This window comes from Eschrichtius robustus, chromosome 12 (assembly GCF_028021215.1).
Source record: "Eschrichtius robustus isolate mEscRob2 chromosome 12, mEscRob2.pri, whole genome shotgun sequence".
Lineage (NCBI taxonomy): Eukaryota > Metazoa > Chordata > Mammalia > Artiodactyla > Eschrichtiidae > Eschrichtius > Eschrichtius robustus.
In genome coordinates this window covers 10835892-10980070 of record NC_090835.1, presented here as the reverse complement: position 1 = coordinate 10980070, position 144179 = coordinate 10835892, and positions in this window count along the sequence as shown.

The following is a 144179-nucleotide window of genomic DNA, read 5'->3' as shown; positions in this document are numbered from 1 at the left end:
AAGCCAGACTGGCATTCTTCTATTTCTCACAAATACCTACCTAGTTCTGGCCACCGGACCTTTGCATATGTTCTTCCACCAGGTATTTAATGGATGGCTTCTCCTTCTCACTCACATCTCTGCCTAACTGTCCCTTCCCTTAGAGAGGCTATTTCTCTCTGATGCCCCTGTTCTCTCTCTCATGCTATTTTATTATCCTCAAGGCATGAACCCACTTTCTGAAATTATCCTGAGGTTATTTGTTTCTTTAAGTAAATCCCTTTCCGCTGGGGACTTTTTACTTGTGTCCTGCTATATCCTCACTCTCAAAATGATGTCTGAGTTTTGGTAGGTGCACATCAAATACTTGGGGAATGAATGGATGAATCCCTTGTAAATTATGGTTAACTTTGCCACAAGGAGTTTGTATTCATAATACGAACACAGAGGGCCATATCAGGAGAAGGAATTCCAGACCTCATACGCCCACTGCAAGGTGTACACATCAGAAACAAGACAAGTTGGTAGCTGGATTTGGTCCTTGGCCAGCCAGCTGGAGTCTCCATTTTAAAAACACTTCTCCTTCTGATTTTATAATTAAGTATTTTTTTTTTTAGCCAGTCAGTACTTTTTGAGCGTGTGGGTTTCCTTTATATACACAGTTGTTCAGTGTCTATTAAATTAGGATTTTTGTGCTTAACAAATCAAATCAACGCACATGTGTAAAGAAGTTGGCTGGGATTTTTTTTTAAGTGGAGAGATTCCTAATTCCTGTTTTGTTTCCTTCCTTCGCCTAAGGACTTCTACGTAATACAGTGTGGTTAATTAATCAGAGTGAAAGATAAATTGTTTGCTATTTTGTTACTGTCTCATTAGAATGTGAATGACAGCTGCAAAGCCCCAAAGTCCCTGTTTTCTTAGTAGTATTTTTGGATCCCCTACACAGGTATTCTTGTAGAAGTATATTCCAATAGAATACTTGGAAGTACTACCTAGCGCTGCTTAAAAGAGGCTGTGTTATACCCTAATTATTTCTAACAATAAAATTATTTTAGGAGCATGTCTATTGAAAAGAAGACTACATTACCCATTATCCAGTGATAAATTAGAAGAGAGAACGTATATCGTAGAAATGATAATGGTAAATTTGTTCTCTGGGGGGAATTTTGGAATATATTTATTTCCCTGCTTCATGGGTACCCAGTGTAGAAATTTTTAAAAGATTGGCTACAACCGAAGTTTGTAATGACAAATCCACATCTGGCAAGATTTATAGTAGATTAACCTAGCTCTGAATCCAGATGATTTGAAAGTGAAATACGGTAGTTCTTGTTGGCACAAATTAATCTCAGTTGGGGGTCACAGTGGCAGTGCAAGAGTCTTTGGTGCTGCAAATCAACACAGGCCTTAGGCTAGGCATCGGTTCTCTAGTAAACAACTCCCAACCCCTGTGCAAATAACTGATTCTAGCAAGAGGCTTCTGAGGTCCAGTGTGACTTACTGACCTTGTATAGACTTGTCTCCCAGGTACTATTTTAAATTTAGTTCAGTCTGAGAATAACTGGGTTCGAATATCTAAGGGCTGTTGAGTAGCCTATATGAAATGGCATGGGATGTCAGACCTTTAGCCCAGCGACAGGCTGTATATCAGCCAACCCTCTCTTACTGCCCCTTTTCTGCCTCAAGGTTTAGAGACTGGGACTGAAGAGATGAAATTAGACGGGCCTTTCACTCCATGAGTTCTCTTGGCTGTAAAGTTACGGCACAGTGACAGGTGAGATAAACCTTTTGGAGTGTATATCTCTCCTCCTGGCAAGTCTTCCGTTTTACGATATGTTCCTTTTAGCATCTTTCAATATGTTAGTAAACCATTTGGTACATTCTGGGCATCCAGACTTAGTGCCAAGGAACAGAAGGGTTGAGATCTATATATATGTATCTGTTTCTATATCTGTATCTGTATCTATCTATGTCTGTGTATCCATAGCTGTATTCTTATCTGTATCTATAAAACTGTATCTGTATCTCTGTATCTGTAGCTATATATTTTTGAATATCTAGTTCCTCATCCAAGAGTGCTGTCTGATGAGCCACTTCTCCGTTGAGCCTTGGCTTGATTGTCAGTCCTTTGCCACCTGCATTAGCATCACCTTAGGAGCATGTGAACTGGGCAGATTCTGGAGCCCAGTCTCAGACTCGCTGAGTTGGAATCTCCACGGGAGAAGGCTTGGGAGTCTGCGCACTGGGAGCAAGTGTACATGCTGGAGTTTATCTTCCTTCCACTGAGTTCTCTTCATCTCCTTCATTGGAGACTAGCCCACATCGGGATGAGGCTCTATTCCTCTTTACATTTTCAGTGAGTCATACAGGGCTAATGATGTTGTCGACTGAATGAATGCATGAGTGCGTTTCTAGTTCATTTGCTTCTGTCACTGACCCTGGGATATGATATACTGAGATGGCGCTTCTTTGGTTTTAAGCAGCCATATAGCCTAGGGGAGGAGAGTAAAAGCAAGACTCTTTAGGAAAGACAGTTGAGATCTGAAAACATGACACATGAAATGGGCTGGCCATTTTTCCCTCTCAGCGCAGTTAGGTGAAATGACAGTGTCTGGCACATAGTAGATCTTTAATAAATATTTGCTGAATAAATAAATAACTGAATTGATAGAGGACTCCTGATACTGAGAGGTAGTTCACTGGGGTTAGTGACGGGATGTTAAGGTTCTAGCATTTTCTTAGGGGACATGGCGCTAGGGCTGAATGTTTGTATCTTCCCCAAACTCTTATGTTGAAGACTTAAACTCCAATATAATGGTATTTGGAGATGGGGGTATTTGAGAGGTAATTAGGTTTAGATGAGGTCAGTGGGGAGGGGTCCCATTATGGGATTAGTGCCTTTATAGAAGGAGATAGGAGAGAGAGATTCTCTCTCTCTGCTATTTGAAGATATGGCAAGAAGACATCTACTTGCAAACCAGAAAGAGAGCCCTCATAAGCAACCAAATCTGCCAGCACCTTGATCTTGGACATGAAGCCTCCAGAGCCATGAGAAATACATATCTGTTGCTTAAGCCACACAGTCTGTGATATTTTATTATAGTACCCTGAGGTGACACATGGTCATGTGTAAGGAAGGGCTTCTGGTCAGGGTGTGGGTCTATCTGCCTCCTCACTGAATCTTCTGAGCCTAGGATAATCCCTGTCTTATACCAGGGGCTACATAAATGTTTATTGAGTGATGGAATGCCCAAAGGACAACTGCAATTGGGAGGATTTCTAGATCAGAAGAAAAACAGGGACAATCTCTAGGTCCATCCATGTCACTGCAAATGGCGTTATTTCATTCTTTTTTATGGCTGAGTAATATTCCATTGTATATATGTACCACATCTTCTTTATCCATTCATCCATCCATGGACATTTAGGTTGCTTCCATGTCCTGACTATTGTAAACAGTGCTGCAATGGACAGTGGGGTACGTGTATCTTTTCTTTTTTTAAAAAACATCTTTATTGGAGTATAATCGCTTTACAATGGTGTGTTAGTTTCTGCTGTATAACAAAGGGAATCAGCTATATGTATACGTATATCCCCATATCCCCTCCCTCTTGCGTCTCCCTCCCACCCTCCCTATCCCACCCCTCTAGGTGGACACAAAGCACCGAGCTGCTCTCCCTGTGCTATGTGGCTGCTTCCCACTAGCTATCTGTTTTACATTTGGTAGTGTATATATGTCCACGCCACTCTCTCACTTCGTCCCAGCTTACCCTTCCCTTTCCCCGTGTCCTCAAGTCCACTCTCTATGTCTGCGTTTTTATTCCTGTCCTGCCCCAAGGTTCTTCAGAACTGGTTTTTTTTTTTTTTAGATTCCATATATATTTGTTAGCATACGGGATTTGTTTTTCTCTTTCTGACTTACTTCACTCCGTATGACAGACTCTAGGTCCACCCACCTCACTACAAATAACTCAATTTCATTTCATTTTATGGCTGAGTAATATTCCATTGTATATATGTGCCACATCTTCTTTATCCATTCATCTGTCGATGGACACTTAGGTTGCCTCCATGTCCTGGCTATTGTAAATAGAGCTGCAGTGAACATTGTGGTACATGACTTTTTTTGAATTATGGTTTTCTCAGGGTATATGCCCAGTAGTGGGACTGCTGGGTCACATGGTAGTTCTATTTTTAGTTTTTTAAGGAACCTCCATACTGTTCTCCATAGTGGTTGTATCAATTTACACCTCACCAGTAGTGCAAGAGGGTTCCCTTTTCCCCACATGGGGTACCTGTATCTTTTCGAATTATGGTTTTCTCTGGATATATGCCCAGGAGTGGGATTGTTGTATCATATGGTAGCTCTATTTTTAGTTTTCTAAGGAACTTCCATACTGTCACACTGACTGAAGTAAGTCAGACAGAAAAAGGCAAATATCATATGATATCGCTTATATGTGGAATCTAAAAAAATGGTATAAATGAACGTATTTACAAAACAGAAATAGAGGGCTTCCCTGGTGGCGCAGTGGTTGAGAATCTGCCTGCCAATGCAGGGGACGCGGGTTCGAGCCCTGGTCTGGGAGGATCCCACATGCCGCGGAGCAACTAGGCCCGTGAGCCACAATTACTGAGCCTGTGCGTCTGGAGCCTGTGCTCCGCAACAAGAGAGGCCGCGATAATGAGAGGCCCGCGCACCGCGATGAAGAGTGGCCCCCGCTTGCCGTAACTAGAGAAAGCCCTCGCACAGAAACCAAGACCCAACACAGCCATAAATAGATAAATAAATAAATAAAACCCAAAAGTTAAAAAAAAAAAAAAAAGCAACCATCTCAATAGATGCTGAACTAGCATTTAAAAAAAAAACAAACTAAAAAAACCCAAAAACAGAAATAGAGTCACAGATGTAGAAAACAAACCCATGGTTACCAAGGGGGAAAGGGAGGGGAGGGATAAACTGGGAGATTGGGATTATTGCCATGTACACACTACTATATATAAAATAGGTAACTAATAAGAACATACTGAATAGCTCAGGGAACTCTACTCAATACCTTGTAATGACCTATATGGGAAAAGAATCTAAAAACGAGTGGATATATGTATATGTATAACTGATTCACTTTGCTGTACAGCAGAAACTAACACAACATTGTAAATCAACTATACTCCAAAAAAAATTAATTTAAAAAAATTTTTTTAAAGCAATGAGAATAAAAATTCATAGTATTTAAAATTAAAAAAAAAGAAAAAAGATAGGGACAACTGTGAGCAGCCAGGCCACCTCTGTCCCTCAAAGCCACTCTGCCTGCTCAGAGCTCTTTAACCGGCCCTAGTCCCAGCAGGATGTCCTCTGGGTTCCCCCAGGACATATGAAAGGAAACTTGTAAGTGAGAGGGGATGTGACGTGAACAAGAGAGAGGCCAGGTTAGGTGGGCTTTATAGCCACTCTAATAGGCGTGAGCTTTACGGACCTGTGGCTTTTCTGTCACCTTGGCCCCGCTTGGCAACCTTCCTCCTGGGGACTCATTAGGGAGGGGCAGTGGCTGTCTTTGCCAGCACAGGGCCAGCCTTTCCAAGAAGCAGGTTAATTAAGGTGGGCTGGCCAGCCAGGGAGCGTGAACGAGGAAGTCTTTCAAAGTAAAATGTTAGCAGATCTATTTGGGAGAGACACCATTGGGAAATTCTCAGGTCAGCGCAGTAAGCCAACCTTGGTCTCTTCAACTACAAAACGGGGAGGACCGTGTTGGCGACATTAGTCATGTGGGATTGTGATAATGTTGAAGCACTTTGTTTATTAACGTCCTGTACAAATGCTGGCTTATCCTGTTTACTTTCTGGCTGCATTTGGTTCAGTTCAAGCAGGGACCTATGGTAGGATTTTCTCTTGTCACAAAATATTCCTTGTAGTATGTGCTTTGATGTTCAGAAAAGTGAGCCTTCCTGGCCTGAATTTTGTCAAGTTTTTACGCTAATTGTGCTATGACACAATACTTAATAATTTCTTATATTTGTCTAGAATTTTTATGTGTATTATCTCTGAGTATAAGGATTATCATTATTCCCATTTTATAGATTAAGAGACTGACATTTCAAAAATTTGAGGCTGTCTCCAGGTTAAATAGCAAGTAATCTTGCTGTTGACAAGATCCACTATGTGTAAGACTGGGACTCAAATCGTAAAGCAATTTATGGCACTGGTTAAGCCCATGGACTTTGGAACACACTTCCTCGGTTCAAATCCCTGTTCTGCCACTTGGTTGACCAAGTTCCTCAACCTGTCTGAGCCTCTGTTTCCTTACTTGTGAAACAAGGATACTAATAGGACCCTTCTATCACCTGGGTTGAAGTGATGATTAAATGCATTAATTTATGCTCTGCTCTTAGAATATGCCGCCGGTTCATGGCAAACACTGTCTCTACGAAGGGTAGCTATCGTTAAAACAGAGCTTTTCTTTCCACTGTGCCAGCTGTCTCTTTTTATGTGACTGAGCCTTAATCTCTTGAGTCAAGTTATTTCTTTTTCTCCAGCAAAGGTGATTTTATTTAAGACTCTATCTAAATGTAACAAAAGAAAGTTCATTCAAGGAAGGAATATGCACAGCTGTTACTTCCCTTCTGAAAGCCCTCATTTTTTACCCAGAGGTAAAGGAGCATGGGACTTGAGAATACTGCAGTACTTTCTTTAGGATATTTGCTGAAGCTGGAAGCAATATTTCTTATAGTTTTGTGTGGTGAGGGATCAAACTATTTTTTTGGGGGGTTGCGATGTTGGGCTTGTTTGACTTCAGGTGTTGCCGGGACTCCTGGCTGAGCTGCTGACACTTTTAGCTGTGATTTCAAAGCGGAGGCAGCTTCTCTTCCTTGTTAATCAGGGTGTTGAATGCAGGGGCTAATGATGTGATATGTAACCATACTGCAACTGTTAAACCATATGGAACTTGCTTGCTGTTATTTATGGCGAAAACATTTATGCTTTTAGTTCCCTGAAGCACTGAGCTACATCTGAAACAATGCTCCAAAGCCCTTTCAGAGGCAGTGGGTGCTAGCTTTGTGTCCTAATCCAATATTCTTAGGTCCAGTCTGTGAACAGTGTGGGGAAAATCAGCACCAGGGACAGAGTTTGAATGAAGATGCAGAATGTATTTGTGACCACACAGAGCAGGAAAGAAATTCAGTACTCACCTAGAAACAAAACATTGTCGCCAGTTTTTCAAGAGACTGCAAGGGTATCAGCCAGAACTCTCGTGTTAAAAAGAGAGTGAAAATCATGTTTTCTTGGCTTCTCTTTATGTGGATGGATTTAGCTTAAAAAAAAAAAAAAAAAACAACCCTGAGAATTGAAAGTACCAGGTTAAAAAATATACAGCTGTGGGGCAAATGTTTATATTAGTAGTAAAATGAGAACTGCCATGTACACTTGCTCTGTGCTGGGCACAGCAGCTTTATGGGCATGTTATGCCCAGGTGTCAGTCCACGAGGGGCTTGGGAACATCCCTCTAAGTGAGATGATAGGAGAGTCTGTATTTACCAGACATCCTTCCCCAGTGAGTGTTGTATATGCTGCATCATTTGGATCATAGACATATATTTATTCTGCCACATGCATCACTTATCCATGATGGGAGGTGATACCCCAGGGGTTTTGTTCAACTTCATAAGGCTGATACTAGAAATACTGAACAGATGGTGTGGCGTGGACACAGACCCAACAGTTTAACTGTCAGTGAATATCAGGATGATCCTTTTCATGCTTATTAGATAAATACCTTCCTTGGTTCTCTAGAGCAGTGATTCTCAACCAGAGGGGTGATTATTGCAACGCCCCACCTGCCCAGGGGACCTGTGGCGATGTCTGTCAACATTTTTGGTTGTTCCAACTGGTGGGGGAAATGCTACTGGCCTCAAGTGGGTATGGGAACATCACTGTATATTCTACAATGGACAGGACAGCCACTGCCCTCCCCTGCAACTGAGATCCTGCAACACGTGTCAAGAGTGCTGAGGTGGATAAACTCAGCTCTAGAGTGAGTCTGAGGCTGAAGTTGAATTCCTCGCAAGAGGGGGGATTGGCCAGCAGGGTCCTCCTCTCTATCCTTCTCTCAATGTAGCATCTCTTTTAAATAAAGGTTGAGAGAATATTTAAAGAAATTATTTGAAGGAACACTAAGTGACTAGCCTATACAGGATGCCACTGTATCTTGGTCCAGATTGGCTAGGCACTATGCTAAGTGCTTTAAATGTGTCATTTTATTAAATTTGTTAAATAACTCTACCAGACTGAAGGCACTATCACTATATTTCAGAAGGCAGGAGAGAAAAATCTAAACCTCTACTTGCAAGTGAATTCCTCTCAGTATTATTTAGAATCAAATAACATGCGCAGTTAATCCCTTACCACATGGTTGGTTTTCCAGAAGATGGAAATAGATCATATACTGTACCTCGGAAGGGACTAGAAAACTGATATTTTCTTAGTGACATTACAAAGCCATAGATTTAAAAGGCTTGGCAAACAGCATTGTTTCTAGTCTGGTTATTGTGGAGAGAATGAGTTTGTTAACCCATGCACGGAGTGCTTCCTGCCACGCAGCTGCCCGTGAGATGATATATTGCTCTGTGCAAAGAACTATACATTTTCCATCGTGGTGTGTAGGGATACAATACCCAGGGAACATAAATCTCCCGCACTTCAGGGCCTGATTTGTTAGCTGGGCTGGTATTTCCTTACCTATTCAGTTGATTTACTCAGGTCTGACTGTAGAGTCTGGTCTTGATCCTATGGGCCATTAGTTTTGAAATTAACTTGAAGTGTGCTCTGAGTACATTACACATGTTAACTCATTCATGCATTATGAATATTTCCACTTTATGGACAAGGAAGCTCAGGTGGAGGGAGATAATTGCCCAGTGTCAAGTCAGGGCTGAGTGCGGATTTGAACCTAGAATCTGTTCGTTATGATGTGCGCTCTCTCTGTGCCAGGATGAGGTGGGCTCGGATGGTTGAGCAAGGGCTTTGAAGTCGGCTAGAATCTAGAGTCTGCTACTTCCTTGTCATATATTCTAACCTCTTTAATCTATAATCTCCTTATTTGTAAAATAGAAATTTAAAAAAATACCTCCGGTGTGGATATCAGTACATGTCAGTCCTCACTGTTCATGGTACTTACAGTCTACAAAGTTGCTGCAAACACTGAATTAGCGAATACTGAACCTACAGCTCCCAGGGGAAATACTGGGTTAGGTTCCTATGAGCTTCTGGTCACAACATTGTCAACCAGTAGTATGTAATCTCGTTTTATGTATGTTTCTGTTTAAAGCCACCTTATTTAATGTATATCATTGACTCATTCACATTGAATTCATGGCCAACAGGGCCATAACTCATGCCTGAACAAAGCTTATATAACACACCTGTGTTTTCTGCAAGGTGCATCCCCGCCTTCTTGCACTTGGGAACACTAGACAGCACGTCAGCACTATACTTGGGCCATTTTAAGCAGTGAAATCAGCAAGAAAATGTGAGAAATGTGGTACTAAATAGACTGTGAACAGGGAACTTGTTGACATATGAGAGCTGAAAGAAAGAGTTTCACCTTGTTTAACCTCAGCTGGGAAAGTGTGCATCAGGCAACTCAAATTTTTCACCACTCTGTGCATGGGTGAATGACTACAAAAGTGCCATGAGTATTGATTCTAGAGTTGCGGATACATTTTAGCGAGTAGGTGAATTCATGTATGTGAAATCTGTGAAGAATAAGGCTGGATTCTATATACCTCCAGGGTTGAGTAGGTATATATGAACTAAGGTATATATAGTACTTAGCATGTCACCACGGAGAATATTCAACAAGTGGTACCATTAGTGTTATTTTGAATAAAGGTTTGCCAAGAATCAGGTGCATTTTGGGTGTTCTGTGCTGCTCCCCTGTGCACTGGGAAAGTTCTGCTCAAAAGGAGACGATGTGGCTACAGAAAGCAGCCTTTAAGGAGGTTACACTGGATCTCCCTGCTCTCTTCACTTCAGGGTGTGAACTAGGCAGCCAGGGGGTGGAACATATTGGACTTGGGGGGGTATATGGTAGACTGAGAGAAGAGGGGAAGGGTGCGTTCAGCTTCCTGCCTCTCCCTGCCTCATAGGGTTCCTGCTTTTTATTCTGAAGTTCTAGTTAACGTTTCTCAAAATGTGATCCCCAAACCAGCACGCATTATCAAAATTGCCTAGGAAGTTGTTAGAAATAAAAATTCTCACTCAAACCTCCTGAGTCAGAAACTGTGTGTTTCAGCCCAGAATCTGTGTAGAACTGACCACCAGGTGGTTCTGAAGCCAGCTAAGGCTGAGAACCACTGTTCTGGTCTAAACCCACATTCCAGTTATCGAGTTCTTTGGATCACTACTTTGCAGACTACAAACCCCTGTGAGACAAACATTATGTACTTCTTTCATGTTGGTTAAAACTTGCCTGGATATTTCTGGGATTGTGTGGAACCTAATCCTTTTGTTAAAAAACAGCTCCCTGTTTGGCTTATGATAATCTCTGAAACTTACGTATTACATTTTAGCGTCTTATTTAATGGCTGCCGGTAGAGCTTCTTTGTTATTCTGAATTCATTTTAATGCAAATACCTACAGCCTCCAGAAAGATAAAGCCTGTGAATGGATTTGTCTTCCAAGTTCTAAGGCAGATGGATTGTCAAGGTTTTCCTTTCATTTGTAAAAAGTTGAGGCCATTTCATGTTTCTTTTCTCCCTACCTGTTCTCTAATCAGAATTTCTTTATGGTTGTTATTTGATAACTCCGACTTTTCAGGCCGATGTGACTGTTTTGCAGATTTCCATTTTTGTCAAGCCGCTGGTTTATTCATTTATTTCAGTAATATTTATGAGACTGTGAGCTATGCGGGGCACTCAGCTAGGTGGTAGAGATCATTGCTGAGCATAACAGAGATGGTCCTTGTCCTCATGGTGTGGCAGACTCATCATAAAAGTAATTAGAGCTTTGGGAACTGCTGTGAAGGATGTACACAGCTCTGAGGGAGTTCATGATATAAATAGAGACTGGTCAGGAAATACATCCATATGTGCTTGACATTTGAATAGACTTTTAAAGAGATGAGTGAAAATTAACTAGGGAAAGGTAAGTATAGGTGGGGAGGGGAAGGTATGAATATGTGTGCAGGTCTTCAGGAAGGAATAAAATTGGTCAGGGATTCGGGAACTGAAGTAGAGAGTGGTGCAAGGTGAAGCTGGCCAGCAAGCAGATGAAGTTTGCATGGTTAATATACTGCAAACAAAAATGCCAGCTGATGGATCACACAAAGTACGTTAAGATGCTAATCTTATGTTCACAGAGATCATTGTATTAGGAGGGAGGGTGGGGTGCTACTCTCCCTGTGACCCTGTACAATTGATGACACAGAAATAATAGAGATGACATTGATCTTCATGACGTTGGTTGATCTTTTAAAAATATTTAGCCATGATTGAAGGTTTGTGATCACCACAGAGAATCTGGGTGGAGCAATTACTAGTGTGAAGTCAGAAGTTAACGATATGGGGATATATGTATATGTATAGCTGACTCACTTTGTTATAAAGCAGAAACTAACACACCATTGCAAAGCAATTATACTCCAATAAAGATGTTAAAAAAAAGGTTAATGATAATTTTACCATATATATTTTTTAGTTTATCAGATCAGATCCAGGATAGGGAAGTTTTGAGAAGCTGAGGGTTGGGGAAATCTGGACCATATGATGCTATGGGGATGGTGACTCAGGACAGGACTCCAAGAGTGTAGTGATGAGGACAGGAAGGGATAAGGGATGCTGAAGATGTGCATTTTGCATCTTGTCTGTGGCTTGATTCTAGACGGTGTGGGTTTCCTCACTTTTTCCTCATGTCCTCAAAGTAATTATCAGATCCTAAAAATTCTGGACCAGCGATTGTTTTAAATCCCAGACGACAAAAGGTCAAGCTTTAGGTGTAAGGAAAGGATGAGACTCGATCAGGTTCATAAGTATGGACACAGGCATTAGACTACACACTCTCCAGTCCTCCCTACTCCCAAGACATGAGCTCATCTCAATCTTTGATATTAGATCAGCATCTCTCTTTAGCATACTTCGGACTGGTTTGTACATAGGAGGAAGCAGACCTTGAAGGAATGGGATGTTAGCCTGTTAAATTTTGATGAGCAACCCTGACCGCTGTGAGGTTGGAGAAGGAGGGGCCTGAAGTTCTGTCATAGAGGGCTCCCCGGGGTGAGGGTGGGGAGACTCAGGGTCAGGGAGCACAGACAGCAAAGTTGGTTGACTTCTCAATGTTCCCTCCCCTCTGGTTCCTTTCCCTACGTTCTGTTTTTAAGGCAGCTTGTACCCTCTTGAGGCTTGGAAGTAATGATGGGCATAGATATATTGTGTTTTGAGATAATTTTGAGTTATGACATTGCTACTGTTTTAAGATTCATTTTCATCTCTTTGAGGGAAAAATCATTATACTTTATAATTGGGAAGAATTTTTGGAGCACATCCAGTGTAAGCTTTCATCTGCCTTGAGACTACCTGTTACCAACGTCTTTGAGAAAGGCTTCCATTTGAAGTTATTTTGGAGAAGCTCTGCCTGGTAATAATGTCTTTTCTTAAGTTGAGCTGATACATGATGATATGAGGAATGTTTGATCTTCAAAGAGTTAGCAGGCAGGTCCACCTCATATACACATTAGAATTTCAGTTATTTAAAGTCTGTAATCATGAATGGTTGATGTTCAACGTCGTTCCCTCCATAGGGTACCTTTTCTCTCAGTATCTGGTCCATCTCTCAAGGTCGAAACACATTCTATCTATATTACACTTGAGGTGAGTGAGTTCACTACTGAGAGCCTGCAGTGTTGATGAAGTAGCATTTCCAAATAACTGATTTTCATTTTTTCCTCCAGTACAAAATTTAAACAGTCATTGAATAAATGTTTAAATGGAACATAATTGTTAAAGCCTAGCAATTTTTTCTTTTTGCATTGTGCCAGTAGGAAAATTATCACAGTCATAACCTAGATTTGTATTCATTTAGTCAAGTTTTAAAGGAAAATATTTTCAGTCAGTTTGGGTCATAAAAAAATATTTGAAACATCGTATTTAATTCTATGTTTTGTTTTACTCTCTAGGGTGAATTATTTAAAGAAATGTCTTGAGTTCCATTTATTCATCTTCCGTTGTTTACTAAATAGAGGAAATGACATGAATAAATTAAGCACGTTCTTAGGAGGTCAGTTCCACTGGACTCCTTGGATGATTTTGGGTGCGTGGTATTGCTCCTTTCTGAGTTAAGTAACAAAGCAAGGGGAGCAGATATGAGTAGGAAGCAGGATGGGGAGGAAGATGGAGAGAGTAATTGTAATATTTTGGTTTTGAGGTGCTTATGGAATATTCAAGAATTTATACTCCATTGATGTTTGGATTTCTATCTGGTGTTCAGGAGAGAGATCTAGTTTGGTGATACTGATTGGGAAGATTTCATCATATGGATAATACTGAAAGAGAGGGGATGAGAACTTTGAGAAAGACTGAGTCAATTGAGGAAAATGAAGGATAGGATCGAAGGCATGTATAACACTGGCTTTTGAAGGAAAGAACAAGGAAAAGGCGACTTAGAAAGGCGACTGAGAAACAGCATCTAGAGAAGTAGAAGCAAAACAGGAGAGTGTGTGAGTTTCTTACTTCATGCTCTGCTGGTTTCCCCCTTCCTCTCTGACTAGTCCTTCTCTGTCGTGTATTTTCAATTGTTTGAGGAGACAGCTGTCAAGGAAAAGAGGACAGAGCAGTGTTCATTACGTTTAGCAACAAGGAACTCATTGGTAACCTTGGCAAGAGTATTTCCAGTGGAATCTTTCTGTTTTTCTTAAATGCTTTCTATCATGGAAATTTTCACATATACACAAAAGTGATAGGATAGTATAATAAATGTCCCCACAAACCTACAATCTAGCTACAAAAATGACCATCATTTTTGCATTCTTGTGACTGCTGTTATTTTATTTTTTTTAACATGAGTGTCTAGCATGGGGCCTGGCTCATTGGAAACAGTGAGTAAATGTGGAATAAGTAAATGAATATAAATGAATTAAGTGTGTAGTGTACTCTTTAGGGATGCATAGATAAAACACAAGGTGCATTGCCACACTGAAGGAGTTTATTGTCTGGTTCATTGGAGCAGACATAAAGCCATAAGAGTTAGGTCCAAATTTACAAGGGGTGTGGTTTCCTGTGCCATTATAACTGATCCAGGGAACCTCTGCATATTCCATTCACTCCTTGTACTAATAATGAGTGTGGGGCAATGGAACCAGCACAGCCTGAGCTGGATTTCACTTCTGACTCCACCCTTTCCCTGCTGTGAGATTTTGGGTTAATCATTTAACTTTTGTGAGCTTCAGTATGAAATGCAAAAAAAAAAAAAAAAAAAAAAAATTCTTTTAATTCTGAGAATTAAATAAGTGGGTATAAAGCACGGGGCACAGAGTCTCAAATATGGGAAGTCCTCATGAAACAGTGCCTATTGTCAACGTCGTCATCGTCATCGTTATTATCATTGTCATTGTCATTTTCAGCATCAGCACCATCTTTCGGTCTACTCTCCGTCCTTCCGGTCCAGGCTGGCAGTTGCTTCCTCCCAAACATACTTTCTTTCATGTACATCCACATTACACACCTTGTACTCATGTTTCCTCATCACCTTTCCATTTTTATTCTTCCTGTCTTGGGATGCTGTTGGAATGAACACGTAAACTTAGGTCTAGTCTGCTTCAAGACTTTCCCAGCTGGATCTACCAAATGAGATATGGCTTTCAGTCCTGGCAGTCGAGGCTCTCATTAGCGCCCCCCACCCCCACCGCCATGTTGCCAGTCTGATTTCTCACTCCTTTGGAACATTTCTCCAGGCTGTATTGGTCATAGTTCTGTGAATACACACTTTAGTGGGGCTTATGTAATCATCATCCTTCCACTTGAAATCATCTTTCTGCTCATTTATAGACTTTACCATAGAAACCCGACCCATCCTTCCAGACCTGTGAGAATATTACTACTTCCATGAATATTTGCCAACATTCCTCAACTGAATATAGAAGCTCCCACCTCTGATCTGTCTGTGGCACCCTTTGCTGCTCTACTGCTTCTTGTCATATTTTCCTTTAGTATATGAAAGGCATATGTCCTTATCATCTTACATGAATGTTCTCAGGTTTAAATATTGCAAATGGTATGATGTATGTGAAAGTACTTAGAAAAACGTAAAGACTCACGCAAATGGAAGCTGTAACAACACCACAGATCATTTGTTCAGTACTAATCATGTGCCCCATCAATAAATGCTAGGCATATACCATCTCAATGAATATTTATAACAACATTATGAGATAGGTACAAGTACCACTCATTTTTTTTTTACAGGCAAGAAAATACAAATCTGGAAGTGTTAAGTGATTTGTCCAACCTCAAACAACTATTAAAGAACAAAAGTAGTGTTCAAACCTGGGCCTGTCAGGCTCTAGGTTCTAAGCGTTTAGGCAATCCAAATGATACTGGCTTTAAAAATCATAGTAAATACGAGTTTGCCTCAAATTACCTAAACGACCTTTCTGTTGAAAGAAATATGTATACTCCTATAATTCCAGTAAAGTTAGGCTCCTTTTTTTGTCTAAAATATCTCTTCACACACTGTAATTATCTACTTTCCACTGTTAGTGAAGGCCCAGCTAAAGGAAGACACTTGTTGCTACTGAAATTGAAATGAACCTGTGTTAAAATTACGGCAAAGCTCCTACCCCAGGGCTGGAGATGAAACCATCTTATGGTACTTCATTCCAGAGGATTTTCAACTTGAATTTCCCAGTTGGAGTACAGAAGACCGCTGATCATTGCCCCAGGCCTTAAAAGCAAACCATTGTATTATATTTGCATTTGAGCTTGCATGCTTTTTAATGTACAGCTCATTTATAACTTGTTTTTTTAGAGGGTGAAGGGTACTAATTGGGGGCATTTAGCTGCCTCAGGAAGGGACAAAGAATAGTTCTCTCAATCTTGGTTAGTGCTAAGTACAGGGGTGAACATTTCTACCCATTTATTTATTGACACTCAGAGATACTTCCTTAGACTAGGTTCTCAGAAGTATAATGACCAGATCAAAATCTGTGGACTTAACATCGCCTTTCTTTTTATAGCATATTCTAAAATTCTCCAAAATGGTCACAGTAGTCATGATTGTAGCTCACCAGTGTGTGTTCCTACTCTCTTTATAACCCTCTCTGTGCTTTGTGTGGGGCATTATGATAAGTTCTAGCCAATGGGTTGTGAGCAGAAATGACACATATCATTTCTGGGATGAATGATTTAATGGCCAGTGGAAGACCCTCCAGGGTACTTTATCCTCTGTATGGGGACTAGCAATGTTTCTCTATCAAACTGGGCGCTGGATGAAAAACCACGTAGAACAGAGCCTGCAGCCAATTGACCCATGATGGACGTGGAGTGTGGAGGGAAGAATAAAGGTGTTATGAGAAGCCCTGAAATTTAGGGCTAGGGACTGCAGCATAACCTAGTTTCTCGTGACCACTGTAATTGTTGTATAATTTATAATGCCACTAGCACCATTTTAAAAATGCAATTTTGTAACTAGGTATTATGTTGGTGTGATTGAAGTGTAATCTGCAGAGTTACTTTGCCTAGATTCTTCTCCAACCATGCTTCCATCCGCTGGGTTCCCCCAAATGTCCAACACTGACATTTACTTCTTAGGTGTGCAAAAAGAAGTTTTTAAGACATTAAAAAAAAAAAAGTTTATATGTATATATTTTTCTTTTTACACAGGAGATAGAATAGTCTACAAACCTCTCTGTACCTTGCTTTTTAACCTAGTTTATGTTTTGGAGATCTTATCAGTATGTCGAAAGCTTTGTCAGACCTGTACAGCTGCATGGGACTGCCTTGTATAAATTACCCTAAATTAATCAGTTTATTGTTAGGCAGATTGTTCTTTTTTTTTTTTTTTTTTAAATAAATTTATTTATTTATTTATTTATTTTTGGCTGTGTTGGGTCTTCGTTTCTGTGCGAGGGCTTTCTCTAGTTGTGGCAAGCAGGGGCCATTCTTCATCGTGGTGTGGGGGCCACTCTTCATCGCGGTGCGCGGGCCTCTCACTATCGCGGCCTCTCTTGTTGCGGAGCACAGGCTCCAGACGCGCAGGCTCAGAAGTTGTGGCTCACGGGCCCAGTTGCTCCGCGGCATGTGGGATCTTCCCAGACCAGGGCTCGAACCCGTGTCCCCTGCATTGGCAGGCAGATTCTCAACCACTGCGCCACCAGGGAAGCCCAGGCAGATTGTTCTTGATCTTCAGCCATTGCCAACAGTGATGCAACAAATGCATTTTTCATGGGTGATTTCATACAGGTGCAAGTATATCTGTAGGATAAATTTCCAGAGGTGGAATTGTTGGCTCAAAAGGGGTACGCATTTGCAATTTCGACTGGTGTCATCTAATTGCCCTCCTTATGCATGGTGCCACTTGATGCTTCTGCCAGCAGTGTATGAGAGTGCCTGCTTCCGTAGTCTCATCAACTTTTTAAAGCATTTAAAAGTTTTCTTCAAATCAGTTTGATATATTTCTTGTTGGGGTTAGTTGTGGGCATTTTATCGTTCATGTTGCTGTTGTAAATGGAGTGCTTTCTTTCATTATATCTTCTAACAAATTGTTGTGTTTATACATAAAGGCAATTGGTCTCTAAATTTTACGTCCTCTTAGCTTACAGAACTCTCTTACTGCTTGTAGCGGTTTGGATTTTCCAGGTGTGTAAACTATATTGTTTGAAAATAGCAATAGTTTACGTTATTCTACTTTTGTTCTCTTGTTGGATTTCACTGGCTAGTACAGTATCAAATCAAGGAGGGGATGGGGGCATCTTTGTTCTGTTCTGCAATTATATTAGAATGCCACTAGTATTTCACTGTTCAGCATGATATCAGCTTGGGGGCTGAGGTACATTGTATCATATTAAGAATATATACATCTTTCCCTAGATTTTCTTTTATGAATTGTTGATTTTTATCAAGTATTCTTCTAGTGTGTTGCTGGGTTGTCTTTCTTAGTAGTTTATGTAGGATTTTTTAAAAAATAGACTTCTGGGTTTTTTTTTTGTTAGAGAACTTTTAGGTAGAAAGCATAGTGAATTAGAAGGTACAGAGATTCCCCATATATTCCCTGACAACATATACTAACGACCTCCCCCATTATCCACATCCTCCATTAGAGTGGTACATTTATTACAATTGATGAACCTACCTTGACACATCATTATCACCCAAAGCCTATAGTTTACATTACAGTTCACTCTTGGTGTTGTACATTCTATGGGTTTGGACAAATGTATAATGACCTATATCTATCATTATAATATCATATAGAGTAGTTTCACTCTCCTAAAAATCCTCTGTGCTCTGCCTATTCATCCATCCCTTTCCCCTAACCCTTGGAAACCAGTGATCTTTTTTACTGTCTCCATGGTTTTGCCTTTTCTAGAATGTCATATCATTGGAATCATATAGTATGTAGCCTTTTCATGTTGGTTTCTTTCACTAAGTAATATGCATTTAAGTTTCCTCTGTCTTTTCAAGGCCTGATGGCTTATTTCTTTTTAGAGCTGAATAATATTCCTTTGTCTGTGTGTACCACAGTTTATTCATCTACTGACAGACATCTTGGTTGCTTCCACGTTTGGGAGACTATGAATAAAGCTGCTATAAACATTTATGTGGAGGTTTTACATGGACATGTTTTGAACTCCTCTGGGTAAATACCAAGGAGTGTGATTGCTCGATTGTGTGGTAAGAGTATGTTTAGTTTGTAAGAATTAAGAAACTGTCTTCCGAAGTAGCAAAATGTACCATTTTGCATTCCCACCAGCAGTGAATGAGAGTTTGTATTGCTCTGCCTCCTTGTCAGCATTTGGTGTTGTCAGTGTTCTGGATTTTGGCCATTCTAATAGGTGTATGATGGTATCTCATTGTTGTTCTGATTTGTATTTTCCTGATTATATCTGAGGTGGAACATGTTCTCATATACTTATTTGCCATCTTTAAAAAAAACTTTTTTTTAAATCAATTTTTTATTGGAGTATAGTTGATTTACAATGTTGTGTTAGTTTCTACTGTACAGCAAAGTTAATCACTTATACATATATCCACTCTTTTTTAGATCCTTTTTCCATATAGGTCAATGCAGAGTATTGAGTTGAGTTCCCTGTGCTATACAGGAGGTCCTTATTAGTTAACTATTTTATATATAGTAGTGTGTATATGTCAATCCCAATCTCCCAATTTATCCCTCCCCCCTTGCTTTCTACATCTGTGACTCTCTTTCTGTTTTGTAAATAAGTTCATTTGTACCATTAAAAAGAAAAACTTTTGAAAAGTAGACTATTTTTTAAGAACATTATTAGGTTCACAGCAAAATTGAGTGGAAGGTACACATACTTCCCACGTACCCCCCTGCCTTCAAACATGCAAAGCTTCCACCATTACCACCATCCCCCACCAGAGTGGAATATTTGTTACAGTTGATGAACCTACATTGATACATCATTATCACCCAGAGCCCATAGTTTACATTAGGGTTCAACTTTGGTATTCTACATTGTAGGGACTTTGAGAACGTATCCACTATTGACCTGCATCCACCATTATGGTATACTGAGTATGATAAAATGAAAGTATGATTAGAGTATGATTAAATTTTATCTATCAATAATGAGCATTTTCCTGTAATGTATAATATTCTATGCTATTTTTAATAACATCGTTCTTATGTATGTGCCAGTTATTTTAACTGTCCCATACTGTTCCAAATTTTCCTTATTACAGGCAACACTGTAGCAAATGCCTTGATCCAAAAATCTTTTTTGTATTTGTGCTCCCTTAAGGCACTTTCTAACAGTGGTATTTCTGAATCATAAGCAATTTTAATGACTTTGATAATTTTAATTTCTCTCCAGAGTGTGTACTAACTCATTCCTTCACCAGAAGAGTGTAAGAGATGTGCATTTCTGGGAACCTTCCGTAACACTGGATGTTAGCATTTTAAAAAATTGAAGTATAATTGACTTACAAAATTGTATTAATTTCAATTGTATAACATAGCAATTTGATATTTTTATACACTAAAAAATGATTGCCACGGCAGGTCTAGTTACCATCTGTCACCATACAAAGTTATCACAGTATTATTGAGTATCTTCTCTATCCTGTATATTACATCCCTATGACTTACTTTAAAACTGGCAGTTTGTACCCAATAATCTCCCTTACCTGTTTCACTCTTCCCCCAATTCCCCTCCTCTCTACCAACCAACAGTTTGTTCTTTGTATCTATGAGTATGTTTCTGTTTTGTTATACTTGTTTGTTTTCAGATTTTACATATAAGTGAAATCATACAATATTTCTTTCTCTGATATATCTCACTTAGCATAAAACCCTTTAGGTCCATCCATGTTGTCACAAATGGCAAGATTTTACTCTTTTTTATGGCTGAATAATATTCCATTGTATATATATGTATATTGTGTGTGTGTGTGTGTGTGTGTGTGTATACATATACATATATACACAAACCACATCTTCTTTATTCGCTCATCCATTGATAGGTCCGGGCAGGGCTGGCCACATGACCTGGAGGGGAGTGTCACAGGATTGGTGCTTGCCCACTGCTGGGTGAGGCCAGGTCCTAATGTGGTTGGCTGCAGGGCACAGGGGACTTGGGGCTAGTGCCAGCCCACTGGTGGGTGGGAGTGTGTCCTAGGTCGGCTGGGTGTGAGGACCAGGGGTTCTTGGACTGGTGCTGGTCCCCTGTTGCGTAGGTAAGCCCCCAGTGCTAATATGTTAGAGGGAGAATTCCAAAAAGGTGCTTGCCAGCACCAGTGCCCTCGTGGTAGCACAAGCTACCAAAAATGGCTGCCAACTGTGACTTTGTCCCCAGGGGAGTTCCAGTTGCCTTCTCTGGGAGGGTGTCCAAGATCAGCAAGTGGGCTGACCCAGGATCCTTTCAAATTACTGTCTGTGTGCTAGGACTCAGAGCGTGTGAGATTTTGCACATGCCCTTCAAGAATGTAATCTCTTTCCTACAGCCATCAGGCTCTCTTGTACTTAAGTCCCACTGGCCTTCAAAGCCAGTGGTTCTGAGGGCTCCTCTTCCTGGTGCAGGACCCCTGGGTTGGTGAGCCTGATGTGAGGCTCTGACCCCTTGCTCCTTGGGGAGAACTTCTGATGGTAATTATCCTCTGGTTTGTAGGGTTGACTATACCAAGTCTCTGCCCCTTCTACCTGTCTATATTTTTAGTTGCGGAAAATTTTTTCTGCTAGCTTTCAGGTCATTCTCATAGATAGTTTCTATGTAAGTAGTTGAAATTCTGGTGTGCCCATGGGGGGAGGCATGCTCAGGGTATTTCTCTCTTGATTGACTTACTTGCCATCTTATGTAGGCTTTCTGTATTAAAAATAAAAAGATTAGTGTGTAGTTTGTGTCTGTACATTCATAATTGTTTTTGTAAAGAATTTGGAAGTTTCCCTTTAAAAAAAAATACAGTTAAAATTGATTTGGAAATGCTCATATTTTAAGGGTCTCTTAAAATTTTCCCACAAACTAATCTGGCGCTGGTGGGTTCTATTTTGACACCTTTACCTATTTCTTTAAAAAGAATAGTTTTTATTGTTTTGGGGAAAATTGATCTGCTTACATTTTTCAGTCTCTTTTAGTTTTGGTAACTTACTTGCCTAGAAAATTTTCGGTTTCATCTAAGTTGTCAAGCGTACTTGGATGAAATTGAGCAAAGTCGACCTTTATAATTAAAAAATTCTCCCTGTGATGTAATATTCTCTTTATTATTACTTATTTTGTTTTACGGCATCCGCATTTTTCCTATTAGGTTAGTTAGTGGTTTGTTTTATTTTTAAAGACTGATCTTTTGGGATGTTTTGGAATGCATTGATTAGTTCCACTAGTTTCTGTATACCTCATTCATGTGGCTTTTTATGTTTGTTGTGTCCTTCTGTTTTTCTTCACATATTAAGAGTTTTAGTCGTTTGTCTAATATCTCATTTTACATTCTTTATTTCTTAAAAATAAACGTATTTAAACCTTTGAATTTTCCTCTGTGTACTGCATTAGCTGCTGTCTATTATTTTTTTAAAGAAATAGTGCAACTTTAGTGTACATCTCCTCTTTGACAAAGAGTTGTTTAAGAGCAACTTACTTAATTTTTAAGTGAAAGGGATGTTATTAATTTTAAATATTCCTATATAGTGCAGAAAAATGATTGCTTTTTAAATTTCTACCTTTTAGAATTTAATGAGATGTCCTCTCTAACTTATATGGTCAATATTAATGTTTATTTTACTAGTATTTAAAAAGAAGGCATATTTTTTATTTTCAGGATTTAGCAGTAGATATTTATCAAATATACCTACTTAATTGTTTGATTAAATTGTTCTTCATTCTATCTTATAATTTTGACCACTTGATATGTCATTGACTGATGAAGGTTAATTGCATTCTCCTATTTCTAGTATACGTTTTGTCTATAGTTTTTTGTGTCACATAATTTCTACCTTATGAGCGTTGCTGCAGTGTTTTGTGGTTCACAGATATTATGATTTTTCTAATTTTATTACCAGTTATTCCTTTACATTATAAACTGCCCATGTTTATTGTATTTATACTTTTGGGTTATATTCTATTCTACCTTTTATTTCTAGGTATTTTATCCAGAAGCTTTGCTTTCTCTTTGTTGGCATTCATCTGGTATATTTTGCCCATCTTTTAATTTTTAACCTGGATCACTCTTTTCTGGGGGGTGGGCTGGTGATTGTTTCTTGTATTAAGATTATTTTCTTTAGTTCCTGTCTAATTCCTGTCACCCAGCCCTATACTTCATTGGCAAAAATATATTTAAGGAAAGTCCCTATGGACTATTACTACTACTCCTACTACTGTTGCAACCACTATTGTTATTTTATTAATAGTATTATTTGAGATCCCTGCTCTATAAAAGCATCTTTAGTTTTTTCCTCTTAATTTCCTATTTATTTTTCTGAAATCTCCTGTATTTGTTTCGTGAGGGGATGTATAACTGGGTTCTTCTCAAAAGGCTATTGACTAATAACAAAAAAGAAAAATGTTGGAGGTATTCTAGAGCAGCTGAAACAAGTAGAAAAACCAAAATGAAAGCCTTATGTCCGTGTTGGACTTGTTAAAGTGCTTCTCTTGGGGCGAATAATGTCAGAAATTTGATTTGTAAACAAAAGAAGATACTAAGACAGATGTTTTTCTGTCTTCCTGGTTCGTTCCACTTCTGCTTGAATATCATGTCACTTTGTGATTAATGTTTAGTCTGTGTTATTAGGCTTCTACAAACTTAACTCATTAGCGCTCCTCAGCAGTAGCCAGCTTGGTGATGGTTGGTACAGTTGTCCTCTGTGGACATTAATTCATCTTTTGTAAGAAACTGAGATTCTACTGGGCTAAAAACGTAGCTTAGAACATTGAATCTGTTATTCAAGAGGCTGTAATCTCAAAAATTCAAAGATAGAGCTTTTATGGAAAAAAATTGCACCACGAATATCTTCCTTGGGTCAGATTATAGACACGCTCTTCTTAGATTTGTCTTGTAAAATGCTTCACAGAAACTCTGGGGAATCCACAGCTTTTCTACTCCTGTAACTTAAAAAGATTTTCTGATTCTGCTGTGGCAAGAATGCTCTCAATGGCAAATGTTTATTCTTTGTGAGAATTCTATCAATTTAAATATTTGGGACTTCCCTGGTGGCACAGTGGTTAAGAATCCGCCTGCCAATGCAGGGGACATGGGTTTGAGCCTTGGTCCAGGAAGATCCCACATGCCGTGGAGCAGCTAAGCCCATGAGCCACAACTGCTGACCCTGCGCTCTAGAGCCTGCAAGCCACAACTACTGAAGCCCGCGCGCCTAGAGCCTGTGCTCCGCAACAAGAGAAGCCCCTGCAATGAGAAACCCGTGCACTGCAACGAAGAGCAGCCCCTGCTCGCTGCAACTAGAGAAAGCCCGTGTGCAGCAATGAAGACCTAATGCAGCCAAAAATAAAAATAAATTAATTAAAAAAAATAATTAGCAACTGAAATCAGTTTAAGGTTTAATAAATAAATAAATAAATAAATATTTGTATCCGTAATCACATTCTCACTTTGACATATTAATGTTAACAGTTGTTAATTTTTGATGTTTTCATCCTTTTTGTCATTAATTTTTCCTCCCTAATTTAATTAAGTACGTATTGTCATAAGACTAATTATATCATATCTCTGAGTGATTTGATCTGTGGAATGACTTTAAAATTCGTTGCACTTGCTTCATTTTGCCTGAGGGAAAATCATGATAGGAAAAGATACATTACTATCTCAGCAAATAAAAATTATACTAAGAGTTCTTGTAGTATCAGCTTAATTGTTTTGGTGGTGATTAGTTTGTGAAAGGAGATTTCTTTTTAAAGACTTATTGAAGGAGTGGAACTTATAGACTATAAACCCTGAGTTAATAACTTGATAACTAAGCTATTTTGGATGTCTGGCACTTTGACCCTCCCCCAGGGAATGCTGGGAGAGCTGTGCTTTGTACCATTATTTCCCAGTTTTCAGTTGGCTATCAATGAAAAATGGATTCATTATTTTTTTCCCTTTGACTCTGACATTTTCACTCATATTTTAAAACACATACACAAATGCATAGAGACAGACACACACATACACATATATATATACATACACATGGGCACATACACAGTATTAGAGCAGATTAGAAATGCAGTGACCAGCTATGGAATCATCCAGACTTCAAGTCTACTTATGGCTGTGTGTCTTGGAAGTTGCACCATTCTGGGAAATTTGCTTGACTTGTCAAACTCTTAAATTCTCAGCTATAAATGGCAATTATAATATCAATCTTATAGAATTGCTCTGAGGATTAAATTAACTAATTTATGTAAGACACAATATGGTACTTGGTACAGTGGCTAAACTATGTAGTAGTTACAGTGGAATTGTTATCATTCATAACTTTTAATAGATCACATTTTGAAGCAAAATGGAAAAATTACCCTTAATTCTATTATTTTAATAAAAACAGTATCTATTTTTTCTTATTACTTACAGGTGTGTTTTCATGAACTTACATTTTAAAATTTATACAGCATTTTATTTTCAAAAGTATTTGAGTTGGCTTATATGGTTGGTTATCGTTAATTGAAAGCAAAAGCAAGACACAGAATTAAGCTTTTTATCAAAAGCCTTATCTTTTTTTTTTTTTAAATTTATTTAACTTTTTATTTTTGGCTGCGTTGGGTCTTCATTGCTGCGCGTGGACTTTAGCTGCGGTGAGCAGGGGCCACTCTTCGTTGCAGTGCGTGGGCCTCTCTCGTGTGGAGCACGGGCTCTAGGCACATGGGCTCAGGAGTTGTGGCATGTGGGCTCAGCAGTTGTGGCTCGCGGGCCTAGCTGCTCCACGGCATGTGGGACCCTCCCGGACCGGGGCTCGAACCCGTGTCCCCTGCACTGGCAGGCAGATTCCCAACCACTGTGCCACCAGGGAAGTCCTATTATCCTTATCTTGATGATGGTCATTTTTAATGACTGCATAATATTCCTTTGAAATTGATATTTCATAATTAATGATCCTCTATGGTTGGATATTTATCAAATCTTATTTTTATCAGAAAGGAAATATTGGAGAAGCATCTGCTTATTTTTCTTCTAATGAATCCTTTTCCTAGAGTAAGTATTCTTGCACCAGCTGCCTCGGCAAACTGCCTGCGCTTTGCTGCCCGTCAGGGTTGGGTCTGATCCTCCACCTTGTGTGAGGACCCTGTCTCCACCAGTCTTGCCTGTCAGTCCTTGAAGGTCAATCTTGAATGGGCTTCATACAACCTCCCTAGATCTTAACTCAAAACGACCCCTTCCTCCTCTTGATCATGGATGTCTTTGCACCTACTTAACGGCAGCTGTTAGAGTTAAAATGGGAACTGTCCCTTTTCTTTGAGCAGAGTGGGAAGGCAGGAGGGTCACCTGTATCAGCCAGGCTGTGGGAGGAAACAGAGGGCACACTTAGATTACGATAGTTTGATGAGGATTTATTTACAGATAAGCCTAATTACAAAGGTTTGGGAAGAACTAAGGAAACCACAAGTGATACTGAGGGAACATTGGTCTAACAGTGGAGCTGTCTCCATCCCTGGCCTGGAGGAATGAGGGGACAGAGAGAGAGAGAGAGCCAGAACAGGAAAAGCAGAGTTGTATTAGCAGCAGCCTTGAGAGGTCCAGTGACCTGGGGAGGAGGAATGCAGCCAACCTAGGGCAACCTCACAGGGAATGAACCAGGAGACTACATCCCTTTCCTTCTGGTCTCCTGGTGGGGCTCCCACTGGCCAAACCCAGCCAGAAACCAAAGGGCTCTGAGTCCGCTGATGCAGTACAAATATGTCAGCCTCTCTCAGACAAAGCTCTGGTTTCAAGAGGGCAAGAGCTTCTGGAGGCACAAAGAGAAGACATCTGGCACAATGCTATGCTTATCTTTGTTCTTAATTTTCATTTTAATTTTTTTAAATTAATTTTCTATTGGAGTATAGTTGATTTGCAATGTTGTGTTAGTTTCTGCTGTACAGCAAAGTGGATCAACCATATATACACATATATCCACTTTCTTCTAGACTCCATTCCCATATAGGTGATTACAGAGCACCAAATAGAGTTCCCTGTGCTATACAGTACCTTCTTATTAGTTATCTTTTATATAGTAGTGTGTATATCTTTTTAAACTTTTCTACACCCCTCTCAAGCCTGGCATATTTTCAACACCAGTAAATACATAGTTAAGGTACTGTATATTTGTGCTTCTTATGCTTTTTGTTTCAGGATAAGTTAAACAATTGTGGAAGTTTTCTTTTTTTCTCCTTCGTTTTAAAAATAATGATTTATATTAACATCTTTCTCCCTTAAAGTGGTTAATGGAAAGACATGAGTAATGTATCAATGACCAACCAAACTGTTTCTTTTGATTTTGGATGTATGAAATATGTATGTCTATACATCTCTGTCTCTCTCTATGTACATGCATCCATCTATCTGTCTGTCTATACACAGTGATTTGATCCATGGAGAAGTGGTTGATATCAAACAAAAGGAGAAGGATAATTAGTAGTCATATATATCAATAAAACATTTAATACATGTTAAATTTAAAGAATGGTGCTAGTAGATGGCTTATTTGAAGGATTTTTTCATTTATATTAAAATACATTACATACACTGTGGATTTAGAAGATTAGAAGAATTGTAATGGTCTCCTCCGAAGGAGAGGGGCAAGCTCATTTGGATTCATGAATAATTTTTCGTGTCTTTGGTACCAGAGTTCATCAAATTCTGCCAGTTACGTTAAATGCGTAAGCCGCTTCACCACCATAGCTTGTAGTTTAAATGTTGGGAGACAGAGGAATAGCAGAAATGCTTTTTGTGGAAACCTCATGAGAATTGACTCCGAACACATTCAGGGTATCAGTAGTGTGAGGTGGTGGGGATCATACAGCTTTGCAGAGATATGGCAGCTCCGGCCTCAGTTCCTGAGCTCCACCCAGCAATGAGTGTTGGGAAATGTTTGACGTCACCTCATTCAGACCCTGAGCTGAGAACTGAATCCTTCACGCCATAGTGCAAGCAGATGAGAAGCCTTAAAAAAAAAAATTCCTAGGGCTTGGATTTCAAATCCTAATTAGTTAAACTTAGAAAATTTGTTCCAAGTACAGATTTTGGCGCTTGTAATTGTGAGCTGACATTGAACTTGCTTTATTTTAGGCTTTTAAAACAGATTAGACTCATGTTGAATTAGGTTTTTCTTGTTTCCTATTGCTGTTTGAACATAAGTCTTGCAACAATTTAGCAACACTGCCTCTCTGGCTTCTGGGAAGAGGGTCCGTTCACTTACCCCGGTGACCAACAAAAGGTTGGTTTTCTTGAGCCTCCCCGTTTTCCACTGAAGAAAATTTAAGCTGCTTAAGTCTTTCCTACAAATTACCAGGTCATTTAAAAATAAAATGGGCTCCTTTTAATCTAATTCCCAATGCACAACTGCCTGGGGAGTTATTTTCAGCTCCGTTTGTTGCAGTTTGCAATTACCTGCTCCTTTTAAAGAAAAGAAAAGTAACAGAACTATATTTTATGAGCATTACCACTGATCTTTCAGAGCAACTCATATTTAAGCTAAATAATTTGAGGAATGAAAGGCAGAATGGGTAATGATGCAGACTTGGGAAGGCCCAGCAAAAAATAGAAATGGGGAGGAGATGTCGTCCAGGTGCTAATATTTTACCTTTCTTGGGTCAAGAAGCTCCCAGTTCTGCAAAAAACGACAATAAGTGTTAATATTTGAAAGGACTTGATGATTTTATGAGCCTGCTGATTCGCTGAATCCATGACTCTAAAGCTGCCAGCAAAATTTTACTTTGACTGTTCCTGCTTTTGAGAGGATAGGATTTGTGTGCTTCTCTTCTGAAATGAACAGTGTGATATAGCCACTGATTAAACCAGAGGGAATTGCTTTGACTCACAAGCCCCAGATTACGAATTCGGAATTGATTTCTTACTCTTCCAAGTTCTGTGTATTAGAACAGTGTGGGAATTGCAGGAATCATTTTCCCAGCTCCCTTGGAAACCTCTGTCTCCGATACCCTGTGCGGCTTCCTTGGGGTCACTGGTTTCAAGGCACCTGCAAGGTGTTAAGTCAAAGATGATGGCAATTCAAAGGAAGAAAAGATGCTGTTGCATGTGGGAAAGAGGAGGTAGGTTCTTCTGAGAAGCTTTCATGGCATACAGTGCATTTGACGGAAAGGCTGATCAAATTTAAGAAGGTAGAGATATGGGTGCATTGGACATTGGGGTCAGCAGTGGTAGCAGAGGCAGGGTGAATGGTATGTTTGGAGATTGTCAGGAAACTGTTTCAGACAAGGGGGCTGGTGAGTGACACATTGTGCCCCAGGTCACTTGGGCCAGATGGCAGAATGCTTGACCAAGGCGTTTGGATTTTCTGCTCTTGCCAGCAAGGAGCCATTAAAACCATTGGAAGAATCAAATACTGAATCAGTTAAGACAAGATTGGGAATCACTTTTATTCCTTCAAATCTTTCTGAACACATACCATCCTGTTGTTTCGCCACTTAGGCATTTTAATGGCAACTTTTCATTTCCCTCTCCCCCTACTTTAGAGTGAACAGAAGGAGTTGTACTTCTAAAATAATATTGACATATGAGCTAGCTTTCTATAAGCATCAAAGAGGATAATTAGCAAACATATGTTTGACTCCCATTTAGGTTAAAAACACTCACATGTATTTAAATGTACCAGTTAGGTGGCAAATAGCTAATAAAACAGCTTACTCTATTTTGTACAGGGTCTCCTTAATCTCACATAATTCTCCCTGTATACCCGAGTTGATGATGACCATAATAATAATGATAGACAACATTCCAAGCAATCTACATGCTTTACGTGTAGTATTTCTTTAATCCTCATGACTCCACGACGCAGTTGCTACTGTTAGTCCTGTTTTACAGATGAAGAGACAAGGTTCAGAGGAGCTTAATAATGCGATGGGGGCTGCACAGCTAGTGAGTGCAGACCTGGGGTTTGACCCAGCGTGGTGGTTCCAGGGTCCATGCTCCTAACTGCTTTTCCAGGCTGCGTCTCAGAGTGTGGTAGGGATTATGATCCAGACTTCGCAGACAAAGAAACTGAGACATGAGAAGTACAATGACTTGCATAAGGTCACCCAACACAGTAAAATACACGGTTGCCACTTGTAGTTCTGTCTTAACCCAATAGGATCTGGATGTGAGCGACCCTTGTGAATTGCAGCAAGGGGGAGTTTCTCACGTTTAATGATCAGCGCTCACATGGAAACTTGGCTAAAGCTAGACTAAGTAGGTGTTTGGCAGGATGAGTGGGTGGGTAGAAAGTTGAATGTATGAAAATTTTGGCACATACCAAGCTGGACAGTCTCCTTTTATGATAACAGTAACAAGAGAAAGACTTCTCAGATCCCACCCAGGCCTGGAGTAGATATCCTCTTTGGGGCTCTTATCATTCCCCAGGTGAAGTTCTATCATGGATTAAAAAAAAAAAAAAAACAACAAATTGCATTCATCTATTTCTCTGTCTCTTCCATTCCTTTTCCGTAGTTTCTTAAGCTTAGCGGTGTTGGCATCTGGGGCCAGATACTTCTTTGTCGGGTGCAGGGCTCTCCTCTGTGATCCAGGAAGCTTAGCTGCATCCCTGGCCTTTCCTACTTGCTGCCGATTGCATCACCCCGGTCTTAACAATCACAGATGTCTCCATACATTGCCAGATTGACCCTGGAAAGCAAATCATCCCCAGTTGAGACCTACCTTTTCTCCTTGAGGCAGTGCTGTAGACTACATATCAGAGAATTTTACCTTGATTAGACTGTGCATACGCCCTCCCTCTGCTCTGTGTCTGTTTCTCTGTCACACACACACACACACACACACACACACACACACACACACACACACACACACACACACACACACACACACACACACACACACACACACTGGAATACTACTCAGCCATAAAAAAGAATGAAATAATGCCATTTGCAGCAACATGGATGGACCTAGAGATTGTCATACTAAGTGAAGTAAGTCAGACCAAGAAAGACAAGTACCATGATATCGCTTATATGTGGAATCTAAAAAAAATGAAGCGAATGAACTTATTTACAAAACAGAAGTAGACTCACAGACATAGAAAACAAACTTATGGTTACCCAAGGGGAAAGGCGAAAGGAGGGATAAATTAGAAGTTTGGGATTAACAGATGCACACTTGTGTATATAAAATAGATAAGCAATAAGGACTTACTGTATAGCACAAGGAGCTATATTCAGTATCTTGTAATAACCTATAATGGAAGAGAAACTGAAAAAGAAATATATATATATGTATAATATGTATAACTGAATCACTTTGATGTACACCTGAAACTAACACAACACTGTAAATCAACTATACTTCAATCAAAAAAAAGTTCACATTTAAGTGATCACATGTAAATATTCACATAGTCTCATATGAACTCCAGAGAAATGTGTGAGACTATAGTAGATATCCTGATTTTATAGATGAGACAAATGAGAATAAATGAGGGATAAATGTCTTAAATCCACAAGCTAGGAAGTGCCAGAGCTGGGGCTTAAACTGCGATGTCTTGGAATTATTTTTATTTTTAACTACTACACAGCACTCCCAAATTAAATAAGAGGAGCTGACATATGTGATGGAAAATGACTGAAACAGATTTCCATCATCCAGAGAAGACAAGTGAAAAAATCTACCCGAATGATACAAGTGAGACTGGGAGTTTGAAAAGTCAGATTTATCTACTGGTGTCTCCAATTTATTTGAAACCCTCCGGGAAAAGAGCACAAAGAAGCAGCTTATTCCATATTACATTTATTCTTAAAATTAAATGAGGAGAAAGGACAGGGGAACTTGCTGTCATTTTTACCACTTTAGAAGGATTGCTTTTAATTCCATTTGGTTGAGTGGATGAGTTAAAACTCCAGGTAGGCGGCAAGCTGGGCGGCTTCCAGATCAGAGTCAATTTGAGTCATAAGAAGTCCCCAGCCATGGCTGTTGATGTTTCTTCTTCCTTCCTGCTCTATAGAGGTAAGCCCCTCTATAGGAAAAATACCTGACAGGGTATTGTGTATGGATTGTAAATTTCCTGTCTTTTCTACAGAACTTTGCAACCGTAAAATTTTTGAGGACAATTTGCCAGCTTTGTTTTGTAATGGAAAAAAAAAAAGGCATGCACGCTGAATTGTCTGCTCTATCTGAAATAGACATACCAGGATGGTAGGTAGGCAGTTTCCTTGGCAACAGTATCCACCTGAAAGTCTGGTCCTACAGTCATTTTAATAGTCATGCACAAAGCTGTTAGGAGACCTAGAGATGCAGAGTATTTAAGCCCAGAATCAAATTGGAAACATGATTGCCTTTCCTCCAAAATAGAGGTTGAAAATCCAAAAGAATTCATAGCATTCTACTCATTAATATTTCTAACACCTTCTCATCTATTTCCCATTCTATTTCACAAAACCATGGTGTCACACTAGACTGTGAATTCATAAATAGCAAAGATTTCTATGGCAGACACATACTTTCCAATATTTTAAAACCTGTGGGTTTTATTCACAAACATTGAGCACTCTCATTTTTTTCTAGCAAAATGCATGCAGCTTGGTGTGGGGGAGTTAAAGCATCACTGAATGCGGCAGCAAAATATCATCTCCTTTTAATATTCAAGTCAGTATAAACTGAGTCTCATCGTTCGGAACTGTTCATACCAAGGATTAAAGATCGAAACCATAATGAGCCCCCATCACCTTTTTTCTTCCAAATCTGGTGACTTTCATGGTAATTTGGGCTGCCATTTTGATATATCTAGTCCTCAAAAATGTTGGGGCTGAATCTGTATTGGAGGAATGCCTTACAAATTTGCAGGCAACTTTATTGGCCGTGCCATGGCCAGGTCATGGTAGTAAGTTTCAATTCGTCTGACTTACCATATTAATATCCTTGTGTACCGTGGCTAAAGATGGCATCCAAGGCCATATGCAGAACTATTTTATTCACCTTCCTTGTCAAGTCTGAGAAGAATATTCTGTATCCATGAAGGCTACCTTTGGGAGAGGGGAAGTTGGCTTTCAAGTATTTTGTGGAAAGGCTGTATTAAATGTCATTTGGGAAGACCCAGGCCACGTGCTCTAGACATTGAGGATCTAACCACAATCCTTCCTCTGTTGCTTCCTTGGTAACTGAAAGACCTAGGGCTAGAGGGAACCAGAATTCGAACAGGCAGTGTTCCTCCTCTGCCTTGTGTCTTTGATTCTGGAAAGTGATGTGGACACCAGTCTCAGGCCCTGTCTGCACATGTGTGTACCAAATGCCATTTGATTGAGTAGATGACTGAGTAAACACCCCACATAGGAGGCAGGCTTGGCCCTTATCAGGTCACAGTCTATTGGGATCTCTTAGAAGACACCAGCTCTTGTGGTTCAGTGTTTTCTTTCTCCTTTCTTCCCACTTTACAGATACAAGCTACTCTCCAGAATTCCAAGAAAATGCCTGTCAGGGGAGATAAAATGTCCTGTTTGGGTTGTAAAGACTCCATGTTCTCTATAGGACTTTCCCAGGATGTGAATTGGGGGGACAACTTTTGTCTGGGTAATGACACAGCCCTTAGATCTGATCCAAAACTCTCAGGGAGGGAATGGATGAAAATCTAACTGTTCAAGGCATGGTTGTTGACATTACGAAGTAATAAAAAAAACACAATCCTTATTCTCAGTGTGCTGGTTATCAGGAGGTGGTCATAGGGCCATTCCGAGAACTGGGGAACAGTGCCAGCCAATGGTGAGCTTGATGAATATCAGTTGTAAGGAGCCAAGAGCACGTACAGGGCCTAGTGGGAAATAGGGCCGGTAGGGTAGGTTGGGGCTGAGTTTCCAAAGGCCTTGAATGAAAGATAAGCAGCCAGGCATTCACTGATTTCTCTGGGAAGTGGGAAACTCAGGTGGGTTTGATATGAGGAAGTTACAACTTCCAGGTGGCATTTTAGGAAGATATGTGAGTCAGAGGGACTGCCTCATTTTGTGCCCGCCTTGCATAGAGTCTGGCACTTGGTAGGAATGTGAAGATTAGGTGAATATATGAATAAATGAATGAAAATGTACTGTAGCTAAAACGGAGTGGGGAGATTGATTGGGTAGCTCTTCTAACAGTCCAGGAATGAGATGGGGGACCTGGGTTGGTGTGGAAGAAACGTGAATGGAATTGCCTGGGACACATATAAGAAGCAAGGATTGGTGATGGGACATGAAGTGAAGGAGAGGAAGGAACAAAGAAATGAAGGAAGGAAGGAAAGAAAAATCTAAGGGTGAAAACCAGATTAGCAGGCCATATTGTTCTATTTGACAGAAATGGGGACTTTGGGGTCTTCCCTGGTGGCGCAGTGGTTGAGAATCTGCCTGCCAATGCAGGGGACACGGGTTCGAGCCTTGGTCTGGGAAGATCCCACATGCCGCGGAGCAGCTAGGCCCGTGAGCCACAACTATTGAGCCTGCGCGTCTGGAGCTTGTGCTCCGCAACAAGAGAGGCCGCGATAGTGAGAGGCCCGCGCACCGCGAGGAAGAGTGGCCCCCGCTTGCCGCAACTAGAGAAAGCTCTCGCACAGAAACGAAGACCCAACACAGCCAAAAATAAATAAATAAATAAATAAATAATAAAAATAAAGGAATTCCTTAAAAAAAAAAAAAAAAGAAATGGGGACTTCTGGAAGAAGACTGTATTTGGGCTCAGATTTGTGGTGTTTTAGTCATTGACTCTGTTGACAGGTTGGCATAAAAGGATTGGTGGTCAGCAGCGAGGTTGTCTGAAAACTGGGTGCCATGAAGAGCGGTGTTGGTTGAAGTCAGGAGGTTGTAGTCTATCCTGTGGACTTAAACTGATCGTTCTTGTGACAGCACTCAGTCCTGGTAGCAACAAGATGAAGGTGGAAAAGTAATAAGTCTCGTGGTGGTCCAAATGTGTATTGACTGGAGAGAACATGCATCAAAGCCCCTTTCCTTCCATGGGCTGCATAGGTATTTTTTTTTCAGGGCAGATTTGGGGTGGCAGGAATTTGGAATCCTATACATCTGAATTTAAATCCCAATGCTGCCATTTTCTGTGTTTTCTGGGAAGCAGTATAGCTTAGTGGTTAAATGCATGGACTCCAGAACTGGAACATCTGCGTACAAATCCTGGCTCTATCACTTTCTGGCTGTGTGACTTTGGACAAGTTACTTAAACTCTCTGTGTCTCCCTTTTATAATCCATTAAATTGGGAAAACAGTAGAACCCACCACATGGGGTAGTTTGAAGGATCCATTGAGTTAATGTAAGTAAAACACTAGAGTTTTGTAGGTTCTACTCAGTAATATTATTCATCTCTATTTTGGAGAATCAGTAGTTTAAAGGGTGTTTAATATCTAGGGGGCTGAGTATCCTGATCCGTAAAGTTGGAGTTGATGTACCTAAAACAAATCCATTTCCTTCCTTTTCAAGAGTGATAGACGTTGCATTCCAAGTAGGCTCTGACCTTTGCTTTATACGATTCCTTGGGGTTCTTCATGGCTTATAATACTTCACCATTTAATAATCCATTTCTTTTCCCCAGACTCACGCTGATAAAGCAGTACCCAGATGAAATAGATCTTCTGAGACCTCTGATATGAACCCTCACGCCTAGCATGTTTGTCAGGTTTGTTCAGTTGCAACTGACAGGAAAACAATTAAGCAAACATTAAAAAGAGAATTTGGGGCTCATGCAGCTGAGAAATCTGGGGGTCATCTTAGTTCCTGGCATGGCTGGATCTAGAAGCTCAAATGCTGTCATTGGGGCTCCATCTCTTTCTCTGTTTCTTGCCTCTCTCCCCTGTGTGTAGGCTTCAAGATAAAATATACCTCCTATAAAGCGTGTTGACCAGTTCAAGGAAGGAATCCGTACCGTCTCTGCTTTGGTCCTTGATCAGTCATTTTATCCAGAGTAACGGTGTGCTGTGATTGGCCAGACAGGGGTCAAATGCCACTTTGGTGGCCAGGGGCCAGGTCTTAAGCAAAAGAAGTCAAGTGAGGGCTTCTGGGCAGCCGAAAGGATGCCTGCTACGATGCCTCATACCCACTCAGCCATCTACAAATGCAGGCTGGGAATGTTTCAGAAACCATAGCAACATTGTTCTTCGTATTCTTCCAGGTTTGGTTTCTCGTCAGTTAAGAAAAAAAAATGATGCGATATCTTCTAAAATTCATTACACCTAGAGTAGTGAAAGGAACACCAGATTGTATTTTGAGCTGAGCCCTGGGGCTTGGATGAAAGCGCTCGCAATGCTCCAAACGCAGGAAGATTTGGAGAACTGGGGCTGGTTGTTCGTGCTCGGAGGCCACTTTGACTTTCCTCTGTTCTTCCCCCATATGCTGGCTGTGCATTGCCTTCTCAAACCGTTCCAGGCCCCATGATGATCAACAAATTTATGTTCACAGCTCCTTTAATATCTTTACATCTAAGGGATTAAATACTCCCTGACAATGCTTTCCTTTGCATTATTTCACGCATAATTCCAAAACAGAGGGTGTTCCTATTCTAATTGTAAGAAACGAAAGCTGTTCCCTCCACTCCCCCCTTTTCCTTTTTCTTCTATTTCTTCTTTATTTTTATAAATAAACTATGTACTTAGGCAATGTTAATGTCAGTAATATTGCATTGCTTTGAGTGCGTGGCTCCGGTCACCTGAAATTCTCCCCAGTCTCATTCTTTGTTTTGGATTTCAGATCCTCTGTGTCTGATGTATTATTCACTGTATGATTCTCACAGAACAAAATGCATTATTTACAAGGTTGTAGGATTCCTGAAATTCCACAAGCTTTTTGTAAATTTGTGAATAGCATCCGGGGTTAGACTGGATTGCGGAGTACGGCTTGCACTAACGTCATGATACATGGACTTCTTTATTCTCTGAATGATACTTTGTTTCCAGTCCTTGCATATTCTGGAAAGAGAAATATTGATGCTTCGTATATTAATATGGCCTATCAATTCTTTTCCTCTATAATTTCCAAAATTTGTAGAATCAATGATATTCAGCTGTAGGCGTCATAAACTAAACCTAAGACAATGTGCTGTGCCTGGTATTGGTTGGGTTGAATCCTATGTCCAAAAAAGCAGCAAGAGTTTATTTACCACTGGAGGGCAGTAGGGCAATGCATCCCAGAGCTAGTGTCTGGGGGCACTTTTATTTTTACCTTGTGAAAAGATTGGTTCTCGAACTTTTTTTTTTTTTTTTTTTTTTTGAAGGCTTGCATTCTTTGTCACTGGGTTATGGTGGGGCTAAGACAGGCTGAGCTGCTATAAACGTGCTTATGTTAATTCCAGTAATACTTGAGGTTTCTGTAGCTGGTGGTGCGCTGGTAAATGTTTAATGACCAGCTTTCTGGGTAAAAGCCCTGATATGTAGCATGTGCCGATTTCTGTGGTATAAATATTCCCACCATGGTTAATTTCAAGCTACTGATTGGATGTCACTGAATGTGGGCTTGGGAAGAGATGTGTATGGTTGGCTTATATAAGCCAGCTCCGGTACACCACTATGAGCTCTGGTTTACACTGTTAGCTTTGTTTCCACATGTACATGTCTAAACTCTTCCCTAACCATCTCAAAACCAGAGAACGCATGCCTAATCATTTTTGTCTCCCCACGGTGCACCATTACCATGTCTTGGACATTTTAACATTTTAAATGAAAACTTCTCATTGAAGAATAACGTATGTACCAAGAAATGGACACATTTTCAGTGAATTATCAGTTGAATTATAATGAATTTTCCAAATATAGTGTAGCCAGCCCCTAGATCAAGAAACAGTATATTACCAGCATCTCCGAAGCCTCCCACGTACTTACTTTCTCTAGTAATTAACTTCCTGCTGTCCTGAGTTCTAACTCCATGAATTAGTCTCACCTCTTTTTGAAATGTCATATAGGTGAACCATATAATATGGCTTTTTTGTCTGGCTTCTTTCACTCTGCATCATGTTTGTGTGATTCATTCATTTTGTTGCAGGTAGTTGTACTTTAGTCTCATTGCTGTGTACAGTATTCCATTGTAGGAATATGCTACAATTTATGACTCTGCTCTTGAGGGACATTTGAACTGTGTCCAGTTTTAGGCTATTAAGAATAGGGCTACTATGTTCACTCTAGTGTGTGTCTTTGGTGAATAAAAGTATGTGGTTCTGTTGGGAATATGCATAGGAGGTGAACTCGTAGGTAATTTGGTATGCATCTATCATAGAGTTTTAGATCTTAAAGACATCCTGACTTGGGGACAGGCAGGGATAAATTACTGCAGATCAAAGTCAGACTGAGGTGATGGAAGATGCATTTGTGTGACAGTAGAAATACTTATCCAACTGTAAACTTTGGGGGAAAAATAAATCACTAGGTAGGCTGAACATGATTGGGGATGGCAACGATTAATTCTGATCGTCCAAGGCAGCAGCTCATAATAAGAGAACCCTAGATAGTGAATGGAAGATGGTGAAGCATGGCTTTGGCAGATCTAGGAAGTGTCAGTATCCAGACATTTAGGCATACAACTCAACAGAACCAGGGAAGACATTCATGAATTCAAGTAAACATTTATTGAATACCTACTTGTCACGAGCCCTTGTACTAGCTGCTGTTGATACTGTAGTGATTAAAACATAACTGTGCCTTCAAGAAGCTTATACTCTAGTTACAGAGATAGACAAGCAGTCAGACGATTACTGGTTATACAGGTGGTCAGTACTTTGGTAAGGGCATCACAGATGGCCTGGGAGACCAGAGGAAGGACATGTCATCACCCAGCCTAGGCTGGAAGGTAGGGAATGGGCACGGGAAGTGCTGGGATGGAAGGAAGAGGTATGAAGGCAGCTTCCTGGAGGAGATTGTACCCAAGCTCAGATCTAGAGAATGGGCGGGACAGAAAGGGTTTTCCCCGCTGAGGGAATAGCACGTACAGTGGACCAGAGGTGGACATGGCACAGTGAAGTACGGGATGGGAGATAATTTACAGTATGGTTGGAGCCCAGTGTAGACAGGGTAGGCAGCAGAGGGTGATTAGAGATGACACCGGAGTGGAAGTTAAGAGTCAGACCATGGAGGGATTTTGTGCTCTACTCTAAAAACCTTGGTAAGCTAATGATATTTTTAAGCAACTAGGCTGTGTATTCTCCAATTTCTGGTGAATGGAGCAGGTGGGGGCAACTGGCATAATCAAGGCAGGATCGATTCCTCCTAAGGTAGAACCTTGACCTCAGGAATATGGCTGCAGCCCACTTAATGAGAGCTGAGATCAGCGATCAGAGTTTTCTTGTAGCTGTGTGCTAGTAAACTAGCGCTTCGGCAGGGGGAGAGAGGAGAGGTGGGGAGCTCTGAATTATAGTGTGTGCAGATGTCCATGGTGTAAATATTCCCAACTGTCTTGTAAAAATCCTGAAAATTTAACAGTTGGTTTTTGCAGTCCCATATCAGCCTGCTTCAGCATTATTAGCTGTGCCACCAAGTTTACTCAGTGATAGAGCTCTTGATCATGGCATTCGGGATCCTTAGCCAGTAGCTCTCAAACTTGGCCCTATATCAGTATCACTCGGGTGGTTTGTTCAAGCACAGATTGCTGGCGCCCAGTTGTAGATTTTCTGATTTAGTAGGTCTAGGGTGAGCCCTGAGAGTTTGCATTTCTAACGAGTTCCCAGGTGATGAAATACTTCTGGTCTGGGGACCACACTCTGAGGACCACTGCCTTTAAATCACTCCTGGATGAGATGAGTCTCAGATTGACGGAGAGGGATAGAACCTGTAGGAAATTGTTTCCCTTGTGTGAGAAGATGGAAATGAGGCAGAGATCCCCATCAGTCATGAAAGGGAAGACATTAAAGGCAGCATCATTATGTCAAGAATCAGAATTTGGACTCAGAAGATCTGAGGTTGAATATTGTTTTCGCTGGATAAATGTAGGCATGTTGTCTAACCTGTATTGAGAATGATTCTTCCATCTATAAAATAAGAACTCGTATCACTTAACTTACAGGGTTGTTGTGACGATCATGTGAAACAAATTGCCAGCTATTCATATTACTGCAAACTAGCGTCTATAACCTCAAACGATGGTAACAAATGTTAGCTGCTGTTTTTAGAGAAGATCAAGTGAAAAGCTGCAGCTCAGAGAGGGTAAATGATTACAGAGCTGGAAGCAGGTCCTGCTGATTTTCACTTTAGTGCCCTTTCTCTTATATTAGTGCTTTTCAAATATTTCTTTTAGCCTAGAGACCCTTTCTTCAAATGAAACATTTAGGAGGGAGAACAATATAGGAAATGATGAAAGAGGAGCTGATCTTATTAAAGTGGGAAAATGTAGCAAGCGCCGGAGCCCTGAGGCAGTGCCCCTGAAATCCTGAGGTATCAGAGTCCAGTGTGAAGCCTGTGTGCTCGCCCACTGTTTCCCGGGAGCACTTTCTGTACGAGGCAGCGCTGAGCAGGTTCATAGGACAGATACACGGACAGCATTAGAGTCAGTCAGCGCCAGGGGGTCTCCTATGGGCAGCACGTGAACATCACCTGAGGCGGCTTTGAAAAATCCCAAAGTCTAGGCTACACCTCACACCAATGACATCAAAATACAGGGGTGTAAACAGTCATCTGTTCTTTTAAAGTCCCTTGATGATTCCAGTGTGCGGCCCAGGTTGGTAATCAGGCATAAAGTCATGGCTCTCAAAGTGTGGTCCCCAGCCCAGCAGCATCAGGACCACTGGAACCTGTTAGAGATGCAAATTCCAGACCCCACCCCAGACTCTCTGCATCGAATCTCTGGGGTTTGGGCTCAGAAAGCTGGGTCTTGAGAAGCTTTGCTGGCAGTCCCGACGCATGAGAACTTGAGAACCACGGCGCAAGGGCAGAGATTCTAAGGGTATATAGACATCTCCATAAATGCTGAATATGATTCAGTCACTAGAGGAGCTGTTCCAGACTACCCTCCCGCCCTGAGATTCTGAAGTGCTCATCCTTAGAATGTCCTCTCTCCCTAGGGACAATTATTGGCCTGGGGATCCATGGGACTCATTGGGTAGTGCCTTGTCTGTCATTTTCTTGGGGAAAGAAAAAAGGTAGAGGAGATCCTTTGTGAGCATCACGAGGACTTGTGCTTCTGCCTTTCCATTTTGTTTAAGAGGTTTCTTCACTATAGGACTGAGACGTCAGCAGCTGCATGCCTGGCAGAATCCCCTGACACGTGTCTTTGCAGCCAGAGGTCAGTTCTGTTATCTGACTTAAATGAGAGATACAGGGGGCTGGTTCTTAGTGTTCTCAATACTGTCTAGTGTAATATGTAGTTGTCGTTCTGTGTTTTTTACTTTTCCAGGTGGGGAGATTGAAGTGACACATACATTCTACATGTATTGATTGTTTTTTATTTTGTTTCTCAGTTTAACTATAATTGCCATGAGGAAATTAGAAAATGAGGGAGATTGTGCCTGTTAGCTAGAGGAAAGACAGGAATAGGTCTAGAGTAGGGAGAGACAAAGGAAACAGGTAGAAGAAGTAGAATGCTGGAAGCAGGAGGAAAAAGAGGATTCTGAGGATTACCGTGCTCCTTGCCACTGGAAATGTAGCAAAGAAAAATTCCACGTGGAAACACGGTTTGTGTATAAGAACTAAACTTGACCAGCGCCAAGGGTTCCTAGTCAAATGCTCTTAACTCACCTTGTGACTGATATGTTTCGTTCCCCATCTCTACTGCCAAATTCAATCAGATCCTTTCCTGAGATGATCTAATGGTTCTGTGGGTTTCCTTTCCAGTACCCACTGCAGGTTATAATTATTCCTTTAGTGTGTATGATTGTTATTATTTGTAGAAACGGTAAGCTCGGTGTCATAGCCAATCTCCAGGATGGTCCCAGAGATCCTTCCTTTCTTGGAGTCATATCCGTATATATTCCCCTCTCACAGGGACTAAGGCTAACCTCTGTGACCAGTAGGATACTGTGGAAATGACAGATTGTGACTTCTGAGGCTATATTATGGCTTTGACGTTGCTCTTTTGTGGATCCCTCGCTCTGGGGGAAGCCAGCTGCCATGTCATGAGGATGCTCAAGCAGCGCCAGAGAGAAGCCCATGTTGTAAGACCACTTGACAACATCCAGAGTAAATTTATCTGCTATGTTAATGAGCCATCCTGGAATCAGGTCTTCTAGCTCCAAACTAGCCTTCTGATGACTGCAGCCATAGCTGACATCTTGACTGGAAACTCATGAAAAACTGAAACCAGAACTTCCTAGCTAAAGCAATCTGGAATAATTGACCCCCAAAAGGAGTGTAAGAATGAACAAAAATTCATTGTTGTTTTAAGCTGCTGAGTCTTGGGATAACTTGTTACACAGCAGTAGGTAACTAATACACCCGAGGAAGATATAGACAGTGTGTTTTGCTCATCACTGCTTCCCCAGTACCTAGCACAGTGTTTGGCTTATAGTATGAGCTCACTAAATACTGTTTGGATATTTTTCTCCTTTCTCTTGCCTCACATGCCCATACACATACACATACACCCACCATTCTCCTTGAAATCAGCTTGGCCCACCATACCCTCAGTAGGCTGTGTGCTTCTCCATCATTGTACCTTGTCTTGATTTTGAATTCTTGTCCATGCCTAATGTAATCACTAGCCCTTGGACAAGCCCTATAACCAGAATAATGTTGAACTTCTACTCATATGTCAAGACCCTGCTCCAATCTGTAAATCTTTCCCTGATAACTACAACACACCGAGCAGATCCTTCTTTCTCCATGGGATCAGTCAGGGTTCCAGCGAATGGCAAACTCAAATTGAGTGATTTGAAGATCATTTAATGAATGGACTATTTACAAAGGTGGGACCAGGCTTAAGGAAAATCAAGAAGGGATGGCAAATCTCCCTGAGGCTAGTGATAGCTGAAAACCATTACCATTCGTAGGCTGAAGGGGAAAGCAGAGCAGTAGTGACCAGACCTTTGAGAGGGGCTCTAGAGAGGTGGACACCCAGTGGGAGTCTGCAGTGAATGCACAAGGCAGGAACCAGAGGAATAAACACCCTCACCTCACTCTTACCTCACCCTCTTGATCTGCTGGGCTTCCCACTGACTGAATCTACTCAGAATTTGGAAACAAGAGCAACTCTTGATGTATCCATATGGCTCAGCCTCATGTCCATATGATGGACTTGATAGATAGAGACAGGAGAGAGTTGGGGTCTGGCGGGGACATATGGAAGATACCCAGTAAACTCCCCTCCTCCGCACAGTCTTTACTGCCCATACATCGAATTTGGAAATTAGACATACTCTTATTCATGGTGTATTTCATATTATTACTGTGTATTACTACTGAAATGTTGTATGTTATTTAAGTTTTCACGTATTAATGACTCCTCTTCCCAGCAATATTGTAAACTTCCAAAGGGTGATGAACATGTCTTATATTTTTCTGTCTCCCTAACTGAGCTTAGCCCCATAGTTACCATAAAGTTGGCATTCCAGTACAAATTTGTTGCTTGCACAAATATTTTATTTGTTGAGGGTTTTTCTGTGAGTCATTAATCCAAAAAGTGTAGGAACTCTATTTATTTAATGTTAGGTATGGCCAGGTGTACTTTAATGAAAAGCAGACTTTAAGGTAGGTTTAGGGTCTCTCAGAGGTGGAATGGACTATTTAGAGGGCATCTATCCAAACTCTAAAGCACGAATTCCTCATGTAACATCTCTGATATATTATTACCTAGCTGGGGTTTTTAATAATTCTAGTGACAGGGATCTTATTATCACATGAAGCAGTGGAGTACATCCAGTAGCTCTGATGAGTAGACACATCTTTCTCATAAGAGCCTCTGAGTAAGTCATTTACCTCCAGCCTCTGGCAATCACTGACGTGTTCTCTGTCATTATATTTTTGTCTTTTCCAGAATGCTGTATAAATGGAATCCAATATAACATGCAAACCTTTTGAGATGGGCTTCTTTCACTCATCATGCATTTGAGATTCATCCAAGTTGTTGAGTCTGTCAATAGTTTGTTCTTTTTTATTGCTGTATACTTTTCTATCATTGGATATGACACAATTTGTGTTATCTATTCACCATCCAAGGACACTTGGCTTGTTTCTAGTTTTGGCAATTATGATGCCTGTCTGGGGCCAAGCAGTGGAAGGACAGAGAGAAAAACAAGAGTAACGGGTTCACCCTATTCCCTGGGATCACAGATTCTCTGACTGGAGAGGAAGGTTCTCCTTTTTCAGAGTTTTGGGCCTCTGAGGGAGCCTTTTGGTGCTGTTATTGTAGCTGCCTCCATGGTTGTGAATTATTTTTTTTTTTGGCTGAGGTGCAAGAAAAGAGGAAAACAACAGGGGATTCACCTTACTGTCTCCCCTTCTCCTGGAGGGCTCTCTGTCAGTGCCGATGCCTGACTCTGGGTTTTGGGTTGCACTGATTCCAGGCCAGAAGATACCAGTGAGAAAAATGGTTAAACTCCTGCTGATTTGGTGGTGTTTCAAATTCTGGCCCTCTTCCCCAATTTGCATGCTACTGTTTACTTTTCACAGTCCTCAGGTAGCTGTTCCATGAATTCTGTCCAGGTTTTAAAGCTTCATGCAGTGGGAGAGATACGGTAGAGTGTGCTTACTTATTCCTCCTTACCTGAAAGCATGTCACTCTTTGAGTTTTTAATATCAAGTATTAGATTTTTTAAATTTCTAGTTCATTTCTTTAAAAAAACAGCTTGGAGATTTTTAAAAAATGGTTTCTTCCTCTTTATATTTGCAATTCCTTCTTTCTTTATATGGGTATGAACACATATTTTAGTGTCTGATAACGTCAGTATCTGAAATCATTGTGAGTCTGTTTCTGCTTATTTCTTTGTATGTTTTTTAAATGAATCCCTAATATGAGAATATATTTCTTGGAATATTACCACTGGGAATTCTTCAAAGCCTGGGATGAGGGTGGATTATCCCAAACAAACTTTATTTGCTTCTGCTAAGTGCTTGGGGTGCTATCAGAATGGGGTTGATTTAAACTAAATTCTTAGTCTGAGGTTTTGTGAGCTACCCATGTAGCGTGAGTTTAGGCAGTGAGCTTACTTGAAGGCTAGCCTGTGGGTTACAAATTCTGGGAATTTGTCTCACTGTCAAGATGCCAGCAAGGCAAACTTCTTTGCAGTCCTGTGATAGAACGCACATTTTTTCCTAATTCATCCATTTTCGAAAAGTATAACTCTTTGGGTTCCAGCTTTATGGGGTGGGTCCAGCATTAGACCTTGGGTGCCCCTTAATTTGGTCTTTTTGTCTTTTGAGCCTGGTAAGAACGTGAAAACCAATGGTTAATTCAAGAGATTTCATTATTGCCCTAAAGTTGAAAGCTGGCTTCAGTGTTCTCCCTCTATTCACTTAGTTTTGGGCTCAGTGTTCCTTATTTTCTTGCTGAATCATTGTTGCATTTATGAAGATTTAAAAGTACTTACCACATTTTGGTTGTTTTTGGTGAGAGAGTCTTTATTTGTCCACCATGTTTGTAGAAATGGAATATTGTCTCCATTAGATCATGTACTGAAATTCAATTAGATCTCAGTTGAAATAAGGTATATTGAATACATATGGTATAATAGGAAGGGTTGTGATCTAGTATTTTTACTACATTGCCAGTTGGGCATGAAGAAACCACATCTCTTTCTGGACCTATATCCTTATTTGTTATGTGACACAATTGGCTTCAGTCACCGCTGAGACTTTGAAACTCTGGTGATTGCTTTTTAAGCAGTGTTTTGGAAGTGATTATCAGAGTTTCTTCCGATCTAATTTCTTTTATCATGACCACCTTCTAAAAAGTCCATGTTTAGGGTATTTTGACATCTTAGCTAGTGTAATCAGAGACATGCTGAACAGCATCTTGTTAAATTTTTTTCTCGCTGGAGTTTTGATTGTTAAGAATGAAATGATTCAGTATAACTTGATAGCATTATTCAGGCAGTAGAGAGTACAGTCATCACAAGGGTTTGTTACTAGCATATCTAAGTGGTATCCCCAGCACTGCAAGTGTAATTCACTGCACACAGATTCAGGAGGCTAACAGCAGTCATGGTGTGTTCGTTGACTATGGAGTGTGTGTGTTTACAAGTGTCTTGGCATCCGTGGGTGATACAGGATGGTGCCATTGTTTTGCAAAGTAGAAAAACATTTTCTACTTCTCTGGGCAAGCAATCTGCGTGTTTAAAAAGCAGCAATTGCCTACTCAAGTAGTAAACAACATCCCTGTTGAAATTATACAGGATGTTGTGTGACTTTCTTTGAATCATAAGTGTTTGGAATTCTCTGAGGCATATACAGACACCTTTAGATCCAGAATCAGAAGATGCTTTGAGATAATCCAATCAAGTTCAAGTTGTAGTTTAACTTTTACACTGCAGAAGCTTTTTTTTTTTTTTTTGAAAAAATACTTGGAATTTGGAGTCCCAATATATAAAATATACTAAATTAACATTTTTAATAGCATAAATTTACAAACTCAAGTTTTATCATGTTTATTATAATATTAATAATGGGGTCATTTCGATGATTTGGTGAAACAAATTTCAAACGTAAAAATTTCAATGTAGGACTTCATTTAATCAACAAATATTTACTGACTTTCTATTTGGTGTGAGCCATTGTGCTAAGGTACTATTTTCCATAGAGATTCTAAGGGTTATTGATGATAATAGTAGTCTTATTTCACTTAGAACATCTACACAATTAAAATAAAATGTGCAGAACCCCCATGGGACATCCCAGAGAACACAGTTTGAATTGTACTGGTCTAATTCCACTTTTTCCAGTGGAGATAATGTTGGCCCTGAAAGAGATAATATTTTTCCCAAAGAGGAAGGTAAAATAACATTTCTTGTGTATCTACTAAGTGCAGGTCGTGAGATGTATTCCAAATACAGAGCCGATATATTTTTTTTTTTTTGAAATTTACCTTATCTTTGAGATATTACTGATATTGATATTATTAGACCCATATTATAGAGGAGGAAATTGGGCTGAAGAGGTAGACAGCAGCCAAATACAGACCTTTTTAGATGCATTGATTACTTTGGCTATCAGTTTAAATAGGAGTGGTTTGACCAGATGTGTGTTTTTAATAATGTGTTCTACGGACTTTACGTGTATTACCTATAATTCTCAGAAAAATTGAAAGAAGTAGCATGATTACATTTTCCCTATGTTACAAACTAGCATATTGAGACACAGCAAAGTTGGGTCACTTGGCCTGGGTAGTATGTAAGGGGGAGTGAGTGGCAGAGTTGGAATTGGAACCCAGGTGGTCTGGCTGAAGAGCTCTATGCTTTTTGAGCTACGCAGCGGTCAGTGCTCTGCAGCCAGAGGCCACCAGAACTCACCTGTGGTTCCAGAAGCTGGTTTAGTGGTCACAGCCACAGGGGCAAATACTCATGGAAAACCAGAGATGCCTTCGTAAGAGGGAGTTAGAAAGGACTTATAGAATTGGGGCTGCATTAGGTGATTTGAAGAGGCTTCAAGGATGTGACACTTTGTTCTGGATTGCATGCTGTCTTAGAATGGCGTAATTCTATGATTGGGACTCTTAAGAAATCTAATCGTATAAGAGGGGAAAAGAGTGAGGCTAGAGCTGTAATTAGTAAAGAAGCAGCAGTATCGTTATCCCGAGTGGGGATGGGGATAGGGGAGATTTGGCCATTTCTGTGCTTCGGGCAGTGTTCATGTTTTGTCTGTTTTGGCAGGATGACAGAGAGGGCTAACATCCATCAGATGTTGTCTGATGCTGATGATCTGTGAAATTATTTATAGTCAACCGGAAACTACTCAGGCTTAATTGTTAGAGGTTAAGGGCAGCTTCTAGCAACTCTAATATGTAGTGATAGTGCCAGGACAGCTCCTCCTCGCTACTTGAGGATGCTTTCCTCTCCTTCACAGTATACAGCCTTTCAGGAAACGTGCCCTCTCAGATGGCTGTGTAGAGATGGAGCTGCCAGGGAGCAGGAGAGGATGCCAGGGTACCACTTAGCAGGCCATTGCTGAGGCCAGGAAAGAGGCGTTGCAAGCTTGGCTGTGTGAATGGAGAGAGCAGGGCGGCCTGGTGGAGTTGAATGTCAGCGGGGATCACATATTCTATAAGAACTCCAGTTTGATGTATTGGGATTGAGACACAAAAGCACCTGAGAAAACACAAAATACTCATGGAGCCCCAGTTGTCATGGGATAATGAGGAAGGGAACAATCTTACAAATACTAACTCAGCTTCATCTCCCCCAAATATTCTCAGGTCACTGAATCTCTGATTTCCAGAGAGGCCGAGATTTATAGAGACCTCTTTTTCTTCCGGAATATTTGGATTGTTTTCACAAACTTCTTGAGACCAGTACTTTCACTGGCTGAAACCCCTCTTTCATTATTGACACGGTCCTCCCAGGAGGCACGTGGGAGTTAGATCTGTGTTTGGGGATTTGCCCTATATATGATATGACCGGGAACGGAGAGAAATGCTTTTGGTTATGAGTGTAGGGGCCATAGAAGTGAAGATGAGAGAGATTTGCATGTTGTGTGGAAAGGGAATCATCCTAGAACAACATGCCTGTGTAGCCAGTGAGCCTGTTTGTCTCCATGAATCCTTTGGGATTTAGAATAGAGCTACCATATGATCCAGCAATCCCGCGTCTGGGCATATATCCAGAGAAAACCATAATTCGAAAGGATACGTGCACCCCAGTGTTCATTGCAGCACTATTTACAACAGTGAAGACATTGAAGCAACCTAAATGTCCATCGATGGAGGAATGGATAAAGAAGATGCGGCACATATATACAATGGAATATTACTCAGCCATAAAAACAAAATAATGCCATTTGCAGTGATTCTAGAGATTGCCAAAATGAGTGAAGTAAGTCAGACAGAGAAAGACAAATATATGATATCACTTATATGTGGAATCTAAAGTAAATGATACAAATGAGCCTGTTTACAAAACAGAAGTTGAGTCACAGATGTAGAAAACAAACTTGTGGTTACCAAAGGGGAAAGGGGGAGAGAGGGATAAATTGGGAGATTGGGATTGACATATACACACTGCTATATATAAAATAGATATCTAGTAAGAACCTACTGAATAGCACAGGGAACTCTACACAATACTCTGTAATGACCTATATGGGAATAGAATCTAAAAAAGAGTGGATATATGTATGTGTATAACTGATTCACTTTGCTGTACAGCAGAAACTAACAGAACATTGTAAATCAGCTATACTCCAATAAAAATTAATAAGCAAAAAAAAAAAAAAATTCCATTTTAACTGAAGAGTAATTTCAATAGTGTTTTTTCTCAACTGCCTCCTGTACCTTGCCCTTTACTCCGAAAACCCCATGAGGCATTGGTTCTACAGAGGATCATCAAGCAGAGTAGTTAGTACTAAACTGGATTCTATCTCCCTATTTATGACACCTGAACCTCCACAGATTTGCCAAGCTGGTATTGTCATGTTATAACCTCATTAGAAATGCAGCGTGACGGCCTAGATTGGATTCTAGTGCTATAACCTTGCCAGAATTCTCATCTCAGAATTGCTCTAGGATTTTAATGTTATACCTATAAGGGTTTAAGACATCCAAGTTAAGATATAAGACAAAGTAATAAGGCAGACAGAACCCAAAGTATCACTTTACTACTGTTAAGGTCAGGGGGTGGAGGATATGCTCAATATCTTTATGCAAGTGGGTCTTCTAATAGTCAACCTCAGAATTAGGCAGCCTCACCTCCCCGGCATGGCACTGTGACTTCCTTTGTCCAGGAGGGTGGGAGAGAGGCTGGGAACATCATGGTCTCTGAAGCTCATTCCTGTGGAGGGAAAGGTCAGGTAGAGGGAATTGCCCACGAATAATTCAGTTAAACAAAATTCTGTCTCATAGAATTTGTGTATTCTAATATAACCACCTAGCTTGAAACACAGTATCCTAAGTGACCCTGAATTCAAGTGTTAAAACCCAGCTGGGATTCTCTAGTTAAAACTCCACTGATTCTAGACTTTTCGTGTTAAATGCAATCTAGAAGGAAAAAACGTTCAGAGCTCAGAGCAGATTAAAGAGTTTACATGATAATTAAATAATTTTAGGCAAATAAGAGTGAGAGCTCTTCCTTCGTGTGCCATTTGGGACCCATGATTTTATTGGTCAGAAGCCAATGAACTTTCATTATTTGGAGAAATAGCTAGTCCACAATGAAATTGCTACTGAGGCCCCTCCACCTATCTTAAGGGGAGCCCTGGGGCTGGGATGTCCATTCAGAGTTACTACAAGGTAAAGCCAAGGGTGGGACTTTTATTTTTAATTGAAGTATAGTTGATTTACAATTTTATGTTGGTTTCACATATAAAGCATAGTGATTCAGCATTTTTACCCTGAGCAAGGCAGTTGCCTGCAGCGGGGGGCAGTTGGCAACAAGGGTGGCAGCTGTGAGCTGACACGACTGTCATTCTCAGAAGCTGCAGGTTAGCGGTGTGAGACCAGGGAGGGGATCTTGGTGAGCCTCACAGGACCCCACTGCCTCTGATTGTCCTTTTCCAGATGAAACAGAGAGCCATGCAGCTCATTACACGTAAGTAGACCATCCACGATCTCCAGACACCCATACTGATGGTCTTTCCACTCTGAGTGGCTCAAAGACGTATTTTACTCACTATGCATCTCCAATCACGTTAGATACCTAATGTGTCCTTAAATCGTCAGGAGAAGGGGGTTCAGGATCCCTGACTTGTGGGTCCCTGTCAGAGTATCATTCAAGGCTGAATAGGTTGGAGCTGTGGATTTAGAAAGCATCAGGCAGCTTTTCTTTTCTTTTCTTTTTTTTTTTTAAACATCTTTATTGAAGTATAATTGCCTTACAATGGTGTGTTAGCTTCTGCTTTATAACAAAGTGAATCAGTTATACATATACAATATGTCCCCATTTCTCTTCCCTCTTGCATCTCCCTCCCTCCCACCCTCCCCATCCCACCCCTCTAGGTGGTCACAAAGCACAGAGCTGATCTCCCTGTGCTATGCGGCTGCTTCCCACTAGCTATCTATTTTACATTTGGTAGTGTATATATGTCCATGACACTCTCTTACCCTGTCACATCTCACCCCACCCCCTCCCCATATCCTCAAGTCCATTCTCTAGTAGGTCTGTGTCTTTATTCCCGTCTTGCCACTAGGTTCTTCATGGCCTTTTTTTTTTTTTTTTTTTTTTTCCCCTTAGATTCCGTATATATGTGTTAGCATACTGTATTTGTTTTTCTCTTTCTGACTTACTTCACTCTGTATGACAGACTCTAACTCCATCCACCTCATTACAAATACCTCCATTTCATTTCTTTTTATGGCTGAGTAATATTCCATTGTATATACGTGCCACATCTTCTTTATCCATTCATCTGTCGATGGACATTTAGGTTGCTTCCATGTCCTGGCTATTGTAAATAGAGCTGCAATGAACATTTTGGTACATGACTCTTTTTGACCTATGGTTTTCTCAGGGTATATGCCCAGTAGTGGGATTGCTGGGTCGTATGGTAGTTCTATTTGTAGTTTTTTAAGGAACCTCCGTACTGTTCTCCATAGTGGCTGTATCAATTTACATTCCCACCAACAGTGCAAGAGTGTTCCCTTTCCTCCACACCCTCCCCAGCATTTATTGTTTCTAGATTTTTTGATGATGGCCATTCTGACCGGTGTGAGATGATATCTCATGGTAGTTTTGATTTGCATTTCTCTAATGATTAATGATGTTGAGCATTCTTTCATGTGTCTGTAGGCCATCTGTATATCTTCTTTGGAGAAATGTCTGTTTAGGTCTTCTGCCCACTTTTGGATTGGGTTGTTGGTTTTTTTGTTATTGAGCTGCATGAGCTGCTTGTAAATCTTGGAGATTAATCCTTTGTCAGTTGCTTCATTTGCAAATATTTTCTCCCATTCTGATGGTTGTCTTTTGGTCTTGTTTATGGTTTCCTTTGCTGTGCAAAAGCTTTTAAGTTTCATTAGGTCCCATTTGTTTATTTGTGTTCTTATTTCCATTTCTCTGGGAGCTGGGTCAAAAAGAATCTTGCTGTGATGTATGTCATAGAGTGTTCTGCCTATGTTTTCCTCTAAGAGTTTGATAGTGTCTGCCCTTACACTTAGGTCTTTAATCCATTTTGAGTTTATTTTTGTGCATGGTGTCAGGGAGTGTTCTAATTTCATACTTTTACATGTACCTGTCCAATTTTCCCAGCACCACTTATTGAAGAGGCTGTCTTTTCTCCACTGTATATGCTTGCCTCCTTTATCAAAGATAAGGTGACCATATGTGTGTGGGTTTACCTCTGGGCTTTCTATCCTGTTCCATTGATCTATATTTCTGTTTTTGTGCCAGTACCAAACTGTCTTGATTACTGAAGCTTTGTAATATAGTCTGAAGTCAGGGAGCCTGATTCCCCCAGCTCCATTTTTCGTTCTCAAGATTGCTTTGGCTATTCGGCGTCTTCTGTGTTTCCATACAAATTGTGAAATTTTTTGTTCTAGTTCTGTGAAAAATGCCAGTGGTAGTTTGATAGGGATTGCATTGAATCTGTAGATTGCTTTGGGTAGTAGAGTCATTTTCACAATGTTGATTCTTCCAATCCAGGAACATGGTATATCTCTCCATCTATTTGTATCATCTTTAATTTCTTTCATCAGTGTCTTATAATTCTCTGCATACAGGTCTTTTGTCTCCTTAGGTAGGTTTATTCCTAGATATTTTATTCTTTTTGTTGCAATGGTAAACGGGAGTGTTTTCTTAATTTCACTTTCAGATTTTTCGTCATTGGTGTATAGAAATGCAAGAGACTTCTGTGCATTAATTTTGTATCCTGCTACTTTACCAAATTCATTGATTAGCTCTAGGAGTTTTCTGGTAGCATCTTTAGGATTCTCTATGTATAGTATCATGTCATCTGCAAATAGTGACAGCTTTACTTCTTCTTTTCCGATTTGGATTCCTTTTATTTCTTTGTCTTCTCTGATTGCTGTGGCTAACACTTCCAAAACTATGTTGAATAATAGTGGTGAGAGTGGGCAACCTTGTCTTGTTCCTGATCTTAGTGGAAATGGTTTCAGTTTTTCACCATTGAGGACAATGTTGGCTGTGGGTTTGTCATATATGGCCTTTATTATGTTGAGGAAAGTTCCCTCTATGCCTACTTTCTGCAGGGCTCTTATCATAAATGGGTGTTGAATTTTGTCGAAAGCTTTCTCTCCATCTATTGAGATGATCATATGGTTTTTCTCCTTCAATTTGTTAATATGGTATATCACGTTGATTGATTTGCGTATGTTGAAGAATCCTTGCATTCCTGGGATAAACCCCACTTGATCATGGTGTATGATCCTTTTAATGTGCTGTTGGATTCTGTTTGCTAGTAGTTTGTTGAGGATTTTTGCATCTATGTTCATCAGTGATATTGGCCAGTAGTTTTCTTTCTTTGTGACATCTTTGTCTGGTTTTGGTATCAGGGTGATGGTGGCCTCGTAGAATGAGTTTGGGAGTGTTCCTCCCTCTGCAATATTTTGGAAGAGTTTGAGAAGGATAGGTGTTAGCTCTTCTCTAAATGTTTGATAGAATTCGCCTGTGAAGCCATCTGGTCCTGGGCTTTTGTTTGTTGGAAGGTTTTTAATCACAGTTTCAATTTCAGTGCTTGTGATTGGTCTGTTCATATTTTCTATTTCTTCCTGGTTCAGTCTCGGCAGTTTGTGCATGTCTAAGAATCTGTCCATTTCTTCCAGGTTGTCCATTTTATTGGCATAGAGTTGCTTGCAGTAATCTCTCATGATCGTTTGTATTTCTGCAGTGTCAGTGGTTACTTCTCCTTTTTCATTTCTAATTCTATTGATTTGAGTCTTCTCCCTTTTTCTCTTGATGAGTCTGGCTAATGGTTTATCAATTTTGTTTATCTTCTCAAAGAACCAGCTTTTAGTTTCATTGATTTTTGCTATTGTTTCCTTCATTTCTTTTTCATTTATTTCTGCCCTAATCTTTATGATTTCTTTCCTTCTGCTGGCTTTGGGGTTTTTTTGTTCTTCTTTCTCTAATTGCTTTAGGTGCAAGGTTAGGTTGTTTATTCGAGATGTTTCCTGTTTCTTGAGGTAGGCTTGTATTGCTATAAACTTCCCTCTTAGCACTGCTTTTGCTGCGTCTCATAGGTTTTGGGTCGTCGTATCTCCATTGTCATTTGTTTCTAGGTATTTTTTGATTTCCCCTTTGATTTCTTCAGTGATCACTTCGTTATTAAGTAGTGTACTGTGTAGCCTCCATGTGTTTGTATTTTTAACAGATCTTTTCCTGTAATTGATATCTAGTCTCATAGCGTTGTGGTCGGAAAAGATACTTGATACGATTTCAATTTTCTTAAATTTACCAAGGCTTGATTTGTGACCCAAGATATGATCTATCCTGGAGAATGTTGCATGAGCACTTGAGAAAAATGTGTATTCTGTTGTTTTTGGGTGGAATGTCCTATAAATATCAATTAAGTCCATCTTGTTTAATGTATCATTTAAAGCTTGTGTTTCCTTATTTATTTTCATTTTGGATGATCTGTCCATTGGTGAAAGTGGGGTGTTAAAGTCCCCTACTATGATTGTGTTGCTGTCGATTTCCCCTTTTATGGCTGTTAGTATTTGCCTTATGTATTGAGGTGCTCCTATGTTGGGTGCATAAATATTTACAATTGTTATAGCTTCCTTTTGGATCGATCCCTTGATCGTTATATAGTGTCCTTCTTTGTCTCGTGTAATAGTCTTTATTTTAAAGTCTGTTTTGTCTGATATGAGAATTGCTACTCCAGCTTTCTTTTGATTTCCATTTGCATGGAATATCTTTTTCCATCCCCTCACTTTCAGTCTGTATGTGTCTCTAGGTCTGAAGTGGGTCTCTTGTAGACAGCATATATATGGGTCTTGTTTTTGTATCCATTCAGCCAGCCTGTGTCTTTTGGTGGGAGCATTTAATCCATTTACATTCAAGGTAATTATCGATATGTATGTTCCTATTCCCATTTTCTTAAATGTTTTGGGTTGGTTATTGTAGGTGTTTTCCTTCTCTTGTGTTTCTTGCCTAGAGAAGTTCCTTTAGCATTTGTTGTAAAGCTGGTTTGGTGGTGCTGAACTCTCTCAGCTTTTGCTTGTCTGTAAAGGTTTTAATTTCTCCATCACATCTGAATGAGATCCTTGCTGGGTAGAGTAATCTTGGTTGTAGGTTTTTCTCCTTCATCACTTTAAGTATATCCTGCCACTCCCTTCTGGCTTGCAGAGTTTCTGCTGAAAGATCAGATGTTAACCTTATGGGGATTCCCTTGTGTGTTATTTGCTGTTTTTCCCTTGCTGCTTTTAATATGTTTTCCTTATATTTAATTTTTGACAGTTTGATTAATATGTGTCTTGGCGTGTTTCTCCTTGGGTTTATCCTGTATGGGACTCTCTGTGCTTCCAGGACTTGATTAACTATTTCCTTTCCCATATTAGGGAAGTTTTCAACTATAATCTCTTCAAATATTTTCTCAGTCCCTTTCTTTTCCTCTTCTTCTTCTGGGACCCCTGTAATTCGAATGTTGGTGCGTTTAACGTTGTCCCAGAGGTCTCTGAGACTGTCCTCAGTTCTTTGCATTCTTTTTTCTTTATCCTGCTCTGCAGTAGTTATTTCCACCATTTTATCTTCCAGGTCACTTATCCTTTCTTCTGCCTCAGTTATTCTGCTATTGATCCCATCTAGAGTATTTTTAATTTCATTTATTGTGTTTTTCATCGTTGCTTGGTTCCTCTTTAGTTCTTCTACGTCCTTGTTAAATGTTTCTTGCATTTTGTCTATTCTATTTCCCAGATTTTGGATCATCCTTACTATCATTATTCTGAATTCTTTTTCAGGTAGACTACCTATTTCCTCTTCATTTGTTAAGTCTGGTGTGTTTTGACCCTGCTCCTTCATCTGCTGTGTGTTTTTCTGTCGTCTCATTTTGCTTATCTTACTGTGTTTGGGGTCTCCTTTTCACAGGCTGCAGGTTCGTAGTTCCCGTTGTTTTTGGTATCTGTCCCCAGTGGCTAAGGTTGGTTCAGTGGGTTGTGTAGGCTTCCTGGTGGAGGGGACTAGTGCCGAGTTCTGGTGGATGAGGCTGGATCTTGTCTTTCTGGTGGGCACGTCCACGTCTGGTGGTGTGTTTTGGGGTGTCTGTGGCCTTATTATGATTTTCGGCAGCCTCTCTGCTAATGGATGGGGCTGTGTTCCTGTCTTGCTAGTTGTTTGGCATAGGGTGTTCAGCACTGTAGCTTGCTGGTCATTGAGTGATGCTGGGTCTTGATGTTGAGATGGAGATCTCTGAGAGATTTTTGCCGTTTGGTATTACGTGGTGCTGGGAGGTCTCTTGTGGACCAGTGTCCTGAAGTTGGCTCTCCCACCTCAGAGGTACGGCCCTGATGCCTGGCTGGAGCACCAAGAGCCTTTCGTCCACACGGCTCAGAGTAAAAGGGAGAAAAAATAGAAAGAAAGAAAGAAAGAAAGAGGCTATAATATAGTGAAGTAAAATAAAGCTATTATAAAGCAAAGCTATACAGACAAAATCTCACCCAGAAGCATATACATATACACTCACAAAAAAAGGAACAGGGGAAAAATTAATATATCCTGCTCCCAAAGTCCACCTCCTGAATTTGGGATGATTCGTTGTCTATTCAGGTATTCAACAGATGCAGGCACATCAAGTTGTTTGTGGGGCTTTAATCCGCTGCTTCTGAGGATGCTGGGAGAGATTTCCCCTTCTCTTCTCTGTTCGCACAGCTCCCGGGGTTCAGCTTTGGATTTGGACCCGCCTCTGCATGTAGGTCGCCTGAGGGTGTCTGTTCCCCGCCCAGACAGGACGGGGTTAAAGGAGCAGCTGCTTCGGGGGCTCTGGCTCACCCAGGCCGTGGGGAGGGAGGGGTACAGAGGAGGCGGGGTGAGTCAGGCAGCTTTTCTATAGCATTTACTGCTCTAACTTCCCTGCATGAGTTAATTCATTTACTGTCCGTCGGCATTATGTGGCAGGTATATTCTCATTTTTACAGTTGACGAAACAGAAGCACCGATATTTAAGTAATTCACCCAACGGTGCCAGAACCAGTAGGTGATAGGACCGGAATTCGGGCTCAGAGAGTCTAGATCAAGAGTTTATGCTCTTAACCTTTTAGGAAAAAAATTGTCTCTCCCTTGATTTCTGATGTACTTACTCTGGGTCAGGCACTGGGCTTAGCGTTTTACTCCACAGGTCTTTGAGGTCGATTCAGATATTATCCCCATTTTAGGGACGGGGACACCACTGGCCGGGAGGTTTGTAACCCGCCCCAGTTCACGTGGCGAGAAGGTGGTGGGACTCGGATTTAAACCCAGATCCGTCTGATTTCACAGTCTCTATTTTTAGCTGACACCTCCAGTGTTTAGTTTTTATGTTTTGATAAGAAAGCCAGTAAAGCCCCGTGACACGTTTTTCAAGTTCTTGTAAAGCAAAATGAAGCTATTTCTGGGGCAGGTTGGGACCCTGCAGGAGTGGCATTATGTTTCCACAGATTTCATCCTAAGCGAATTTCTGTTAGAAGAAAAAAAATTCGAAGAAGAAAATAAACAAGTATCAGACATTTAATAGGTGCCTGATAACGTCACATACATTCTCTATAGTGAGAAATAACAGACATGAATTACGACCATGTGAAAACACAGTGTCCACTCCCTACCCCTCGCTTTTCAGGGGAGCACGAGAGTATTGTGCCCTGAGGAATGGAGCTTCTCTCTGGCAGGTGGTTAACAGCGCCACAGGGGGATTGAACCCCAGACCACAACCTCAGTAACACTAGACCCCAAGCAACTGAGCTCTTCACTGGTTTGGGGGAAAATAAAAAAAAGAATCTAAGGATCAGTGCAAGTCCTTTCTTAGATCCTGATCAGACACCTTATAAATATTTTCATTTTCTTGCTTCTGAAGTTCAGGAGCCTAGATTTGAGTGTAGGTTAAAGAAAGTCTTGTCCCGTTCAGGTGTTCCCTTAAAAGAGAGCTACGGCGTTTCTCTTAGGCTCTGAGACCAGCTGAGCACCTGCCCGCTGCCTTTGCCCAAAGCTTTCGAAATGAATGACCAGGCAGGTTATTGCCACCCATGTGGAAAGAGAGGCTGACAAGGGTTTGTTGATGGAGCCTGGCGTGGTTCAGTGGTGGGACGGACTTTGTGTTAACATCAAATAGCAGTGATTTCAGGCTTATGACTGTTATCAAATATAATGATGTGGAATGAGACTGAATTGTACCATAATAGCAATAAAAATCAACATGGAAGGAGAGATGCTTCCATCTGTTTTGCTGTTGCTCTGGGACCTTGATTGTGCGCATTCGAGGTGGGGCTATGAGTGTGAAAGATCAGATGTTGCGATTCCCCCTGAGTGGAAGATAGGTCAACCCGGGCTGCTGTGGTCATAGAGAACTCAGACTAGGATAGCTATTTCCGGGCCAAGCATCAGCTGTCACTTCAATAATCAACGCCGAAGGTTGTCTTTTTGGGAGTTCAACTAAGGGAGGGGCGAGAAGGCTTGAGCCGGCTGGGTGAGACTTGGTGTTATTGAAATAGAACAGCTGTTGTGCAAACTGCAGGCGACTGTAGTTGTACATTTTTGTCCACTGGGAGGTTTCCTTGCTTGGAGAGTTTGAGAATGATCCCTTACATTTCTTTACGGGTCTTCTGTGCAGTACTTTCAGACATGTCTTATGCATCCCAAACAAACAAGCTAACAAAATCCCATGGTTAAATGAGTTCCAAAAATATTATATATGATGTCTTCCCTTTTTCAGTTAGCTTTGCACTTGCCTGTCTTCCAGACTCAAGAAGTCCTGTCCCTACCTCTGTTTATCTGAAAACTGTAAATGCTTATTTGGCCATGGAGAATTTTTACCTCTTAGTATCTGATGGAGCTGGTGTTTTAAGAAAACATTTTTTGAAACATGTTTAGAGAACTGTGCCTCGTTAGCTGTCCGGGTTTGGGTCGAGGTGATTTCTTTGTACTTGGAGGACACAAACAGTGCTGAGCTTGAAATCTGGCCCCTCGTCAGGGCTGGGGAGATGCTACCGCATGCTCAAATGCAGCCACTAGTCTCGGGGAAGGATTGCCCATGTTGAAATGCCTAGAGGCTGACTGAGCTGAGAATAGTATTCTCAGTGCAGAGGACCTCTGTTGAAACCAATTCTTAAAGTCTTATTTTGTGTTTGGGAAAAGAGAGCTGTGTGGGCTAAATAAAAGAGTTCGTTTGTGGTCCATCTTTAGGGATGGATAAGGGGAGACCCAAGGACATGAAAGGGACAATGTCTAGGAGAATTCACCGCAACTCTGGAGTCTTCACTGTGGTTTTGTTACTCAAGGTCCCTTGAGGTCCTGGGGTGAGTTAAGAGAAGACAGAGACCTCCCTAGCTGTCCATAACTCAGGAGACCTTGTCATACTCTCACAGACCAAGAGCCTGTGGCATCACCAGTCGCACGATGTCTCCGCTATATCTCAAAGCTTTGGACCAAGTCTTTCATAGTTCTCAGGAGGGTTTAATTGCAGAGTTTTATTGCACAGTCTTATCCCCTAGTTACACCGCACCTGTACCAATGGAGCTTTTAGTTTCAAGTAACCAAACTCCAGCTTAAACTGCTGCAAGCCTGAAAAAAGAATTTAGTGGATTATATACCAGGAAAGTACAGGAATCCTGTTCAGACACAGCTCAATTCAAGGCTCAAGCGATTTGTTCGTGCCTTCTCCCCTCTCACCCCTTCTCCCCTCTCACCCCTTCTCCCCTCTCACCCCTTCTCCCCACCCCCAGGATTCAGTTCTGCACCCCCTCAGAGCTGGCTTCTGTCTCAGGCAATATTTCTCTGTAAGATGGAAAAAGAGCATCTGGAAACCCAAGATTCACATTTTCAGAGGTTAACGGAATTGAAAAATACTTTCCCTTTCCCAAGACCTCTAGCAAAATCTTTGAATCAGGTTTTCTTGGGCCAGTTTGAGTCAGAGCCTGTTTCTGGACCCATTGCTGTGGCCAAGCTGGTGGAACATGCTGACTGGCATGGCCGGGGTCACAGCCTCAAGTCTGGTGCTGGGAGTAGAGAGTCAGCTGGACCACTTCAGCAGGGAGGTCTATCCCCCAAAGTTGAGATGCTATGACCAGAAAAAGGGTGAGTGCACTGGAAAGAGAAAAATAACAGGTGTTCTTTTTAGTGGTGTAACTACTCTCATCATGCTGTGGGGGGATGCAGGGAGGGGAAGCAGTAGAGGATGCTTTACCAAGAGAGGAAGGCTAAATTTGGCGCCTTTGCGAACATTGCATGGTAAGTCCTGCAGGAGAAAACCAGGGAGATGCTTATATTTTGTTTATGTGAATCATGGTTAAGTTGTGTCTTAGGTTGGTTGTTCTCTGTTTGTCTCCTCTCTCCCCTCATTCCCTGCTCCTTTCTGCCCTGTCCTTGGCCCAGGACTCTGGCCCCTCTGAACTGTATCACCTGGGCTTCCTTGAGCTCTGACTTCCACATGGGTTTGGGCAAGAGAGGCATCAGCAGGAGACTGAAGGGCGGGAGGAAAGGAGTTGGGGTATTTACTCCCTGCTCCTTTCCTGTACCTGAGCTGCAGCTCAGCAGTGGCTGCAGTTCACTCAGCTAAGAGTCCTGCCTGGACATCCTTCTTTGGTTCCAGTGACACCCCTTCCTCTCCCCGCCCCTGCAGCCTTGAGAGTTGGAACGGCAGGCATTCTGGATTCCTGCTGTTGCTAGTACTTGGGTTACTAACCATTCCTCTTAGATTCCCTTAATCCTGCCCCTACCTCTGTAGGAATACTTTCCTTAAATTCTCTTTAGAATCCCATCTGAATGTGCCTTCTCTTTCTTCCCAGGTCCATGAACTTCATTTATAAACTTTGCAGGATTTTTGAGAGACCTGGAGACTTTTCTCTGTCCCCTTTTCAGTATGAATAGGTATAAATATCCAGGCCAATATGGCTCTGACGTGTTCACTAGGGAAAAGGGGAGAAATGACTTTTGGAAGGTGCAGAGGAATGAAGGTTATCATAAGGTGGTAAATAAGGAGAGAGGGGGGGCTGTAAAGATAGCTCATTCCAAAATGACTGGAGATGACAGTGCTTAACCCTGGAGCATCTAGGATCCTAGGTGCTTGGTGCTTAGAGAGAAGCTAATGATGTTTTCTCAGTTCCAACTGAGACCATCCCATAGTCACTCGTGTATGGCTGTCATTTTTGTTACCTGTTGTTTACTATCCCCATGTGGTTAGCCTCTGCGTTTTTGGAGGAAGGAGCAAAGGTGGGAGATGGTGCTGAAAAGACTCCATTGTGGGGACAGAATAAGAGGTTTCAGCTCTGGGAAGGAAGGGCAGGAAAAGAGACTCAATGCTAGAAGCTGTAGAAAGAAAAAGAGGGTGCATAGGAGGCTGGCCAAGGAGAGGGAAGTGAGCCTGAGATCATTGGTAGCAGTTCCTTGCGGGTTCCTGTAAAAACCTGTGATTTGGTTTCAGCAGTAGATTTCTGACCCTACTGTGTATAGATGGGCCGTTGGGGGAGCATTTGAGCCTGGGTTTCTCAGCTAACTCAACACTGGGCTTCCTCTGGATGCTACTCTAGCCCAAGTCCATGTCGAGGGCATTCATCCAAGTGGAGTTACTAACTAAGCATTAGTTGGGCTTTGTTAAGGGAGACTGTGAAGTGTGATGGAGAGAACCCTGGACTGGGAGTTAAAAGCTGTTGTATCTGCTTTCTGGCACTTACTCATTTTTTTTTTTTTTTGACTTGAGGATAACTTATTTAACCTGCTGTGTCTCATTGTCCTCAACCAGAAAGTACAGGTGACACTATCTCTGCTGTTTCCATTATAGGGTAAAATCAGATTTGGAAATGAAAGACTTTATTTTAAGGCATTTAAGAAAACGAACAGACAGAATGCAGTTTCTCTTCTCTCACAGTCATTGTTTTGAGGGAAATATATATTTATGTACATATTAACAGCGACGTGGTAAGTGAAGAATGAACACATCTGTAGGAGACTTCATCAAGGGATGAGTAAGTGTCTAGGAGAATCTGAAGGCAAACCCCTTAACTTTTCCCAAAGTGAGTAGGATAAAAAGGAAGGCACCTCAAGGGAGGGACAACCATTCTAGACAGAAGACACAGCAAACCCAAGGGCACAGAAGATCCCAGAAGAGCTACAGTTGTACCAGATGAACAGTTGTACCCAGTGAGGCTGGTTGGGAGCTGGACCATGGAGGGCCTTGTACGCCAAGCTAAGGAATTTACACGGATGAGCATTTTCCAACGTATGTCCCTTAGAACAGTAATCCTGGGAGACAAATATTGAGAACAGGAACTCACTTAAAATTGGGAAATTACCTCCCTTTGTCAACTCCTTGGAGATTTACAATGCACATTAGTGTATTAAATGTTCTGAGAAGTACTGCGGTAAAAACAATTGTCTGTTTAATTTTGCTGTATCCAGTTTTGTCTACTCTTTTTTTGTTTGTTTGTTTTTTGTTCCTACTTAATTCTCAAAATAATGATCTTTATAAAAGACTTTGGTTATAGCAACAGTTCTTTTCTTTTTTCAAATGAGCTTGGGTTGGGCAAAGATTTCTTTTTTTTTTTTCCTTCTTTTTTTCTTCCAGTTTTATTGAGATGTGATTGACATGTAGCACTGTGTAAGTTTTGGGTATATAGCATAATGATTTGACTAACATACATCATTAAATGATTACCACAGTAAGTTCAGGGAACATCTATCATCTCATATAGATACAAAATAAAGGAAAAAGAAAACAATTTCCTTGTGATGAGAACTCTTAGGATTTACCTTCTTAACAATTTTCATATATAACATACAACAGTGTTAATTATATTAATAATTTGTACACTACATCCCTAGTACTCATTTATCTTAAAACTGGAAGTTTGTACCTTTTGACCACCTTCATACAATTCTCTCTCCCCCATGCTTTTTCTACTCTTATTTAAACGTGTAACTTTAAAAAAAAAAAAAAAAGAAAAGCAAATGTGTTTTTACAATTTTTAAAATTAATGATCCACAGAACTCATTTTGGGGAAACGGTGAAAGGAGACTGTCATAGAGGAATGACATCATGACATCTGGGTTTTAGAATGATCACTCTAATGACCAACGTGGACAGGACGGGGGGAAGGGGAGAGTGAAGGCAGAGGGACCCATGAAAAGGCTTCTGTGGTAGCCCTGGAGAGTAATGACAAGATGCTGAGCTAAGGCGTTAGCAAGGGGAGTGATGAAAGGGAGTTAGATGTCTGAGAGACAGAATCGACCATTCAGCACTTGAGTGATCAAATATGGGGCGATAACACACTATGAACTCAAATATATTTTAAAAAATCGTTTATTAGGAAATAAAGTATAACAGCAGTTATAGCAACACTGATCGAGCACATGCCGTTGCGCCATGTAACGTTCTAAGTGCTGGTAATGAATTAACTAACACAATTTTTGCAAAAAGCCTCTGAGGGGGATGCTATCACTTTACAGGTGATAAAAGCAAGTCACATAAAGATGTATTACCTGCCCAAGGTCACGTGCCTGATGAACGTAGAAGTCTTCAAAGTATGGCCCTTCACCTGTGTTTGTATAGCTTGAGAACTAAGAATGGTTTTTTTTTTTAATTTTAATATTTTCAAATGGTTGGGAAAACAATCCAGAAAAGAATAACATTTCTGGACATAAGGCTTTGCGACAGAGGCCTGATAGCCTGCAAAGCTGAAAATATTTACTGTCTGGCTTTTTGCAGAGTTTGCAGATGCCTGAATAAGTGGCACAGCCAGGATTCAAATCTGAGATTCACAGCCAGATCCAGGGGTGAGGGGTGGAATGAATTGGGAGGTTGGGATTGACATCTATACACTACTATGTGTAAAATAGATAACTAATGAGAACCTACTGTACAGCTCAGGGAACTCTACTCAGTGCTCTGTGGTGACCTAAATGGGAAGGAAATGCAAAAAAGAGGGGATATATGTATACATATAGCTGATGCACTTTGCTGTACAGTAGAAACTAACACACACTGTAAAGCAACTCTTCTCCGATAAAAATTAATTATTTAAAAAAAAAAAAAAGCCAGATCTGGCCGTCCTCTGCAGGCAAGACCAGCCAGGTTCTGGAAAGGCAGGCTTGAGACCAGGTGTGCCTTCACAGAGCTCACAGACTGGTGAGAGATGGGTAAGTGAAGAGTCCTCTGGGATCCAGTGTGTCAGCTGTCACAATGGGTGCAAGATGCAGCAGGGTCTTAGGGGCTGAGAAACACTGCCTAAGTTGGGCTGGGGGAGGGGGCAGCTGTGTCAAAGAAATTCAGTCAAGAACGGAGATGAGACATGACACTTGTGGAAGGATGAAGTGGGGTGACACGTGATATCATAGCAGAAAGCTTCCTGATCCCTGGCTAAAGAAGGAGCCCGAGATTTGAGGACAACACCCGGTATAAAGAAACAGAATAAATTGCACTCAGAGGTTGAGTATCATGTTGTTGGGGAAAGCAGAGGCTCTTGTGTTAAAATGGAAGTTGAAAGTGGTCACTGGGTGCTTCACAATCTTTACTTAGTAGTAGGAAGCTGGTGATAGAATCGACAATAAAACAGTTTCTTCTATTCAAGGCAATTGGGAGCAGCTTTACTCCAGAAACACTTCTCATCCCGATACTTTGATCGGATCCCCATGTTACTTACAGCTGGGAAGAGGCTGAAGTTGAAGTGCACCTGCCCCCTGTGTTCTGGTGATTGTACACGTGGTCTGTCTCCCCTGCATATTCTCTTTGCCTTGTCTGAAGGGCTCTTAGGAACCTCTCCCCATCAATGGCAGGTAATAAACATGTGGAACCAGATGTTTTCCTTACGTTCTGTGCGATGTGTCCCAGCATCCCTTGGACAAGCCTGACTTGCTTTTTCTGCTAGGGTGATACTTGCTCATCTAAGAAATTAAGCTCAAAGTGAAAGGAGATAAGACACAAAGCTGGCACGCAGCACTGACTTGAGCTTTTTGTGTCCACGGCACAGGGAAACCTCATGAGTGTTGTGGTCTGCATGGCCAAGTTTGTTTATAAAGAGCATCTGTAGGGCTGGAAATGGCCTCTGGGAGTCAGCTTTGTGCATGTTGGCTGCCGTCATGGGAACTGAACCTTTTATTCTCCTATTTGATAAATATGTATTGGGTGTATGCCTCACCTGTCCAGGCGATGGGGATGCAGTGGTTTTACAAATGCAAATGGTCCCCGCCACCAGGAGGGAGAGTACAGTTTCGTGGGGGCAGAGATGTCAACCACATAGTCACACAATCAAATGTAAACCTTGACCGTGGTAAGTTGTATGGAGGAGAGATTCCTGTGCTACATACGAAAGCATATAGTGGGAATTTGATCTAGTCAAGGAGGGTAGGACCTTGAGGAAGTGGGATCTATCTGAGATTTTCAGATGAGCTTGAGTTGCCCAGATGAAGAGGGGACAGAAGAAAGTTCCACACAGAAGGAAACCCACCCTGGCTTTATGGCTGCTAAGCTTGTCTTGGCTCAGTACCTCATCTGTCACTGGTTTATAAATGCCGAGGTTGCTCCCCTTACCCCTTATTCCGTGGTTTGCCTTCGCTCCGTCCCGTGCCTGGTGTGAACTCACTTATGGTTTAATTGACTTCTTGGGCTCACTGAGTCAGCAGTCTTTATTGAGAGCTGTGTGCCATGCTGGAATACTGAGGTGGAATACTCATACTGGAATACTGGAATCATCATTGTGATCAGCATTCCAAAGCTACCGTTTATTGAGCTCTTGGAACACAGATCTGCGGGTAGATTCCACATGTGCCTTTTATAAGGCGGGGGCCTGGGCAAGGGACTTAGTCTGTCTGAGACTTGGGTCCTAATCTGTTTAAAGATAAAAAGGCTAGTGATGTTCATTTAACCCTGTCGTTGGGAGGATTAAGTGAGGTACTGCAACATGTAGCACAGTTCCTAGAACAAAGTAGCAACTCAGCCAGTGTTTGTTGATTGAATAATGGAGTTTGTCTTGGGCCAGTCCTGGGCTTTGGAGTCCAGCCCGCTCCACCTCACTCTACGCACAGATTATAACATTCTTCTTCAACTGTCTGCCTGCAAATTCTCTTTCCTTATTATGTGCAGAAATAGCTTTATCCTCTTACCAAACTCTACCCTTTCCTTCTCTGGTCGAAGGATGAATGCATTATTAAAGAATCATTTATTTATATATTTCTAGCATTTGCCTGATGGTTGGGGAAAAACAAAGATTTTCATACTGTTACTGTTAGGGAACTCTCAAAGTTTGCTCATTATTTTTTTCTTATGCTGACACCTAACAAAAGAAATGTGTGAATAGCTCTGCCGTCTTTCAATCAGGTATGCTATTTTGACTCAAATTCTACCCAAATAATATTCTTTCTTTCAGTGTCTATAGTGACATCAGCATTGCCCACAGGAAGCCCAGCAGGCTTCATTTTATCAGGAAATGTGTTTCTGTCAGTAATGGAACTGTGCATTTTGTTGTTTCATGCCTCCTAAACCTGAAATTACACTCTCCAGGTGCTTGCCTACAGAGTGTAACGTATCCCTGTATTGTGTTGCAGAGAACTGAGGAAAATGAAAAGATACAGGTGGGTCTAATGACCTTGAGAGTGAAGTGTTCAGGGAAACAGAACACAGAGAAATTTCTGGCGCTCGAAGGCCCATATGTTTGATATCAGATTCCATGAGATTGATCATGATGCTGCCAGAAAGTGAACCAGTGAACAGAAAGTCTCCTACGAGGACGTCCCATCCTCCCTCCACCCCCGCCCCGCCCATTTCTCATCATAATTGGCAATTGATGACTAGCAATCCGTTATTATTTTTTTCTTAAATTTTCAGAGACTGGGATCCAAGAGAGGAAAGTAATCTGGTGTGCTCTCTTTATTTATTTATTTATCCCCCCCCCCCACCCTTTTTGTAACATCTTTATTGGAGTATAATTGCTTTACAATGGTGTGTTAGTTGCTGCTGTATAACAAAGTGAATCAGCTATACATAAACATATATCCCCATATCTCCTCCCTCTTGCATATGCCTCCCACCCTCCCTATCCCACCCCCCTAGGTGGTCACAAGGCACCAACCGAGCTGATCTCCCTGTGCTATGCAGATGTTTCCCACTAGCTATCTATTTTACATTTGGTAGTGTATATATGTCCATGCCACTCTCTCACTTCGTCCCAGCTTACACTTCCCCCTCCCCGTCTCCTCAAGTCCATTCTCTACGTCTGCGTCTTTATTCCTGTCCTGCCCCTAGGTTCTTCAGAACCTTTTTTTTTTTTTTTTTTTTTTAAGATTCCATATATATGTGTTAGCATACGGTATTTGTTTTTCTCTTTCTGACTTACTTCACTCTGTATGACAGACTCTAGGTCCATCCCTGGTGTGCTCCCTTTAAACCCAAATAGCCAGGGATTTTTTTTTTTCCCATGATTACCCTAAAATCCTATTTTCTGTGCATTAAGCCCTTTCTTTCTTATTTCTTGATTCTATCCAAACAAAGAAAAGCAAACAAGCGACACTCATGTTTCTTGCTTCTGAGTTGTTGTTGACAAACAATTTGGGGAGTGGTTGACTCGTCAACCTGCTTGGGCTCAAATTCTGCCCACTTGACTTAGTAGCTGTGCAACTTTGTTCAAGTTACTTGATCTCTCTGTGCTTATTTTTCCCATCTTTGAATTGGGGGAAATAATAACACCTGCCTTGTGATACTATTATGAAACCTAATGCATTCATATGAGTAGAGTGCCTAGAACTTCATGGAACGTATTGATACTAAATAAGGGTTAGGTTAAACATAAAAATAAGGCCATTAACTTCCTCCTACCCAGAATAAAGTAAAAATTGCACTTGCCCTTATTTGTAAAATATCTCAGAAAATTTCAAATTTTAGGAAATAAGACATACAAGGATGTAAGTAAGTATGCCCAAACAGCACTGTTTATAGACTTCCTTTAAATGGAAGATGTGTTCATTTGATTCATGCCCTCTCAAAGAGAGGATTGGAATGGTCTTTTTGCTGGCACAGGCTTTGTGGAGCATGGTCTAGTTTTGGGGCTCAGAGGAAAGATGAGCCTTACTCCTGCTCCTAATCAACATATTCTCTAATTAAATGTTAGTAATTTATCCTGGAGCAAAGACAACTTTCTTGGGATAATCCATTGCTGCTTCACCGCCTGTGCTTCTCAGCCTCCCTTTCACTCAGTAAGTCCATGATTTTTAATGGCTCACTTAAGGGCAGGTTATTCGAATTCATTTTCCTTCAGACCTCTTCGTTGACTAAACAGGTTTTTAATAAAACTGATCCCGTTTCATAGATAAAGAAACAAAATAGATGAGGAAAATGTGTATACAAGTGTGCATTAAATCCCAGATTCCTTATTTGCTCATTACTTCATTCTTGACCCTGTGAAGGTACCGTCTACAATCATCACCCGCAGGAAACCATTGTCTCTCAAATCTTGGTGCGCTCAGCTCTCTCATTTTCTGAGATGGTATGTTTTCTCTCTTCTGCAGAGAGCCGAGGCATTAGCTGATGACATAGGCAGGAAGGTAGATCTCTCGGAGGCAGGCTGTGGCGAGCCCAGTTGCATGGCTCGGGCTGGCAGCGTGGGTTCAGAGGCTGAGGATGGACAGAGGCACAGAGCACTCGGTGTTCCCTGCTTCCTTGAGACAGACGCAGTCTCTAGTTTTGTCAGCCTAAAATTTGGTCCATGGGAATTGGACATGGAACCCTGCCTTATGCCGGGCAACAAGCATCTCTGAGGTCGTGAGGCCTGAAATAGGGCTAGCGGGGCTGACTTAGCTCTGGTTAATTTTTCTTCCTTGCTGTACATGTAATTCTCCTGCTTGCTCCACCTACCTGACCTCTGTCTTTTTCTCTAGCGTAGTGATTCTCAACCGTGGGAGATGTTTACCCACGCCCCAGGGGACATTTGGCGATGTCTAGAAGCATTTGGGCTGTCACAGCTTCAGGGGAGTGGGGTACTGCAGGTGTCTAGTGGGTAGAGATCAGGGATAATCCTAAACCTCCTACGGTACACATCCTACCGTGCACATCACAACACCCAATGACTAATAATTATCCAGCCCCAGATATTACTCATGTCAAGGCTAAGAAATTATGCCCGATGTGACACAGTTTTTCTCCCCTGGGTCTTTGTGCTGTGTGTTGCCTCTGTCCGAATCTTTCTTCGCCCACACCTCCTCCTGGCAGATCTTGGTGCAGATTTCAACTCCAACGCCATCTCCTTGCAGGGCCTTCTCTGACTTGGTGTAGGCCGCTGCCTTCCACCTTCAGTTACTGTTTATCAACACCCTCCTTTTTATTTTGTTCACAGCACTTAGCCCGGTGGGTTATGAGTTCCTCAATAAAGATACTCACTTTTATGAATCATGCATTTTGCTTTTCACAAAGCAAAGAACTTACCAGTGCATTTGAATTTTTGATATGTCTTCTGTGGATTGCCTTCTCCGTGCAGAAGAGCTTTCAAACGCCAGCAAAACCCTTTTCACTTGTTGAAATATGCAGAATCATTGTGCCGCAGTGATTATTATTATCTATTTTGGCTTTTGCCTAATTAAATGTGTGCAAAGAATGAGGCAAGGGCTTTTATCATCCACAGGAGAAACAAGTTTCTCACACCTGACTTCAATCACTCTGAGTCACTACTTCAGTAAGACAGAGGCAAGCCTAGTGACAGATCATTAATTTTCATGGATATAATCTGGGAAGGCAAATGTTTCTAGAAGGGGAGTCTGGCAAGAAAGGCATAAATGTATTAGGACTTATTAAAAATAAGCTGTAAGTCTGTTTGTGAGCTGCTTCTGTCATGTTATGAATTAATCGCTTCAATGTAACCACCATAAAATATATATAGTGCGATGTGTCAAGGAAGGAAAAGTAGGTACTATCTTCATCCTCTAACAGTCTGGGTCATTCACATTCTCAATTTTACCCCCCGCCCCCCCTTTTTTTTTTGAAACTAATGGGAAGAAATCAAATGGAACCAGAGCCAGGAACATCTGTATTCTTTCTTGCCTTCATTTGACTCTCTATGCTGTTTTGATTTTTGCTGCTTTGAACAGGAGGAAAGTGAAGGCAGTAGGTCCCTGAAATACACTGTCTTTTCATCCATTTCCGTCTGATAATTTTTAAATATCACTGTCTCACTACTTCACAGGGAGTCTTAAAAATCAGAAAAAAAGTAGCATTAGTGAAAATTCTGCCTGTCTCCAAACGAACCAGTTTTGAGGGAGGGATCTTGCAGTCTCTGAATGTTTCTCTTCTTTGTGAGGAATTGAAATCTGGGGACTGTTGCATCAAATGAGATAATCTTGCCAGCTATAAAGTACTTCACCTGTATATTAGCTCAAACTAAGAGAGAGGAAGCTCCCCTTCTTCAAGGCTGAAGTCGTTCTTCTGTTCCTTTTCCTCTCTGAGGCTGGTATCTGCCAATGCAGGATCCATACTTTGTTACAGAGGCCTTGCTTTGTAACCTACGTGCAGTCTGGTTATAAAAGTTGGATTAGGATGCGTGCTAATTTAAAGTCAATTCAGTGGAAAGACAACAGCTTTTAGCATCAAAACTACATTCAGATATTGGCTCTGCCACTTACTAGCCATGTTGGGCAATTTACTCTGCTTCTTTAAGCATCAGTTTTTTTCCTGTGGGGGGGGGGGAAAGGGAAACAATGATTAAATGAGAGTTTATGTAATGTGTTGTCACAAAGCGGCAGTGGTTGCTTTTCTTATAACAAATATCATACTAGATTTTGAGGTTTACCTTGCAGACAATCTCATTTATCCTTGGTTTTTGTTTGGTTTTGGATTGGATTATCAAAGTTGTCATCATTATGTTTATGGTTATTTGAAGGGAGCTTTCTGGTCATTCCTTGAGGGCGTTTATATTTTTGTTCAAGCTTTTTTGATTTTTTCCCAGAGGCTGGAGGTCTGGGTGCCATAGTTTTCCTAATATACTCCTGGATCCCGTCTATCTTTGAGGGTAACTTCATTTTCTGCACTCTAAGTAATAATAAGAGACCTAAATATTTAAAATTAGGACTATCCTCTGAAAAACCTTGGATGTATGGTGACTGTCGATAAATTTATGTAGCAGAGATTATTTTTTCCTTGTCTTTTTAATTATAGTAATACCAGTGCTTACTGCTCTCTCTATACAAATTTGCTGCGTAAGTGAAAGAAAGAAGAAGTAACCCCCAGCACCAGAGGTGATGGCTTCCTGTTTCACCTTTACATCTCAAACAATTATGTTATGGTAAAGAAGGATGGAAACTGGGCAGTAGGAAAAGAGACAGTGTAAATTAGAAGGAGGACTCACAGAATATTTGGGAGTCAGAAAACGGAGGTTCAAATATTGACCCTCTGGCTTAATAGCTGAATGAGCTTGGGCAAGTTTCTTGACCTATTTCAGTCCTCGCTGCTTGATCTATAAAACAGCAATTATAATAATTCCTCTCTGTAGAAGTGCAATAAGTATTGGATGGGTCTTCATGATAATTTCATAAGATAGTGTAGGAAAGGTACTCAGTACATTGTAAGTAGGCAGCAAATGTTAAGAGTAACAATTGTAAGGATTATTTTTGGATTCAAGAAAATTTGCATTCACGAGAGCTGTTTGGGGGTAGAACTCTACTTCAGTCACATCCTCAGAGTCTCCATTTCCTGTTGAAGCCAGCGTCGATTTCCTTTGAGGCGGAGATGCATGAATAACTCGTGGGAGTGGATCTGAAAGCTGCCCATGAGATGTGTCAGTCTGGTGTTGGAAAGCTCTAAGATCATCCCCTATTAGCTAAATTCAGCAGCTTTTGAACTAAAGAGGCTGCGTCCATGAGAGTTAAGCTCTTCCAGTATGCTAATTTTACATTTTTTATTGGCTGTGGTTCATGAACATCCTGCTAGAATATATTTATCTGAAAATACTTCATGCACATAGCGTGGTGCTGAGAAATGAGCTAACACAGTGAGATAACATTTTAAAGTGAGTGAGGTAACCTCATCGGATGGCGTTCAATCCCAGAGTAAATTGCATTTGTGCCTTCTTCACTCTAAACACATTGTTAGCCTGAGTCTCAAGTAAAAAAAAAAAAAAATCATATCAAGGTTAATAATACTCTCCTTCACTCTAATTTTCCTCCAGACGCCCTCCCTAGAGATGTGACTCCAAACCCAGACACTGTCAGTTTCCTCACTCAGTTCAACTATTCATTCTCCACTTTGCTGGGATCTTCCATCCAAGTGTCTCTCCTCCCCTGTGTAAGCATTGAATCTTTGCTTTTCTTCCAAAGAATAGCTGCTGGAGCAATGTGTGACCTGCTTTTGCATCAACACAGCATTGGCAAAGGGGAAACTTTCCATTATATTCTCTTTGTATTAATCAGTTCAAAAATTTTTTTGAATTGAGCATCTTCTCTTCCAGGCACTGGGCCAAGCATTCAGAGGTAAATGAGGCCACCCATATTCTAACAGAAGATTATTAATAGGTGTCTCTCATGGTCTCATATTCTTGCCCCTTGTATTCATTTCCTAGGAGCTGCTGTAACAAAGCACCATAAACTGCGTGGCTTGAAAAATAGATATTTATTGCCTGTCACTTCTGGAGGCTAGAAGTCTGGCATCAAGGTGTCTGCTGGGCCATGATCCTTCTTAAAGTGCTAGGGAAGGGTCTGTTCCAGGCCTCTCTCCCAGCTCTTGGTAGTTTCTTGACTTGTGATAATGTGTAACTCCAGTCTTCCCACGGCCTTCTCCCTGTATGTGTCTCTGTCTCCGTGTCCAAATTTCTCCTCTTTTAATAGGACACCAGTCATATTGGATGAGGATCTACCCTAATGACTTCATTTTAACTTGATAACCTCTGTAAATATCTTATCTCCAAAATATGTTCACATTCTGAGGTAATGGGGTTAGGACTCCAACATCTTTTTGTGAGGGGACACAAATCAATCCATAACACCTTGGTACCTTGGAGGCATTGCTAATCCATTCTGTAACTCTGTCTTCCTACCACATTTAAGTGCTCTCAGAACACATGTCTGCAGTTGCTAGACATGACATTTCTGGTCAGAGAAAAGGTTTCCTTTCTTGGAATTATATCTCCCTGAGGTTTAGCAGGGTCCCATCAGTCCTGTGTTGTGTCCTTCCATTCAAGGGAGACAGCTATTTAGCAGACGTGGATTCAACTCTGTTCTCTGTATAAATACATGGCTTAATTTCACTGAGCCTGTTTCCATTGTTGAGAAAGTGGGTATTAAAAATCATTTAAGAAACTTTTTGCACGGATTAGTTGAAACACCCCGTATGAAAGTGTTGGCATTTAGCAGGCAGTCACATAATAAAAAACTCCCTCCCTCCTTCTATATTAAGTAGTTTTTACCTGGGATGGGAGAGGTAAACTGTGGAAATGAGGGTCTCTCATCCCTGCTTTACAGATAGGGAAATCGAGAGCCACAGGCCCATAAATAACTTGCCCAGAAAAAATGTCTAAACTCCTTCTCTGCTATAGTTTTGTGGTTGAATATCTTGAGAGAAATAATCCTTTTCCTTTTGTTTTGCCACTTAATAGAGCAAAGTTCTAAGCACCTAAAAATGGGAGGATGATAAAAGAGGTTATTATAGGATTTGTTTATAAAAGCTTAGCTTTTTGTAAGGTGTGGGCAGAGTGGTGCCCCAAATCCATCTTTGGGTTTACTGTTGCTTTCACGTGACAGTGATTTTTTTTTCTTTTTCTTTTTACTTTAAATCTGATAGTAATGTTATTTCTGGCAGGAGCCATCTACCACTTGGTACTATTAACACTATGTTTTATTCGTGACAGCTTCATAATTGTACATAAAATTTACGTACTTTAAAAAGTTCATTCAGGGCTTCCCTGGTGGCGCAGTGGTTGAGAATCTGCCTGCCAATGCAGGGGACACGGGTTCGAGCCCTGGTCTGGGAAGATCCCACATGCCGCGGAGCAACTGGGCCCGTGAGCCACAATTACTGAGCCTGCGCGTCTGGAGCCTGTGCTCCGCAACAAGAGAGGCCATGACGGCGAGAGGCCCGCGCACCGCGATGAAGAGTGGCCCCCGCTTGCCGCAACTAGAGAAAGCCCTCGCACAGAAACAAAGACCCAACACAGCCATTAATAAACAAACAACAACAACAACAAAAAGTTCATTCAAATAATAAGCATTTGTTATGAAAACAGTGGTAGTTTTGTTATCGTTTTCATCTCTCATGTACGATCTGACTAGAGAGCTACTTTGGGTGGCCTGAATTGGATGTGTTGGCTGACTTATGAAACATAGGAACATGCACACACATTTGGGCTATAGTATTTTTTATGGATCCATGTTTTCTTACTTCTAACCAGAGGCTAAATATATCTGTGCCCTCAATCACAGAATTAGGAAAATGGTGTTTATTTTTAAAGAAGAAATAAGCCAGTAAGAAAGCTGTACCGTTTCATCAGCAGGAGTCAGATATGTCTTCCTTTGCTACTCTGACCTGCAAAAGCCAATAAATATAACAGCCCCTTTCCTCTCCCCATCTCCCCATCCAAAATGAGATTTGCAGCCAAATACGAATTCAACTCTTACTGAGTCTCCAGATGGGCTCTGACTAAAATCGAGAAGAAAAGAATTCTCCCTTAGATCTTTATTTTTAAAACGTCTTTCGAGCTATGCTTTTGGAGAAATCGATGGCAATTTGAAAGAAGAACGCACAGCTGTTTGGCCAACTGTGATGTTGATGTGGAATCCGAATGCCCCCTCAGGTTCCATCTGGGACTGACATTTAACTCGACCTTCTCAGGACAAGAGGTTAATTTCTGAAGTATTAGAATTATGAAGATTAATTTGTGAAGCTGCTTATAATTAAGATGCCTCTGGCTCTTGCATCTGGGCTGGAAACAGCAGACATTAATGATGATAATCCATTTTCTCCCAAGATAACTGAGGTCTGCAGTTTCAAGCTCTACCAATTCCTTTGCGGATTGTTCTCATTTTTCACTCTCCTCGTCACTCTCCTCGAGAAAAGACTGGTGACCTCTATAAATACAATGTTCCCTCTCACCTGAGATGGGAAAGTCACCCGGAGATCTTACTGAAGTGTCTCATGAATCCACTCCTTCCTCTCAGGTTAGTTGTTATAATGATGACAAGAACTCATTGTTGAGCCAGGCTCTGTGCTAAGCTTGTGACGTAAGTTGTTTCATTTAATCTCCCCAGCAACTATATAATAACCATATTATTATCTCCATTTTATGGATAACCAGGAGGATTGGATAACTTTTGTAGGATCACACTGTACATTGGCAGAACTAGGACCTGAAAATGAATTCATTTTTCTCTAAAGTCTGTGTTTTCAGCCATTACATTCAATACTATCCTGTCTCCAGGAGACGTTTGGAAATAATAATAGTGCTTCCTTTGTAACAGGCACTGTTGTAAGTGATTGAATCTCACAGTAATCATATGTTGCAAGTAAAAGGATTATCCTCCTTTTACTGATGAGGGAAGTGAACACAGGGAGGTAGAGTGACTTAACCTGGTTACTCAGCAAGTTAATAAATGGTAAGCTGGGGGATTTGAACCTAGGTAATTTGATGCCAGAGTCTATGTTTTAATCCATCTACAATTCTTCCTATCTGAGTGGAAATAATTATTGAGTTCCTCTATAGAAACTATACCTTGATGTTGCATGGAGAAGAGAAATAGAACTGGCCATTGTTTAACTCTTATGGAGAGGTTTGTAGAAAAGTCTTCCTCAAGACAGGCTGCATGTCAGAATCATCTGGAGGAGGCCCCAGTTGCAGAAATTTTCCTTTAATTGGTTTGGGTTCGGACTTGGGCCTCTATTATTTTCTAAAACTCCCCAGATATTCTCATGGGAAGCTGGAGTTGAGATTCATGGTTCGAGATAAGCAATTCAGCCATAAAAAAGAAAGGGTCCAATAGGAGAAGAAAGATAAAAATATTATGTACTTTCTGTTAATGGTTGCTATTCTTTTAAGCCACTTAGAGTCAAGTCTCAATCAATGCTCATGACCCATTCTCCTCTTTAAAAAAAAATCAGAACTAAAATTCAGAGTTGTTTAGAAGGTGTTGATGTTGATTTAATCAGTCCGCTTCCTAGAACCCTATTAATCCGGTCTAGTGCTTCTAACATGTAGTTACAAAGTTCCATCATTCCCATGACTTGTGATTTATTGCTTAGCTAGACCACAAGGGACCATGAAAAGCCCCAATTAATAGCCTGTCGTTGGACTGGCCTCAGAGTCTTTTTTGTTCTTAGGACTTGGCCAGCCTCACTGAGTTCTCTTGGGTTTATCAGGGTCTGATGGTCTGAGAAGCAGCTTTGTCTTCCTCTCTCTACATTTCTTCTCCTTTCCCTTCCTCTGCTGCCTCTTCCTTCAAGGGTTGTTTCTTCTAAGAGGTTCAGCTGAAGGGGAAGGAGTTAGAAAATGGAATGGAATAAACAACAGCTCCCTTTAACATCTTTGTTCTGTAAAATGCACCAACAATGCCACCAAGTTAGAAGAAGACAGATCTTTTGTCTGCATATTCCTACAAAAGTTACAGGTTTTAGAATTGGAATTCTTGGGTTTTCCATCTTAAGACACATCCATATTAGGTACTACTAAAGTCTCTTATCTGCTCTGCTTAGGGTGTTCTTAGTAGTTTTGTCATGTATGAAAAATTCCCTTGATATTTCATTTTAAATGTTAACATTATTTCGTAAAGTGGCTTTATTTTCACTTACATGTCTGGCAATCAAATGAATTTAGCACTTTGGAAAAATCAAGGGAGTTAGAAAAAACAAAAGCAATAGGTTGAAGTGAAAAGTGCTATAGCAAGTTATACTGTTGGGAGTAAAGGGCATGTAATTTCCCTGAGGTTTTTATTTCTTATGTTCCAAGACTTCTGTCATGGCTTGTGCACTTTACTGTGTCCACAAAAGGTACCATGTAGCATCGTGATCCAGAGAAACACATTAACAACATACTTTTGAGATAGGTCTCTAAATGTTACAGAAAGCCTGGGGCAGTGTAGGAGATCGTGCAGAAACGGTGCAAAGGGCTGATGACCGGAAGACCTGACCCTGGAACTTACTATATGATGTTGGACAGATGAGCTTACTTCTCTACACGTCTTAATCTCTGCAATGCTGGAGAAGAGGAAAGCAATAGGATGGGCTAACTAAGTGGTTTTTCAAGTGTGATGGTAGGACTAGCCGCATCAGTACCACCTGGGAATCTGTTGGAAATTTCGATTCTCAGGACTCACCCCAGACCTACTGGGGCTAGGACCCAGTGATCTGTGTTTTAAGAAGCTCACCAGGGGATTCTGATGCATGCTGTATTTTGAGACCCACTGGGAAAAAATATCTTTAGTCCTATCTATAACTAACATTCTAGAAAGCGTTCACTGATTTTCAAATAAGTAGAAGCTGCTGAATATTTCATTTATATAGAAAATATTGTATCTTATTTTATTAAGATGACTTTTATTAAGATGACTTTTATTAAGATGACTTTATACCATTTTGAACCTGGGTGATGATTGTACTGGTGAGGACGAACATGCTAATTAATAGGTATTCCTAGCTGATACAATGCCAGCTAAATGTAATTAAAAGTAGAATTCTAAAATGTCAGAAATAGAAGGAATCTTAAAGTTCCCTAAGCTAATTATCTCCAGCTGCCATTGTATAGTTGCAGAAACTGAGGCCCAGAAGGCTATATGACCTTGACATAATCTCATAGATGAGGCACAAAGGCTTTGAAAAGCTTGAGCCACAGTCTAGGAATAGTCATTACATTTTACTACTTGGTGATGGATAGACAGTGCTAGTGAACTACCCGAGCCACTAAATTGATTTTACACCTGTGTGCACACACAAAACAGCAATTAGGAAACAGTGTGTTGCAGATTTTGACATGTATGAAATTATAGAACCAATTACTTTTTTTTTGTTGTTAGATAGTTTTATTAAAGTATCACATGCATACAGGAAAGTACAGAAATAATGGAACCTGGAAGAACCAATTACTTTTTACAAGTCAACTGATGACAGTCATTTCAAACAAAGCTGACAGCGGAATCTGTTCCTTAAGGACATGGTTGACAGAATGTCAGTGCATTTAAACCTCATTTCATTTTCTGGAGATCAGATCTGAGAGGGCGAACTGGAGGAGTAGATTGAAGATGCTAATTTCAATTAAGGATTTTTTATTTTAAGGATTGCTTTCTTGGAAAAAGTAAAGTAAAACCAGTTAAATAACTGGTGCTCTCCAGTAGGCTGTAATGGGAAAAGTAAAGTACAACCAGTTAAATAACCAGTGCTCTCCAGTAGGCTGTAACGGAAGGAATGCTGTTGTAGACCTTCAGAGATATAAGTGCTTATTAATTCTCTGCTTATTAATTCTCCCTCTTATTAATTCTATGTTTCCCCTTAGTGCTTACTATTTGTAGGATCTTGAGAAAATCACAGAGCCCTCTGACCCTCAGTTGACCTATCTATTAAGTGAGCGTATTAATATATAGCATTTCTCAAAGCAGAGAGTAAGGCCAAGTGATAGCTTTAAAAAAATAGGACATTAAATGGAGAAATTTAGTTCCAGAAGACTCATCCCTATAAACATGAAGTCCCTATAAACATGACACTGCTTCTTGAGTAGAAGGAGTACTGAACTAAGAGGCTGGAGGACCTGGGTGCAAGTCAGTCAGTTACTACCCATACTACTTTTGCACCCTCAGTGTTTGGGAAGAATAATGGCCTCACACGTCAGTTAAAGCTAACTGATTTATCACAATAAAGTACCCAGGACAGCATCCAGCACATCTAGCACTTTCTAGGTCATCGGTAAAAATTGTAGAGGCAGTGGCAGACAGTCCCAACAGAAGGCTGCATAGAGAGTTCCATCCATGTCCATAAAAGAGTATTTGTTATAGGACTTACCCTCTTGGCAGAAACATGTAGAAAGTACACAGAACAATGGTTTTTGAATAGTGGACGACAGGCAAAATAGGATCGTGATTCACCAGAGAAGGCAAACCCACAAGGCGAACACTATGTGTACCACAGCTTTCTTCCTAGAAGCACCTTCTCCACTGTGGTCCAGGGAGGAAGAACCCAACAAAGCTTGGCGATACCGCTTAGTTGGAGAGACGGAGATCCGAGCTCAGGGATGTTGAGGCAGCTAGAATTTGAGGTGTAGAGGACTCGACAGAAGGTAGTCGCACAGACAGAAAACGAAAACACATTCTGGAGACATCTGCAGAAGAGTCCTCTTAAATCTTCGAATATCAGTTACGTATACATGTGGGGTGAAATTCCATGAGATTTGACAAAGAATAGCTGGTGGGGAAGGAATGATTACAGGGGAGCTGTAGGCAGGTGTTCATACAGAGCAGGAGGCTTTTGAATTCCCACCAGCTAGAGTGGCGAGAGATCACTGAATAAACACAGACTATAGTAGAGACTCCAGGATAAGAACACTTTCACAGTGGGGCTAAATTAGCCCTAGAGTTAAGGCTGCAATAGATGTTCCCTTAAAAGCTTATAAACAAATCTTGAAAAGATCAGCCGGATCTATAATAACTGTTGAACTGCCTAACAGAATAAAGTCCAGTTCCCTTTCAGGGATGTCAATAAAATTCAGTACTCAAGAACTTAATATCTGGCATCCATCCAAAATAAAAACAAGGGAAATATGAACAATATCTAGGAGGAAAATACTTAATTGACAAAGTTCCAGGAATAAGAAAAGATGACAGAAACAGCAGATAAGAACTTTAAAACTGCTATTATAAGCATAAGCTATACAACTAAGGACAAGATTTAAAGGGAATTTAAATGAAAACACAAAATACATAAATTTGCAGGATGCATCCAAATCAGTGCTTAGAGGTATATTTATAGCTTTATATTGGAACAGAAGAAAAATCTCAAATAATAATTTAAGTGTCCAACATAAGAAGCTAAAAAAAGACCAAATTGAATCCAAAAGTGGAAAAAAGAAAATAGTAAAGCTGAAAAGGAAAAATTACTAATATAGAAAATAGATCAATGGAGAAAATAAGTGAAACTAAAAGCTTGTTGCTTGAAAAGATCAATAAAATAGACAACAAACAAACTTCTAGCCAGAGTGATCAATAAACAATAGAGAGGGTATAAATTACCAGTATCAGGAATGAATATAGGAATATTATCACACATGCTACAGGCAATAAAAGAATAATAAGAAAAATCATGACCAACCAATTGTATGTCAATAAAATTAACAACTTATTTCAAATAAAGTCTGTGAGAGACATACTTTTTATCCAAAGTGACCCCAGAAGAGAAAGGCTGAATAGCCCTATATAAAGTTAAAGAAATTTGATTTTAAAATACTTCCCTTACTAAATGTAATATAATACCTTGGATTGGATCTTCAGACAGAAAAAGGATGTTAATAGAAAAATTGGTGAAATCCGGTCTGTAGTTTGCTTTATCTGATTTGTAGTAATGCTTCAGTGTTAATTTTTAATTTTTGCAAATGTACCATGGTTGTATAAGATATTAACATTACGGCAGTAGTTCTCCACCAGGGATAATCTTGTCCCACAGGGAACATTAGGAATATTAAGACATTGAAACATTTTGATTGTCCCTGCTTGGTGCTATCAGCATCTAATGGGTAGAAGCTAAGCATGCTAGTAAACATCTTACAATGCACGGGACAGCTCCACAACAAAGAATTATCTGGACATAAATATCAGTTGTGCTCAGGTGGAAAAAGCCCACATATGGTAAAATTAGCTGAAGGATAGATGAGGACTTGCTACTATCTTGGCAACTTTTCTATAAATCTAAATTTTAAAATAGAAGTTTATTTAAAAAATGCTTCCCATAAAGAAAATTCCAGGTTCACCTTGCTTTATTGGTTAATTCTATCAAACATTTAAGGAATAAATAATACCAATTCTGTTCAAGCTCTTTCAAACAATATAGGCAGAGGGAATATTCCTACTCATTTTCTGAGGCCAGCATAATCCTATCTTGCTTCCTCTCCACTTCCTATTTTTCTCTCACCCCCCAATTTCTTTTTTTTTGTCTTCCTCTAAGTATGTGGCCATTTTGTGTCACAGCAAGAAATATCCTAATATAATCACAGAAAAGTAAAGACAGTCAGTGGGTTTCCAATCAACCACGTCTTTCCCACTCGTTTTGTCTCTGAGTTTACCTACCTAGATATCTCTGCCTCACTAATGGGATCTTGGCCCTGGCATGTGGGGTGTGGGTTGGTGTCTAGTGGTATGGTGATTTTATGTGTAGACATCTCTGGCCGTACATGTCCAGGCAAGTTCACAGAGGCACACACAATCAGTGTTCAAGGAAGTCATTGACCCTGAGCAGGATATGCACAACCGAGCTTTTTTTTTTTTTTTTTTTTTGCTTGGTTTCCTCAGCAACCAGGTATATAGAACTTATGTTAGTAGAGAAATAAAATTACTTATTATACATCTTTGTAAACAACATAATTATAGAGATGTCAATGTCTCTGTTGCCCCTGGAAATTTTTCTGAATTTCTGCCATGAATTATTGGTAGCCTCCTACACCTACTCACCTAAGCACCAGAAAAGCCTGTGCTGTACAATAAGCAATTGCATGTGAACCTTCCTCTCCTCTGTATCAACTCACCCATCAGGAACACAGAGCAGTGAAATGTTTGGCATCTTCACTAACCTGGAAGCTAGCAGTTTTCTCTGGGGACTTTTAGGGAGCATGTGTTAATGGGAGCATTTCATTATCTGGTGAAATCTTGGCATGCTTGGGGACCAATTAGGGAACTCTTGAAGTCATCTCTCTTGAAATCTAACAATAACTTCAATTACAGTAATTTAGAAAATTGCATACTTTAGATATCAGCTCCCTAACTTTTCATGAAATGTTTTGCTCCATTTCATTAAAAGCCTGCATTTCACTGAAACACACACATAATAAGAACGTGTTGTAAACACATTCAAAAAGTGTGGCTCAGTGTCATAGCTTAACCTGATCCCTGTGATTTTCTGCTATTCTCATTACACTGATTCTTGGTTGTTGGCTTAAGTCTCTGAAGGAAGTATTCTAGGTCTACCCCAACTGACTCCATGTTTTCTTCTTATAGGACCTTGAGAAGTTAAAGTTTTGTTTTAAAGAATGGGGATGTTCGCAAACCATTCAAAGCAGCACTCTTTGCCCCAACCCTAGAGAAAAAATAGGCTTATTCTTGTAGTGGGAAATAGTTGTGCGTTTGTCAAAATATTAGATATATTACATAAGATGTTTGGGAAGACAGGCAAAAAGTACAGTAATGAAAATGTACAAAAGGAGGGATTGTAATATGGGAAATTATAAAAGCATTATTCAAAGTAGGAACTTAGGAAGATCCTAAAAATCTTGATTGAATGAGTAGATGTACTCAGTCAATTTTGGTCCATATTTTTGACGTTTAAAAGATGTAATAAAACAGTCTCCATTCACAAAGAGTGTCTGTGCTTTGCAGGGGCATGAAAAAATTATATGTGAAAACAATATATGCTAGTGCTCAGTTGTACAGAACATAAAAGGTGGGAGCACTATTTCACTTGCTAAGTGAAAAAGTTTTTTGGAGTCACTAGGTGGATGACTTCTCCAGTTCAGCCAAGGAGCCACCAAATAAATGGTAGGTTGGGCCCCACCTGGTCATTATTAAAGGAATATTGCAGCTGTCAGAGAGGAGGCAAGTAGTTTTTCAGGATTTGTAGAGGTGGGGTTGGTGAGGGCTGAGAAAGTCTGCATATAAATATTTATGAGTTTTCAGAAAGGTCAACTCTCACACTTTAAATTCCTGCTGATGAGTTACTCTCTCATGAATGAAACTACTTGTCTACAGATCAAGATGCCACCTAAGGTCATTGATTCATTACCTGCAGGAAATGCATTTTGAATTGTGTACCAAGTAGAGGATGGTTCTGCACATTCGCGTGAGACATCTTCCCCTCCATTGGTGGGGAACTGGGATCAACTTGAACCACTGTGTTATCAGTGAAAAGCATGTTAATCCCTTTGCTTTAATCCACTAACCTCATTATTATGGCGGGGGTGGGGGTGGTGGTGGTGGTGGTGGTGTGTGTGTGGAATTTTAAGACATAACTGATAAACATACTCAATGACTTGGTGAAAATGGCAAAGAGAAATAACTTCAAGGAATGAAGAAAAGCTTTACCATTGGGGAAACCATATTCTTATGATGTAAACACTTTTCTAAAATTATTTTCAGATTTAAGAATTAGACACACCCACCTGCCTCTTCTTGAATCACTTTTCCAGTCTCTGTATGTTCGGGTGCTAAAAGCAAACAATTATGAACTTCTGAGGAGGGTTCTTGGGTCCTGAAGCCCCCATGTCCCTTAGGGAGAATCAGAGATGTTTGATCATTGGCCTGTCTCCTCCCTCAGGTTACACTTTCTGATATATTAGCACAAAAACCCAGCCCCATGGACTCCAGAGAGAGACTCTGAGGTGTCAGTTTACAGTCCAGCAGGATCAAGATGAGTCTACACTTTCACCCGAAGGGCACCCTTCTTGCCTGCTCCTCCCTTTCTACCCCCTTTCCCCACTCCCTTACTGGTTTCTTCTGAGAGTATTTCCTTAACAGATCATTCTACTCAAATCATTGGCTCAGGTTGTACTTCTGGAAGAACTTGTTCCTAAGATGTCCATACAATTATAAAGGGGAGTTGTGGCGAACTCACGTCGGGATTCTTCTTGTTCAACAATCAACAGTGGGGTTTGTAAACAGGTTGGAACTATCTTCTGCTCCCATATTCTGCAGCCACCTGCCCTATTTTTGGCTCATAAAGCCCAGCAGTGAATTTGCATAATGGACTTCAGTAGATTCCCTATCATCTTGTTTACCTGTCAGGAAGATATTGTAGTGTCTGTTTTTAAAAGGTTCAAATGGAAATTTTCTCCACTAAAGCACTGCCTTCAAGTCAATCACATACATTTTTAAAAATTTTTATTTATTTATTTACTTATTTTTGGCTGCATTGGGTCTTCGTTGCTGCGCGTGGGCTTCCTCTAGCTGTGGTGAGCAGGGGCTACTCTTCATTGAGGTGCACGGGCTTCTCATTGCGGTGGCTTCTCTTGTTGTGGAGCGCGGGCTCTAGGCACATGGACTTCAGTAGTTGTGGCCCGCAGGCTCAGTAGTTGTGGTGCACGGGCTTAGTTGCTCCATGGCATGTGGGATCTTCCCAGACCAGGGCTCGAACCTGAGTCCCCTGCATTGGCAGGCAGACTCCTAACGACGGGGCCACCAGCGGAGCCCATATGCATTTTTAAGAATTCCGTAATGTATGTACATCATACCCAACTCTGATGAATTCAGTAAGTATCTCATACAATACTGTGTCTACTCATCCTAGGGAGTTCTTAATATGCTCTTTATGGGGATTTTAATCATTTCTCTTCTTAATAAAAGTGAAAGAAACAGTAATAATGCTTATAAAATGTGTACAGTGAAATGATGCCTGGATTTTATACAAACACAGGTTGAAAAATGTGAGGCTTGGCATCTCATAGGAAAATTCACTTTGATCAGGGCTGTCCTGAAGCATAAATTTGCTTATGAGGCTTTAAGTTATTTATCTTGTTCTGTGTTCAAGGTAATTAAACAGAGTTACAGAAGCATCATAATTAGGGCCCTTATAATTTAGAATAAGTTCTAAGCTAGTTTTAGCCAGTGAAATATAAAGGCAAAGTTTACTTTTGCTTTCATTAAGAGATATACAAAATTACTGAGGTGGATACAATACAGGTTTTTGATCCTTTGACTGTAGGAAGAGCTTCTGATTCAACCAACATCAATTGAGATTAATTTCCAGGACCCATAGTAATCACTTTGGTGTACATTATCTTACTTATCCTTAATTACAACCTATGAGATAGGTATGATTTCCCCCATTTTGCAGTGAAGGAAAAAGATTTGAATAGGTTAATTGCCCCAAATCACACAGCAATAGCTAGCAGAGATGATATTCTAATCTAGCTCTGTGAGAGAGTTTCTGTACTGTTTTTAGTCTTTCCAGTTGCTTAAAAAATGGTAAACAAGGTCTCCTACACATCTGGTTTGAGACAGTTTCTAAGCAGTTGAATTGGCTATGATCACTTTAAGCTGAATGGATTCCTGGATTCTTGGGCAATTTATATTGATATTTAGTTTATTTTATCTTTTGGCATTTTTATGCCAGGATGCTGGGGAAAAGCTTCAGCTCCAGTTTTCCTGTCTGGGTAATACTTGGTAGAGAAAATAAACCACAGGATAGAAGGTATTCATGTGCAACATTCTACTACTTATTTGTAGGAGGAGTGAAAAATACTTATCAGCCATTGACAAGCATCAGATTTCTCTTTCCATGTTTATGCTGGTTTCATATCACTCAGGGAGGGAAAGTGCTTGCCTTTTGATTTATGTTCACTGACAATGAAATGTCCATGGTGATTAATATTGCTGCTCTGCAATTTTGCTGTGGTGCTTAGTTCTGTAGCCCCAAATCTGAAGCAAATAAATGTCTTATGTCTTACCATAGAACAACAGTTAAACTTTGTTTTAACCATGTGATACACAGCTTGTATTGGGTGGAGTAAAGGTTAATTTGTAATCTAGATTGTTTTTTAAGGTGATAATGGTTCTTAATTTTAAGATAAGCATATATAACTTTAAGGTTTTTTTAGGCACCTCTCATATACTACAGCTAAAAATTGAAAGGAATTTAGAGATGTATATTGCAAGCCTCAAATACATTCATACTTTGTAGTTACACTTCTGCGGGTCATTCTAAAAAATAAGAGGTATGTAAAAAATGTACATACAAGGATGATAATTTAAGCCTTACATTATAGGGATAGAGTGGAATAGCAAATACCCAACTAGAAGAGATGAATAGTTGACTCTTGAAGTGACTATATGATAGAAATGTACACATTTATTACAAATCATCCTGTTTATAAAAGTTTGAATTGTATAAGAATTATTTATAATATTATGTTGAGTGTAAAAATTAGTATGTACAATTGTTAATAGAGTATTGTCTAAAGAACAATATATATAAAAGGACAGAAATATGTTAATTTTAAGTATTTTCTATTTTTGGATAGCAGAACTTGATGAAATAAAAATTGAAATTTTAAGGCAAAACAAGAAAGTTTAAACATAAAATGTTTTCTCTGCCCTTTGGCCTCCTCCCTTCCCTAAAGTGTGCATTGTACATCTGCATTATGCATTAACCAGACCTCGCCAATGGCAGAAATACCTGCTCAACCATAAAGATCAATTTTTCTTCTTCCGATGCCAGCCATGTAACTCCTTAGAAGATAACAATGTGCACATATTTAAACAAGAAACATCTATCACAAAACGTACACAAAAGGTTAAAATGTTTTTTAAAAATATTTTTAAATGTTTCTTTTTTTTTCTGGCATGATATGCACAAAGTTGAGGTCTGGAGGAAGGATTCACCAACTCCTGCCCATGGGCTACACCTGCCTGCTGCCCGTTTTTGTGTATGAAGTTCTACTGTAACACAGCTACCACACTTGTTCCTTTTCTTAACGTCTATGGCTGTTTTTGCACTGCAATAGCAGAGCTGAGTAGTTGTGACTATAAAGACCAAAATGCTCACTTCCTGGCCCTGTTCTAGAGTAATAAATCAAAGCTACGCTAATAAATGAATTTGAATTTATATGATATCAATTTAATTTCCTTGATAGTATGTCCAATTTCGCATGCATACCCTGGAAGCAAATGCTTTAACTCAAAAACAATGGGGCGGGGTAGAGATAACCCTCAGTTTGTACTGTGTACCCATTTATATTCAGAGCCAGACCTTGGCACTTGGTAAGCCAATGATTCATTTATTCCTGAAAGATCTTTTTAAGACCAAGAACTTAGGAAAAACACTAAATGGTTGAAATTAATGCCAAAATTCCCTTTTATACATTGTGCCCTGAAAAGAAATGAGGGCACCTTTCAGTCTTCCTTCCTCAAACTCCTCCTTTTTATTGTATACAGTTTTTACATTTTCCAAGGATAGAATGTTAACGTTCTTTTATGAAACCACCACTCCCACCGTTTCCTTTTTGCTTGTGGAAGATTGTGAAGCTAGGCTGTGTTTCTCTCCCAGCCCATTATTTACTTTTTTTTTCCCTTGGATAATAAGAATTGAATTCATTTTCTGAGCTGGGAATAAAATATGTTAATCTAAGAGAGAATTCAATGTTGAATATTCTGTGTCCATTTCCATGGAATGGACTGTGTTTTTTTTGTTCTAAAGAGTCAGGTTTTCTTTAAATTCCCACTTAAGGAAAGTGCTCCTTTGTTGTATTACACTTCTAGGGTTGTAGGTACTGATTAGCTTACTTCGGAACCAACGGTAATTAAGTTGGATTCTTTGTCTTCATCTCTTAGCTTTTCTTTAACCACTTTCATCTCTTTTCTTTTCCTTTATTTATTTATTTATTTATTTTTGGCTGTGCTGGGTCTTCGTTTCTGTGCGAGGGCTTTCTCCAGTTGTGGCAAGCGGGGGCCACTCTTCATCGCGGTGTGGGGGCCTCTCGCCGTCGCGGCCTCTCCCATTGCGGAGCACAGGCTCCAGACGCGCAGGCTCAGCAGTTGTGGCTCAGGGGCCCAGCCGCTGCGCGGCATGTGGGATCCTCCCGGACCGGGGCACGAACCCGTGTCCCCTGCATTGGCAGGCGGATTCCTAACCACTGCGCCACCAGGGAAGCCCTCTTTTCTTTTTATGTTTACATTTGTTATGTTTGTCGCTAATCTTTCCTATTAGTCAAAAATATCAGTACACTTTTCAGTTGTATGTTTCATCATTCTTTTTGTTTCTAATTTATTGTTTGGCCCTGTTAATGATAATACTTTTTGTCTTCAATTTGTTTCTTTCATCTGTATTTTCTTCTCATTTTCTCTTCCATCGTATCCTTTTAGAAGTCTTGTTTTTATTGAGTTGGTGTTCTTATTATAGTGTTCCAGAGAGTAAAGCACTTGTGGGGGTATTCTCTTCTTTGGATTATGTTCTTTAGTGGGTTGTGTTCCATGTTATTTGTTCACATACCTACACCTATGCCTATAGATGCGTGTGTATATATGTGCATGTGTGCACACATACACAACTTTTTTCATCTTTAGGGTGATGGATTTTTCCGTCGATATGTTAAGCTTTTTATTTCTTTTTGCATCTTGTTTACCTTTCTTTTCTCATAGGTAGTGTTGTTGATCTGTTTGCCTTTCAGTCCTATGGTTCCATGACCGTTGTTCTACTACATTAGTTATGTTGTTCTACTCCTGTTCTGTACGTGAAAGAATGGTAATGAAGGAGATGGTGTGTGGTGTGGTGGGGGTTCTCTCAGCTTGGGCGCCACTCTGTATTCTGAGATCATGTTAAATGCCCTAGACTGGAAGTTAGTACACCTCTTCAGGGAATATGCCCCATGGTGAAGGGAATACTCTCTGCTGTCACATCATTTTTCCAATTAAGAATTAAGGTTTTTCTTTTTCTCAGAGTGTATCAGCCCCAGCATCCATTTCTACCACTACTTAGACAGAACTGGGAAAGGATAATGAAACCCACATAGTAGTTAGTTTCTCCCCTAATTTCCAGGTACAAGTGAAAGTTGTAGAGATTATTTTCAAATCATGTTTTGGCATCTCAGGGGTGACAATTAGAACAGGGGCTGGCTCTGCCTCCTTAACTCTGTTATTTAATTTTACATTGATTTGTTTGGATGCCCATTTATTTTAAGTTCATGATATTAAATTCCTCCTTCCCTCTTGATTATTCGTTATTGGGGTCGTTTTTGGAGGACGATACTATTTTTTTGTTCATTTGATTGTATTTTTGAGGGAGAAGATTCTGTTACCAGTCATCACTCCATTTCTTTTACCCAGAGGTCCTATATCTTTATTCCAATTGAGTTGAGACTTTTTTTTTCTCATTTAAGTCTTTGCTCTAGTGTCATTCTTCAAATAGTATATTTTTTATTATTTAGTTTCTTTCAAAAAATAAAGTTTATTTTTTAGGATGGTTTTAGATTTATAGAAAAAAATGTAAAGGTAGTACGGTTTCTATATATCTTGCAACCAGTTTCCTCTGTATGATTAACATCTTGTATTACATTGTTACAATTAATGAACAATTATTGATACATTATTATTGAATAAAGTCCATACTTTATTCAGATTTCCTTAGTTTATAACTAATTTCCTTTTCGTCTTCTATGATCCCATCCAGAATACTGAATTATATTTAATCCTTATGACTCCTCAGGCTCTTCTTGGTAGTGACAGTTTCTCAGACTGTCCTTGTTTATGATGACCTTGACAGTTTGAGGACTACTGGTCAGCTATTTTGTAGAATGTCCTCTAGAGGGATTTGCATGATGTTTTTTCTCATGATTAGACTGAAGTTATACGTGCTTTGGAGAAGGAGACTGCATCATATCATATCAAGGGTGCATATTATCAGCGTGACTCATCACTGCTGATGTTGGCCTTGATCATCTGGGTGAGGTGGTGCTTGTCAGATTTCTCCACTGTAAATTACTCTTTTTTTTTTTCCTCTTTCCATACTGTACATTTTGGAAGGAAGACACTATTCACAGTTCACATTTGAGATATTCCTTGAGGGTGGAGTATCTACATAAATTATATGAAATTCCTCTGCATGGGAAATTTTTATCTTCTACCCTATTTATTTATCCCATCATTTACTTATATCAGTAAGGACCTATGGATATTTATTTTATACTTTGGGTTATACTTCAATACTGTCTTATTTTGTTCTTCACATTGTTCCTGCTTTGGCCATCTGGAACTCTTTTGGTTGGCTCTTGTGTCCCTTTGACGTACCCTCATCATTGTGTTTGTTTGCCCCAGTACTTCTTTCTTGTATATTTCTCACTCCAGTTACAGAATTGGCCATTTCTCCAAGGATGCTCAATTCCTTTTATTGGACCAGAGTATTAGGAACAAAGAACTGGGTGCTGGTTGTTATCATTGTTGCTGGGGTCATTGCTTCTAAGCCCTCTCAGCTGACAGAGCAAGGAAATAAATAGGTATACACTAATAAATGCATAAATAAATAAATACACACACACACACACACACACACACACATATACATACACAAATCTATAAATATTTCTATAGTGGTATCCATATTAAGCTAAATGTGAATTTTATTTTTATATAGCAGGTTCTTATTAGTTATCTATTTTATACATATTAGTGTATATATGTCAATCCCAGTCTCCCAATTCATCCCACCATAAAGTTTGTGGACAGAGTCTAAATGGAACACGTCCGAAGTTTCAGTCCACTAGAGTAAGACAGGAGTCCAAGTCTGCAGGCCTCAGTCTCCAGCAAGGAGCCTTCATCTGAGAAGACCCAGGAGGACTATATCCTATGGGCTCTTGGCCCTGAAGGCTGAAGGGCTTTCTAGGGCATCTTTTTTTTTTTAATCTTTCATTTTATTTTATTTATTTTTTTTATACAGCAGGTTCTTATTAGTTATCTATTATATACATATTAGTGTATATATGTCAATCCCAGTATCCCAATTCATCCCATCCCCCCGACTTTCCCCCCTTGTTGTCCATACATTTGTTCTCTATGTCTCTGTCTCTATTTCTGCCTTGCAAACCAGTTCATCTGTAGCATTTTTCTACATTCCACATACATGTGTTAATATACGATATTTGTTTTTCTCTTTCTGACTTACTTCACTCTGTATGACAGTCTCTAGCTCTGTCCACATCTCTACAAATGACCCAATTTTGTTCCTTTCTATGGCTGAGTAATATTCCATTGTATATATGTGCCACATCTTCTTTATCCATTCATCTTTCAATGGGCATTTAGGTTGTTTCCATGACCTGGCTATTGTAAATAGTGCTGCAATGAACATTGGGGTGCATGTGTCTTTTTGAATTGTGGTTTTCTGTGGGTATATGCCCAGTAGTGGGATTGCTGGATCATATGGTATTTCTATTTTTAGTTTTTTAAGGAACTTCCACACTGTTCTCCATAGTGGCTGTATCAATTTACATTCCCACCAACAGTGCAAGAGGGTTCCCTTTTCTCCACACCCTCTCCAGCATTTGTTGTTTGTACGTTTTCTGATGATGCCCATTCTAACTGGTGTGAGGTGATACCACATTGTAGTTTTGATTTGCATTTCTCTAATAATTAGTGATGTTGAGCATCCTTTGATGTGTTTGTTGGCCATCTGTATATCTTCTTTGGAGAAATGTCTATTTAGGTCTTCTGCCCAGTTTTGGATTGAGTTGTTTGTTTTTCTGATATTGAGCTGCATGAGCTGTTAATAAATTTTGGAGATTAACCCTTTGTCCATTGATTCATTTGCAAATATTTTCTCCCATTCTGAGGGTTGTCTTTTTGTCTTGTTTATGGTTTCCTTTGCAGTGCAAAAGCTTTTAAGTTACATTAGGTCCCATTTGTTTATTTTTGTTTTTATTTCCCTTACTCTAGGAGGTGGGTCAAAAAAGATCTTACTGTGATTTATATCAAAGAGTGTTCTTCCTATGTTTTCCTGTAAGAGTTTTACCATCACTGGTCTTACATTTAGGTCTTTAATCCATTTTGAGTTTATTTTTGTGTGTGGTGTTAGGGAGTGTTCTAATTTCATTCTTTTACATGTAGCTGTCCAGTTTTCCCAGTGCCACTTATTGAAGAGACTGTCTTTTCTCCATTGTATGTACTTGCCTCCTTTGTCATAGATTAGTTGACCATAGGTACGTGGGTTTATCTCTGGGCTTTCTGTCCTGTTCCATTGATCTATATTTCTGTTTTTGTGCCAGTACCATATTGTCTTGATGACTGTAGCTTTGTAGTATAGTCTGAAGTCAGGGAGTCTGATTCCTCCAGCTCCATTTTTTTCCCTCAAGACTGCTTTGGTTATTCGGGGTCTTTTGTGTCTCCATACAAATTTTAAGATTTTTTGTTCTAGTTCTGTAAAAATTGCCATTGGTAATTTGATAGGGATTGCATTGAATCTGTAGATTGCTTTGGGTCGTATAGTCATTTTCACAATGTTGATTCTTCCCATCCAAGAACATGGTATATCTCTCCAACTGTTTGTGTCATCTTTGATTTCTTTCATCGGTATCTTATAGTTTTCTGAGTACAGGTCTTTTACCTCCTTAGGTAGGTTTATTCCTAGGTATTTTATTCTTTTTGTTGCAATGGTGAATGGGATTGTTTCCTTAATTTCTCTTTTTGCTCTTTTGTTGTTAGTGGATAGGAATGCAAGTGATTTCTGTGCATTAATTTTGTATCCTGCAACTTTACCGAATTCCTTGATTAAGCTAAATGTGAATTTATACTGCTCTCTCCAACTATAACCCATCAAAAATGGATCGTTCTACCTTCCTCCCTTGCTAATCTGTAAACTCACATCCCAACAGTGAGAAACCTGGCTCTCACTGTTGGGTGTCCATTTGCTTAATTATTCAATTTCATTTTACAAGTCTGGCAATAGGATAATTTTTTTAACCCATATTCCCCTGGGGAAGAACTTTACCAGCTAGAGTATAGTACTTATGCATACATAGTTTCTTTTGTGTTTGGTTTTATGGACCCCGCTCATTTCCAAAGGTACTTAGGTCATTAACTTATTTCTTGCTCCACTTCAGTGGGGTTGTTTCACAGAAATGTAATAAAATTAGATTGTTTTGTCACATTTTACATTCCATACTGAAATTGCCTCTGATCTCCTAAATAAGTTCATAAACATTTGTGTACATTAAGGTTCATTTTCTGTGTTGTAAAGGTCCATGGGTTTTGAAAAAATCATAGTATCATGTATCCATAATTACAGAATCATACAGAATTGTTTCACTGCTCCCCCCACTCACCGCAACTAGAGAAAGCCCACACACAGCAACGAAGACCCAACACAGCCAAAACAAACACACAAACAAACAAATAAATAAATAATTCCCTGTGCCTCACCATTTTAATGCTCCTCCCATCCCTCTTTACCCTGGCAACCAATGACCTTTTACTGTCTCTATAATTTTGCCTTGTCCAGAATATCACATTATTGGAATCATACAAGATTCAGCCTTTTCAGGTAGGCTACTTTCACTTAGCAATATGAGTTTAAGATTCTTCTACTATATCTTTTTTTTTTTTTAACATCTTTATTGGAGTATAATTGCTTTACAATGTTGTGTTAGTTTCTGCTTTATAACAGAGTGAATCAGCTATACATATACATATATCCCCATATCTCCTCCCTGTTGTGTCTCCCTCCCACCCTCCCTATCCCACCCCTCTAGGTGGTCACAAAGCACCGAGCTGATCTCCCTGTGATAGGCAGCTGCTTCCCACTAGCTATCTGTTTTACATTTGGTAGTATATATAAGTCCATGCCACTCTCTCACTTCGTCCCAAATTACCCTTCCCCCTCCCCATGTCCTCAAGTCCATTCTCTACGTCTGCGTCTTTATTCCTGTCCTGCCCCTAGGTTCTGTACATCAGAAATACATCTTCTATTATATCTTTTCTTATTTAGTTATTGCTTTTGATTACTGAATCATACTCCATTGTATGGATATACAACGGTTTGTTTTTTCACCTATCAAAGGACATCTTAGTTGCTTCCAGTTTTGGATGATTATGAATAAAGGTGCTATAAACATTTACATGCAGGTTTTTGTTTGGACATAAGTTTTCAGATCAGTTGGGTAGTTACCTAGAAGCATGATTGCTGGATTATGTGAGAAGACCACATTTAGCTTTGTAAGAAATTCCAGGAGTTTTTTGGTTGATTCTTTGGGGTTTTCTACATAGACAATTATGTCATCTGTGAAAACAGGTACTCGTATATCTTCCTTTCCTTGTATTTTATATCTTTCATTTCCTTTTCTTGTCTTACTTCACTACCTACATCTTCCAATATTATATTGAATAGGAGTTGTTAGCACATCCTTGTCTTGTTCCTGATGTTAGGAACAAAGTGTTCAGTTACTCACTATTATTTATGATGTTAGCTGTCCAATTTTTGTAGATGTTCTTTATCAAATTGAGGAAGTTCCCCTCTGTTTCTACTTTTCTGAGAGTTTTTAATAATAAATGGGTGTTGAATTATGTCAGATGCTTTCTCTGTATCAATCAATGTGATTAAATGACTTTTCTTCTTTAGTCTGTTAATGTAGTGGTTACATTGATTGATTTTTTAATCTTGACCCAGCCTGGCATACCTGGAGTAAATCCCATGACTTGGCCATGGCATATAATTCTTTTTATATGTTGTTTCATTCAATTTGATGATATTTTGTTGAGGATTTTTACGTCTGTATTCATGAGAGACATTGATCGTTAGTTTTCCTTTCTTGTGATGTCTTCATCTTGTTTTGGTATTAGAGTAATTCTCTTCTTATAGAATGAGTTAGGAAGTGTTCCTTCTGCTTCTGTTTTCTGGAAGAGATTGTGAAGAATTGGCATCATCTCTTCCTGAAATATTCGGTGGAGTTCACTAGTGAAACTGTCTGGGCCTGTTGCTTTCTTTTTGGGAAGAGTATTGATTATTGATTCAGTTTGTTTCATAGATTTAGGCTTTGTTTCATAGATTTATCTATTTCTCCCTGTGAGTTTTGGTAGTTTGTAACTTTAAAGTAATTGGTCTACTTAATCTGAGTTATTAAATTTGTAGCCACTGACTTGTTTATGGTATTTGTTTATTACCATTTTAGTGTCCATGGAACTGGTAGTGATAATTCCTCTTTCATTTTTGTTATTTGTAATTTGTTCTCTCTTTCTCTCTCTCTGGTGATCTTGGCTAAAGGTTTGTTAATTTTTTAAAAAAATGAATTTATTATTTATTTATTTTTAATTGATTTATTTATTTTTGGCTGTGTTGGGTCTTTGTTGCTGTGCACGGGCTTTCTCTAGTTGTGGTGAGCAGGCTTCTCATTGCAGTGGCTTCTCATGTTGTGGAGCATGGGCTCTAGGCACGCGGACTTCAGCAGTTGTGGCACATGGGCTTCAGTAGTTGTGGCTCATGGGCTCTAGAGCGCAGGCTCAGTAGTTGCGGCACACAGGCTTAGTTGCTCCATGGCATGAGGGATCTTCCTGGACCAGGGCTCGAACCCATGTCTCTTGTGTTGGCAGGTGGATTCATTTAACCACTGCGCCACCAGGGAAGCCCAGGTTTGTTGATTTTATTGATTTTTTTTTCAAAGAACTGGCTTTTTAAGATATATATATATATATATATATATATATATATATATATATATATATATATGTTTGTTATGGATTTCTACTTTATTTATTGATTGAAAATAGACTTTGTATAATTTATTTCCTTTTAACTTTGTTAAGATGTGTATTATAGCTCAGAATGTGGTCTATCTTTGAGAATATTTCATGTGAGTCTGGTTATTCTGTTGTTGGATGCAGCATTTTATAAAAGTCAGTTAGATCAAGTTAAATGACAGTATTGTTCAGGTCATTTCTATTATAACAGATTTTCTGTCTACTTGATCTATCAGTTACATAAAGAGAGGTGTTTGATACCTCCACCTATAAGAGTGGACTTGCTTATTTCAGTTCTATCAGTTCTTGACCCATGCATTTTAATGCTCTGTTGTTAGGTGCATACATGTTAAAGTTTATTTTACCTTCTTGGAGTATTGGCCACTCTGTCATTATGTAATTCCCTTCTTTAGCACTGATAATTTTCCTTAGTCTGAGTTCTGTTTTGTCTGAAATTAATATAGTTACTCCAGCTTTCTTTTGATTAGCCTAGATAAAATGTCTTTTTCTCTCCTAGTATTTTAACTGTTGCATATAAAATCTTTTAATATTATTTATAAAAAACTATATATGTATTTAGTATAGAAAGTCAGAAAACTGAAGAAAAAATAAAATGATCTATAATCTTACTACATAGAAATAACTATAGTTAACATTTTGTTGTTTTTCTTTTTTTTTTTCTTCGGACTTTTTTCCTCTTTGAGTACACAGAAATGGAGTCTATACTGGGATTCAGAGTATCTAAGGATGTCCTGGTAACAAAGTAGGATGAGCTCATAAGAAGTTTCCATAAATTAGGGGATGAAGAGATTTCAAATGTTGTATGCTTATTTTTCTGAGTAGGTAACACATTTACATAGCACCACATTCATAAAGGTATTCCTTCCTGAGATTCTCCAAACCTTGATTCTGAATTTATTTCCCTCCCCTAGAAATAACAACTTTAACACTTTGCTGAATATTTGTATTTAGAGTATATTCTGTGCATATTCAAGAATAGGTACTTTTTTTTTATACAGCTATGTATGTTATAAACACTGTCCTGCCCTAGTCCTTGATACTTAATTGTGTATCTCAGAGAATTTTCTATTTCAGCAGCTACAGAGTTTCTTCCTTTGAACATTTGACAATTACTCTTTTATATGTATGTAATATAATTTATTTGACTGCTCTCCCATTGATGTACATTTAGGTTATGTCACGGGTTTTGCTAATATAAATACTGCTACAATGAATATCTTCTGCACGTGACTTCACATATAAATGTGTGTGTGTGTGTGTGTGTTTGTAGCACATCCCTGAACTTGAGATTCCTTGGCGAATGGGTATATGCTTTACAATTTGACAGATAATGATGTCATTAAATTTCTAGTCATTAAGGGTTTACCACATTATACTTCCAAGAATCACATATAAAAATACAGTTTTCACAGTCTTGCCAATGTGATGTTTACCAAATTATCTATATTAGTACTCCATCTAACAGTTTTGATATCTCATTATGGTTTTATTTCTCTAGAAGAAAGTTTTAAGAACCATTTTATGTATGTAACAGCTGTATTTTTCTCTGAACCAGCTGTTCATATTGTTTACCCATGTTTCAATTCTATTGTTAGTTTTAACCTTGTCACCTGTAGGAATTCTTTGTGTAAATTAGTCCTCTGTGATATGAATTAAAGATTTTTTTGTTTTTGTTTTTTGCTATGTAGACCTTAAAGATTTTTGTGTAATTGAACCCAGATCCTTTCTTGTATGTCTCTGGGCTCCATGTCATACTTAAGAATACATTTTCCATTCTGGTGTTATCAAAGAAAATTTCCTTTGGTTTCTTCTGGTACATTTATGATTTCTTTTTTGTTTAATCATTTTATCCATTAGGTTTTTACCTTGCTGTAAGGTATGAAAGAGGGATCCAGCCTTATTTCTTACGAGCCCGCTATTTTTTTGACATCATTAAAATTTTTTCCTTCTTGATTTGAAATGTGACCTTTACTATATATTAAATTCCCATATGTGATTGAATCTACTTCTGGATATATGATCTTATTCTCTTGGTATATACAAATACCACAGAATTATATATATATAAGAAAAATATATATCATGTGCTTATTATGTGTTTGGGGGTGCTTCTCTGGTTAGTCTTTATGTTGAGACACAAACCTAGTACTCTTTTTTAGATACCTCAGGCTTTCTGTCTCTGTTTCTGTTTTCTCCTTTGGTTGTTGTCTCACGTGGTTGGTTTTTCTCTACTTTTGGACATAAATGAAACACCGTAGTGGGGGACCCAGATTTTACTTCCTTAGTGGTCCTGAGGCGCTGGATACAGCAACCTAGAAGTACAGAAAAGATAGTTCCCTGTAACCAATATAAGATGGAAAGAGCCAGACAGACAAATGCCCCCTCCTTGCCAGCTGTCTGGAGAAGCCCTCCATGTGGATTTTGAGGTCTGGGGTGAAGTGCAGCCAGCATGACAAAGGACCAGGTTGATGGCCAAATACATTGAATTTGTCCCACAAAGGTTATAAGGCCCCAACCTTTTAATTTTTTGGTATCATTGCGACATTCCTTACTTTATTGGTTTTGTGATGATGTTGGCAATAAGCAATAAAGTCTGAATCTTCATATTTGCCTAAAAAAGGTTTTGTCAAAAAAAAAATGGATTGGATAGTCTTGTACACATTACCTGAATTTCTGGTTGTATTTCATGGCAGGAGTATTTTGCTTGCATAGTAACGGATTTTCTGGTGCCTTAGCATAAATATTCGCTCTTCCTTAAGTCTTAAAAATCATGAGTAAGAGATTCTCAATCCCCCATTCAGTAGAAAGATCTGCGGAGTAGCTGTTGCTCAGAGTTTGGGGCATATTCATTGATACTTTCCTATGGGTTTGACATCTTGCAGGACCCTGAGGAAGAGAAGATGTGGATTTAAATAGGGAGTATAAGATACTGTCTCTTTCTTTCAAGAGCATCAGAAATGTGCTAAGGAAGCTGACTGAAACGGAAGTGATAGGAAATTTTAATACGGCAGTATTTAATTTTAATTTTAATATGGCAGTGGCTTCTGTCTCATAAACTCACTTGCTACCTGTAGCCACTTGGGGTATTTTGGCCTCTACTCTGCTAAACAGTACTGCTGAGTTTTGGAACAGACAACACTGGCTTTATCAATAAGCACTTTCCTTTTAAAATGAAAAAATAGGCATTTTACTATCACGGTTGACTGGATACATCCCATAACATAAGGCAAGTGATTTTTTGTATGTTTCCTCTTTTTATGTTTAACCCCATGAATTTGAACCTTGGGAGAAAAACTTGTTAAAAACATACTCAAGTGTTTATTTTTTGAGAGAAAACCCATAGATCTCCCGTGACATGCTTGAGAAGGTACATGTTACAAGATGAATTAGCTTAGCCATGCATGCGGTTTTGTGGCAGTGACAAGAAGGAAAATTAAACTTCCTGTTCTGAGGCAGCTGAGAAATTGTGAGGTGAGCAAGGCCACTGTAGACTTGTATTTATTATCTCCATTGGCTGTGCAAGTGAGCTGAAAAAGGCAACTTCCCCAGAAGTTTGACCTTAGAGTTTAGAATGATGGTGGCCGTAGGTGATATCTATAGGCATTGGGTGTATTAATTTGCTGGGGCTGCCGTAATAAAGTACCACAGACCAGTGTCTTAAACAACAGAAATGTATTTCCTCAAAATTCTGGAGACTGGAGTCCAAGACCAAGGTGTCAGCAAGGTTGGTATCTTCTGAGGATTTCTCTCTTTGGCTTATAAATGGCCACCTTCTCGCTGTGTCTTTGTCACATGGTCTTCCTTCTGTGTGTGTCTGTGTTATAATCTCCTCTTCTTATAAGGACACCAGTCATATTTTATTAGAGCTCACCTCAATGACCTCGTTTAATCGTTATTACCTCTTTAAAGACCTTATCTCCAAATACATTCTGATGTACTGATAGTTAGGAATTCAACATACAAATTTTGTGGGGACACAATTCAACCTATAACATTGATGGTGAGGTTTGAGGTGGACTCTTTTGCCGGCTAAAATTTCTACATTGTGGTGACAGCTGTAAGGTTTGGGATGATATGAATTAATGTGAAATGTATTCCCCTCCATTCCATCCCATCCTGAGTTGGGTAAACCCCCATCATCTGGTATTTAGAACCACATTATCAACTCCCTCTTCAATATTACTTCTGTAGTTTATATCAACCTTGAGCATTACTGATATATATTTGCTATAATACTTCAAGTGGCAAATGGGATTGGCAGGCTCACTCTGTAACCACTAAGAACCTGTTCTTGTTTGCAGCTGAATGCTAATATGCCTGAAATTCAACATATGCATATTTCTTTCCCCTTTCCTAAGTCATTTTTCAGTCACTGTCAAAGCTGTTTTCCTTGGGTATCTGGAAGGCCCTCTCCTTTGATCTCTGTTGCTCCCAGCTTCATCTTGCCCCTTCCCATGTGTTTAAGTCTGTATTGCTCCTTTCTTGGTGTTGTCCCTCATCTAAGTAAGAGGGGTCCAGTTTGACCCATGAGTACTCAGTGCTTATTCCCCTTCATAGCATAACGTTGCTCACCAGGGGCAAAGATGAAAAAGGACCAAGGAGTAAAGGGACCACAAGACTCTATCCTTCTACTCACATATATCATTTAAATTTTTTATTTTTCAAATTTCTGGATTTGAATCCAGAAGTGAAGGACTGTGTCTCACCTTTGAGTTACCAGCATGTGGCCTAGTTCATCACACATAGTAAAGGCTTATTCAGTGTTTCGTTGAACTCCACACAATCTTTATATTTTAGTGTTGAAGGAAGTCTTGCTATGCTTATGCTTCACAACAACTTGCATGTTTTCTTGGACAACATATTTAATAAGAAAGGGGCGAATAGTTGACAAATTGGCGGCTATGGATCTAAGCCAAGATCTTAGATCATTTAGGTTCCTAATATTTCTTATTTTGGTCATTTATTGTCTTATCAAAGTCAGGAAGCGTAAAAATAGAACTACCATATGACCCAGCAATCCCACTACTGGGCATATACCCTGAGAAAATCATAATTCAAAAAGAGTCATGTACCACAATGTTCATTGCAGCTCTATATACAATAGCCAGGACATGGAAGCAACCTAAGTGTCCATCAACAGATGAATGGATAAAGAAGATGTGGCACATATATACAATGGAATATTACTCAGCCATAAAAAGAAACATAATTGAGTTATTTGTAGTGAGGTGGATGGACCTAGAGTCTGTCATACAGAGTGAAGTAAGTCAGAAAGAGAAAAACAAATACCGTACGCTAACACATATGTATGGAATCTAATAAAGACGCAGACCTACTAGAGAATGGACTTGAGGATATGGGGAGGGGGAAGGGTAAGCTGGGACGAAGTGAGAGAGTGGCATGGACATATATACACTACCAAACGTAAAATAGATAGCTAGTGGGAAGCAGCCACGTAGCACAGGGAGATCAGCTCAGTGCTTTGTGACCACCCAGAGGGGTGGGATAGGGAGGGTGGGAGGGAGACGCAAGAGGGAGGAGATATGGGGATATATGTACACGTATAATTGATTCACTTTGTTATAAAGCAGAAACTAACACACCATTGTAAAGCAATTATACTCCAATAAAGATGTTAAAAAAAAAAGTCAGGAAGTGTTTGGGTATTAGGAGGCCCAGGGAAAACATAAGTAGTCTAATATGTTATCCCTCTTCTCAAGGAGCTTACTCTGTTTGGGAAGGGAAGAGAGGAAAGAACAGTGCATTGTGGCCACAGGCTGGGGAGCGAAGAAGAGAAGTTGTTTGCTTGATCCAAGGGCTGTATGAAGATCTGATTAGATCTCTGGGATTTGGGGGAAATCACAGCATTGATTGAGGGCACTGGGCTAGGAAATCAGGGGCTTTATGAGATGATTATTCTTAGTATTTTGCCCTAAAACAAAAATAGGAAAACATATCAGCTGGTGAAAAATGATGTTCTTTATTAAATATTATACATATTTATAGTTTTCCTTAGTTATATATAATATTATAAAATTACAATATAATTTACAAATATTATAAATAATCTCATTAAGAAAAGAAACAAGTAGAGAGTCTGAGAAAATGCTTGAGACAGGATGACACTGTGATATTGGTAGGTTGGTTCATGTTATTCTTTTTGTTGGCCTACAGAGTAATTTGAAATGGTACCAGCTTCCTAACTGAGGGAAGGGAAGCTGTTTGAAAGAGTCTGATCTTTGAGATGAACAATTTTCATGTATTTTATTAAAGGCAAGAATAATTCCAGGGTTGCTGGGAACATTGTGCTATGCAGTGGAATGTATTACATTTCTATGTCGATTCTATGCTTCAATTTCCTCATCTCTAAATGAGAGTAATAAAAGTACCTCCTTCAAAGTTTTGTGTAAGGATCAAAGTGTATTCATACAGAGAGAGCCCTTAGTGCAAGGTCTGCTATAGAGTAAGCTCCCATTAGATATTAGGTATTAATGCTATTGGTTTCAATCCTAAAGCCAGTTTATCATATCTCCTTTGATGCCTGTCAAGTTCCAACAACTGAGCAACAAGTGACAGCAAATTCAAGGTGGATATTCATAGGTACTGGTAAAGAAATTTGAAACTTAAAATTTGCAAAAATAGTCCTCTAAAGAAGTAGTAATGCTCCTCAGAAAGATGAAGAAGGAAAGAAAGGGAATACACACCTTAAATAATAGAACATGCAGCTCAGATGAAGCAACTACCTATAAAAAGTGGCAAAATGCAAGATGGTAAGATCTCTCCCAGGTTATTAATAATTTAAACATCTTTATAATTCTGACATCTCAGAAAATCTACTTTCTCTTTTTAGTCCTGACAATAACTCTTTAAGTAAAAATAGTGACGGATACTTTTTATTCAGCATGTACCATGGCTAGGCACTGTGTTAGGTGTTTTCATATATGCCGTCTCCTTATAAACTCAGACCTAGGTAGAAGCAGTTAGTCCCATCTTACAGGTGAGCAAACTGTGGAGTTTAAGTATATTGCTTGCTGTTTCAGAGAAAAAGACAAAGTAGTATATAACCACTCTGGGTCTCAGTTTCCTCATCTGTAAAATGATGAGACCACATTTCAAATTGTCCTTCTAGCAGCCCCCAGAATTGATAGCATTTTAGCCATACGTTTCCGACTACTGCCAGATTGCCTCTTCTGCCACCTAGTGGACATTGCAGTAATAATCAGATCTCTAGAAGGGTTGGCAGCTTTGAATTATGAAACAATTGAGGTGGCCGAGTCCGATCCCCTTGATGAACAGAAGAGAAAACTGCAAGGTAGAAAAGGGAAGTTATTTTCCAGAATATTGAAAACTCAATATATAAATCATGGACCTGAGTACGCTTACATTTAGTATTTCATTTATGATAACATCTCTGTCATAGGGTTCATTGCCAAGAGATGTCAGAAAGGATTTGTAGAGTGTTCTGTTTGCAATGACAGTTTTTTATTTGTACTAGAATTGCCTGTGTAGATTGAGATAAGATAATTTCTTAAAAGTAAATTATAAAAACTGAAAAAACTCTGAGAAACCACTTTTTATTGAGTATGGTAAATGAGCTTAGAGCTTGATAATAAGCATTTTATATTTATAAGGAAATAGTAGCAATGCATTGAACTTCTTTTGCTCAGGAAGCTACATGAAAAGTTGCCTTCAGACTGCTGCTCTACCTAGAGATGCTGAGAATTAAGTTTCTTCAATGAGACTCATCTTATCCCTTTTTCTTAGCATGAGAAATCTAAATACCCCATTTTAAAAAAAAGGGGGCAAGAAAGAAAGAAATGAGGGTGTGAGGCTTGGAACAACTGTAGGATATTTTAATGCCCTTTGGATCATAACCTCCTATCAAGACAGATGTCGTGAGTTATAGCAGATGGAAGAAATGTTCTATGGATACAAGATGCCTAGTTTAGACTCAGACGCAGATTTACTGTGTGGCCTCAGACAAGTTATTTAACCTCTTTAAGCCTCACTTTCCTCAGGTGTGTTTGAAATAGTACTCATTCTGCCTTATTTTATAGGGTTGTGGTGAAGCTGATGTCAGATGATTGATGGGAACGTGCTATAAAATAGCAGGATGTGAGTCTCAGAAATTACGTAGCAGACTGAAAAGCAGTGAGTTGGGATGTCTTCTTTTACAAAAGAAGAATAGTAGAAAAGAAGGTATTCTATCACTAATTGACTTGTTTCTGCTCATTAACACTCAAAATTATGGGTAAGCTAGAGAGTGGTGAGATGTTGGTGGCCCTGGAAAAGGTAGTAGAAGTTGGATCTGAAATCTAGAGGTTTGATATATAAGGCTTTGTAAGGTACGCATCTCACCTTGGGCCCAAGTTGAAATTCAGACGTAGCTGGTGAACTGTTGGACAGGTTTTGAGAAGTGGTTTTGCGTTGGGGTTTTGTTTTTTTCTTGAAAAAGTGAAGGAAAACCCTGGCTGAACCTTGAGGACATTATGCGAAGTGTAATAAGCGAGTAACAAAGACAAAGATTGTATGATTCCACTTACGTGAGATACATAAAGCAGTCTAAGTCATGGAGACAGAAGGTAGAATGGTGGTTGCCAGTGGCCAGGGGGAGGGTGTTGGGGAGTTGGTGTTTCATGGGTACAGAGTTCCAGTTTTGCAAGGTGAAAAGGTTTCTGGAGATGGATGGTGGTGACACACGCACAAAAATATGAATGTGCTTAATACCGCTGAACTGTACCTTTAAAAAAGGTTGCAGTGGTAAATTTTATGTGCATTTTATCCCAGTAAAAAAGAACAAGAAATTAAGGAACTTGCGTGAGCAAATAGAAGATTTTTTTAAAAGCTTGATAGAGGTTTGAGGACCTGGTTTGGAGGGAGGTCTGTGGTATGAAAAGTGTAGCATCTGCCTGTGCCAGCTTGGCCCAGCAGGGAGATTTTTTTAGGGAGAATGTAAAGAAGCTGTTATCATGAGGGGCTTAGAGCTGGTGGACAAACAGCTGCTTGGGTGACATGGTGGGAGTCAGCGCGGCGTGAGGAGGGTGGAGAATGGTATCTGGTACCTTGAGGGCTGGTGGCTTAGGGGGCCGTGGATGGATACCTGGGGTCGGTCACTCATGGTGGGTCTCAGCAGCGATGGTAGTGATGCGATGGTCTCTAGGGTCTTCATGGGCAGAGGACACGGCTGGATCAGGGGAGGAGACGTGTGGGCACCTTGTAGTGACAGTAGCTGAGAGTCTGGACCCTGAACGCTTGTGAGATAACTCAGGGGTGGACGCTTCGGACTCCCCAGGTGAAGCATTACAGCTGATCAGAGATCCTGTATGAGCAGGTGAGGGCAAGAGCCAGTAAAATATGAATTATTATTGGTAAAATCGCTCCATCAACACCCTCTTGCCAGTGAGACTCGGGAAGTGTGTCTTTCTCATGAATAAACAGAGGGTCACATTCCCGAACTGATGGGGCAGAGAACAGTTACTCACTCAGATCTGAAATCTGTTAATGGGTCCAATCACTGCACGCGGATTTGATTTATCATCATGGCGTCAAGGGCCTATTCCTTTAAGCTAAAACATGAGGAGAAGGCGCTTGAATGGCAGTCTTTCCTGAGTGATTTATTGGAGCTCCTGTTTTATGAATGGCAAAAGAGAAGCACTGCCCCCTTTCCAGTCTATGGATAAATCATCTGGAATTATGATGGATTAAGTATTCGTTCTCCTCATGACAGTAATAAGTGTTATGAGCAGCTTTTAATAGAGAGACAGAGGAGATAAGTATCAATTACTATTAGAGGGAGCGTTTTTTGGGGGTTTTTTTAACCAGCTTTCCCGCTTTATCCCATGATGAGGTTAATTATTTATGGCAGAGACACATTAATAATTTCACTTTATCTCTTTATCCAAGCAATAAATGAATAGTAACACAGAGAGATTTCGTAAGTAGTCCAAGAATGTATCCTATGTTTTTAAAAGTTTTATATTGTCCTCAAGACTCACCTTGTCTCAGCCCCAAACAGCGCTTCTATTAATAATACGTATTTAAAATTTTCATTTGGGGACCTTTGTCTTATTTTTCTTTTAACATGTTTCCTTCTTGATGGGCAAGCTGTGTGGAAACGGCAGTGTGCCTGGGAAAGGCTGCAGGGGCGAGGCTGCTGAATGTAGGATGTTACATGAAGGGAGCAGTTGAGTGCATTTCTAGCTCGATGAAATGCAAATTTATTAACTTATATGCATAGAGTAAAAACACTCTTCTTGGTGTATAGTTTTTTGAGTTTTGATAAATGCGTGGAGTCCTGTATCCACAGCCACAAATAAGACAGAGGACGGTTCCATTCCACGTCCCCACCAAAAAGCCCCCTAATGTCAATACCTGTGCCAACGCGTCTCCCACCCGCTACCCTTGGCAACAGCTGATCTGTTCTCCACCCTATAGTTTGTTTGTTTGTTTTCTGTTTTTTTAATTTTTATTTTCCATTGGAGCCTAGTTGATTAACAATGTTGTTAGTTTCAGGTGTACAGCAAAGTGATTCGGTTATACATATACTTGTATGTATTCTTTTTTAAATTCTTTTCCCATTTTGGTTCTTACAGAATATTGAGCAGAGTTCAGGACCTACTGTATAGCACAGGGAACTGTGTCCCCTGTAGTTTTGCCTTTTCCCACAGAGAGGGTTTTCTCCATGCTCTTGGCCATGGGCCGCTGTTACTTGCTAGATGGCTAGGCTAGTTGTGTTTGGACATGGGGCTTCTGTGGTTGTGATAGTGTCCCTGCATCTCCAACGTGACCCTGAACTCCTGCTGAGCACTCAGCTGTAGATCTGTCCTTCTCTGAGGAGTCGGGGGCTTTTTTCTCTTCCCTTCCCCCAGCTGCAGTGGCTGTTTCCCGTTGCCCGAAGGTGACAACCCCGCTGACTTTTCCACTAGTCGCAGTATGCAGTGTCTAGAACACATCATACTTTTAGGGCTCTCCACCAATGCTTTCATTTATTCCAAATCATAAGAGAACATGAATATGATAATAATAAATATAGAATAATGTATCCAGCTTGGATTATATTCATTTTTATACCAACACAGTGGGAAAATGTAATTTTCAATATTTTTTTAAATGAAGGAAGAGGCCCATGAAGGACGAGGCGCCTTAGTGCATGTGGCAGTCACAATGTGGCCCTGGGGACAGTGTTTGTCGCCCTTCCCCCAGCGCTGGAAGATTTGGATGCCTTGAGAAGGATGTTGTGGGCAGGGACTCGAGGCCTCCTGCCTTTCTCTGAGGCTGCTCTCCCCTACCCAGGACCTCAGGGGATGCTTTCTCAGGCCCCTTGCCAATCTTTCTTTCCAGGAGAAAAGCCCACAGGTGGGTGGGAATTCCTCTTGTACCTGCTGCCCCCGGGATTCCCCTCTCCCTAGCCCGCATTAGGCCTTTAATAATTTGTGAAACATTTTAGGTGTCCTCCCTGGAAAGCAAGTGCTGGTATCTCGTCTCTGTTTGCAAGCCCCTCTCTTTTTTAAAGTTTTGGGTTAGTTGGTTGCCCTCTGACCTCGGTCCTCTGAATTTCTGAAGAAAGTTAGGAAATTGCCGGTTGTCCTGTTTTCCTTTTCCTGTATGGGAGAGAGCAGTGCTGGTTCAGCTGACTGCATCCCTAGAGGAAACCAGAGTCAGAATTTACTTTTAACCCCTGTTAGCTCTGCTGAAGTTCTGGGCTAGTTTCTTGCTGTTTTGTTTAGAGTTTTTTTTTTTTTTTTTGGAGATTTATTCCTCTTTGCTTTCTTCTCTATCAGTGGCTCATACCCAGGATAGCCATTCTTCCCTTAGCCTCGTAAACAAAACCATGTCTGAGTGTGAAAAAGGCAGGTGGTGATGCGCTGCCCCCTTGCATCTGGTCTTAGGGAGGGAGGTGGTGGTGCACTGAGCTTCTCCTTCATGTCTCCTTGAGGTGGAGGATTAAGAAGGGTTTGGGTCAAGGTCATGGACACTGACCCCCCTTCTCTAATATTCTCAGCAACCACCGACCACAGTGCATCCCAAGAGATGGGGGGAAAACAACATTTTTGGAACTCTCCATCGTGTGTGGTTTCCTGCAAAGCCTCTTTGTTCATGACCATGAAGGAGGGAAGCAAAAAAGGAGGCATTGCAGGACTCTAGGAATTTTTGCAGTGATCTCTCTAGTTGCTCTCTGTCATTCAGTCTGTAGCACTGGTTGGTTCTCTGTCACTGTCACCTTTACAGTCATTTGGAGAAAGCAGAGAGACATCGACTTCAGCGCTCTCCTGAAATTCTGCTCCCTCATTTTCCTGTGTTGGTTTGGAGGGGGCCAGGGTGAGGTGGGTGCGAAGCGGGAGGCTTGGAGTAAGCTTGGGAAGCTGCGGACTGGCTTCACAGGTCACTCTGAATGAGGAGAGAAACGGTGCCCTTAATGTTCAAGGGAACCTTGGAGCCCCACTGAGTCATGTGATCAGGCTACTGGCACGAACCCCTTTTCTCCAGCTGTTGGGCTGTAGCACTTCCCAGTGGGACGAAGTGGACCAGAGTCTCATTTTTCTGGCATTATTCTCTGGGGATCTGCCAGCTGTCTCTCCTATATTAGGAAGAAAAAAGCAATGTGTGTTCCTCCTTTCATTTCATATCCAACTAGAGTCTACAAGACCTGTCAGGGAGGAAGAGGCACACCAGCCCAACACTGGGTGTCTTAAGCTTGTTCCTACAAAGAAGGATTATTTTATAGCGCTATCCACCCACCTATCCATCCATTCAACTCTCCGTTCATTTTTAAAATAAATATATATTGAATGCCTTCCGTGCGCTGAAATGATGATAATAAAATCATGAATAAACACCTAGCACAGAACCTGGCACATAGCAGGTGCTTTAAAGATATTTGTTAAGGGAATGAATGAGTGAGTGAATGCGTGAATGAAGGCGTGACTCTTGTTCTCATGACATATAGTCTGTTGACAGTGGGGAGGGGTAGATACACTGAAGAATATGCTTTGATAACAGTGAACACAGGATATATTGGAAAGAAGGGGTAGGAGCCTTTGAACGTGACTTTGCTAATTAGGGAAGGGCAGAGCTTGAGTTGAGTTACAAAGAAGTAGTAGTTGATGGAGGGGCGATAGTATGTAATGGTTAGTAGCACGGAGTCTGTATTTCAGCACATCTGGGTTTGAGCTCCCGTTCTGCCACCTGCTGAGGTAGTTGCCTCAGAAGCCTCCCAGAATCACATACAGATAAAGCAAAGCCAGGTTTATCAGACCTCATGCAGGAAAGGGAACATCACCTTATAGGAGTCTTCACAGCCTCTCAGAAGACAGAGGTCAGAGGAAGATAGTTAAAGTATTTTAGCCCTGGGGCTGGGTGACTTTAAGGCTGGTCTTACAAGGTGAGGGGTTGGTCGGGATAGGGCAGAGTTTGTCACATAATAGTGTGGTGAGGGTCTTGAAGAGAGTCCAGTCAAGCAAGGCAGTAGTCTTAAAAACATACTACTTTAGTTGATCCATCACCTTATCATCTAGAAGGAAGCAGATGACAGGGATTTTTTGGTTTGTTTTCTTTTTTTTTTTTTTTTGCTCACTCTTAGAATTGTTAATATGGGGAGAGAATGGTCTGCTGATTTCAGTACTTATTAACTATGTGCCTTTGGGCAAGTTTTTTCTTTCCTACTTGCTTTAATTGAAGCTAGTATGTGAATGAAACTAATAGAAGATGTAATGAGATCAAATATGTGGAACGCCTAGCACACAGGGCTCGACCCTCAGGGAGCGTTCATTATGGGATACAGAGCTATCGGCAGCTGCACCGTCAGTCAGCATTGCCAACTCATCCTCACGTTCCCTGGGCTCTGAGGGTGATGATGATGTTATAATCTGGGAGGCTAGAAACCTGTGCTAGCTAGTTCCAGTTCCTTTACCAACTTGCTGTGTGACCTTGAGCAGGTGACTCACCCTCTCTGGAAATCCGTATCCTCCTCTCTAAAATTAAGGCTTTCACTTTCCTCATTTAACAAAGGATCTCTAAAGTTCCCTCCAGGTCTGTGAATAAATTTGGCCTGGAGCAACTCGTCCTGAAACCTTTTTTGTGTCTGAGCTCACCAGGCTGGTGCTAGTGTTTTTCTCCTGGGATCTGGGAAATTTAATTCGTGATTGTGAAGCATTTGTGTTCTCAGCTGCCTGAGGCCAGTTTTGTGCTGCTGAAAAGAATGAGAATGCTGGGCTGATGATGATGGACGTTCTGCATCATTTGGGTCCTGGGCCTTGCGTGACCCACTGGAGTAGGTTGTTTTTCACAAAAAGGTAGAAATTATACTGGAACTCGTTCCCCCCAGGGTCGAGGCAGCAGAGTAAGTTCTCTGCTCGAGCGGCTGGTACCAGAGTGTATGACAGCACGATCAAGAGCAGAGATCACTGATGTGGGATCTGAAGACTGAACATCCTTCTTCTCTGTGCTTTTCTTGGACAAGTCACATGACCTTCCTGAGTTTTGGCTTCCCCACGTAACAAAAGGAGAAAATAATAACGAGACTGTGACGCTGCTCAAGTGAAACAGTGAATGCTAATGTTCTTTTTAAACTAAGACAGTCGACCAACATTAGCTGATATTCCTGTTCAACATTCCGCAAGTTTTAGTGAGTGCTAGGGATTGTTCTAAGACCTGGGAATGCAATGGTGCATGAGATGGGCAACATTTTCAACCCCCAGGGAGGTTATACTATGGTGGAGTGCGGGGGCCCTGTGGTAGAACAAAGCAGACAGTGGATTCATGGGAGGCTTTGTTTTAAAAAACAAAACATTTGAACAAAGCGCTGACCCTTATTGAGCACCAGCTGTACGCCGGGTCCTGAAGATGTTTTCTCATTCATTCCTTGCAAAGACCCTGTGCGGAAGGTCTTCTGGGTTCCATTTCACAAGTGAGGGGTTTGAGCTGCAGAAAAATAAAATTTATACTAGCGATTCAATATCAAGGTTGTCTGATAACAAAGCTTTGATTCTTTCTCAGACACTGATTGCCATGTCCTCTCGAGCCTCTGAATGTGCACCTTTGCTTGGATTTTTTCCACTGTGTGAGGTTTATCTAAATCTTCAATAGTGAAGCATTAAAATATTGCCATGCCACTTTGTAATTTCTTCCAACTCTGCCTTATTTTATTTGTAGAGACATAGTGACTGTTTGAGCTGTATGCATTTGAGCTGACTAATGAAGAATAAATAAGTACTCCAAGGAGAACAGCTCCTCCAGTTTATTACTAAATGTTGTACAAGAAGTGTCCCAGACCTGTTGGTTATTACTATTATTTTTAATAATATTATTTTTACCTCTCCTGTGTCAAGAAGCTACCAGGGCAGCCAGAATGAGGGACTGAAACGTGAGAAATAGGCTTCAAGCTCTAGGTCTGGAAGGAGGTAGCCCTGTGTCACCTAGACTTAGGGTTTGGGGCTCAGTTGGTAGAACCCTCAGAATGAGAGACCGTGTCCTCACGACGGCTCTTGGGAGAGCTCCCTGGCATTCCAGTTTGTGAAAGGGTTGCATCATTATTATGTAAGTGGGCTGAGATGGCTTTATTACTGAAGCAGGAAGGTTGTGATTTCATAGCTGAGAAAACCAGAAGAGAGAGTTTTGCTCCTGCTGCATTTCCCTGGGACTAGTGGTAAGCTGGTACACTGCCTGCCTATGGGCAGAGCTGATTCTGAGAAAATAAAACATGTTCACTGGGACTTTGCAGCCAGAGAGAGGGAGAGTAAGCAAAACAGGAGGAAAAATGACCTCTTTCTAAAGAGCACCGTTTAAAGAGACATTACATTGTGAACAAGCAAATGATAGAGAACTTACATAAAGTTCACAATGGCAGAGTCACCTATACATCCACACTTACTTTTATGGCTTTGGAACTGAAATCTTAATTGAAAGAGAGGATGGACATTTATAGAGACTTCGGTTAGAATCCTTGAGGATAAAGTGAAAGAAACATTGTAAAATATAGATGAAATTATTACAAACATACGGAAATTACGAGAGAAAAGAGAATATACTTGGAAGTTAGATCCAGGAGATGTAACAAGTGAATAACAACGCTTTCAGAGGGAACAGGAAATGGCGGGAGAGGCAGATTAAATAAATAATAGGGGACATTTTCCTCCAGCTAAATACAGACTTGAGTCAGAGATTGGAAAGGCTCTCAGAGTTCTAGGCAGGATTAAAAAAAAAAAGATACATACCTAGGAAAATGCTTCAGCTTTAAGTGTAAAGAAGAAATCTTAGAATCTTGCAGACAGAAAGACTGCATTATTTTCAAAGGGGAGAGATTTATACTGGCCTCTGACTTCTCATTTGCTCCACTGGATGTTAGAAGAAGAAAGAGTAGTGCCTATAATTTACCAAAGAAAACAACTCCTCTGTGCTGTCAAAATATCATTTGCTTTCAAGTGAAAGAAAGATATTTTTAGTTAAGAAAGGATTTAGATCTATCTCAGGTAACTAATATAGGTAACATGTTCAAAGAAATACTGTAACCAAACAAGGCATCACAGCACAGAAACCTTGAGGTAGAGGAAATGGAGGGAAAACAGATGAAAAATAAACCTCGCAGTGTGTGTGTGTGTGTGTGTGTGTGTGTGTGTGTTTAAGTGTAATTGGATAATAGTAAATGATGTAACAGGTGTAATGCAGGTGCTAAACATGGAGTCTCAAACTTGTAATTGCTGCACTAGGCATCGTCTAGAAGTTCAGGTACGAAACTCCATAAAATCAGGTTGGTGTAGTTTTGAGCCTAATTTAGCGGAAGAAATACTTGTCTGAAAAGCAGAAACCTGCTTGATCCTTCTTTTTCCATCTTGTCTTTTAGCCCAATGCTTCTAAACAGAATTTAATAGATCTTGTCTTAAAGGAGGAAGGTAAAAATATGATTTGGTGGAGAAATATGATGTCCAAAATTCCAAGAAAAAATTCTAGGCCAACAGGTTATTTCCTGAGGCATTCAATATCTGTCTAAAGCTCCATTTTAATACGTTTTCAAATATCGGACATGGAGTCCTGAAATTAAAAGTTCTCACAGGGAAATTGGAATCCTCCTCATACACTGCTGGTAGGAATGTAAAATGGTGCAGCTATTTTGGAAAACAGTCTGGCAGTTCCACATATGATAAACAGAGTTATCATATGACTCTGCATTTTCACTCCTAGGTGTATAACTAAGAGACTACACATACAGATTGTACATAAGTATTCATAGAAGCATTATTCATAATGGCTCCAAAGTAGAAACAACTCAAATGTCCAGCAGTTGATGAATAAACAAATGAAATACTATTTGGCAACAGAAAGGAATTAAGTATCAATACTAATACACGCTACAATACGGATAAACCCTGTACACATGCTAAGTGAAAGAAGCCAATCAGAAAGGACCGCATATTGTATGATTCTCTTTACAGAATAGGCAAATCTTTAAAAACAGAGAGATTAGTGATTTCCAGGGGCCAGGGGAAATAGGGACTTGGGGGTTCTGGGTTTCTTTCTGGAGTGATGAAAATGTCCTAAAATTAATTGTGGTGAAGATTGCGTAACTCTATGAGTATACAAAAAAACCATTGACTTTTACCCTTTAATTAGGTAAATTGTATAGTATGTGACTTATATCTCAGTAAAGCTGTTAAAATACCCCAAACCTCTCATTTGCTTCTTAGGACCTGTCTTTCCACTAATCGCTAAGTCTTTCAAACATTTTATTTTATTAAAAATCTATGGTCAAGATTGGCAGAAAACTTTGACCCAGACTGGCAAACTTTGTGAATGGATTGGTTAGCATTTTATGTGCAAATATATTTTTGGAAAGCCACCTATCAAAATGAAAGGTAATTAAGATTGACATTGTGGTAGGTCTTCAGTTTATCATATTAACAGACCAAGACATCAAAGTCATCTGCTACTGAAACTATATTAGACATTTTCATTGGGACGCTTGGGTACCATGGAAAACTGAAATACAAAAAGATTTTTGTAGCTTACAGAGGTCTCTGCTATGGGGAATTCCAAAGTAAAGTGTTATCCTGGGTTGGACGCTGAGCCTCATGATTCTTTTCAGAACACAAGGGCCTTGGGCCACCCTGTCTTTAACACCCCATTGGTGATAGCTGTTTGAAGTCATGATGACATGTTTCTGGTCCAAGCGTTTTGTTTTGTTTTTTTTCCTTCCATTTTAATTTCCTTGTAATCTCATGTATCTTTCACTTTCTGCCTTATCTTTATGCCTATAGAATGCTTAAAAATGTATTTCTAAAGAATTTGTTTGGTATAGGAAAATAAGCTTTGTTCACTGATGGAGAAAAAACCTAGACAAACAAAAATTTTACCTTAAATAGGATGTTCTCATTAACCGAACATTTCAGTTACGTTACACTAAACCAGAAACCCTTTTTGTCTGCTTTTTAAATCTTGTTGGAAATCTTTCTGAAAAGTGTCAGTTCTTCTCCCGGTCCATGAAAGTAAAATATGCATTTAGATTATCAGTGATAGCTGAAAGACGCTTTGAAAATAACTCCTCTTGTGTATTAATAAAGAAAAAAGTCTTCATGACACAGTTAAAGAATGGAAAGGCAGACTCTATTCAGGGGGAATATTGTGATAGGTATGCAGACCACTGCAATGGGGTTTTGAGTCAGGGGAGAGAAATTGGGCTCCACTCAATACAACAAGGAAAAGTGGGAATTTATAGACAAGGAGCACGATGGAGGTCAGTGGATGGGAAATTACTAAGAGGAAACACCAGTAGGAGAGGGGATTCTGGCTAAACTGACCTAATAGGTTTCTTGGTAAAGGCAGGTCAGGGTGCTCAGATACTGAGGGTGGGGCATCTGGTTAAACCCATTTAGGATTCTTGCTAATGTTGGGCTCTTAAGGGACATGCCCAAGGATGGGGTCCAGTTGGGCTCAAAAGAGCCTGCTTCGAGTTTGGTCATGGAGAGAATCTTTATCCGTACATGCGTGGGACTAATGAGATGGTGGAAAGGAAGCATCCTTTTCAGCAGCAGGAGAGAAAAGACCACAGGGAGGATTATCTGCAAGGTGAAGTTTCCCAGAGAGAGTACAAAATCATGGGTTCAGTACTGACTTGATATCTCAAGATGGAAAATTGTTTTATAGAGACCAAGGCTTTGGGAATCTGTGATTACTGTACACTGGATTTTTTTCCAGTATGAAAAAACAATTCAGCCTCCTCTCTCCCCTTTTAGAGAATTTTTACAAGTAAACAGCTTATCCATTAGTTAGCTAAGCTGTGTTCATTTAGGTAGTCACTGAGGAGGTCAGAGGTTAAGACGGGAGATTGCCCTCATGGAACTTCCGGTCGAGGTGGGACAACCCTCAGAAAAAAGTACATCCATCATTTTTTTGGTATGAGCTTCATCAAGGAGGGATGGCACCACGTGCACAAGGCCCTTGACTCAAATGCGTCCTCTCCTCTCAGCCAGTCATCTGTGAAGCTGGCCAAGTGGACCATGTTACCGCCCTACTTTAAACCCTTCAATGGTTTCTCGCCAATCTGCAATCAAGAACAACATTGTTTCGCATGGCCTTCAGGGTTCTCAGTGACTTGTGCTCTGTCAGTCTCTCCAGGCTATGTTTTATTTTCTCACTTAATTCATTTTTCCATGAGAACATTTATTGAGTGTTTCTGGCTTTTTGTATGGATTAGTACCAAGCTGTCTCTCTGAGTGAGCTTGTTAACATTGTGGCGGTTTACAGGGATGACAAATGGTACCTGAGGTTTAAGATGTGCTTGGGTTTTGATGAAGATGGGGCCTGTGATTGCAGCTGTCCTTAATGATGGTATCCCTTTCAATTTGTGATGCAGTGGGTGATACACAAACATTCATGCGTTTATCTATCACGCCAATGCTAGGTTACCAGGTGAGTTGATAAAATCAAGGTGGTAGGACCCGGCTGCGAGCTTATTGAGAGGCTTGATGACATTTGCCTTTTTATCAGCCCTTGGTGATCCTTATCAACAAACAGCCCTCTGATTTCAGTGAATAAAGGTGCTCAGAGATCTGCCCCAACTGTGTAACTTGGGAGTCTGTGTTGTAGAGGACATCTCAACATAGAGTGAAGAAGGTCTTTATTTCTCATTAGATGGCCCACCTTGGTGACTTTCTCTGATCATTGCTACCCATGACTATCCCACCATGTCTTTCAAATTACTCATTGAGATACATTGATTCCATATGTCTGTGTCTCAGTGGCTGTGTTCTGTCTTCCTAAGAAACATCTTTGTGGATATGTATGGCTTTTGGTGTGAGGCTTGTCCTGTCCCATGATTTGCAGTCTTTATATGAGCCTTGTTAAACTATTTAAACAGATAAACATTTAATATGGACACATCCTTGCTACCCAAGGGATCCTCTCTGTGGAGAGAACTTGCTTCTTTGAGAAACATTTTCCATATATAACTATTGTGTACCTGTCAGGGATGAGAGCAGGCATTTATTTGGGGGGGCAGACAGAGCACTCAGCCTGTATCTTGGCAAATGCCTGGGGTCCCCAAGGGAACGGTGGTTGGTGATAATAACACTGAATCACAAATCTCGACTTAACTGCATAATTTCTTAGGGAATTCGGTTCTCAGCTGTCGTTACACGGCCTTCCTCTCTCTTTCCTCCCTCTTTCCTCCTTTTGATACCCTTTATTCTCTCTTCCTCCATGAAGTCAGCAGTTTCAGGTAGTTTTTGAGGTAAGTTGTGATTGTATTTCTTGTGCATATGAGTTTTCGCCCCTGGAGAGAAAGAGAAGAAAACAAGTTTTTGGAGCAAAATCCAAATGGCTATTCTTTATCTGGGTCAGTGAGCTGCATAGGTATGAAACCTCAGAGCTGTGTCTGCAAGCATCATTTACCTTGTTGACTACTTTATACTGTGTAATGTCTTAGAGTGTTTAAGATGACCATATTTAGGGGCACATAGTACACAAAAGGCTTTTTATTTTTCAATACATGGGTATGTTTACCTAAAAAGCACAACAGAAACAACAAAATGACATGTAATTTTAACTTAATCAATTAGCTTTCTGGAAAAGAATAAGATTAAGTCATATTGGAGCCAGCCTATGAAACCAGCATGAATTAGTGCCTTTTGGGTAATATATGTAATTCTTTGGAAATTAGAAGAAGCTACGTGTTGCTTATTATAGGCAGAAGACGTTTGGAAGCAGCCTAGATGTAACTAAACCAAATCTCGGAGAATTTTATTGATGAAGCTTTGACAATTATCACAAATTATAATGTATTACACATAGAAAACCACATTTCTTTGGTGGCACATACATTAAATATTGCATTGTACTCTTTTTTTTTAAATTATTAACACCTTTAATTATTATTTATTTATTTATTTTTGGGCTGTGTTGGTTCTTCCTTTCTGTGCGAGGGCTTTCTCTAGCTGCAGCAAGCGGGGGCCACCCTTCATCGCGGTACGCGGGCCTCTCACTATCGTGGCCTCTCTTGTTGCAGAGCACAGGCTCCAGACGCGCAGGCTCAGAAGTTGTGGCTCACGGGCCTAGTTGCTCCGCGGCATGTGGGATCTTCCCAGACCAGGGCTCGAACCTGTGTCCCCTGCATTGGCAGGCAGATTTTCAACCACTGCGCCACCGGGGAAACCCTGCATTGTACTCTTTATTCACATTCTTAATCTTGCCAGATCTCTTAGCCTAGGCTTAGAGATGTAGCAAAATGCTAACACACAATTTAAAAAAATAGTAAGAACCAGTTAACCAGGTGACTTGTGGCTGTCAGGTCTCCAGTCTTACCAAATTCTCCGGAATGTGCCTAATGGTTGGAAAAGTCTCCATTTTGGCTACAGGAGGCTCTATCTCTGATCTTTTAAACTTACCTATCAGTCCCTTGTCATTACATCTGTGCTGATCTGGGTCCTCTGGAATGAGGAGAGTGCAGGGAGGACACTCAGAGTTCATCGAACATTGACATCTGTTCTCTCTAGGGTGTCTGGCAGTTACTGTTGATTTGGGGGGTTGGTAACATGAGGGTGGGAATGCACAGTCATTTTCAGCTTCTCTGACCCTTCTGCGTGAACAGGTCTCCTAGCCCCAGGGACAAGCCTTTATCTGAAGGTACCATATCCCCCCCAGCAACTTTACATATAGATGCTCTCTGGGTCTGTTAGAGTGGGTTATGCTACGCCGAGCTTCCTCATTCTAACAGCTGCTAGTGAAACACCCTCTTCTCCATCCACCGGCGAATGCCTGGAGAGGAATCTCACACATATTAGATGCACAGTCCATTTATGTTCATGGAAAATGTATTTCTATCTAATGAGGGATTTAAGGGACTTGCAAGGGACAAACACTTAGGTTAATGAAGCTGGCTATGTACTAAAACGAGATACGAAATGCTGTATTGCACAAGAAAGTTTATGATGGGATGGAGAGGGGCTAAGTAGCTGCCTCTGTTAAATTATTCTTAAAATCAGGTTAAACATTGTCTAAGGACATGCTTATTCTTAGGATATACATAAAGCGACAGTGGTACAAGACAGGAATTTGGAAACTGTCAATTATTAATTAAAATTTAAACGTAGCTTAATAGGTATTGGATTGTAGAACACTGATGCTATGTTTTGAAAATACGAAGCACCATTTGATAATCGGCCTTGAGGGGCTATCTTGGTCTTATTGCTCTGAACCGAAAACAATACTTTTCTTTGTATGACCTGTTAAGCACTTCCCAACATCTTCTAGAAAAATACTTCAGATGACAACACTGATAGTCTTGTGCAACACGCAGGTGCCAGAATTACTTCCCGTTGGAATTTGTCATTTTTCAGATTCAGTGTGAAGTCAGACTCAATTCATTTGTATTGAATCCTAAGCTTTTATACATATATATGGTAAATCTACCATATATGTATGGTAGATTTATTTATTTTATTTATTTTTGGCTGTGTTGTGTCTTCGTTGCTGCGCGCGGGCTTTCTCTAGTTGCGGTGAGCGGGAGCTACTCTTGGTTGCGGTGCGCGGGCTTCTCATTGCGGCGGCTTCTCTTGTTGCGGAGCACAGGCTCTAGGCATGTGGGCTTCAGTAGTTGTGGCTCGCGGGCTCTAGAGCACAGGCTCAGTAGTTGTGGCGCACGGGCTTAATTGCTCCGTGGCATGTGGGAGCTTCCTGGACCAGGGCTCGAACCCGTGTCCCCTGCATTGGCAGGAGGATTCTTAACCACTGCGCCACGAGGGAAGCCCTGTATGGTAGATACTTTTCAATTTGTGTGAGCACATTGGGGTAGATGTTTTCCTGTCTTCCCAGGTTTGTACAAGATGTAGGGGAGGGACAGAATTTAAACCCAGGTCCACTGGCTTGAGGTCTGGTGCTTTTCCTATGTTGCCACAGCACCCTTTAACGTAGGAAGCGAAACCAGCTCTTCTGGATGAGGGCTCTTCCTCTGCACAGTTGCTGAGGACAAATTCTTCATTGTCACTAAACCCTGTTTGAACCCATTTCAACTCTGTTTTATTACTCCTTTCTGTTACACCTAGAACATCTTAATTTTCTGTTTTAAAACCGTAGCCTAGAACCACTCATATTCATATGCGTACAATTAAAAAGAGCATAAAGGACAATCTTCTTTGGGTAATCACCCTCTAAAAGGAAGTCACTGCTCACATTTGAGAACTGATGTGCTATGGAAAAAAATGCAGTTAATGAGCAGATGAGGAACCTATAGTCAGTGCCAAGAGCTCTCACAGTGATGGAGAACACAGGATTTACAGTAAAAATATCTAGGTTTGAGTTAGTACTTCTGTCTTTCCTGAGGTCAGTTTACCCATCTGTACAATGGGGATAACAGTAGTAGCTTCCTCTTAAGGCGATGGTGAGCAGTAATTGATAGAATGCATACCACGCCTAGTACCTGGCACAGGAAGTGTCGTCATTGATCACTGTTACTATCACCACTGTTGTTACTCTGTTCTTGCTGTACTCATCAATCATCCCAGCAGATCCTCTTGAAATGCCAGCCCTCGAAATGTACCTCCGGGTCTTTAAGACCACGCAACACCGATTAGCAAATATACCGTAGCTTAAACTGATATGGTAGGATTTTGTGTTCTGGAACATGGGTTTTTCTCCTTCTCCTTTCACAGAGTGCTTTATATGAATCTTGATCCTTATCCCTCTAGATCACAGAGTGACAACTAAATGGAGCAGAAAAGACTGTTTTCTTAAGGTCTTAACTTTGATGGAAGAGAATACAAGTTAAAAAGCACTTCTTTATCACCATTTGCTTTGGGAAAGAAGACAACTTCATGCAGGTTCCAATTACTTTACATGACTCAGAACTCACAGTAAATGGTGTAATGCAGTCAGGGATCAAGCCTGGGAATCGCTCTTTGAGATTATCATTAAAACATACCAAACAATGAAACGTTACGTGAGCGTTTTTCCTTTAGTTAACAGTTGAGAGCTCTAAGACCCATTTGCAGTATGACTTAATATAACAACTAAAAGCAGGTGTATTTTCACTCCTACCTAATTACATAATCAATGTTATGTTTCTATAATGGCTTTGTAGTCTGATGCACCCAGCGTACAGTAGTGGGCAAGGTCAAAGTGATCCTTGACCGCATGGAAGTTACATCTTAGGGACAGAGAAAGGGGGCAAACACTGACTGGTAAGCAGTAGCTTATGACATGTGATATGTACAATGACTGTGGAAGAACAGAATACTATAAAGCTACACAACAGGTGTACCTCACCCTTTCAGGACTTGAAAGGCTTCTCAGAGGAATTTGGGTTTAGGTCAAGTTGTGAAGAATGAGTAGGAGTAACGAGGCAAAGATGAGAAGGAGGAGAATTCCACCTGGAGGAGATGGCTGATAGAAGACCAGGTAGTAGGAGGCTAGCTGGATTGAGGAGAAAGAATTTCATTGTGCTTGGAGAGCAGAGGGTGTGTATATGTGGGAGGAATAAGGGGAGTTGGATGGCATAGTGGAAACAGGTAGCAAGAGGCTTGTAGTGAGGAATCCCTAAATATCTCAGAGGAAGATTGATGGACTTGGGGAGAGGTAGACCTGCATTCAATCTGTATTTGAATTGTGGTTTTGGACACAATTGATCTGCCTGACCCTAAGTTTGTTCCTTTGTAAGTTGCAGAGAGTAATATTTACCCCACAGGGCTGTCATGGATATAAAGAGAAATATGTGAAAGAATATACCTAAAGGGCTAAGTATAATCCTGGCATAAAGTCGGTGCTCTGGAAATGTCCGTATATGCGTATAAAGGCAAATATACACACACACATGCACTCACAACACTGAGTTATCAGAAGGATGTGAATATTGAACCTGTTATGTCTTCACAAGAGAACCACATTTGTTAGAGGGCATGCATATGTGTATGTGTATTTCTCGGTACATAAATGGGCATTGGCTCAGTCTGGGGGAGGGTATCCATCTTTGATATGGAAGACAGGTATTTTCTCTCTCCCTAGAGGGAGAGAACATCAGGTAATTATGTTTCTGAAGAATGGGTCTGTATTACTTTTGCTGCTGTAAGAAATGAGCACAAATTTAATGGCTTAAACAAAACAAATTTATTATCTTATGGATCTGGAGGTCAGCAGTCTGAAATTAGTTTCCCGTGGCTAACGTTAAGATGTCAGCGGGACTGTGTTCCTTCTGGAGGGTCTAGGGGAGAAATCATTTTCTCACCTCTGCCACCTTCTAGACACTTCGCCTGCATTTCTGAACTCACGGTCCCTTCCTCCATCTTCCAAGCCAGCAATGCAGCGTCTTCCAATTTTTCTCTGATCCTACCTTCCTTCTACAAAGATCCTGTCTATACTCCCGCCCAGATAATCTGAAATAATCTCCCATCTCAAAACCCTTAACTTAGTTACATGTGCAGAGTCTCTTTGCCATATAAAGTAACATTTTCACAGGCTCCAGGGATTAGGACGTAGACATCCTGGCAAGACATTATTCTACTTACCATGGGGTCTTTGCTTTCCTAGAGGAATGAGGAACCAGCATTCTTGTTGCTAAGAATTTGGGCTCTAGTCTTCATGCAGATCAAGGCTTTTGCTGATTGGCTGTCAAAGGCTGTTACGGGAGAAGAGAAAAGAACACTGGTTCCTCCTCTCCTTCCATCCCGCTGCCTCTTTCTCCTGTGCCTCATCCACCCAGGCTTTCTTCCAAGCTTCCTGGTGGCACAGACCTGGGCCTTCGGCCTGAAATGTCCTACTGTCTTTACCCGGTTAACTCCTCAGTCTTCAGATCTCTTTATCCCTCCTTCGGAGGTTTAACTTCCTCTGTTCTTGGGGATCAAGCTGGGGACCCCCCACTGGAACTGGCGGGGCCACTCTTTTTTTTTTTTTTAACAATTTATTTCTCACAGTTCTGGAGGCTGGGAGGTCCAAGTTCAAGGTGCTAGCAGATCCAGTGTCTGGTGAGCGCCCGCTTCCTGGTTTGCCAATGGTTGTCTTATTGTACCCTCACATGATAGGGAGCAAAGAGAGGGAGCAAGCTCTACTGTGCCATCTTTATTTACTTTTATTTCTTGGCCACACTGCGTGGCGTGTGGGATCTTAGTTCCCCGGCCAGGGATCAAACCCGTGCCCCCTGCAGTGGAAACACAGAGTCTTAACCACTGGACCGCCAGGGAAGTCCTGGTGGGCCACTCTTGATACAGGATTCATTTGTATATTTACTCAATTAACAAGTATTTATTGAGTGCTGTTACACGTTGAAGTCTCTGGAAGCAGACACTGAGACACAACTGTGGTGCAGTGTGTTTATTAGAGGGCGTCTGTGGAAGGTTTGGGCAGAGTGAGGAGTCGAATGGTGACAGAGGCCCTGACACTTCTAGCCACCGCACGGAGCGGGGCCTGTGGTGCACGTTGCCTGTCACAGTGAGCTGTGTCAGGGCCCACCGGGCAGAGCCTGGGGGTGGTGGCCTCAGGGGGAGGGTGACAGCTGGAGGCCTTCCGCTGCTCACACCTCCTGCAGGTGCGCAGCAAATCTGCCCTTGACAGGGGTTCCAAGAGGCGCATCTCTGTGTCCACCACAGGCACATGCTCTAGACCAAGATCTCTTCTAGGTGTGAGCACAAAACAGATCAAAGTCCCTGCCCTCGTGCACTTTCCATTATAGTGGGGGAGATAATAAACAAATGAATAAATGAAATATGTAATAAATACCCGCTGAGGAGTACCAGGGAGAAAAATAAAGCAAATAAGGAAGCCATAGAGAGTGTTGCAGGGAGAATTGCCATTTTAGAATGGAGTCAAAGAAGGCCTCACTGAGGAGGTGATAATTGAGTAAAGACACAAAGGCGGTGAAGGAGGGAGCCGTGTGGATATCTGGGAAGAGTCTTTTCTTTTTTTAAATTTATTAAAGTATAGTTGATTTACAGTGCTGTATTTCTGCTGCACGGCAAAGTGATTCAGTTATACACATATACATCCCTTTTCATATTCTTTTCCATTATGGTTATCACTGAATATTGAATATATTGAATACAGTTCCCTGTGCTGTACAGTAGGACCTTGTTGTCTATCCATCATGTATGGAACAGTTTGCATCTGCTAATGGGAAGAGTTTTTAAGCAGAGGGAATGACAAGGTTCAGAGTCCCTCAAGTGGGAACAGTGGGAGACCACCGTGGCTGGGGCAGAGGATTTAAGGGAGAGAGCTGGAGTAGTTGAATTCAGAGGAGCAATGTGTGGCGGTGGGGCAAGATGATCTAGGGCCTCAGGAACTCTTCTAATGATTTTGGGCTTTATGTGGAGTAAGGCGAGAAGCCACCGGATGGTTCTGAACAGAAGGATGATATCATATGATTTACAACTGTTTTTAAAAACATGTACCAGTGCTGCTCCAAGTGGTGATGTTATTAGGAAGGAAAAAAATGTGAACAAAATTGCCGTCATCCTGATGCAGCCTGAAGAGGTTAGCTGGAGACACCTGGGGAGTTAGAGGGACCGCCCCCCCTCCCCCGCCCCCCGAGAAGGACCACGGAGTTGTGAGCAGTTATGAGCAAAACCAAGGGACTGATCAGGCAAATTCAAGGTTGAGACTCTTAGTAAAGACAGTTACAAGTTTATTCGGGTTAATTATTGCACCTTTGACTCCTTTTCTGGGGAAAAGAATGTCGTTGTGTCAGAAGGCTTAGGTACTTCTGAATTCCTCTAATTTGGTTCTTTGCTTGATTTACTATTGTGCGATGTGTCTATTCATATTTGCAAGAGACAACCGTAAAAAGTGAGTTGATAATGTACCCATCAGAAACGGCTTTTAAGGATTTCCCTGGTGGTGCAGTGGTTAAGAATCCTCCTGCCAATGCCGGGGATACTGGTTCGATCCCTGGTGCAGGAAGATCCCACATGCCATGGAGCAACTAAGCCCGTGTGCCACAACTACTGAGCCGGCGCTCTAGAGCCCATGAGCCACAACTACTGAGCCCGCAAGCCACAACTACTGAGCCCGTGTGCAACAACTGCTGAAGACCACATGCCTAGAACCCATGCTCAGCAGCAAGAGAAGCCACCGCAAGGAGAAGCCCACAGACTGCAACCAAGAGTAGCCCCCGCTCGCCACAACAGCTTGCAGCAATGAAGACCCAATGCAGCCAAAAATAAATAAATTAATTAATTTTAAAAAAAAGAGCTACTATGTAAAGCTGAACAGACAATATATTACTTAAAAAAAAAAAAAAAGAGAGGGCTTTTAGCTCCTTTTCACCTGTTGCATGGTTCTATTAGATGGCTACCATTTTTGAGGAACTGTGTTTGTATTACTCCAATTTCTTTATTGTGTGAGGTGATAAATGCTAGCTAGTTCTTCTCAGTTTTGTTGAACTAACCTTCATTCATTGAGCACTTACGGAAGCGGGTAAGTGCTAGGCATTTGGACATATGCTGGTGACACAAGGATGCACACAGAATTTGGTGCTTGCAGGCACAGGGCTGGCTGGTTGTCTAGAGAAGTGGTTCTCATGGTGCTGTCCTGGTCCTGGACCAGCTGCATCAGTATCACCTGGGACTTGTTAGAAATGCACAATTTTAGGCCCCACCTAAAATATACTCCATTATTCTAGAAGTAGCAACCAGCAATCCAGGTGATCCTCAGGAATGCTAAAATTTAAGAACACTGGTCTAGAGATGAGAAAATTAAAGGGTATAGCACAGTCGTGTGACAGAAGGAATCCCCAGGTGTTGGGTGAGCCCAGAGGAGCTAGGCCTAACTTAATGCAAAGGTGGACCACCTCCAAGAGGATGGGCTGCCTGAGATGAGCCTTAACGACAATACATGTTAACAAGATGTAGAAAAGGTAGAAAAGAGCCTCCAGGCGCAGGGACCAGGTCAGCCGTGGAGGCCAAAGACCACACTGAGTGCAGCTCCCTGTGGCTGCAGGGTTGGGTGCCTTGTGGGCTTTCAGGATGAAGATGGAGAGGTAGGTAGATAGTAAGACCTTTAAATACTACCCTTAAACAATTCTTCTGGCTTTATACCCTCAAGCAAGAATATTGCTCAGCTCTCAGTGATAACAGCTGGAGGAATTTCATGCAGGAAGGGGATCAGAATCACCCTCTGGGTTCTGTTCTCAAATCTCAGACTCCTGCCATCACTGTCATGGCTCTTGTTCAAGCAGAGGGATGTTTGGTTCAAGATACTGCCTCAAGGATTCCTCCTGAGATGCAATAAAGAGGAGGTCTTGTCTTTCTGGCTTCTTGACATGATGCTCACATTGTATTTCTCCAGAATTGATTGCTAGGGGGTGGTGGTGTTTCTGGGCCTCTCACGGAAGTGCCTATGCATCAGACATTTATATGGTACCAATTCTTTCTCAGCCCCCTGTTCCTCAGGGCTGCTTTCTCAGCAGTAGCCCTTGAAGCATCTCCCTGTGTTTTTGGTCTGCCATACCTCTATTTCTCTAATTCTTTGTTTTTGCTATTCCTTGCTGTTCTTCTGCCATTCGTTAGGTATTCCGTAGCTAAATTACAGTACTTGGAGAGAGAAGCTTTTCCAATATTTTGCCCCTCTGCTGTGATAACTTCCGTAACTTGTGGTAAAGTACAAAATTGATTTTTGAGATTTCAATATTAAATAAATTATAAACTTCCAAATGGCCTAACCTTGCATTTTCTGCTTGACATTTGTTACTTGCTTACCATTTTTTTTTTCCTGAAAGATTTTTACTTCTTTTCTCTATAGGCCTTTTATTGTTGCCTTGAAGGGCTTCCACTAAAGGTACATTTTTACATGTGATTTTTCACTTGTGAGATTTCAAAGTGGATTTGTTAGACTTCTAGTCTCTGGGGTTATAGGACTTAGATTCCATGTATTTAAGTGTAATTGTTAGCTTTATTCTCTGTAGCCTCTAACAGGTGCTTGTAAACAAAGTGGCTTAATCCTGTAGTTAGGTATTGGGAGTTTCATTTCCAAAGCAGGGGAGAATTCTGAGCTGCATTTCAATGACATTCTTTTTGCTGGTGCACTAGGTTTATGCGAGAGAGAGCAGTGGAGTATGCCACCAATATAAAAAGCTGTCAACAATGTGACTTTCCCATTAAGCGTATTCTCCCTTCATCTGGACAGTCCACAGTCATGCGCTGTGAGTTTTTCAGGGTGCTATTGGCTTCAAGGTAGCCATGACTTCTCTTTTCTTTTCTTTTCTTATGAAACTCAATCGGCTTGACTTCTGGAATGATGGTGTGAGGAGCCTAATGGACCCTCTCTCTAGCAAAGCTAACATGTAACTGCTGAAAATTATATGTGATAAATATATGTGTGTGATTATACATATGGCAAATGTATATACATAATTGTAAATATATAAATAAATATATTTTATATAGTTATATAAAGTTATATATATGTCTGTGTGTGTATATATATTTAGCAATTACATGGTTGACATTATAAATCTCTGGAAATTGTCCTCAGGACCTATAGAAAATAGAGAAACATTTAAAAAATCTACTAAACCTTGGTAAGAAGAGAGAGGATCTGTTGCATTTAAGCCCTGACTTTCTGCCTCTCCCCTCTCCCCAGCTCAGTGTGATAGAAACTTTAATCCAGGCATATGTGGCCAAGAAGATGGGCCTTTCTCTTCCACAGCTACCATTTTCCCCCACGAGGGGCTTGCCCCTGGCATCTCTTATCCCCCATCCACCAGCTTCTTGCTGTAGGTGCTGCTGAGAAGACTGGTCTCCCTTCTCTTATCCAGTCACACTCCTAGGGCAGAAGTTTTACCCCAGGCATAGCAGGCCAAGAATACTGGCCCTGAAAGACCCACCTCAGTTTGCTTATAAGGTGGGGATCATCAGCGAGCCCTCCTTCCACGTCAGGAGGGGAAAGCTGAGAAGACCAGGGGTTACCATCCTTTCCCAGGGCCCTGCTCATAGAGCAGCGTGTCATTCTGGGAGAAGCAGGCCGTTATCCACCCCCTCCCCACCCGCCGCCATTGCATTTACACAAAGATACTGCCCGGGGGATAGTCAGGTCAAAAAAACCCAGAGAGCTCCACAGAACTCCCTAAGGGGACTGACTTATTTGGGAACAAAGAGTGGTGAAATTCATGCCTAGGGATGTTGTTGAAAACAGTGAAGATTTTGGTGATACCCAGTTAGTAGTGGTGTCCTTTGGCTGGTACCTCAGTGATAGCAATAAGCAAAATGGTAGGCCAGCTTAGAAGTGTAACAGAGAGTACTAGGGAAAGAGACAATTAAGAAGAACCCTTCTAAGGTCTGAGTAGCCTCAAAGACTGGCAAAGTTCTGTAGTTAGGAACACTGAAAATGGGCTCTAACTTAATCAAGTAAGACGGTGAAGCAATTTATGCCCCAGGACATTGTCAAAAACAGTAGTGGAATCAGATCGCAACTAATGGAAACTAACAGCTGGGTGTAATACCAATAAGGGCAGATCAGCTCAGATGCCCAGGGAAACTGTGTTTATACCCAAGACTTCACCCTGTGAGGAGTGATTTCAGCAGTTGCACACTGTAGAGGAAACATTTCAATTAAATAGTCTACCTAGAACAGTAAACAAATAAAAAGCAACTAAGAAAACAGTAACAAGCCCTGGAAGAGGCAGTGGTGGTGCTGGTTCAGTATGCAGAGTTACTACTATATACTATTAAAAATGTCTAGTTTTACATGAGATATGACTGAAAACTTATCAAATCTGATGGAAAATATTCATCTCTACATCTAAGAAACTTGGAGAACTCCAGGTAGGATAAAATACATGGCGATCCATAGCCAGACACAACATAGTCAAATGTTAAAAGCCAAAATCAAAAAGAAAATTAGCAGAAAAAAAAAGTCTCATTATTGGCCAGGGAGCTCCAATAACATTAACAGGTGACTTAGCATCAGAAGCAGTGCAGGGCTGGGATGGCTTAGTCAAGGTGCCGAAAGAAAACAGCTGTCAACCAGTAATCCTATACCCAGTAGAACTATTTTTCAAAAGTGAAGGTGAAATAATGACAGTCCCAGATAAACAAAAATTGAGGGAATTTGTTGCTGGCCCGCGTATCTCAGAAGAAATGCTAAAGAAAGTTCTATATGCTGAAAGCAGCTGATACTGGATTCAAATTCAAATCCACATAAAAAAGCAAAGAGCACTGCTAAAGGTAATTATTATGTAGGCAATTTAAAAACACAGTATAATTGAATATCTTTTTTTTTCTTAACTGACTTAAAAAGCACTTGTTAGGTCTATAATGTCTAGAAATATAATATTTGATAGTAACAGCACAGAGGCAGTGGGTGGAAACAAATATCTTTTGGGGTAAGGGAATGATACCCGATGGTAGCTCAAATACACAGGAAGAAATGAAAAAAACCAGAAATGGCAAATAATAAGTTCACTACAACAAACTCTGTAAATATATACTTACCTCTTTAAAAGACCCCAGATTACATAAATACTTATATTTTGGATTGTAACATATATCGATGTGCTACATATGACAATAATAGCACTAAAAATGGAGCAAGGGATAGACTTATATAAGAGTAAAGTTTCTATGTCTAACTAAAATTAAGTTAGCATGTAAGTTATGATGCATTTTATAAGCCTCAGAGCAGCTACTAGGAAAATAGCTGAAAAATATATAGTTAAAAATTACTAAAGTGAAATGGAGCTCTCCTACATTGCTAGTAGTATTGTTAAAATGATTCATCCACTTTGGAAAACAGTTTACCTACTGATACCATACAGTTCATTTTGAAGGTGTAAAATGCGATGTTTTTTAGTACGTTGACAAAGTCGTGAAACCATCAACGCAGCAGAATTGTAAAATTCCATGCCCATTAGCCATCATTCCCCATTCTCTACTCTCCTTAGCCCTTGGAACCCATTCATCTCTTTTCTAACTATAAATTTGCCTCTTGTGGAAATTTCATTGAATTAAGTAAATGAAACTCGCTGGGAATACCCGTCTTCTTACTCCAGAAAATCTGTTTTTCCTAATGTGTCACACATTTCTCTCACAAAAGCCTGGGTCTCTTGGCTGCCTTTCTTGCCTTGACCCCCAAACAACACCGCCACTGAAAGACACCAAAACATTAGTTTTTATAAAGTTTTTGGGAAATACAGAAAACTATAAAGAAGAAAATGAGTGAATAACACCACCCAGGAAACAAACTCTGAACATTTTTATATAATTGTCTCCAGTTTTTCCTCTGAGTATCTATGAGTACACATTCACTTTTAACATAATTCAGATGACAGTATGTATATAATAATTTAGCTAGTTTTAAAAAATTGATATTATCTCCTGGGTAATTCCCCTTGGCATAGTTCTTCAGAAACATAATTTAATAACTGCCTAGTAGTTACTCTATGTATGCATCATAATTTATTTAATGTTTTCGCTCTTGGACATTCAAATTGATTCAAGATTTTTTACGCTATGCAAAGTGCTATGTACATAGACCTTCGCCTGAATTTGTTTACTTAGAAGAAACCCATAGAATGTATAAACTTTTAAAAGGTTCTTAATGTGTGTGGCTAAATTGTTATCCCAAAAGTTTACATAATTTTGTTGTATCAACAAAGCATTTATAGGGAAGCTGTAAATGTTAGTGGTGATGTGTAAGACTCAGGAAACTTGGACTTAAAACTTAGCTCCACCACATACTAAGTGCATGAATCAGAGTTCTGTGAAGAAACAGAACCAAGATGATTGTGTGTATGTGTGTGCATTTATATATTGAGAGAGTGAGCCCACGCGTGTGAGAGAGAGCAAGCCAAAAAGAGATTTATTTTAAGGAACTGCGTCAGGCAGTAGTGGAGGGTTGGTGAAACCAAAATTTGATGGTGTGGGTTGGCAGGCTAGAGCTCAGGGAAGAGTGGCAGTTTAAGTCCAAAGGCATCTTTGCTCTAGTAAGGCCTTCAACTGATTAGATGATACCCACCCACGTTAGGGAGAGTAATCTGCTTTACTTGAAGCCCACTTATTTAAATGTTAATCCCATCCCAAAACACCCTCCCAGAAACACCCGGAATGATGTTTGATCACATATCTGAGCACCGTGGTCCAGTCAATTTGACACATAAAATGAACCATCACACTAAATGTGTGTCTTGTGTGTGTTCTCAACCTCTGTTTCCTCATCAGAAAGTGGAGAATGATTTAGCTACCTTAAAGGATTTGGGGAAAAATAAAAGAGTAAAATACATGAAACAAGTCTGGCACAGAGTTAGCGCACACTAAACGTCAGCCACTATATTATTATATCACCTTGCTGTCACAGTTCTTATCATTGGGAAATTGTGCTAACGTTAAAAATAAAATGTATCTCACTATTTATTAGCCTCTTGGATTTTCTCCTCAAGTTGACTTTTCACAAATGTCTTCTGCTAATTTTTGGTTGAGGCTTCTGTGTTTATTTTTTGTTGCTATACATAAAAAATTGAAATATGAAATCATTAAATATCTGTGTGATTACTTTCTACCAAAGCTATTAAATATATGCATAAATTATTTTATATATTTATATTATATATAAATATTATATTTTAAAGATTTATATATGTTTTGGTTCTTTTAGCTTGCAAGATTCTTGTGAGCATGGACTATGTCTTATGCTGTTTTGTGCTCTACTAAGCAACGTAAAAATAGATGCTTGTAAAAGTTTTGATTAGGAGAATTGAGTTCAGCATGAAAATATACCAATGGCATTGAAAACATCCCCTTACTAAAGGCTTTCCAGAGATAAAGCAACCTTTTCTCTGTCCTCGTTTGTTTCTCACCTCTCTCTATGATTTTTCTTTCTTCATGTCCTGCTTCTGTCATCTTGTCGTCTTCCCTCAGAGCTGAGTCCCAGGGGGAGAGCTGGCTGAATGTGTTGATCCTGGGGCCTCTGGAGAAACCTTTGATTAGCGAATGATGATGTCATGATGATAATGATAATGATGATGAGTATCTTCTATTGAACGCTTACCATATGCCAGGCACCATTCTAAGAACTTTAGTTAGTCCATCTGATTCTCACAATAGCTTTATGAAGTAGAGGCTCTTATTATCACCACTTTTTAAATGAGGAAACAAAGACACAGGGAGATCTCAGAGCTCACAAGGAGTTCCTGGGTACCCACCCAGGCGTGCTAACTCCAGAGTTCATGCTCTTAATGACTGTACAATTCAGCTTCCCTAGAAATTATGATGAAATCCTAGAAAGCATGGTGGAGTAAATGCTAAATAGAAGCAGGGCGTTTTTGGACCAGGTCTGAATGGGGATAAAGAGTCACAGGCTCAGGGAAGGGGAAGAGAGGGAGGAAAATACACCTTTGTTTTACATAAGCCAGATTCTCAACTAGTGAAAATAATGCAGGCCTTGATCTGAGGGCAAGATGTATCAAATAGGAGTGAAGACAAAACGCTACTGTTATGTGGTCTCTAACCTGTGACCAGTGAAGACAAGATTGCTGGCCATCTGTGGGAAGCCATTGATCCGGGTCATATTTCATTTGATACTAGTAATTGGAGATCTTGTAACAATATGCTGCTTATTCCAGATCTCAGGTTCAAGTCTGTACCCCTCACAAGCCAGGAGGTGGGTATGTCGACCAGTAATCTCAGTGCATCAAGAAAATAATCTCCTATGATAGTTACAAAATGTTCTGGGGGTATCAACCACTAAGTCTGGGATCAAAGAATCATAAGGGATTCATGGAGGGGGAGATGTGTGAACTGAGTTAGATGAATAGAAAGATGAATAGAAGTTTACCTGACAGTTAAGTACAGACAGTCTAGGTAGTTGGAGTGGCCAGTGCAAAAGAAAGAAGAGGACATATTTAGGGAATTGTGGTTCAACATGACCTAGAACAGGGAATGGAAGGTATCACCTCTTATGCCAACTATTTGAAATGGCAGGAGTTTCTTGGGATATTATAGTGAGAAGGAATCTAAGGTTATGCTGCATTCAGTTGGAAAGGGGGCCTTGACTGATCGATTGGTGATGTCTGCCATGAGTACAGGTGTGGGGAGGGTAGCGCTCTTGCTAAGATTTTCTCATTGCTTCGGTTTGACAGATAGGCACAGGACAGATTGTGAAGGAACTTTCTTTCCTTGTTATGAAGTTTTAGCATTATCTGGGAGGTAAAAACATCACTGAAAGACTTCAAAGCAGATGTGACATGGTTGGAGTTACCCTTTGGAAAATAACTGTGGAAGTAGTTTGGAACATGCCTACCATTCTCCCCTGTACACACAACACCCTCTCCTCTCCTCCCCTTGTACACCTATCCCTCCTCACTTGTCGGAGAAGTAATATGTAACAAGGCAATAAGGATTAATCGGGCCCTTCCTAGTGCATGGTGAAATCACCTGAGTTGCCACTTGGGACACCTTATAAATAAGGTTGCTATTCAGCTATTAGGCACTAATCACACTAGTTCAGCCTTGCTGGTTGTTCAGTATTCTTCTACACTAGGTAGTAATTACCAGTCTCCCAAGCAGCCCTGGGTGAGCCCTGCTAATCTGGCCACTCCAGTTTCTCCCTCCAGGACCTATCCAAGGTCAAACCAGGAGATGCCTTGAAGTTAATGAGGGACCTTGATCCCTGCTCCAGAGGGTTTTGGTCTGAATCCTTTCTGATTCATAAGTGTCTTTTCTACATCAGTGGTGCGATATCTTGAATATCATTCTGTTTAAGGATAACTTCAAAGCACTGTAGTTGTCAAGCTTCAGAAAATTTGTATGATTTTTTAGAAACCAAACCAAATCAATCCAAACAATACTGAAGTAAACCCCTTCATTCTGGCAGCTTTGGGGTCAAGTTTGGAACCTCACTTATAATTCCATATTCTTACAAAGAGAGTATTTGTGCTCGTCTTGGCAGCATATATACTAAGAGTTGAGTATTTATGGTTCCAAGGAGAGGCTCCTTTGGTGGGAACGGAACACTGGAACAATGACGCTTACCTCTGCAGTGTTTACAAACATCACCTGCAAGGGGCAGAAGTTCATTAAAGGCATGGATTCTGGACTCCACCATCAGAAATCTGAATCTCTTAGCCTCTGATGATGTCTCAGAAGGTGGTGGTGGTGGTGTTATTTTTAAAATTAACACAGGCTCTCTGTATATCTTCTTTGGAGAAATGTCTATTTAGGTCTTCTGCCCATTTTTCGATTGGGTTGTTTGTTTTTTTGTTACTGAGCTGCATGAGCTGCTTGTAAATCTTGGAGATTAATCCTTTGTCAGTTGCTTCATTTGCAAATATTTTCTCCCATTCTGAGGGTTGTCTTTTGGTCTTATTTATGGTTTCCTTTGCTGTGCAAAAGCTTTTAAGTTTCATTAGGTCCCATTTGTTTATTTGTGTTTTTATTTCCATTTCTCTAGGAACTGGGTCAGAAAGGATCTTGCTGTGATTTATGTCATAGAGTGTTCTGCCTATGTTTTCCTCTAAGAGTTGGATAGTGTCTGGCCTTACATTTAGGTCTTTAATCCATTTTGAGTTTATTTTTGTGTATGGTGTTAGGGAGTGTTCTAATTTCATACTTTTACATGTACCTGTCCAGTTTTCCCAACACCACTTATTGAAGAGGCTGTCTTTTCTCCACTATATATGCTTGCCTCCTTTATCAAAGATAAGGTGACCATATGTGCGTGGAGATATACAGATTGCCAAGAAACACATGAAAGAATGCTCAATATCATTAATCATTAGAGAAATGCAAATCAAAAGTACAATGAGATATCATCTCACACCGGTCAGAGTAGCCATCATCAAAAAATCTAGAAACAATAAATGCTGGAGAGGGTGTGGAGGAAAGGGAACACTCTTGCACTGTTGGTGGGAATATAAATTGATACAGCCACTATGGAGAACAGTATGGAGGTTCCTTAAAAAAACTAAAAATAGAACTACCATATGACCCAGCAATCCCACTACTAGGCATATACCCTGAGAAAACCATAATTCAAAAAGAGTCATGTACCAAAATGTTCATTGCAGCTCTATTTACAATAGCCAGGACATGGAAGCAACGTAAGTGTCCATCATCGGATGAATGGATAAAGAAGATGTGGCACATATATACAATGGAATATTATTCAGCCCTAAAAAGAAATGAAATGGAGTTATTTGTAGTGAGGTGGATGGAGTTAGAGTCTGTCATACAGAGTGAAGTAAGTCAGAAAGAGAAAAACATACAGTATGCTAACACATACATACGGAATCTAAGGAAAAAAAAAAAAAAAAAAGGTCATGAAGAGCCTAGTGGCAAGACGGGAATAAAGACACAGACCTACTAAAGAATGGACTTGAGGATATGGGGAGGGGGAAGGGTAAGATGTGACAAAGAGAGAGAGTGGCATGGACATATATACACTACCAAACGTAAAATAGCTAGCTAGTGGGAAGCGACTGCATAGCACAGGGAGATCAGCTCAGTGCTTTGTGACCACCTAGAGGGGTGGGATAGGGAGGGTGGGAGGGAGGGAGATACAAGAGGGAAGCGATATGGGAACATATGTATATGTATAACTGATTTACTTTATTATAAAACAGAAACTAACACACCATTGTAAAGCAATTATACTCCAATAAAGATGTTAAAAAAAAAAAAATTAACACAGGCTCCAAATGATGCTGTGGCAGGTGGTCTGTTAGTCACATTTAAAACATGCTCTTAACTCTGGAGTATGCGAAGAGCCAAAGTGTTGTGAGCCTTCCACAAATATGTAAAATATGCAAATGTTTTCTTCTGGGAGAGCAGAGGTAGGATTGGGTTAGTTAGGAAATGTTGTCTTTGACTTTACAAAGGTGTTATTTACTTCATCAAGGATTTGCTTCTGTATTTCTACTTTATTTAAAAATGATCACAACGATATGCACACTATTAAAAAATCAAACAGTCCTAAGTCCTAATGGAATGGAAGAGTTCCCCACGTCCCCATCCTCACTTCATCCTTTCTCTCTTCCCGACCTCCCTCCTCCCAGCATCTGTCAGCTGCACTAGTAATTGTAATGTTGAGGCTGATGACATTTACATTCCACAGTGTAACCTTAATTAAGTCTTCTGCACATTTTCTATAGATTGATTCGAAACCAACAGCATTTTCATTATTATGACTAGGGAAATACTGTTGTTGGCAGAGCCAGGGAGAGTGTTTTGATGACATTTCGTTCTCTACAGCCCCCAAAACATAACCCCTGTGCCACTCAAGGTGGAACATCCAGATGGGGACTATTTTCTCCAGGGGATCAATTACCCTGAAGTTGTAAATCACCGTGCAAATGCCTATAAAAAGAGGTTGACAAATTAAAACCATATACTTCAGGGATGATCCCAAAGAAGACCCACTTGATCTTGCAACCTGAAAGTTTTCCTGCATTGAAATGGCCAAGTTCACTCTGACCACCCCCAAGAAGTACAAAGAGCTTTTATTGTCTTGACATTTATAGTAAGGTTATATTGAGAACTTGTATATTGATATGTTGAGCTTTATATAGATATATTGAATTTATATGTAGATAGATATAGAACTATATTCTCTATATACTATATATTCAATATTTCATGTGTGTGTGTGTGTATATATATATATATATATATATGTATAACTTATATATGTTGATTCTTAGTGGGCTGCAGTTTCCTTCCGTGGTCATCACTGGTGCATTGGCTGAAAATAAAGGCAAAATGTCATTTTTCTTATATTCTGAACAGGATGTGGTCACATCTCAATTTATCTGAGACTCATTTACAAAAATTAATATATTACGTTTCACAAATAGGGAGATACTGGGGCTGGAACTTACGGGTTGACGGATGGTGCAGTAGAATCTTTGGTATCTGTGGGGAAAATGGCCACACCTGCTAATCTCCATAAGGTTCTCCTGAACCGAAACATCCTGCACTCACCTGCCTGTCAGTGGTTCCCAATTTTACCTGTTCTTCCAGACCCAACCCAAATCCCACCTCTTCTGGGAACTTTGCTTGATTGCTTCTGTCCATGGTAGATGCCAGTCTTACACTGGAATAACACTTTCCACTGTACATTATATCAACACCTTGAGTATAGCAGTAATATGCCCATTTTAAGATGAGGAGACCAAGGCTTAGGGAACTTTAAAGAATTGCTCGAGCTCACACAGCCAGTAAGGAGCTAAGAAAGAAACTCATGTCTACTGAACCTTATGCATGCTGTTCCTCGCACTGTGACCCTGTGGCCTCCCAGCCATCTCTCCCTCAGGTTTTTTCTCAAGTCATTCATTTAGCACTGAATATATTCTACGTTATTTTTAATGTATGTATGCTCTCTGAGAACTGTTGCTATATATTCAGCTCCTCAGCATTTCTGTCCTTTATGACATCTTGTCCACAGGAGGTATTGGACAGATGTGGCCCCAGTAGGCTCGTTTTGCTGAAGACATGCTGGGAGATTCCCATAGACCTCAGTCATTTCATAGAAGGAGGCTCTCCCATCTTAACCACTCCGTGCCCTTCAGATTCATTTATTCAACTATAATGTTGTCAGTTCTGCGGGGATATCTCTTAGGCATCTCTAAATTAACATGTCCCAAGCTAGTTTCATGATTTTCTCCCTCAACTCTGCCTGTCTCCTTATTTTCCAGTTGTGCAAGCCAAAGATCCTTGATTCTTTACTTTCCTTCTTTCCCTGCGTCCCGTTGATTTGCAAATCCTCTTATTACTCCCTCCAGAATGTAATTGAAATCCAGCTGCTTCTGTCATCCCCTGCATTGCTCAGGCCCAAGCCTCCACCCTCTCACATCTGAATTGCTACAGTAATTTCCAAAGTGTGCCACCTGCTGTTTCCCCAGTGCCCTCCGCCCAGTTTCTCCTCCACAGATTAACCAGGGGGATCTGTTTAAAAGCACCAATCCCACCTTGTCATCCCCCACTTTAAAATCTTCTCTTGGCCTCCATGACTCTTAGAATACCATCCACCTTCTTTGCCAAGTCACAGGATTCCATGAGCTCTGTTTCCTGTTAAATTCTCCCACCTGACCTTGTACCCACTCTCTGTCCTGCTCACTATGCTTCAGACATGTCATTCTCTTCTCTGGTTCTTGAACATATAAAGCCATTTCCGCCTCAAAATTCTTCTACGAGTTACATCTTCTCAAATATTCTATTTTCAGTTCTCTGTGGTGGCCTGTTTCTTCTTTCGTGTCTCAGACAAAATGCTGTTGCTTTAGAAATACCTTCCCTGACCACCCTCTAGAAAAGTGGTCACCCTTCCTTCTAGTTTCCTTTCTAGCATACTGCCTTGTTTATTTGCCTTTTATCCTTAAACTCGGTAGTTATTCCCCACCCCTTTTAGAACATAAACTCCGTGAGGGCAGCAGCCTTGTCAGGCTTGTTCAGCTCTGCGCCAGGAGCTAGCAGGCTGGTGGTCCCTGCCATTTGGAGAACCATTGTAAGTTTCTTGGGTGGGTAGATAGATGGAGTGCTGGATGGAGGAAGGAAGAGGGAAGGAGAGGGGAAAAAAGGACGGAAATAATAGCTTCTGAGAGATCCCCATAATTAGACACATGTGGGGAGGGATGCTCAGGTAGAGAAGGAGAAAACTTCATACTGAAGGGTATGGGCTCTCCCAGAAGTGGCCCAAAGCACGGGTACCATACACCAGCTCAGTTTCCTGGAGAAGATCCTGGGACTAAACGGATCCATTGTATGATAATGTTAATTCCACTTGGAGCTGCTCCTTTCTAAGCTCATCCTCCTTCCCCAGCCTCTGAAAAACATTCTAAACACAAGCCTTCTCTTAATGAGATTGGAGAGGCATTCATTCATCCATGTAGCGGGTTTTTGGAATGCCAGCGAATGCTTCACACACCCCCACCCCCCAGCAACTAATTTTGCCAGAAGTCCTGAATGTATTTTAGAATTCAGACATAACTCTGGATAGACAATGGCATCTTGATCCGTTAAAAGTCCCTTTCTTTGTGCACATTTGATCACTTTCTTGTAAGAGTAAAATACAAAATGTGTGTCTTGAGCAAGAAGGGAGCTAGAGAGTCCTTGGTCACCGAGGAGGAAACATGAAGGTCTTTGCCACTTGGGGGACGTCTTGTTGGAGAGGGGTGGTCATTCCAGGGAGGGCCACTAAAGGAAACTTCTTGCTGCTGTTCAGCAGAACTTCAGCGGCAGGTTTGCATACGCATGGTCAGATGGCGGCTTTACAGGTTCACCGTCCATTATCATCTGTCTCAAATGGCTTTTAACGCTGCTCTCTCCTTGATCACGAAACAGCATTAATGCCAACAGTGTGGGTGGCATCTGACGCACACATACCACGGCTCTGTTCCCTCAGCTATGCCCCATCACGCAAAAGACACCGGTACCCAGAGAATGGCCAAGAGTTAGGGACCAAACATAGAAAACACTCTAGTTCATCCTGTAGCTAAAGGTTCTCCTAAATGTTAATGCTATCCAGCCACCCCCAAGCACTGCGATTATGGGCGGAAGTACTGTGCTCTCCTGAGGATAATCAGGATTTAATAATACCTGTTCAGCTATTTATAATTCACTTTCAACTTTACATCTTAAAACCTTACCTCCTGTTCCTATTTTTGTCGCGTTTATAATGATCATTTTTTGCCCAGTGGCTAACCTCCTGCCCCCTTCCTGGCTCTTTCTGGCTCATTTGTAGACTATGTTTTCCCTCTCATGGCCTCATTTCTGTTTCTGCCCACCCCCCCCACCCCCCCGCCCCATTTCTCTATTCCTCTCATTTCCTGTACTTCTTAGCACTCGGTGTGTAAAATGTGTCCGGGAGAGGGATTGAACTTTACCTGTAAGAGGTCAACATGAACTGGAAATAGTGTTAAATTAAGGAAAATCACGGGAAATCCATGAAAAGAATGAATTCTTTCCACTTTAATAAAATATTTGCAAACTGGCTTGTATCAAAGTTAATTTTTACATATTCTTAATTATTTCAGAAATAATTATGCCAGTTAATTGTGTGTTTTTGTATTTTCCCAGCTCCCTCCAGCTCTCACACTTTTTCTTGCCCTTCTACCAAAGGGGATGTGCTGAAAATTAGATTAGCATACCGGTTGATATTGACTAGACCCTACCAAAATATTGCATCAGTTTACTTTTTAAAATTCATACATGATCTGTTCTGATTTTTACTTATTTAATTGAAATATAATTGATGCATAACATTATCTTGGTTTCAGGTATAAAATACAATAATTTGATATTTGTATATATTGGGAAATGATCACCACAATAAGTCTAGTTAATAGCCATCACCACACATAGTTAGAAATTGGTTTTCCATGTAGTATTTTCTTTAAGCACATTTCAAATATACAATGCAATATTCATAATTATAGTTACCATGCTATACATTACATCTCCAGGACTTATTTATTTATAACTGAAAGTTTGCATGTTTTAACCCCTTTCATCCATTTCACCAACCTCCCACCCCGTGTCTGATAACCATCAATCTGTTCTGTTTCTTTGAGTTTGTTTTTTTTTTGTTTTTGGTTTTGGGTTGATTGTTGTTTTTAGATTCCACATATAGATGAGATCATATAGTACTTGCCTTGGTCTGTTTGTCTGACTTGTTTCACTTATTATTATGACCTCAAGTTCTATCCATGATTTTTCAAAGGGCAATATTTCCTTCTTTTTTATGGCTGAATAATAGTGTGTGTGTGTGTGTGTGTGTGTGTGTGTACACTATGTATATATCACATTTTCTTAATCCATTCATCCATCAGTGGACATTTAGGTTGTTTCCATGTCTTGGCTCTTGTAAATAATGCTGCAGTGAACATGGATTTGAATATATCTTTTGGAGTTAATATTTTCATTTCCTGTGGATAAGTTTTAAATTTTTCTGGATATATACCCAGGAGTGGGATTGCTGGATCATACGGTAGTTCTCTTTTTAACTGTTTGAGGAACCTCCATACTGCTTTCCGTAGTGACTGCACCAATTTACGTTTCCACCAACAGTGCACAAGGGTCTCCTTTTCTCCGCACCCTCACCAACACTTGTTATCTCCTGTCTTTTTGATAATAGCAATTCTAAAATGTGTGATATGATATATCATTTTGGTTTTGATTTGCATTTCCCTGACGATTAGCGATGTTGAACATCTTTTCATGTATCTCTTGGCCATCTGTATGTCTTCTTTGGAGAAAAGTGTGTTCGGATCCTCTGCCTGTTTGCCTGTTTTTTAATTGTTTTTTCTGTGTGTTTGTTTTTGTCTTTGTTTTTTTGCTATTGAGTTGTATGAGTTCTTTATATTTTTATAATTTTTGGATATTAGTCCCTTACCTGGAATAAGATTTGCCAATATTTTCTCCTGTTCTGTGGGTTGCTTTTTCATCTTGTTGATGGTTTTCTTTGCTGTGCAGAAGGTTTTTAGTTTCATGTATTCCCATTTGTTTATTTTTAGTTTTGTTGCCTTTGTTTTTGGTGTCAAATCCAAACAATCTTTGTCAACTCTAATGTCAAGGAGTTTACCACCTGTATTTTCTTCCAGGACTTTTATAGTTTCAGGACTTTATATTCAAGTCTTTAATCCATTTTGAGTTATTTTTTGTATGGTATAAGATAGTGGTACAGTTTTATTCTTTTGCATGTGGCTGTCTAATTTTCCTATCATTTATTGAAGAGACTGTCTTTTCCCCATTGTATATTCTTGGCTCCTTTGCCATAAATTGACTTTATATGCTGTGGGCTTATTTCTGGGATTTCTGTTCTGTTCCACTGACTTATGTGTCTGTTTTTATGCCAATACCACACTGTTTAGATTTGTTCTGATTTTTAAAAGTAAAATTGACCTTAGGGGAAAAACCCAAATTCTCCTTTTATTCCATTAAATTATATTAAATTTTGTCATTGGAAGGCTTGGTTATCAGAACAAGGCGGTATGACCACATTGCTTTGGTTTTTCTTTATCTTGTCTCTTCATCCTGGTGTCATTTTTATGGTCCATTCTCTGGTGCAGTAGGCAGTAAACTAGGGAAGTGACTTAATACCAGATCCCCGGGGTACTTCCCAGGGAATTCCATGCCTTTTTCTTCTCCTTTAGCTCCATTTCTTATAGATGTGTGCTCTTGAGGTCCAGCTTGAAGGGCAGGCTTTCTCGGATGTGCCCTTGCCATTATATGTATATTTTATTCATATCGGTGAGCTAGAACTGAATGCTGATGCCAGAGTGCATATGTAAATCATAACTGGGATATTATAATAGTGTGTAGTTGAGAGGTGGGAAGAATAAGAAGAGCCACTTATTAGTGGTTCAGTTTAAAAAGACCTATCTGTGTCAGCCATCACCAGCTTAATTAAGGTGACGTCAAACTTAGGACACAGTGTAGTGAAAGTTTGTTGTAAATCTGACCTGCTTGATGATACGGGGATGGAGCAGTGATGATAGAGGAAGTAAGAAAGAGCAGTGTAGTTCACATAGCACATTCTTTTCTTTATCATGGGTATTTTCTGGACTATTTTTGTCCTAAATGAGTTTTTTTAAATGATGAAATTTCTTCTCTTATAGAAGTATGTGTTTCTTCTTTTAATGAGGTCTTGAACCCATGAAAAACTTACAAACTTAAGGAGACATACAAGGATATATGTGGTTTGAAGGGCGGGGAAGATAGGCTTTTTAATCCCATGTCTCACTTTCTGCCTGCCCATAGTGTGTCTGTGCATACCCCTTATATATAAGTAGAGCCCTTATGGTCCATTCTCTGTGTGGTGTTACTTTCAAAGAAACATATTCCACTAACAGTAATGAAGAACCCTTCAGTCTTAGTGCTGTCTATCACAAAACCTATCGATGGGAGGAAAATACATCCATCCAAACATATCAAAAATCTTCTCTCCCTATCACTGCCACATTCAATGACATTCACTTGGAAACAGCTGCCCCTCCAAAGTCTCTCTACTTCACTGACTCAAAAGTGCAAAAAACAAACAGTTCTAAAACCAAGTCCTTGCCACTCTTTTTCTTCCTACTCCCATCCCTCTATTCTTCCTCTTTTCTTCCAAGGAAACCTCATCGCTTTCTGATCTGACTAATACCCTCATCCCTACTTCTCCAAGGTCTGTCTCTCATTTCACATCTTTTCAGCTCCACATTGTCAAAGTCATAAAACTGAAATGGAAAATTCAAAATTCTTGTCTGAGGGTAGTGGGGGCAGTCCCATACAATACTGGGAACATACATACATTAAAAAATTAGTTGTTTATCTGAAATTCAAATTTAACTGGGTATCTCCTATTTTACCTTACTACGTTATTTCTAAGAAGATGATAATGTTGAAGGAACAGATTGTTTTTAAACTTTATTGAGGATTAACTGACAAAATAATTGTGTATGTTTGAAATATACATTTTGATGATTTCATATACATATACATTGTGGAAAGGTTACCAAGATTAAGATAATTAGTACATCCATCCCCTCACGTAGTTAATTTTTTGTATGTATGTGTGTGGTGAGAAAGCTTAAGATCTACTCTGAGCAACTTTCAAGTATCAATACCATTTATTAACTATCGTCACCATGATGTACATTACACATTCAGAACTTATTCTTCTAATAACTGAAAATTTGTACTCTTTGACCTACATCACCCCATTTCTCCGTTCCCCCCAGCCCCTGGCAACCACCATTCTATTCTCTGTTTTTTATAAAATCAGATTTGTTTTGTTCTTAGATTCCATGTATAACTGATATCATACAGTACCATGCTGCATTTGTCTTTCTATTCCTGGCTTATTTCATAGTATAGTACTCTCCAGGTTCATCCATGTTATCAGAAATATCAGGATTTCCTTCTTTTTTATGGCAGAATAATATTCCAATTATACACACACACACACGCGCGCGCGCGCGCGCAACACATTATTTTCTTTATCCAGTCACCTGTTGAAGGACATGTAGGTTGTTCCCAGATCTTGGCTGTTGTGAGAAATGCTGCAGCGAATGTGGGTGTGCAGATATCTCCTTGGGATACTGATTTCAATTCCTTCGGATATATATCCAGGAGTGGGATTGCTGGATTATAGGGTTTTACGGGTTGTATTTAATGGACAAGATAAAAGCAGCAAATAAAGATATTTTTGAACTAGCACCTAACATGTTCTGAACCAGGAGGAAGCCCAGAAACTGGATATATGCAGCTCTGAGGATGGTGAGAGGCTAGCAGCATGGGATGTTGAGGCCAAATAGTAAACAGGCTTCCCTGCGATTTATTCAGCCTGGACTCCAGTTATTATGGTTCATATTTTTTTCCGTGATGGAGGTAATATAAATATTTTTAAATTAAAAAATAAAGCAGAAATATATGGGCTAGAGAAAATGGAATCTGGAACACAGAAGTATGTAGGAAGAGAACCAAGCAGTTGCTTATGGGGAACAGCAACTTATGCTCATTTTTATGGCTCCTTGCTTGTCCTTTCTATCACCACCTCCTGTTCTTTTTCTCTACTTCTAAGAGTCCTTTTACTTTTCTGTCTGTGATTCATCCTTATTTCAAAATCGTCATATTTATCTTCATAGGAATGTACAGGAAAGTGTCTTCAAGTCCACCTAAACCATCAATGTCCACTTAAAAAATGATATATTTATTTATTTGGCTGCACCGGGTTTTTAGTTGCGACATTCAAAGTCTTAGCGGCGGCATGCATGCGGGATCTAGTTCTCCGACCAGGGATCGAACCCGGTCCCCCTGCATTGGGAGCGCGGAGTCTTAGCCACTGGACCACCAGGGAGATCCCTCAATATCCACTTTTTTTGTTTGTTTTTAATTATTTATTTATATTTATTTTTGGCTGTGTTGGGTCTTCGTTTCTGTGCGAGGGCTTTCTCCAGTTGCGGCAAGCGGGGGCCACTCTTCATCGCAGTGCGCGGGCCTCTCACTGTCGCGGCCTCTCTTGTTGCGGGAGCACAGGCTCCAGACGCGCAGGCTCAGTAGCTGTGGCTCACGGGCCTAGTTGCTCCGCGGCATGTGGGATCTTCCCAGACCAGGACTCAAACCCGTGTCCCCTGCATTGGCAGGCAATTCTCAACCACTGCGCCACCAGGGAAGCCCCCCTCAATATCCACTTTTAAGTAATATGTGTGCGTGTGTTTGTTACTATGTCCCTCCCACCTGCATTTATGGGGCATAAGCACTGTTGTGTTAGATACTGGGCAGTAAGCAGGCTAAGGGCAGAAGACCAAGTCTTTTCATAATCGTGGTATGAAGATGATTAACACAGATGTTTCCGAGAATGCATTCCTGTTTTCCACTTGCAGTAACTGTGAGTTCAGTCTGTCCTTAATTGCCATGATTAGTTCAATACATGACCACTCAGAGTTCTCTGAAATAGAGCTGTTAACCGGGACGTTAGTCGTGTGTCCCTTGGGGAGCACTTCTCGCTACTGTTTGGCTAA